At 43.2% G+C, this 113,049-nt stretch overlaps 1 protein-coding gene and 1 long non-coding RNA gene across 5 annotated transcripts; one reads left to right on the top strand and one right to left on the bottom strand.

The window, feature by feature from the left end:
• The first annotated feature begins 14,020 nt into the window (after positions 1 to 14,020).
• Positions 14,021 to 20,612, top strand: LOC132871159 (uncharacterized). Its single transcript, XR_009651269.1, has 3 exons — positions 14,021 to 14,224; positions 17,466 to 17,558; positions 19,645 to 20,612. It is a non-coding gene; the product is annotated as an uncharacterized LOC132871159 (long non-coding RNA).
• Positions 20,613 to 21,693: 1,081 nt separating this feature from the next.
• LOC132871545 (cytochrome P450 2C20-like) lies at positions 21,694 to 72,739 on the bottom strand. Of its 4 annotated transcripts, none has more exons than XM_060905790.1 (9): positions 72,512 to 72,739; positions 65,191 to 65,353; positions 61,397 to 61,546; positions 60,774 to 60,934; positions 54,670 to 54,846; positions 44,861 to 45,002; positions 44,422 to 44,609; positions 36,931 to 37,072; positions 21,694 to 23,536 (listed from the first exon to the last, which is right to left on the bottom strand). In XM_060905790.1, the coding sequence occupies exons 1-9, from the start codon at positions 72,677 to 72,679 to the stop codon at positions 23,355 to 23,357; spliced, it is 1,473 nt and encodes a 490-aa protein (XP_060761773.1). In that variant the 5' UTR covers positions 72,680 to 72,739; the 3' UTR covers positions 21,694 to 23,354. The 4 variants fall into 4 exon arrangements, with proteins under 4 accessions (XP_060761773.1, XP_060761774.1, XP_060761775.1 ...); XM_060905791.1 differs by lacking the exon at positions 72,512 to 72,739 and adding an exon at positions 71,696 to 72,155; XM_060905792.1 differs by lacking the exon at positions 54,670 to 54,846.
• Positions 72,740 to 113,049: the final 40,310 nt, after the last annotated feature.

The following is a 113,049-nucleotide window of genomic DNA, read 5'->3' as shown; positions in this document are numbered from 1 at the left end:
GGTGTTCAAGGTGCCTCGGCCAGTCATTACTATATATGATGTCGTCGAGATAGGCGGCCGCATAGGTGGCGTGGGTGCGGAGGACCCTGTCCATCAGCCGCTGAAACGTAGCGGGCGCCCCAAACAGCCCAAACGGAAGTGTGACGAATTGGTGTAAACCAAACGGTGTGGAAAAGGCCGTTTTTTCTCGGGATAGTGGAGTCAAGGGGATCTGCCAATATCCCTTCATCAAATCCAGTGTCGAATAAAAGTGAGCCGTGCCGAGTCGATCGAGCAACTCATCAATACGAGGCATTGGGTATGCGTCAAATTTAGACACCGCGTTGACTTTTCTATAGTCCACACAGAACCGGACCGACCCGTCGGCCTTGGGTACCAAGACACCGGGCTGCTCCAGTCACTGTGGGACTCCTCGACGATGCCCATTTCGAGCATGGTCTCAATTTCTTCCCGAACCACCTTTTTTTTGTGTTCAGGTAGCCTGTAAGGGCGGCTACGCACTATCACCTCCGGGGGCGTCTCTATGTGGTGCTCTATGAGGTTAGTGCGACCGGGCAGAGGCGAGAACACATCCGAAAACTCAGTCTGCAACTGGGCGACCTCCGTGAGTTGGGTCGGGGAGAGGTGGTCTCCACAGGGGACCGGATGTGGTACGCAATGCCAATGCCCCTTTTTGAACCTCCGGCCCCAGCTCCGCCTTCTCCGGAACCACCGACACCAACGCCACGGGGACCTCCTCATTCCAGAGTTTAAGCAGATTGAGGTGGTAAATCTGTAGCGCCCCACCCCTGTCCGTTCGCCTCACCTCATAGTCGACGTCCCCGACTCGCCGTGTGACCTCAAAGGGCCCTTGCCACTTGGCGATCAATTTGGAGCTCGATGTGGGCAACAGTATGAGTACTTTATCTCCCGGTGTGAACTCCCTAAGGCGCATACCCTTGTTGTACAGGCGGGCTTGCCGTTCCTGGGCTTGCTGCAAATTCTCCTGGGTTAGGTGGGTGAGCGTGTGGAGTTTTGCGCGCAGGTCCATAATGTATTGAATTTCGTTCTTGCTTTGTGAAGGTCCCTCCTCCCAATTTTCCCGCAGCACGTCTAGGATGCCACGCAGCTTACGCCCATATAATAATTAGAACGGGGAGAACCCCATGGAGGCTTGGGGGACCTCTCGCACTGAGAACAACAAGGGCTCGAGCCACTTACCCAATTACGTGCGTCCTCACTTACGAATTTTTTAATGATATTTTTGAGGGTGCGATTGAACCGTTCCACTAAACCGTCTGCTTGTGGGTGATACACACTGGTGCGGATCGGCTTAATCCCCATACTTAACCCATACAGTTCGCGCAGTGTCCGTGACATAAATGTAGTGCCTTGATCAGTCAGAATCTCTTTCGGGATTCCGACTCGGGAGATGACGCGGAAGAGTGCCTCTGCAATACTGCGTGCTGAGATATTGCGCAGAGGCACTGCTTCCGGGTACCGCGTTGCATAGTCCACCAGAAGTAATATAAAGCAGTACCCTCGTGCTGACCGATCTAATAGCCCGACGAAATCCATCCCAATTCTTTCGAACGGGGTCTCGATTAAAGGTAGGGGGCGCAAAGGCGCTTTTGGAATGGTCGCTGGATTTACTAACTGGCATTCGTGGCACGCCGTACACCACCTACGAACGTCGCCGCGAATCCCCAACCAATAGAATCGGGCCATTAGTCGGGCTAGTGTTTTGTCCTGCCCTAGGTGTCCAGCCATGGGATTAAAGTGAGCCGCCTGGAATACCAATTCCTGGCGGCTCTTCGGAATTAAAAGCTGCGTGACTCGCTCTTTAGTTTGAGTGTCCTGCGTCACTCGGTATAATCTACAGTGGTGCTTGAAAGTTTGTGAACCCTTTAGAATTTTCTATATTTCTGCATAAATATGACCTAAAACAACATCAGATTTTCACACAAGTCCTAAAAGTAGATAAAGAGAACCCAGTTAAACAAATGAGACAAAAATATTATATTTGGTTATTTATTTATTGAGGAAAATGATCCAATATTACATATCTGTGAATGGCAAAAGTATGTGAACCTCTAGGATAAGCAGTTAATTTGAAGGTGAAATTTGAGTCAGGTGTTTTCAATCAGTGGGATGACAATCAGGTGTGAGTGGGCACCCTGTTTTATTTAAAGAACAGGGATCTATCAAAGTCTGATCTTCACAACACATGTTTGTGGGAATGTATCATGGCACGAACAAAGGAGATTTCTGAGGACCTTAGAAAAAGCATTGTTGATGCTCATCAGGCTGGAAAAGGTTACAAAACGATCTCTAAAGAGTTTGGACTTCACCAATCCACAGACAGACAGATTGCGTACAAATGGAGGAAATTCAATACCACTGTTACCCTCCCCAGGAGTGGTTGACCAACAAAGATCACTCCAAGAGCAAGGCATATAATAGTCAGAAAGGCCACAAAGGACCCCAGGGTAACTTCTAAGCAACTGAAGGCCTTGCTCAAATTGGCTAATGTTAATGTTTATGAGTCCACCATCAGGAGAACACTGAACAATAATGGTGTGCATGGCAGGGTTGCAAGGAGAAAGTCACTGCTCTCCAAAAAGAACATTGCTGCTCGTCTGCAGTTTGCTAAACATCACGTGGACAATCCAGAAGGCTATTGGAAAAATGTTTTGTGGACGGATGAGACCAAAATAGAACTTTTTGTTTCAAATGGGAAGCATTATGTTTGGAGAAAGGAAAACACTGCATTCCAGCATAAGAACCTTATCCCATCTGTGAAACATGGTGGTGGTAGTATCATGGTTTGGGCCTGTTTTACTTCATCTGGGCCAGCACGGCTTGCCATCATTGATGGAACAATTAATTCTGAATTATACCAGCGAATTCTAAAGGAAAATGTCAGGACATCTGTCCATGAACTGAATCTCAAGAGAAGGTGGGTCATGCAGCAAGACAATGACCCTAAGCACACAAGTCATTCTACCAAAGAATGGTTAAAGAAGAATAAAATTAATGTTTTGGAATGGCCAAGTCAAAGTCCTGACCTTAATTCAATCAAAATGTTGTGGAAAGACCTGAAGTGAGCAGTTCATGTGAGGAAACCCATGTGAGGTGTTCTGTACGGAGGAATGGGCTAAAATTCCTCCAAGCCGGTGTGCAGGACTGATCAACAGTTACCAGAAATGTTTAGTTGCAGTCATTGCTGCACAAGGGGGTCACACCAGATACTGAAAGCCAAGGTTCACATACTTTTGCCACTCACAGATATTGGATCATTTTCCTCAATAAATAAATGACCAAGTATAATATTTTTGTCTCATTTGTTTAACTGGGTCCTCTTTTATCTACTTTTAAGATTTGTATGAAAATCTGATGATGTTTTAGGTCATATTTATGCAGAAATATAGAAAATTCTAAAGGGTTCACAAACTTTCAAGCACCACTGTATCCTTCATAATCGCGAAGTAAGGGAAGGACGGGGTGGCGTTCGGCTGGAGCGTTTGACCATCGATTACTCTCACTTGGTCAAACGCATGCCTCAGAGTCTCGTCTCGCGACTGCTCTAACGGGAAATCCGCGAGGGATTCCCCGAGAGAGGGAGGAGGAGCCGGCGGCTCCTCACTCTGACGCGGAGATGACATAGATGGCTCTGTGACAGCTGCTCCCACCAAAGTGACACCGGGACCTCCCCCTGTTAAATGACAGGACCCACTCTTCACTAAATGTGTCATTAAATCCCGAAATCCCAGCCAATCAGTCCCCAAAATTAAAGAGTGGGTAAGGCGAGGATTAACCGCCGCTTTCACTATAACTTTTTCCCCTATGAAATAAATGTGGACCGACACCAAAGGGTAGCTGTGAACATCCCCGTGCACACACAACACCTTCACCCCCTGTGCTCCCCCCAATGCCTCGTTTTGAACCAGGCTTTGGTGAATGGAGGTCTGATTACAACCAGAATCCACCAACGCCTGATATGTATCCCCTTGAATACTCACCGGTATGCGATATGCTCCGGCCTGATCGAGGGCGGCCTCTGGCGCGTCGGGGATCCGAACCACCGCGCCCACTTCCATCGCCGTGCACTGCTGTTGGAGGTGGCCTGGTTCCCCGCAGCGCCAGCAAACCAGCCCGGGCTTCCTCTCTGCACCGGTGTTTTGGGGCTCACTCACCTGGGGGGGGGGAGAGACAGACACAGAAGGGAGAAATGGGAGGGCACCGTGGGTGCGGCAGGCCGGCTGGGGTGGTGCCGGCCCCCGCCTCTGCGGTGGGGGAATGGGGCGAGGACGGGACACAGGAGGAGGGAGAGAGAGAGAGAGAGAGAGAGAATAGAAGAGAAAAGAAGAGGCTGTCTGCTGTCCTGCCGCCGGAACAGCCGCCAAATGGTCCTCCGCCAGCTCGATGGCCTGATCCAGCGACGCCGGGCGGTGGCACTGGACCCACTCCGCGGTTCCTGCTGGCAAGCGTGCGATGAACTGCTCCAGCACCACCTGATCGACGATCTCCTCGGTGTCGCGGTTGTTGGCCCTCAGCCACCGCCAGCAGGCGTCCCGGAGTTGCTGGCCAAACGCGAACGGCCGGCCGACTTCCTCCAAGCGCAAGGCATGGAAGCGCTGGCGCTGCTGTTCCGGGGTGCGCCCCACACGCTGGAGGATGGCCCGGCGGAGGTCCGCATAGGCCAGCTGGCGGTCGGTGGGGAGCTGTCACGCGGCCAGCTGCGCCTCTCCCGTTAGCAGAGGGAGGAGGCGCGCCGCGCGCTGCTCCATCGGCCACCCCGAGGCCTCTGCGACTTGCTCGAAGAGCGTGATCAAAGCTTCGGGGTCGTCCTGCGGACCCATCTTGGTTACAGTGAGGGGGGATGGGCCCACGGTGGGAGCGCTGGTGGACCCCGCCGATGCGAGGAGGTGCCGGAACGCCTCCTGATCTTCTTGCTGGGCCAGCACCAGGGCCTCGAAGCGCCGTTCTTGTTCCTTGCGGAGGGTGACGAGCGCCTGGTGCTGGCTTTGCTGGGCCGTGGCGAGGGCGTGGACCAGGTCGGCGAATGGGGAGGACTCCATGGGGCTGACTGGCTACTGCACTCCACAATATTCCCGGGTTTCGGCACCACTGTAGCAGTTCAGTGTGGGTGGGTGGAGCACAGAGGACGGCAGGACAGAGATCAGGTTTGACAGGGCGTTTTATTGCCACACTTTTCAGTATAACAACTATCTACTTTGCAGACAGACACACACACACACTCTGCGTCTGGTTCCGGAAGAGACCCTCTGCTCTCGCTCTCCCTCCTTAAGTAGGGCGCAGTCACTGGGAAGACACACAAGCACAGGTTAATTGCTCTCAGGTGTAGTGATTCTGCCACTTACCTTCCCTGACTCTGCCCTCCTGTCACAGACCGGTGCTTGACCACGCCCCCGCTGCCACATACAGGAACCTTTAACCTCCTAGGGTTTAGCGGTCACATGCGTGGACAGCACTTTATGGAAATTCGGAACAAGAATCCACATATGTGGACATACTTTTTCTCTAAAAGTACATCTTATCAAAAGATGATGCTTAGTTTTTATTCTAATCAGGTTCTAATAAGCCCAAATAGCAAAGAGAAATAAAAAATGCATGTAAAAAAACAGCTTGGGCCTTAGGAGGTTAAGTCTCATAAGAGTCGCTGACACACACCTCACACATTAGCTGATTTTTTACCAGGTATTGTAAAAACAACTACAATAGCATCTCCACCATTAGATGATTTGCTTGCTGATAGCCAAGACAAGGAGTGTGTGTTAGAGGAAGTTTCTGATTCTTCACAAGATCAACACAATGCACTTCCAAGTGCAATTGAGCAGCAGCTTACAGCAGCCTTACTAAAGTTAGAATATTTAGTCCACGTGCCAGGTACAGCAATTGATGATTTTTTTACAGGAACTTTACTACTTGATAAACACAGCATCAGCCACGCTATCTAGAGGTGTTGTGACTGATATCCTTAAGCATCACAACCTACAAGTTGATGACTCTGTAGTTACAGAAATCACCACAGCAGTATGCTCATCTAACCCTGTTCCAAAAGCAATTGAAAAAGGTGGCCCTCTTAGTACTTCATATCAACGTAAACAATTTTATAAAGAGAAATTCTGTGTTGTGGAACCAGTTACTTACATACTTGATCATAAAAAGAAGCACACCTTTCAGTATGTTCCACTGTTGAAATCCTTGCAGCAAATTTTCAATAATAAGGCCATTCTTGATAAGATTATTGAAAATCATAGAGGACAGCAGGACATTGAACTTGATCCATCTCTTGAATTCAGGTCCCCTGAAGATGGGTTGCATTTTAAGGAAAACAGCCTCCTAAATGCAGAGGAGTTACGGATATCACTGCGTCTATATGTGGATGATTTTGAGACCTGCAATCCCCTAGGCACCTCTTGGAAAAAACACAAGCTTTGTGGTGTTTACTGGATACTAGGTAACCTGCCACCAGGCTCCCACTCATCTTTATCATCTATTTATCTTGCAGTGCTTTGCAAAAGTGGTGATGTAAAAACATATGGTTATAAAACAGTCTTGGAACCCCTTCTTCAAGATCTTAAAATTCTTGAGGACTACGGTGTGTATGTGCCTTTATTAGGGAAGTCTCTTAAAGGTACAGTACTGAGTATTGTAGCTGACAACTTGGGAGCACATGCTATTGCAGGGTTCACAGAGGGTTTCTCTGGTGATTATATCTGTCGCTTTTGCACAGCAAAGAGTTGTGATTTCAGGAATCATTCTGTTGCTTCTGGTGCTTTCAGCCTTAGAACTAGAGTGGGCCATGCAGATCATGTAAAATCATCTTGTGAGAAGAATACACATTGCTTTGGAGTTAAAAGAGAGTGCATTTTCACCAAAACTCTTTCTCATTTTCATGTTGTCTCTGGCTTTCCGCCTGATGTTGCTCATGATTTTGAGGGTATTGTGCCTGTTGAGCTGGCCCACTGCTTGGCATCAATGGTATCAAAGAAGTTATTTACATTAGATGAACTGAATAAAGCTATACTGACTTTCCCCTATAAATGGTCGGACAAAACAAACAAGCCACATATTGTACCACAGAGTTTCTTGGGTCAGAAAACTATTGGTGGCAACTCTCATGAAAACTGGAGCCTACTAAGGTTGCTCCCATTTGTGATAGGTCACCTTGTCCCAGAAAACGAGCCAGCATGGCTTGTGTTGATGAATTTAAAGGCGTTGTGCGGTAATTTCAGCAATCAGGCTATATCATGTGTCAAAATGTCGGGTTTGGTGGGTTATTCAAGCCCCTTGGTTTCCCGCGATCTCAGTGTCACGATGCGCCTGCTACAAGCATTTAAAGTTGACGCTCACAGCCAAATTTAGGCAGCCAGCCGTTAACTAGGTCAACTTATGTGTGACATCATACCAGTAACCTCCCTTGGGTGATGCTGGCCTGTCGCCATGTTTTCTCTATAGCGTGCGTTTACCAGAGTTGTTTACATTGCGGATTTTGTGGATTTATTCAGTTTGTGGATAGTTTTGAACACTCAAAACACTATGAAATGATGTATTAATATTCTGTGATACAAAATGCCTAATATTGTGTTTGGCTGTAACAATGAGCCCCAGCCAGGAATTGCCTTACACGAATTTCCCACTGACAAGACAGTTCAAGAAGCATGGAGACGATTTGTTTGTCGGACCAGAGCAGGTTGGACAGGACCCAGCAAAAGTTCGTCCATTTGCAGCAAACACTTCAAAGATGAGGACTTTGACAATATAGTACAATATCGAATGGGACATGCCAAGAAACTGAAATTGAAGAATGGTACAGCCCCATGTGTTTACCCAGAGGGGACCTGCCATTCCCAGGCAAAGGGTGGGCGTGCCGATATGCCACCTCCAATGACAACGGCCATGAGAAAGAGGGAAGCAAATAAGGTAGGTTTTGAACTATTTACAATGCAAAAAAAAACCATTTATTTTTTATAAATAGATATATGTAGATCCAGGAGTGCTTATAATCATAATCAGTTGGCATAATTCTACAGTTTCCACAACTGCACCTGGAAAACATGCATTAAAAATAAATTTTGTTTGTTTATAATGTCTGCTTTCCAGCTTCCCAAGCCACCTTTACTAGCTTTTTAAAAACATTTTCACAAAACTCCAATTAAACCTCCATGATCTTGCAATATTATGTACAACACCCCATGTCGCTTTTAATAGGTCTAAGATCATCATGGGAGAGCAAAATAGATCTATAGGATAGAAACCAAAAGGCCAAATTTGGACTTGTGTCCAAATTTTACAGTGATTTATGCCACAGAGCTGCCTTTAACTAATAATTATCACTTATTACTGACGATTGTACATTTACTAAACAATACAATACAAAGCTCAATACTCCCAGCCTATAACATACTGAATATCAAGTTAAAATCAACCGCAATAAAAGGAAAATGATGAAAACTGGAATATCAAGGGGTCTACTGTATCAGAAGGCCCACTGCATTTCGCGAGATCGCAAGCTGTCAAGTTGCTAGAATTCAATCTTTCTAGCTATACTTTCACCCCCTACAGCTATCAGTATTACACATAATCATAGATTAATCACACAGCATTCTAATTCAAGTGAAAATGGTCTTTAAAAATACACACAAGTAGTGATTTAGTCAGAGAAACCAACCAAAACAAGTCTTCAAGTCGCCGGTCTTCTTCATTCTCGTCTTCGTTTCTGTTGTCATCAGAACTGTCCTCATTTTCTTCTGAAGATGAGCGCTCAGGTTCAAATCTGTAAGGCTGGATACCACCAGGACATTCAGCTGTCAAAATCTCTACTTGTGGGCCATTTTCTTCTTCTGTATTGGTAAAATCAAAGCTAATTTCCTCAGCATCGCTCCTATTTTCTGGTGTGTCTGCCATTGCAACTGCACCGAGTGGTTACTGGTATGACGTCATGCAGCTGTTCCACTGACCGAGAGGGGGCGCTGCGAACGCAGGAAATTTCAAGTGATGGGCATGACCAAATAAGGACCGATTACAACCGCGGGAAGCTTTTGAAAAATCGACGGTCAATTTATTTCGAATCTCGAAAGCATTCTGGTGCAGAATAATGCGACTTTTATCGCCACTGCGTGACGCCTTTAAAAGATATTGTGCAGTTAGTTGTTGCTCCTATGCATACAGATGAATCCATCTCATACCTTGAAAGCAAAATTGTTGGGCACAGACAGAGGTACCAAGACCTGTTCCCTGGTGTCAGACTTCTACCCAAACACCACTATCTAGAACACTGCCCGCAGATGATAAGGTGTTTTGGCCCTCTAGTCACAGTTTGGACAATGCGATTTGAAGCCAAACATAGTTTCTTTAAGAACATTGTTAAACACACAAGTTGCTTTAAGAATCTACCACTGACTTTGGCTTCAAAACATCAAATGATGATTGCATTTCACATGAACTCACCGTCTTATGGTAAATCTTGTCTGGATGTATCTACTGTCTCTACAGTTCCAGTTGATGTCCTGAAGGAGGAAGTAGCTGAGGCTATAAAGCTAAAATGCCCTAGCACATCTGAAGTTCATCTTGCTAAGACTGCATCAAGCAATGGCATAGCCTACAGCAATGGCATGATAGTTGCTCACGGATCAGTAGGTGGATTAACAGAGTTCGCTGAAATTATTCAGATGTGTGTAATAAATGAGATGTTATTCCTCATTGTGAAAGTGCTGTGTGGGTGGTACACTGAACACGACAGAGCCTTTGAACTAAGCTTGTCACCATCCAGAGAAGTAAAACTTGTGGCACTCAGTGAACTCACTGACCCTTATGCACTGGCCTCTTACACGGTTGGATCAAGCCGTATGGTGACCTTGAAAAGGCAGATCATCATAAAAGGTTGGATGGTTTTTACACACATTTGGTGATGTGATAATGTGCATGCTGAGTTCAATGGGTTTTTTTTGTCACATTTGACTTTGGAGTCTGTCACTCTGCCTGCCTGTGTATCATCGCATCTATTTTCTCTCCACATTCAGGCTGTATTTTTTTGTGCTGTGTTGCCCATGGGAGTTTCTCAATCCATTATAAGTCCACTATGACCTGGATGATTGAGAATCTTCACAGACATTATAAGTCATACTGATTCTTGTGGGTCACATCCTAGGCTTCTCATTTGTATCCACCTCTGTCTAGTTTTCAGGTTACACTTTAAGCTAGTACAGATATATTTTATCAGCTAGTGGTTGGGCAAATTACAAAATGAAAGTGGGATTAGAATCAATTCTCTGGCCAAGTGGTCATACTATATCTGAGTAAATTGAAAATGAGAAACCTAACATCATGTTGCATCAATCATTGTATTGACACAAGAAAAATACTGTGATTAACATGAAACAGTAGGCATTAATCTTTTTTTCCTCTTTGTCACTTTTCTTCTTTTTACAGATTGAGACGTAGAAGGATGAATGCCCCGGCCTTTCTCAAAGTTATCCTAGGTGACAACAGCAGCGAAAGGTTGACTTTCCAAAATGGACTCCCTGGATCTGTTAATGAACTTGTTGGTGAGGTACAAAGACAATGTGGACTTGACTTAAACTTCAGACTTCAGTTTATGGATGCACTATTTGGAAATGAGTTCATGAACCTCACTTCAATGGATGAAGTGCAGGATAGAGGGACAATTAGAGTGATTGCCATGACAAATTCCTCAACTCCTCAGCAGTGATGGGAATAACGGCGTTAGAAATAAACGCCGTTACTAACGGCGTTACTTTTTTTAGTAACAAGTAATCTAACTAATTACTTTTTACATCGTTATAACGCCGTTCCTGTTACTTACAATAAAATACTATGCGTTACTTTATTAAAGCTGTTCTCATCTGGCACACTGCTCGTTCAGCCTTTCTTTCCTCTGCTTTAAGTGTGGGGCGGGGAGATGCGAGACAACGGCATAGTAAGCCAATCAGAGTAGATCTGGACAGCATACGTTGGTAAGCTCCGCCTACTGCACTACTGCGCACACTTTCAATCAGAAGACACAGCGATGGCGAGCGGTCAGCCCAGCACTGCGCTTTCACATTGGAAATACAGCCATTACTTTTCATTACTTGAAATAAAAGGCAAAAATGTCTACGTGCAATGCACATTATGTCGAGGAACAAAGCGTTTGTCCTTGTCAGTGGCCAGTAATTAGTAACATAATTTTAATAACTACAAAAATATATTAAATTTGATAGATGTCTTATCTCACATTGTCCCACAAAAATATTAATATAGTGTAGATAACGTTATTAATTGGTTCTGTTAAGTGTCCATTTCAGTCATTAAACACATTTAACATTCACTTTTATTATGATTACACTAATTGAATTTGATTTTTTTTTGGGGGGGGGGTAACACAAAATGTAACGGAATAATTACTTTCCCTGGTAATTGGTTACTTTTATGCAGGGGCGTCAGAAGCATTTTTAATGTGGGGGGGACACACTGGCGGGGGGTCCTCCGCCAGAAAATTTTTAATTAATTAGATGCCATTTCCTGCATTCTGGTGTATTTTTAACAGGTTGTTAAACACCTAATTTTACATACAAAAGTCACTTAATTCAATGACTATTTTAGAGACTCAACAATAAGTCCTCATTCAACTAGTCCATATATTCTTCAGCCTGTTTTTAAACCCACCGCTACGCCTAAGATAATGAGATGAATGTGACACAATTTATCACCAACAATGACTTTATGGATGCATTTTACTTTTTATTTTGTGTTTTCTATTTAGTTTTAGATGTAACACAACATGCCACTGGGCCAAGCAATAGTGACACTCAACTGTATGTTTAAAAATAAGAATATTCATAATTTCACACAATGACCAGACGTGACATGGCATCATGCAAACTTCATAACACAAAATCACACTGTGTCAAGCAACGGTGACACATAAAAAATAACTTCACACAATGAACAGGTGCAATTTTGTTCACCACCAACAGTGACTTTAGTGGGTGCATTTTACTTTTTTCCGATTTAGTGATACTCATAACAAAAATGGCATGGCATCATGCAGTCTTCATAACACAAAATCACACTGGGTCAAGCAATGACACAAAAGATAACTTCACACAATGAACAAGTGCAGTTTTGTCAACCTACATGCAATGGTGGTACTACAGTAGCATTTACAGATTAGTATAACAAATAGATTTATAGATATAACTCCTTCTTATATTGGTGCCACCACAATTTCTACCACTTCATAACTTTTATCCCCCTTTCCTTCACAATCCACCTGGAATAACATCCATCTCTCTCCATCGCTTTCCTCTCTACTATTCCTTCCCCATACACTGATTTCCCATCTTACTTTCCAGAAAACTGCCAAAGACCAGACAAAACAAGGAATCAATAAATATCATCAGAGCAGACTTGACCTCATTCTTGGCATTACAATAAGGCAGGCCTACTGGGTTTGAATTAAATGATAGCTAACGTTAAGCTAGCTGATACATCTCCTAACATTGACTAGCCAGCTAACTGCACTAACATTTCCATTGGGACAAAAAAACCCTGTCCTGTGGGGAAATTTTGACTGACTTTCCGCTGCTTTGTAAAGAATGTCCTTATGTCCATTGTGTCTGGGGAGGGAGCAAATACTGCAAACAATTCATCATCAACCAAGAACACCCCATTAGGCTAAGCTTATTTCACTGTTTAGTTGAATATTAATTTAACGTGTCCTAGGGTTAATTTTGAGGGCATATAACAAAAGAATAAGGTTTTAGCAAAAGCTAGACATTGTGAGGTTGCAATGGGGCTGACGTCACCTCCTCTACTTTCCAGCAGCTGCACCAACATGTCTCTGCTCGCGCTGAGATTCACTTCACTCACGCGCGGTGAGCTGTTGTAGGGAACGCCCGGAAACCCCGGAGTGGATTTTCAGTGGTCTGTGTATTCTCTTATCGATCAAGTGGAATGGATTCTTTCACGAAGCAATAGAAACGGCGCTGGGTGAACTAATATTTTATGTTAAATGTGGGGGGTCCAAACGAAGAATTATGAAATGTGAGGGGGACATGTCCCCTTCACATGCAATGGTGGCGACGCCCATGCTTTTATGACAAAGTAACTCCGTTACTAACTCAGTTACTTTTTGGGAAAAGTAACTAGTAACTATAACTAATTACTTTTTGAAAGTAGCGTGCCCAACACTGCTTCTCAGTGTGCTAATATCCCTTACACCTCAGCTGCCCATCACTCCCTTGATTAAATTCTTGCACTCCCTCATCCCTGTCCAGTGGATGTGTTGACACCGACATACTCTCTTCGTCACAGTCAACCAGCTCCAGGTCAACTTGGCCAAGTATCTTTCATGTTCCGCAGTTTAGTTATGATGCAGAGTTGAAACTTGAGCAGGGCAATGCAGCTTACAGGGAAAAGGGTACATTGTTTATTCCGGATCCTAAACAGAAGTCGAACATTCTTGAGGGCCTAGTGCAAGAAATTGTTAGGTACAAACTTTATGCTTCTGACAAAGACTTTAACACAGTTGGAGAGGCTCTAATCTCAAAGCATCCTTGCCTGACTGAGAAAGGCTCCCTCTCTGGATATGCTGGATGGAAATGCAGCTTGAAGAACAAACTGGCAATCTACTGCACTCAACTGAGAAAGCTTGGGTGTCCTGAGGTGACAATAAACTCTATCAAGCACAAACCAGAGGGCAAATCAAGCCCTGCTTTTGGCATTAAAAAACCAAGAAGGTCTGAAGTGAACTACTGTCCCCCCTATCCTACTGGAGAATCTGAGAAGAGTCTTGAGAGTGTGAAAATGGAGCTTGTTTCAGATGTTAAGAAGAACAACAGGGAGGCAGTAAGGATGAAAATGGAAAAGACGTTTGCATATAGGAGACAGGAAGTGGTTCGCGACACACCAATGATAAAAGACTTCCAGGCGAGATGGCCAGCACTTTTTGAAGTACGCGAGGTATGTGATTTATGATTCTCTCTCACTCATACACACATACACACACACACACACACACACACATTGAATTTATTGGGTTTTTTCCATTCTCATTTTCAGATTAATGCTGAATTCAAGCGGATCACAACAATGCCCCTGCAGTCCAGATTTCTATCTCAACTAGATGTTCACTCAGAAACTGATCAAACTTTTTAAAAACAGAGGAGGACAGATAGGCAGACGCCTAGGGGCCATCACTGCACCCATGGATGAAGTAAGTATACTCTCTGGTGTGGGGGTGTAACAGTTGATTGAGTGTCTTCAAACTTGGCTGGATCAAGCAAATAGTGCTACCACCATTATTGAAGCAGCTCCCCCAAATTTTTAATTTTTTGAATGTTACCCGACAAGGGAAAGGTGGAGGGATCGCAAATATATTCAAAGTCTCTTTTCAATGTAAACAATCCTCACTTGGTGATTTTACGTCCTTTGAACACTTATGTGCACTTGTTACATGCTCTCCTAACATATTATTATTAACTATTTATAGGCCTCCGAGACATTCAGCCAAAGTCTTTCTTGAAGAGTTTGGTGAACTGTTGTCAGTCATTTGCTTAGAGTTTGATTGTCTTATTATATCTGGGGATTTTAACTTGCATGTAGATAATACTGATAACACTTATGCCAAAGAACTACTTGCAATTATTGACAACTTCAACCTAGTACAACATGTACAGGGGCCGACCCACTCTCGTGGTCATACTCTTGACCTCGTCATCACAAAGGGTCTTACTGTTTCTACTACTGTTGTTGACCTGGCCTTATCCGATCATTTCTGTGTTTTCTTTGATGTTTCTATGTCTCCTCACATTCAGAACAGCTCAACGACTATAGGTAGGAGAGTCATAAAAGACAACACATGTGCTCTCTTTGAGCAAGCTCTCTCTCAGAACTCAACCAAAATGTCAGACTCTGTAGATGATTTACTGGAAATTTTTAATTTAAATATGACCCAAATTATGGATGATATTGCTCCATTCAAAATCAAGAGTCAATGATAAGCAGAAAGCACCATGGAAGCAGTACCCGGCTGTTAAACTGCTAAAGAGAGAATGTAGAAAGACTGAAAGAAAATGGCGCAAATCTAAACTTCACATCCATTATCAAATCCATAAAGAGATGCTTTGTAATTATAATTATGAAATTCGTAAAGCAAGACAGTCTTTCTTCTCCAACATCATCAGCAGGAATATGAACAATGCCCGTGTGCTATTTTCAACAGTAGAGAAGCTAACTAATCCCCCACCACAATTAGCACCTGAACTTCTCTCAGTTAATAAATGCAATGAGTTTGCATCCTTTTTCAAAGGTAAAATTGATAAAATACGGCAGAATATTCCTCATAATATATCTCAGTTGCAAAAAATTGAAAAACTGCAATCACCAATGACACAGATAGATAACTTCAACACAATGTCAGAATTTTGTTTAATTGATTATGAGACTCTTGAAAAAACTGTACTAAATCTCAGTTCCTCAACATCTGAATTGGACATTCTGCCCACCAACTTTTTTAAGTCTGTTCTTCATCTTATAATTACAGATGTGCTTCAAATTATAAATACATCCTTGGAGACTGGCGTTGTTCCTGTGTCCCTAAAAAAAGCCGTTGTAAAGCCCCTACTTAAAAAAATAATCTGGATCCTTCAGTATTAAATAACTACAGGCCAATATCAAATTTACCATTCATCGGGAAAATCCTTGAAAAAATTGTCTTCAATCAATTAACTGCCTTCTTGATATCAAACAGCCGTTTTGATAATTTTCAGTCAGGATTTCGTGCCAATCATAGCACTGAAACAGCGCTGATTAAAGTTATAAATGACATACGTCTTAATACTGATGCAGGCAAAACATCGGTCCTGGTATTACTGGACCTCAGTGCAGCTTTTGATACTGTTGATCACAACATACTGCTATATCGACTTGAACACTGGGTTGGATTGACTGGTAAAGTTATCAATTGGTTAAATTCATACTTAAAAGATAGAAGCTTCTTTGTTACCATGGGAAATTGTTCCTCAACGTCAATGTCCTTGACCTGTGGTGTCCCCCAGGGGTCGATTCTTGGACCATTACTTTTCAACCTTTATATGCTCCCACTTGGGCAAATTATCAATAACAATTCAATTTTGTATCACTGCTATGCAGATGACACCCAAATTTATTTTGCTCTATCACCTAATGATTATGCCCCCCTTGAATGTCTCTACCAGTGTATCGATCAAATCAACAGCTGGATGTCACAAAATTTTCTTCAGCTGAACACAGATAAAACAGAAGTAATTCTATTTGGAAAAAAAGATGAAAGACTCAGGATTACCACTATTCTTGACACAAAAGGGATTAAAACTAAAGAAATGGTTAAAAATCTTGGTGTTTTCATTGACAGCGAGCTAAACTTTGACAGTCACATGAAAGCAATCACTAAAACGGCATTTTATCACCTAAAAAACATTTCCAAACTAAGAGGACTTATGTCAAAAAATGATCTGGAAAAACTAATACATGCCTTCACCTCTAGTAGGGTTGATTACTGCAATGGCCTTTTCACAGGCCTGCCAAAAAAGACCATCAAACGACTTCAGCTGGTTCAAAATGCAGCAGCTAGGGTTCTCACACGAACAAAAAGAACAGAGCACATTACTCCAATTCTAAGGTCCCTTCACTGGCTTCCAGTAAGCTACAGAATTGACTTTAAAGCATTGCTGCTGGTGTACAAATCTCTAAATGGTACAGGGCCCAATTACCTCTCTGATATGTTGCAGCGGCCTAACCCAATCAGATCTACCAGATCGAAACAGAAAAATTTACTATTAAAACCAGTTGTTAAAACAAAGTATGGTGAAGCAGCTTTTAACTACTATGCAGTACAGCTATGGAACCAACTCCCAGAGGACATTAAAAATGCTCCTGCTGTTGGCAGCTTCAAATCTAGGTTAAAGACCAAGCTGTTTTCAGATGCTTTCTGTTAAATAATTAATATTGTCTTCTTTACATTTTTTATAATCTTTACTTTCTCTGCATGTTTCAAATTTACTTTAACTTTAATCTATTTTATTCTGCTGGTTTCTTTTTTTTTCTTTTTCTCCTCCTATTTGAACTACTACTTAATTTTATTATTTTATTTCTACTATTGTTTAATTCTTATTATTTTCTTTTAATTCTTTTAATTAATTGTTTAATTCTTATATTATATATTAGAATAAAAATAAAATTATTTTATGTAATTTTATTCTCTATTGTTTACTGTTTGTTTTTACTTCTGTAAAGCACATTGAACTGCCATTGTGTATGAAATGTGCTATATAAATAAACTTGCCTTGCCTTCAAGACAAAAACTACGTCCAGTTGACTTGATTCAATTGCCTAGAGATGCCTTTTACCTGGACAAATGAGAATTTACAGACATGAACTCAAACAAAACAACTTGTGCTTCTGCTTTTCTGCCTTAGGATGATGACGTGGATCAGGGAAGAGAATGTGTCATAAAGGCACTCTGTGTTTATCTGAATGAGGACCCAGAGAATCTATTGAGAGAGTATGTGGTAAGTATTACTTAGGTTTAGTATGTTAAGATGTTATCTTTCATATTTTGTATAAGCTTTAAAACATATGATCTACTCATTGTAACAGTGGCGGCTGGTAGTCTTTCAAACAGGGGAGGCTGGTCGGTTACGATATTTCCAGATTTTAAAAGAAAAAACACATCAATTTTGCCCATACTCTTGCCTCTGATCTGGCTGATTGTTGGCAGGGTCACAAACTGTGAAATAACAGGTTCTTTTGGCCCATTAGCCTACTGTCCAATATACATGATGGGGGGGGATATTTTCACATTTTATATTTTAAAATTGTGGCATGTTGTTTAAAAATTGATCATTATTGAAAGCAGCTCTTTGTCAGGAACCTCAGCAGTAACAGCAGAGTGTTCTGGAATAGGCACAAGCACTGACCTTGAGGAGCCAAACATAGAGCTGGGTGCCATACAGCAAATTCCTCAGTGTTGAATTAACACTTTCAGAGTTAATTTGTGTCTAATTGGACCTATATAAACACAGTAGGGTGTTAAATCAACACTCCGGGTGTTAATTCAACACTGGGGATTTTGCTGTGATTCAATGATACTTTTCCTATATTTTACTTATTTTGACTGAGAAATGTTTTATTGACAATTCTGATAACCCTTCACTTTTAATCCAGGTCTGTAGTGTGAAATGTTCTCGGCTGTGTTTTTGTTTAAAAATGTTTTCCAAATTGTAGCTGTGTTTAATTCATATCCAGAAATATATATATATTCCAATATAATATACTCAGCATAAAGATTTTAAATAGATTCTATATTTTTGGTCCATCCATGACATGTTACTAAAGTAGCCTATTTACTGTTGTTGATGTGGATCACTTGCTGTTAGCCAATTCACTTTCTCGTACCAGAAGAGCTGAAAGGAACGAGTATTATTCCCTACCTTTTTCACCAAGTCAATTTGAGGCGTTGGTCTACCCTGCTCTTTAATTTTAATTTTTTCCTCAAAAGGAAGACTGGCAAATGGCTTCGCCAAAATTAAATCAGCAATGCTTGGCGTCCGTGCGCAGCTTTCTTGCTAGCTGACTAGCCCCCTCAAGTTCAAGTTCAGTCACTCAAATAAACGAAATTTCTGGAACTAAGATAGCAAACTTGACAACACTATATTTACACTTTATTTACAATGAAAATATATACAAACTAAAAAAGCTGGTAGAAACCGTATGTAATGAATGAAATCGAAATGTAAGCTGATCTCTTACAATACACCACAGCACTTGTGAATCCGCATGGGACTGAACTGAAATTCACCGCTGCCTGTCTATAGTTGAAACGAGCTGTCAATCAAAGAAAATATCCGGCCGCTTTCACCAATCACCAGTCTCCTCGCGGAAACTGCCATGTTCCTCCCACTGTGAGGCTGGGAGTCCGTGGGGCGGGCATTTTCGCAGTATTTGTCCAATAACAGTCTTGCATTTTGAGATTGACAAGCGCATAGCTCCCAAATGCCATTGAAGTCCACTGAGGCTGGGAGTCCGTGGGGCGGGCATTTTCGTAGTATTTGTCCAGTAACCGTCTTGCATTTTGAGATTGAAAAGCGCAGAGCTCCCAAATACCATTGAAGTCCACTGAGGCTGGGCTGCGTCGCGTCGCGCTGTCACGAGGGGGAAAAACTCACGTACACATTAGGCGAACTGGGGAAAGTTATAACGGAATGATTTCACACTGTAGTTGGGTTGAGCACATATATTTCTATGATTCTGGATCTGAAATAGCAATGTTATAAGGTCGGCTATAACATAAGCCTAGCGCAATTCATCCTACACGATGTTCGTCATTTTTAGAGGAGGCTGAGCCTCCCTCGTTGTCTTAGAGCAATCGCCCGTGCATTGTAGTTACTTTACAGTCAGCTAACTTGTAAGATATGGTAGTGATCTTAATATCAAAGTGTGCATGTTTGTGTGTGGTTTTGTATACTTTTGTGTATGAAAAGTGCCATATAAATAAAGTTTGATTTGATATATTAATAAATTACTCAATACAGATATGCAGTATTCCCTATATATATGTGGCATGTAGTGTAATCACACTTTATGTGCATTGTACAGGCAGCAGATGAAGCCCTCCTCCAGGAATCCATTGAGGAAACCGCGATGGGTATACGTCTTGAAACACAGAGATGCCAGTGAAAAACCAAAGGACATTGGCATTGTCCTCGAGTCCCAGATTGTGATGCAGGATTTGGACAATGTTCCCTTGGCTGCTGCCATGTTGTTTGGCCTGATTTATTCTTTGAACTTAGACTACCCTGCTGAACTCAAGTACACCTTTGAAGTGCTGCAGAAGGTGGTCATGGAGCTTGAAGGCAATGCACTGTCCAAAAAAGCCCAAGTCCTGAAGAACAGACTTTATCAGTGAACTGGCTATCCAGGCTCTACAGCTTGATTTCTTGGAAGACATGCATTATTTCACCTGCCTCTTCCAGTTGTTGGACTTTTCTTTTGGGTGGGAGGCTTTTTTTTTTATTTTTATGGAACTATAACAGAAATTTTCCCCCATTTTTAGTGTTTGGGGTGATTTTTGTTGACTGTGAACACTGGTAATTGGAAACAAGCCACTATAATTGTTTGTGTTTCACATTATTTACATGTCCTGTGGTCATGGCCAGGCTGTGTACCATAGAGTGAAAGGACAGGTGTGTATTCAAGCAAAAATTCTGTCAGTGTGTTGTATGTACATGTGAGTTTTAATGTGTGTGGTGACTGTAGCTTTGGCTTCGGGTTCTGCTAAACGGTGTGTTCCTCGGTTATCCACACACACACACACACACTTCTGACTCCAGTGACAATCCTCTTTCCTCTGGTTCACCATGTTCTGTGTTTGTTGGGGAAAAAAAGGCTATCTAGATTGTTTGCTGGTAATATTGTGTGCATTTTCATCTACCTCTTCCAATTGTTTGCGTTATTTGGGCAGGTGGGAGGCTTTTTTTTCCCACTGTTATTTTTTTTTTAATCAAACCGAAACAGATTACTGCCCCCATTTTTAGGGTTTGGGGTGATTTTTCTTTACTGTGAACACTGATACACACACTCAACATATTTTATTTTTTTTAACTACTGTACCTCCTTAAAGATGTTAACTGCAGTATCACCACTACAGCTTGAAACAGTGTTATAAATGGAAATTTTGAACACAGCAAGTTGTATTTTTAGTAGTATTTATGGATGTTTTATTATGCACCATCTGGAATGAATAATTGAAGATACGTTGGTCTATTGTCATGTCATTATTTTTAGTAAATATAGGTAAAAGATTAGGCTGGATTATGTGGGGGTGTAGAAATTAATTTCTTAAATTACAAATCAGATTATAAAAGTAATTTAAAATATGTAAAGTATACCAAACTTAGTGTCCGATTTGGCTGTGGAAGTTAGGTTAGCTTTACGCGCAAAAAAAAAAAAAAAAAAAAAATGTTGGTCCAACTGATAATTAAATATCATACACATTAAAGAAACTCATTTAACATTAAAAAAAAAAAAAAAATCATGGCAGTGTAGCAGAAGACAATCTAATATACTTAACATCAAAGAAATATTTTAAATTAATATAGTCATGTTGGTTTAAGAAATAATTTAATGTACAGAACATGAATATATCAATTTAAGTAAGCATAACTTTATGTAAATCCAACAGACTTTTTTTTTTTCAGTGTATGTAAATCTCATCTCATTATCTGTAGCCACTTTATCCTTTATACAGGGTCGCAGGCAAGCTGGAGCCTATCCCAGCTGACTACGGGCGAAAGGCGGGGTACACCCTGGACAAGTCGCCAGGTCATCACAGGGCTGACACATAGACAGACACAGACAACCATTCACACTCACACCTACGGTCAATTTAGAGTCACCAGTTAACCGAACCTGAATGTCTTTGGACTGTGGGGGAAACCGGAGCACCCGGAGGAAACCCACGTGGACACGGGGAGAACATGCAAACTCTGCACAAAAAGGCCCTCGCCGGCCACGGGGCTCGAACCCGAACCTTCTTGCTGTGAGGCGACAGCGCCAACCACTACATCACCGTGCCGCCCTGTATGTAAATCAATTTTACAAAAGCATTTGAATTGTAATCAAAAAAATTTCACAGTGGAGGCCAGATAAAGCAGGATGCTATCTTTATTCTTATTAAACATGACAAAAGAAAAACATTGAGTGTTAGGTAAATGCAAAAAAACAAATTAGAAAATTTATTTTTTGACCATAATGTCTCAAATGAGAGACCAGTTTCTGAGACGGACCTCCCTCCCTCCCTCTCTCATATATATATTTTGAAGAAATTAACAGAATTTTCAGCACTTTTGTCATTATATTTTAATCATTTTAACCCAATATATGCACTTAAAATACTACCCCAAATCTGAAAAAGCTGAGACAGTATGGAAAATGCAAATAAAATCGAGAAAGCAGTGATTTCTAAATTTACTTTGACTTGTCTTTCATTGCAGACAGTATGAACCCAAAGATATTTCATGTTCTGTCTGGTCAACTTAATTTCATTTGTTAATATACCTCCTGCATTTCAGGTCTGCGACACTTTCAAAAAAAAGTTGGAATGGGGCTAATGAGGTAAAACAAATAATGACGTGATTTGAAACGGGTGATCTCAACAGGTGACTGTAATCATCATTTGGTACTAAATCAGTATCCAGGAAAGGCCTAGTGTTTGAGGAGCAACGATTGGCTGAGGATCTCCATGTTAGTCAACAAATGCACAAGAACATTTTTGAAATGTTTAAAAACAATGTTCCTCAAAGAAAGATATGACAGGATTTAGATATTTCCCCCTCCACAGTACATATCATTCAACAATTCAAGGAATCTGAAGGAATTAGGAACAAGCCTAAGCATAAGCTGATAAGGGATAAACTCTTAGGGATAAAATTATTAGTTCATAATGTCTATTATTCTGTCAAGGTGGTTTGTGACAATGTCCATTGTTAAAAGCATTATACAAATAAATTGACTTGCCTTAACAGTATTGTGGTATAACAAATATAACCACAATCTCTAAAATTTTTTAATGATTGCACATCTTGAAATGCTTTAAAAGAACCTCTTCCTTTAAATTTACTCTCATATCAGGTAAATCGTTCACTGGAAATTATGGCCTTCTTTATGACAGTGCACACCATATGACCAAAATTATGTAGATACCTGAACAATCACACCCATATGTGCTTGTTGAAAATCCTATTCCAGATTTTGTCCCCCTTGGCTGTTATACTAACCTCCAGTATTCTGGAAAAGACTTCAACTAGATTTTGGAGTGTGGCTGTGGATTTGCCCATTCTGCCACAAGAGCACTAGTGCAGTCAGGCTTTGCTGTTCCAATTCATCCCAAGTGTATTCCGTGGGGATGAGGTCAGGGCTCTGTACAGGATATTCAAGTTCTTCCATACCAAACTTGGTAGACCTTTTCTTCATGGAGCTGGCTTTGTGCACAAGGGCATTGTCATGCTGGAACAGGTTTGGGTCCCTTAGCTCCACAGTGAAGGGAAATTTTAAATGCTACAGCATACTGAGACATCCTATCCAACAGTGTGCTTCAAAGTTTGTGGCACCAGTGAGCATAAAGCCTACATAAGAGTGTGAGGGTCAGGTGCCCACATACTTTTGGCCATATAGTGTACCTTCCATTATCTTATTATGCACTGGAGAGGCGAGCAGAATAAAAAAATTTGATGAGATGCAGTCTGGCGATTATGTTTGTACTAGTAATACTAGAATGTGCGCACTCTTAGCCTGCAGTAATGTCCAATTCAGCGAGGGGTGGCAATGAGCTGGTATTTGCGGGGCAGGTTGGCAAAGCCACTGATTTCAGGAGTGGTGTCAATGCTCTCAGGTCCTCCAGGTGTGGTAAAGGTGAAACGTTGCAGCAGAGACACTAGGAAAATAAACAGTTCCATGCGTGCCAGAGACTCACCCACGCAGGACCTCTTACCTGCATGAAAGAGACAATTCAAGTCAGGATTGCATAACACTTATTTAGTTCATCCTGATTCTGTTGTGTCCATTCTGTACTTGGATAGCTATAAATTACATCTTGTGTGCTTGTCATTGTGTAGATTTGTCCTGGTCTTACTCTTGTAATACTGACACTATGTACCCATGTGAGTACAGAGCCTCTCAATGGAAAGACTGATAGCTCTTCAGTTAAAGCTCTGTGGCAGTGAAATAAGAACAAGCAGAAAGATTCAATAGCTTGAATGGATGTTTGAAATGAGATTTTCTCCCCTCACCTGAATAAAAAGTCCCCAAAAAAAAAAAAAAGTGTCTGCCAAATAAAGTATGCATTTCTTACTATATTCATGCAAAATTTGACCTAACTTCATCAGTCAAGATCTGACAATATCACACTGACAGAAAATTACCCTGGATTTGTAATACACTCACCACCATAAAGACTGTCTTGTTGTTAATAACCCGTCCATACATTATCCATAACCACTTGTCCTGTACAGGGTCACAGGCAAGCTGGAACCTATCCCAGCTGACTATGGGCAAGAGGCAGGGTACAACCTGGACAAGGTACCAAATCATCACAAGGCTGATGAGACAAACAACAACTCACATCTATGGTCAATTTAGAGCCACCAATTAAATTAACCTGCATGTCTTTGGACTGTGGGGGAAATCAGAGCACCCGGAAGAAACCCACAGACACAGGGAGAATGTGCAAACTCCACACAGAAAGGCCCCCATCAGCCACTGAGCTCAAACCCAGAACCTTCTTGCTGTGAGGCAACCGTGCTAACCCCTACACCACCATGCTACTGGTGGTCAATAATGAACCCAAATATTGATGAAAACATCAGTGCACTGCAGTGCAAAGGATACATTGGGGAATGTACATGCGTTTCATCAGATCTGGGGACATTTTTCCACTTCACTTCAGTCCATCATAAAAGAGCTTGGCCCCAGAGAAAGTGGCAGTGTTTCTGGATATTGTCTATATCTGGTTTTAAGTTGCATTTGTGGATCCAATAATGAACTGTTTTCACAGATGGTTTTCTGAAGTGCTCCTGAACCCATATAGGCAATTTCTACTACAGACACGTGTCTGCTTTTAATGCAGTTTTGCCTGAGGGCCTGAAGATCACAGGCATCCAATGCCAGTTTTCAGCCTTGTCTCTTGCATACAGAGATTTCTCCAGATTCTCTGAATCTTTTAATGATATTATGTACCATAGATGATTTGATTCCCAAATTGTTTGCAATTTTACATTGAGGAACGTTATTCCTAAATTGTTGCAGTGTTTGCCCACACAGTCTTTCACAGAGCGGTGAACCCCTCCCCATCTTGACTTCTGAGAGACTCAACCTCTCTGGGATGCTCTTTTTATACCCAATCATGTTACAGACCTGTTGCCAATTAACCAAATTAGTTTTTTTTAAGCATTACACAACTTTTTCAGTCTTTTGTTGCTCCTAAAAAGCTACAAAAGACTGAAAAAGCTCCTTGGTCAGCCCCAGGGATGAGGACCTGGTGTTGGACAAAGTCCCCTCATAGCCCTGCTCTGGCTCAGGAAGGATTTCTCACCTAGGCTTAGGTTGAGGCTTGGGTTCTGATTGGGCCTTGAATGGGAGTGTGGACACAGGTGGAGGCTTTGGTTCAGGCTTGAACTCGGACATGAGGATTGTCAGGGGCTCAGGCATAGACCTCAGACATAGGCTTGAACGTGGGCATAGACATGGGCTCAGGCATAGACATGAGCGTGGACTCTGGCATAGACATAGGATTGGACATGGGCTTGGATGCAGGCATGGACATGGGCTTGGACTCTGACCTTGGCATAGGCTCTGGCACTAGCATGGGCATGAACTTTGACATGGGCTTGGATTCAGGCATAGACTCAGACAGGTCTAGGCTTTGTTTTAGTGACCGCCTCCTCCCTGAAGCCTGGCAGTGGAGCAAATATCTCATCCCCCCTGAAGCCAGGTGGTGGAGTGATGATCTTGTCCTCACTGAAACAAAGTGGCAGATTGATGGTCTGGTCTTCCCTGAAGCCAGGCAGCAGGGCAATGATCTGGTCCTCCCTGAAGCCTGGAGTGGAGGCCATCCTGTTGGCCTCTGGAGTGGACTATGGAGCAGAGGCCACCCTGTCAACCTCTGGAGCAAGCTGTGAAGTGGAGTCCTCCCCCTCTGCCACTGCATCAGCCTTTTGGGTATCAGCCACCCTCAAAAAAACTTGAGGGTCCTCCTTCCCTAGATCCTGGAACCAGGACTTGAGTATTGCATTGAACAACTTGGAGCTTTGGCAGCATGGGGGAACTTCGGAGGCTAAACTGCGAGTAGGCTCTTGGCCCACCAGTGAGCTGGTCCAGTGAGCCAATATATCATGCAGCCTACCCACATGCTTTCAGCAGGTTTGGGCTCCACCAAGTCTTCATAGAAGAAGCTGCAAAAATCCATTGGGTGGATCCTCCACTCTGTCGTAAGCTGCTGGTATGTCCAGCCCTAGCCATTGCAGGAACCATACCGATCCCAATTTTGGCACCATGATACCTTTTTTTAAATTTCATTTAAGGGTTGGATTTTTCATATTTTTTTCAATGTGAGATGAAGCTACTTCACCAAAAAGGTGGATTTTTTTTTCCAAACCCTTTTTACTAATCTTTACAAGGGATGCTGTCGGTAAAAGGTGGCTGCAGATGAATGTAATTGCGGGAAGGTTTATCTACAGCAGGCAAATACACAACAGCATCAGGCAAAAGCACGAGTTGATGTACAAGCAAGGGTCATTTGAGGCACAAACAGGGCATCAGCGTTAGATGAATGGCAGAGTCCAATTAAACAAAGCAAAAAGTCAAGAACAAGAGAGTAGCACAGAGATTCCAGTCTTGGTATCGATAGATGCTAGGTACTGAGCATATGCTTCAAGTCTGTGTCGTCGGAGTCCTTATGTGTGTGTAGTGATTGCGCTCTGATCAGGAACAGGTGAATGTAATAATTAGTCCCTGCCCAACATAAATGTGCATGGATGTAATAGTTTGAGGTGCACCAAATGCAAATGCATGCTGACATGACAGCTGCCATTAATCCTGGACATAAATATAATTGTATTCCCTTAGCAAAAAGTAGTATACTTAAAGTTCATTTTATTAAGTATGCTTCAGTATAAGTATAGCAAGTATACTACAGACCATGTACTTTTAGCGTACGAGAAAGTATACAAATTTAATACTTTTTCGGACTAAATTGGAACATTTCAAGCTTATAAAAGTATACTTTAAAGTTCATTTTAAGTTTGCAAAAGTACACTTTAAAGTATACAAGTACACTCATCTATATACCATCAATGTACTTGGTATATCCCTCTCGTATGCTTAAAGTATACCACAAGTACACTTGGATATACTGCCATTGTACTAGTTATATACTTCAAATCCCTATTTTTAGTTTATTATTGTATACTTTAAGTATACTGTTATAAACGGTTATTTCACTAGTTTACTTGTTATACTTTAAGTTTGCTTGGCATATTATTTGTAGCTTACTATTTATATGGGGGCATAGGGGCTCTGCAGGAGGGGTAGTACCTTTGGTGTCTGGCACGCTGCTCCCTACTTGTAGGGTGGACGGGCACCACTGGCCCCCACTCATCCCCTAAATCTCTCACATGTTGGCTCCAAGCGCCATGCCCTGGTACACCGCTTCAGCTGGCAGGCTAAACCATGTGAGGGGGTGATGTCTAACATTGCATCACTGGGCGTACGAACTTCTTCAGGAAGTCACCGGCCAGGGCGGAAGTGATCCTAGATGATCTCAATGGCCAACATGTTCCCCGTGCCTCCGTGGAAGGTTTTTGAGCCAGAGGCTAGGACAAGGACAGTCTGATGGAAAACCTACGACCCGAGGACCTCGTTGTCACCGTCCCAGCTTGCTAGGCTATGGCAGTTGAACCACGGGTGTAAAGGGTGGGGCCAGTACCGCGCACACTGCACTTCACCATAAAACTCCACTGCGCAGGCTTGAAGGACTCGTCTACGTCCGCTTGCCACCAACTTTACCAAAGTCCTGTAGCGACGGGAAAGGGGCGAAAACGGCAGGTGAAAGATGTCGCTGGCAGCCGCAGTTCCAATCCTGCATGCAGGCGGTTCAGGATATTGGTCGCCTGACGTTGACCTAGGGACGACAACATCACTCGGCACACCCTGAACGACCAAGCAGCCTTCTCTAAGGACGAACTGCTTGCTCCACACGGAGAGGGGCCTAGAAAAGGTGGCCTAACCAAAGCTCGTCTCCCATCCCCCCAGTTGGCTTGCCGTGGCCAACGGGCATCTTCCCAACGGTCAAACAAGAACTAAAGGAAAAAGGTACGCACCCACCTGTATGGGTGCAAACGCACTGACATTGGCATGCTGGAACATTAGAACCATGCTCGATCAAGAAGACAGCAATAGACCTGAACGTCGCTCTGCCCTGATTGCACACGAACTGTCCAGGTTGAATATAGACATTGCTGCTCTCAGCGAAGTTCGCGTCCCAGATGAAGGCAGCCTACAGGAGCAAGGCGCCGGATACACCCTCTTCTGGTCAGGGAAACCGGCAGCAGAAAGGCGCCTCTCCGGAGTCGGCTTCATGCTGAAAACTTCCATCGCTTCCAAGCTGGTAAACCTGCCCATCGGTCATTCCGACCACATCATGTCCATGCGCCTCCATTTGAAGAACAAGAAGTGCGCCACTCTCTTCAGTGTGTACGCCCCCACCCTTCAAGCTGAACCTGCGGAAAAGGGCAAGTTCTACTCCGAGCTGTGCAGCCTCCTTCAAAGCACCCCTGCAGACGACAAGGTGATAATCCTTGGCGACTTCAACGCCAGAGTGGGCCAAGACGCAGTTGCCTGGAAAGGAGTTCTTGGTAGACACGGCGTTGGTAAATGCAACGACAACGGGCGCTTGCTGCTTGAGTTCTGCATGGAGCAGCAACTTGTCATCACCAACACCATCTTCCAGCAAAAGGACAGTTTGAAGACAACCTGGATGCACCCTCGGTCCAAACACTGGCACCTCATTGACTATGTTCTAGTGCGCCAACGAGACCACCGAGATGTCCATCACACCAGAGTGATGCCCAGCGCAGAATGTCACACTGACCATCGCCTAGTGCGCTGCAAGCTCAGGCTGCACTTCAAGCCTAAACCAAGGAAAGGAGGGCCATCCAAGAAGAAATTCAAGCTCAGCAAGCTACAGTCAGCTGAAGTGAAAGCTGACCTCCAGGCAGACTTACAGTCCAAGCTTGAAAACAACTGCCCAGAAGATCCTTCACCTGAATCACTCTGGAAACACCTAAAGACAGCCATCCTGCAGACTTCCAAAGAAGTCCTGGGGTTTATCACCAAGAAGAACAAAGACTGGTTCGACGAGAACAACGAGGAAATCCAACAACTGTTAGCGAAGAAGAGATCAGCCCACCAGGCCCATCTGGCCCAGTCGCCCTGTCCAGTGAAGAAAGCTGCCTTCCGTCTCATCTGCAGTGACCTCCAGCGCAAACTTCGAGTCATACAGAACGAGTGGTGGAACAACCTCGCAGAAAGAACTCAGAAATGCGCAGACGCTGGTGACTATAGAGGCTTCTACGAAGCTCTTAAGGCAGTTTATGGCCCCACCCACCACATCCAGAGTCCTCTGCGCAGTGCGGACGGTGAGGCGCTCCTCATAGACGGAACGGCTATACTGGGCTGTTGGGCTGAGCACTTCCAGGCCCTCTTCAGCGCTGACCGAGTTGTCCAGGACCCAGCTGTCAATCGCATTCCTCAACTTCCAGTTAAAGAGGAATTGGATGTACCTCCCACCATGGAGGAGCTCACTGAAGCCATAGACCAGTTAAAGAGTGGAAAGGCAGCAGGCATCGACGGCATTCCTCCAGAGATATGGAAAGATGGAGGCCCAGCGTTGCACAGCAAACTCCTCAAACTCCTTGTCTGCTGTTGGGAGCAAGGACAATTGCCAAGTGACCTCCGAGATGCAGTCATCATCACCTTGTACAAAAACAAGGGGGAGAAGTCAGACTGCTCCAACTACCGGGGAATCACTCTGCTGTCCATCGCCGGCAAAATCCTTGCCCGAGTGCTCCTAAACAGGTTGATACCTGCCATCGCAGAAGACCACCTCCCAGAATCCCAATGTGGCTTCAGAGCAAACCGGGGCACCACAGACATGGTCTTTGTCCTCAGGCAGCTCCAAGAGAAATGCCGGGAGCAAAACATGGGGCTGTATGCAACGTTTGTGGACCTTACGAAAGCGTTCGACACAGTGAGCAGGAAGGGACTGTGGATGATCATGGAGCGCCTCGGCTGCCCTCCAAAGTTTCTCAGTATGATCATTCAGTTGCATGAAGACCAGAGCGGCCAAGTCAGAGTAAACAGCAACCTCTCAGAGCCCTTTCCCATCATCAACGGTGTAAAACAGGGATGCGTCCTCGCACCGACACTGTTCAGCATTTTCTTCAGCATGATGCTAAAGTAGGCCATGGAAGACCTTGACGATGAAGACGCGGTCTACATTCGCTACCGCCTGGATGGCAGTCTGTTCAATCTAAGGAGGCTCCAAGCCCGAACAAAAGACACATGAGCAACTGATCAGAGACCTCCTCTTTGCTGATGACGCTACCCTCGTCGCTCACACTGAAAGAGCCCTGCAGCGCCTTACGTCCTGCTTTGCAGAAGCTGCCCAGCTCTTCGGACTCGAGGTCAGCTTGAAGAAGACTGAGGTCCTCCACCAGCCCGCACCTCGGGTAGAGTACCGCCCTCCTCACATCACCATCGGCGAGACGGAGCTGAAAACAGTACACCAGTTTACCTACCTGGGGTGTGTCATCTCATCTGATGCCAAGATCGACAAAGAAGTCGACAACAGACTGGCCAAGGCAAACAGCGCTTTTGGCAGACTGTACAACAGAGTATGGTCAAACAAACACTTGAAAAGGGGCACCAAGATCAGAGTGTACAAAGCTGTCGTTCTCACCACCCTCTTGTATGGCTCTGAGTCGTGGGTAACCTATCGTCACCACCTGCGACTCCTCGAGCGTTTCCATCAGCGCCGTCTCCGCACCATTTTCAACATCCACTGGAGCGAGTACGTCTCAAACGTCGACGTCCTTACACAAGCGGAGATCACCAGCATCGAGGCTATGTTGCTGAAGTCGCAGCTACACTGGGCAGGGCACGTCTCCAGAATGGAGGATCATCGCCTGCCCAAGATAGCCCTGTATGGCGAACTCTCCACTGGTCACCGTGACAGAGGGGCACCAAGGAAACGCTACAAAGACTCCCTGAAGAAGTCACTAGGTGCCTGTCACATTGATCACAACCAGTGGTCTATCCTCGCTGCTGACCGTGTCGCCTGGCGCTACACCATTCACCAGGCCGTCTCCTCCTTCGAGGAATCCCGCTGTGAGAACCTGCGGGAGAAGCGTCGCAGAAGGAAAGAACGGGAAATTTCAGCAGCGGTACCTGACATCACTTTCGACTGCAGCCGATGCGGCCGGACCTGCCTGTCCCGCATCGGACTCATCAGCCACGAGCGAGCCTGCAGTCGTCGTGGACAATGCCCTTCATAAAATCTTCGTTCGCGAAGCCAAGCCGAGAGAGAGACTATTTATATACTGGAAATGTACTCCTTAAAGTATTCTTAAAGTTTACTCATACTGTATGTACACAAGTGTGATGGATTTACAAAATCACAAGACAGAATGTTGAAAACAAGTTTGATATATTTTCAAACATTTCAAAAACAAAGACCTATGAAATCAAGTCCTTCCTTACTAGAGAAAATGAAAGGAAAAAGTGCACATTTGCATGTAAAAATGTAAACAATGGTCTCTTGATCAATAAAGTCAAGTCAAAAGTTTCTGTTTTTGTGTATGATTTTAAGGTACATAAAGATAATGCAATTGAGCACACATACTATATACTGTAAAGTTTTAAACTCCAGCATTATATTACATTAATATATAAATGAATGTTAAGCATGAGTCAATGACTTGACCTTATTATGCACTTGGAGCAAGATATACTAAGTATTAGTACTTTGTGGCAGAAAAACATAAGTACAAGTTTTAGTACAAGTGTAAGTCTTAGTATTAATGTACTTAGACTTTTGTTTATACTTTTCAGTATAAGCCAAGTATACTTCACTATACTATTCTTAAGTACGTATATAAAATATAGTTTATAAAAAGTCAACTTCAAGTATACTTCCTCGGTTTTAGTAAAAAATAAAGTATACTCATAGTACACTTGAATAAGCTTCTTTTTGCTAAGGGTTGTGCAAGTAGAAACGAAGTTAGAATTTGATGCCTGCAACACACTCCAAAAAAAGTTGGAACAGAGGGGGGATATATATATATATATATATATATATATATATATATATATATATATATATATATTAGTGCTGTCAAGCGATTAAAATATTTAATCGCGATTTATGTCGCGACTGTCATAGTTAACTCGCGATTAATCGCAATTTAATCGCACATTTTTGTCACATGAAAAACCATTGTAATTCTCTTATAAGCATAAAAAAGTGAATGGGCTTGCTTTGTACCAATTTTTTTTTTTATTGCAGAGCATAACACGTCTTGTCACAGCCACTGACATCCATAACTTCCATATTAGATGAGAAAACCAAGGGATGAAAAATAAAGTGCATATCACTGTGAAAATAAAAAAAAATGTTTTATTTTACTCTTCATTAGTTTCTTTTGAAGAGAAGTATTTGCCATAAAAGAAGAAAAAAAACAGAAAAATAAAAACGTTCAAAAACGTTCATCATAGTGTGGCACTGTATTATCTAATTCTCACTGCTTATAACTCTACACCTACCCGGTGGAGATGAGCTGGGAAACTGAAGGAACAGTATTGAAAAGTATTTTTCCAGTCTCACTTGTGAAAGGTAATCCCATGTGATCTCGTTTGGATGGTAAACCTGTTGGTACAATTAAACGCAGCGCGCGACAAGCCTCAGCAGGAACTTCGGGTGACTCGCAGGGCCAAATTAGAATTTGTGTTAACGGCACTATTTTTTTAAAATCTCGTTAACTTTGACAGCACATACATACACATTTTTTTATATATATATATATATATATATATATAAAAACACACAACCGTTCAAAAGTTTGGGGTCACCCAGACAATTTTGTGTTTTCCATGAAAAGTCACACTTTTATTTACCACCATAAGTTGTAAAATGAATAGAAAATATAGTCAAGACATTTTTCTAGCCATTTTGCGCATTTAATCGACCCCACAAATGTGATGCTCCAGAAACTCAATCTGCTCAAAGGAAGGTCAGTTTTATAGCTTCTCTAAAGAGCTAAACTGTTTTCAGCTGTGCTAACATGATTGTACAAGGGTTTTCTAATCATCCATTAGCCTTCTGAGGCAATGAGCAAACACATTGTACCATTAGAACACTGGAGTGAGAGTTGCTGGAAATGGGCCTCTATACACCTATGGAGATATTGCACCAAAAACCAGACATTTGCAGCTAGAATAGTCATTTACCACATTAGCAATGTATAGAGTGGATTTCTGATTAGTTTAAAGTGATCTTCATTGAAAAGAACAGTGCTTTTCTTTCAAAAATAAGGACATTTCAAAGTGACCCCAAACTTTTGAACGGTAGTGTGTGTGTATATATATATATATATATATATATATATATATATATATATGAGAGAGAGAAAGAGATGAGAAAATATATAGAGGATATTACACAGCTGTGTGAAGATATGAAGTTTATCTTCGAGTGGTGAACCTATTCATGACTGAGCGAAGCAAATAAGTGAAAATATTTTCAGCTCCCGAACAAACTCCATATTTTCATGCCACTGTGTAATGTTCTTTATATTATATGGACACATCCACAAAAAAAAAAAATTATACACAAGTTAATCAGAAGAATTTTAATTTTGAACTGGATCACCATTTTGAGAACAAATTTGGGGAAAACACGGAGTGAGGTCATGAGTGAAATATCAGAAATTATACGTACATACAGGACACTTTCAATGGAATAATATATAGACTTGGGCACTGCCTAAAAGCGGAGCTCCCATCCATTTCTGGGTTGTAGAATTTTCTTACATCATAGCCAGCCTCTTTTGTTTTATTTCTTTGCCGGCTAACACTGGCCACTAGGCGGTGTGTATGACTGGCAATTACTAACACTAACATGGTGGCAGGCATGACTTTGAATTGATATAAATTTGAAATGCCATGATATCTTATTTTGGGAAACTTTGCAAAGTACTGTTTGTATGATTTTAACATTGAATTGGTGTGTAAATGTGAAGTCATGATATACTTTTGGATATATTTTGCTAGGTGCTGACATCTCCCTCAAGTTTATTTGAATGTCAAGGTGCTGCTTGCTTATTTGAGCATTGATATAGAAAATGTGCAATGTAATGACATTTACTTTTTATTTACTTTGCAAGGTGCTGTTTATTTGAAAATTTAGTTGATATAAATATCAAGGTGCTTTTTTGCTTATATGATGAGCACTGGATTCAAGTAAATTTGAAATGTCATGATGCATTGTAATATTTTGCAAGGTGCTGTTGTTTATTTGAAAATTTAAGTGATATAAATGTGAAAATTGTAGCATAGAAACTTTTTAAAAAGGTGTTGTGTAGTTATTAAAGGGACATCTTTGGAATAGTTACTTGACCCAATTTATGATAGTCATGATTTTTAACTAGATCATGTTCATCTCAATGGAAGTAATACTTCTGATTAGCCTGAATGTTGTGAGGTGCTGCCTGTCTCAGGTGGAAATAAAATATGCAGGCGTTATTCAAGTTTCCCTTTAATGTTGCTTGTTTTGCTTGAGTTTAAACATGTGACAATTACATATTGATGTGCTAGTAAAGTTACAAAAAACAGCTTTCACTATGCCAGAATGCACCATTTTATACCTTATTGATGTCAATTTCAAAAAATTTCGGCCTGCGGGGTGATAACCCCCGCAACCCCCCTCCGGAGTCCATATATCCCTGTCAGAAATCCTTGGGGGTTGACACGTATGTATTTATTATATCACTCTACCCAATGGAGAATGAGCGCTGAATATGGTTTACGATATTGCGTCGTTGTCAAGACAACATGACCTCACATGTCGGAGCTGATGCAAATATTCAATGAGATAGTTTTCTGCTGTGCATGTGCAGAAGCGTTTCTTTGTTCGCCAGGAAAGAGAAAGACGTGTTGAACACCCGAAAGGCTACCAAAACTTCGTTAGATATTCTTCACACATATTTACAAGAGAAAAATATTCCAATGGAGATCAAAAAACTGGAAAAGAGAGTGCGTATGTATTATAATAATAATAATAATAGCTGGCTTTTACAAGCCATTTACAGTACAAGCAGTGGCGAACCGTTACTATTAGAGCTGGGACTTCAGCTCAGCCAAAACTTAGCCAGACCCACCAAAATAGCAACAGGGCAAAGGATTTTGCAAGGGATTAGGAGCAGGGTACCAGGTAGCTCGTGTGTAGTTGTCGAAAAGTCTCTCATTATCTGTAGCCGCTTTATCCTGTTCTACAGGGTCGCAGGCAAGCTGGAGCCGATCCCAGCTGACTACGGGCGAAAGGCGGGGTACACCCTGGACAAGTCGCCAGGTCATCACAGGGCTGACACAGACACCCATTCACACTCACATTCACGGTCAATTTAGAGTCACCAGTTAACCTAACCTGCATATCTTTGGACTGTGGGGGAAACCGGAGCACCTGGAGGAAACCCACGTGGACACGGGGAGAACATGCAAACTCCGCACAGAAAGGCCCTCGCCGGCCACGGGGCTCGAACCCGGACCTTCTTGCTGTGAGGCGACAGCGCTAACCACTACACCACCGTGCCGCCTAGTTGTCGAAAAGTAACCAAGTAAATTACAGGGGGAAATGAATACTTCAGTGTGAGTGAAAAATACTCTGGCAAGCATGCATGGAAGAAGAGTCTAGAGACAGAAATCTTAGTTTCTCGGTTGTTAGCCTGTGCTACTTGCTCTCAATAGCACTGGCTTGACTGCTTTATTAGCATTCACTAACACTACTGATGAACGTTACACTGGCTGGAAGGTTACTTCACTGCTCCGCTGATGGCACTGACTCATGGTTAACCTAACATTGGCCTTTGAGAAGGCCTCAGGTGATAAATTTTTGGTACCTCCTACTATAAATCAAAATCTAATTGATTAATTCATCTGTCACTTCCTACATAAACATACACTGCCATGGCCTTCTGTCCTGGCAATGAAGTCCTAACCAATGAGTGAGCCAGCTCTAAACTCTTCTCAGCCTAGAGACAACAAACCAAAAAAAATTCATTGGATAACTATATTTTCAGGACACTAACTCTTTCAATTTCTGAAGCAAATTTGATAGAAAATGAGGCCAAATTAGAAGACAATAATTATAATGAAATTATAAAAGAATGAAAGCAATTAAAGAATGAAATAAATTAAATATAAAACATTTGAAATGCTGATATATTTGGGCCTTTTCTGAAGACCAAGAAGGCCCTGACGGTTCCTCTCTGTTTACAAGAGACAAACATACCAATGGACTTCGAAAAATTGGAAAAGAGAGTGTATATGCATCATAATAATATTGCCTTGGGTTTTTTTCGTGGTATATCATATATTCCATTCAGAGAGCATGATATTGAACTTCTTTTGACTCATTCAGTATCATGCTTGCTGAATGGAAGATATCTGATACACCACTGAACGCCAGCCAATATTATTTAAATGTGTCACTCAGATTCGCAATGTATTTCGTAGGAAAAATGAGTTTTTCAAAATGAGAAGATAAACTTCATATCTTCAAGCCAAGGTGTGATTTTTATTTTATTACATAGACACATTCACAAACAAAAAGTACCCAACTTTATCAAAACAATTCATCAATATCCTCATCTATCTAATCTGATGACACACACACACACACACACACACACACACGGTAGTTTAGCATAGTACACTACATTCCCAATGAAGCAGGATATTATCAGATATGTAAGCAAACTGTTGAGAAACCATTGAATATGCAATATGCTTTTAGTACTTCCTGGATGTTTGTGATGACTGGATGGAAAACTACTGTATTAGCTTACGACAAACACAATGTGATGAGATATGACTTGAGAAAGTTTTAGATTTGGATGGCTTCAGAGTCCTTTTACAGAATTGATTTGCAGAAATTTGTGAATAGGTTTGTAGTTTTCTAAAGTTTGATCCATACAGGACTTCAAGTTTTGGATTGCATTAAATAAACATTGTGTCTCCTTGGTAAACTGTGTACTGGTGAATAATGATGGTTCTCACCTGCAGAAAAGGGCAGGAAAGCAGGATTCTTTTTAAAGTTGCCATTTGTGTCCAAAAAGTGTTTTGGGTCAAATGTCCAGGGATTCTCCCAGTGTTCATTATCCCTCAGAACAGAGTGAAGCAAGGGGAATATTACTGTGTCCTGCAAGAGATTTACTGAAATGTTAAGCAAAACTAGTGACACTAGTTTTGTCTAGTACATCAGATTTAGTTGCAGCCTGGGCTTTGTACAATACTGATTTTTTTTCTGCTCACAATTTTCCATTAAAAACATCAAATAAAAACAATTTAATAATCTAGAATAGATGGCATCAAAAATTACAGGAAAATGAGTGTTTTGTGTCTCCTTGGAGACCGGGATTGCATGATAATGTTATAAGCTGTGCAGTCAGGAACTCCTTGGTAAAGCAGCAATAACAAAAACTCAGCTAGATGGTGAATCCTTTGGTTATTCCACAGCAATATTCACTTGACAGTTTAAAAAATAATAAAAAAAAAAAAAATAATAATAATAATAATAATTATATATATATATATATATATATACACACACACATACATACCTTTTAATAAAATCAGTTTTCCACATGGCTGACATTTTCCTTGTTGATCTGCTGCTGCTCAAAAAGTGTTTGAATGCATCTGAGTGCTCAGTGACCCCAGAGAATTTAATCACTTGTCAATTATTATTACCATTAACACTACTTGTAAACTGTTAGATTTGACACCTTCCCTTTATCTCCAAGATCCTAGAAAAAGCTGTGGCACAGCAGTTATGCTCATATTTACAAAGGAATAACATCCATGAAATGTATCAGTCAGGATTTAGACCTCATCCTCGCACAGAGATAGCACTGGTTGAACTAATAAATGACCTACTGTTGGCATATGATCAGGGCTCTGTCTCCCTGCTTGTATTGCTTGACCTTAGTGCAGCCTTTGACACCATTGATCATTCTATTCTCCTGGATAGACTAGAAAATGTTGTGGAAGTTAAGGGAATGGCCCTCTCCTGGCTCAGGTCTTATTTAACTGATCGCGAGCAGATTCTTGATTTTAATTATTTTTCTTTGCATACTAAGGTAAAGTTTGGTGTTTCACAAGGTTCTGTCTTAGGCCCACTTTTTTTTTTTTTTAACTTTATATATGTTTCCTCTGGGTAATATTACTCATAAGCATGGTATTAGCTTCTACTGTTATGCTGATGACACAGCTGAATGTTTCTGCAAAGCCAGATGACAGACACCAGCTTAATAAAATTGAGGACATTAGACACTGGATGGTTATTAAAATTCATTCTACTTAATTCTGACAAGACAGAAGTACTTGTACTAGGCTCACATGCAGCTAGAAGTAGGTTTTTTGATCACAGTAAATCTGGATGGCCTTTCTGTTTCTTCACGTGCAGAAGTAAAAGACCTTGGGGTGATCATTGATTCCAGTCTTTCATTTGAAACTCAGAGTTGTGGTCAGAAGTTTACATACAGTGACATGTCATCTTGGATATGAAGGTCATGGCAATATTTGGGCTTTCAGTAATTTCTTTGAACTGTTCTTTTTCTGTGGCAGAATGTACAGCATACATCTTTAAAAAAAAAAAAAAAAACACACTAGAATTTGGTGTACAAGTTTTAATTTTCTTTGGGTTTTCTGAAAATCAGCACAGGGTCAAAATTATGCATGCAGCACCCCTAAGATTTGGCCAAAATGTCTCTTCGCAAGATTCACTTTGACCAAACATTTTTGTGTACCATGAACAAGCTTCTGGCAGAATTCTGGTTGGATATTTCATGACTCTTCATGGTAGAATTGGTAGGGTTCAATTAATTTTTTTTTTTTTTTTTTTTTACTTATAAGCACAGTCCATACGTTTTCAAATACGGTTGAAGTCAGGACTTGTTTTAAGCTTAACGGTAGCCTGCTTTATCCTCCACAACCAGCTCTGATGCATGTTTGGTTTCACGGTCCTGTTGTAAGTCCCAAGTTGTGTTCAAGTTTCTGATGGTTTATGCTGAAGAATTCTGAGGTAGTCCTCCTTCTTCATTATTCCATCCACTTTGTGCAATGAACCAGTTCCACTGGCAGCAAAACAGCCTCAGAGCATGATGATCCTACCACCAGCTGGTACAGTGTCCCTCTTTACATGGTGGTCATTGTGGCCAAATAACTCAATCTTCGTCTCATCTGACCATACAGCTATCCTCCAGAAGGCTTTTTCTTTATCTGTGTGGTCAGCTTCAAACTTTAGTCAAGTTTGTAGGTGTCAGTTTTGGAGCAGGGTGTTATTTCTTGGATAGCAGCCTCTTAGTCCATGGTGATCTGAACTGTAGACAGTGATCCATCAGCTTCCAGTTCATGGCAGGGCTGTGCCATGGTGGTTCCCAGGTTGTTCCTGACCATCCAAACCAATTTCCTTTCAGCGGAGGGTGACAGTTTGGGTTTTCTTGAAACCAAGAGACATTCTGGAGTTGTGTACATCTGTGATCCCTTTCTTAGATCTGCACTGAGCTCCTTGGACTTTCCCATTTTACGGTGTGTTGGTCAATCCAATGAGTGCTGTAAACAAACCCTTTTTACAAAGGCACAGAGAAGCTACCAGCTGTAGTCAATCATGATCACTAACAGGAAGTTAAGAGACCGCTGCCTTGGCAAGATAAGACATATTTTGGAAATTTCAGCACCTCTGAATTAATAATCCAAGTGAGTGTAAATTTTGACCCTGTATGTATAATTTTGACCCTGTGTTGATTTCAGAAAACCCAAAGAAAATTAAAACTTGTGCACCAAATTCTAATGTTTTTTTAATTAAAGATGTATGCCATACAATCATTCTGCCACAGAAAAAGAACAGTTCAAAGAAAGTTACTGAAAGCCCAAATATTGCCATGACATTCATATCCAAGATGACATTCATGTCACTGTATGCAACCTTCTGACCACAACTGTAGATAACATTACAATGATAGCCTTCTTTCATCTCAGAAATATTGCTCAGAAATATAATGTCACTACATGATGCAGTAAAAAAAAATCTCATGCTTTAGTTATCTCTAGGTTGGATTATTGTAATGCCTTACTGTCTGGACGTTCCAATGAGTGCATAAACAAGCTCCAGTTAGTTCCAAATACAGCAGCAAGAGTCCTTACTAGAACTAGAGGATATGACCACATCACCCCATCTTATCCATAATGCATTGGCTCTCAAATTTTGCGCTGATTATAAAATACTACTACTGACCTATAAAAGCACTGAATGGTCTTGCACCACAGTACGAGAGCAAACTTCTGATCCTTTATGACCCACCATGCCTACTTGGATCAAAAGGTGCAGGCTATTTGTTGGTACCTCAAATAGTGAAGGCTATATGGGGGGGGGGGGGGGGGGGGGGCGCAGTACCTTTTCTTACAAAGCCCCACAGTTATGGAACAGTCTTCCAAGTCATGTTCAGGACTCAGGCACAGTGTCAGTGTTTAAGTCTAGGCTGAATACATCTTTGTTTAGAAAAGCATTTTGTTAATAGCTTTTTATTAGGTAAAGAAACAGATCTGAAGGGTTCTCAGGCATGGAGTGTTGGTTAAACTGGGATGTAAGGATGCAGTCACCCCACCCCCACGCAGTCACTCAGGTTTGACGACAGTGGAGTAGCTGGCCACTTTATGTCCCAGATCTCCCTCATGTCTGTTACCTTCTGGCTCTTCCTTTTAATCATGCTTTCATCATTAGCTTTGCGGGAGTCCCTGCTTGCACTCAACACACAATGTATACTGTTCTTAATCATTAAGTGACAACAGGCATACCTAACAACTTGTGTTTCTCTCTCTGTGTGTTGAGTTCCATGTCAATCCTGAAATTGAGGTATTTCACCTGACGTCACAGGGTCACGTGACGCCCCGGTGTCCACCATTTTGGACGGCAAGCTAGCTAATGTCAACAACATAGTAGCTGGTATGTTACTGTAGCAATATTTACGTTTAGTCATTTGGATGACTGTTAAAACCTTTCAGTCTCAAGTTTTTCCTTTACTGGATTTACTAGTTTACTGAGCTAGCGCGCGATGGCTCCGGGCTCGGCCGGAGAGCGCGCGATGGCTCCGGGCTCGGCCGGAGAGCGCGCGATGGCTCCGGGCTCGGCCGGAGAGCGCGCGATGGCTCCGGGCTCGGCCGGAGAGCGCGCGATGGCTCCGGGCTCGGCCGGAGAGCGCGCGATGGCGCCGGGCTCGGCCGGAGAGCGCGCGATGGCGCCGGGCTCGGCCGGAGAGCGCGCGATGGCGCCGGGCTCGGCCGGAGAGCGCGCGATGGCGCCGGGCTCGGCCGGAGAGCGCGCGATGGCGCCGGGCTCGGCCGGAGAGCGCGCGATGGCGCCGGGCTCGGCCGGAGAGCGCGCGATGGCGCCGGGCTCGGCCGGAGAGCGCGCGATGGCGCCGGGCTCGGCCGGAGAGCGCGCGATGGCGCCGGGCTCGGCCGGAGAGCGCGCGATGGCGCCGGGCTCGGCCGGAGAGCGCGCGATGGCGCCGGGCTCGGCCGGAGAGCGCGCGATGGCGCCGGGCTCGGCCGGAGAGCGCGCGATGGCTCCGGGCTCGGCCGGAGAGCGCGCGATGGCTCCGGGCTCGGCCGGAGAGCGCGCGATGGCTCCGGGCTCGGCCGGAGAGCGCGCGATGGCTCCGGGCTCGGCCGGAGAGCGCGCGATGGCTCCGGGCTCGGCCGGAGAGCGCGCGATGGCTCCGGGCTCGGCCGGAGAGCGCGCGATGGCTCCGGGCTCGGCCGGAGAGCGCGCGATGGCTCCGGGCTCGGCCGGAGAGCGCGCGATGGCTCCGGGCTCGGCCGGAGAGCGCGCGATGGCTCCGGGCTCGGCCGGAGAGCGCGCGATGGCTCCGGGCTCGGCCGGAGAGCGCGCGATGGCTCCGGGCTCGGCCGGAGAGCGCGCGATGGCTCCGGGCTCGGCCGGAGAGCGCGCGATGGCTCCGGGCTCGGCCGGAGAGCGCGCGATGGCTCCGGGCTCGGCCGGAGAGCGCGCGATGGCTCCGGGCTCGGCCGGAGAGCGCGCGATGGCTCCGGGCTCGGCCGGAGAGCGCGCGATGGCTCCGGGCTCGGCCGGAGAGCGCGCGATGGCTCCGGGCTCGGCCGGAGAGCGCGCGATGGCTCCGGGCTCGGCCGGAGAGCGCGCGATGGCTCCGGGCTCGGCCGGAGAGCGCGCGATGGCTCCGGGCTCGGCCGGAGAGCGCGCGATGGCTCCGGGCTCGGCCGGAGAGCGCGCGATGGCTCCGGGCTCGGCCGGAGAGCGCGCGATGGCTCCGGGCTCGGCCGGAGAGCGCGCGATGGCTCCGGGCTCGGCCGGAGAGCGCGCGATGGCTCCGGGCTCGGCCGGAGAGCGCGCGATGGCTCCGGGCTCGGCCGGAGAGCGCGCGATAGCTCAGTAAACTAGTAAATCCAGTAAAGGAAAAACTTGAGACTGAAAGGTTTTAACAGTCATCCAAATGACTGAACGTAAACATTGCTACAGTAACATACCAGCTACTATGTTGTTGACATTAGCTAGTGCTAACAGCTAGTTGCTAATACACTGCTACAACTACACCGACCCTAATAATACAGTTCTTGGTCATTGCCTGGTAACAGCAAATTTATAACGGGCCATGTCTCAACAGACTAAGAAGTTATTTCAATGACATTTAATAACATTTTGTTTATCCTGAGGACCGAAAGTAAATGAAAATGTGAACAAACCTTAGCTGTAATAAGATGGCGATCACCGGCTCCAGGGACGACCCGCTGATGTAGGCATGTTACCCAGCCTGACACAAAATATTTGTAGGCATCCAAACTCGTATACGCTTTCAGATCAATACCTGTGTATGGCGATGGGTTTTTAACGACATAGGTATACAGATCCTGTGGGCCGAAGTCAGGTAAAGACGAGGGCTTCGTGTACTTCCGTACGTCAGTGAACAATCCTGGTGGAAGCAGGTAAACGTCGTTCTCTAAGCCTGCTAACCTCAATTTTTGCAAATACCTCTCCCTCTGCTCGCCCTGTAAATGCCCTACGTCGCTGGATAGTGAAGGTGTTTTCTGCATCTCGCTCCTTTTTCTTTTATGTTTTTCGTTTGTCACCTTCTTCGCATTCAAACTGATTCGAGCCGTGCCGTCCAAAATGGCAGCGTCACATGACTTGGTCACGTGAGTGAAATACCTCAATACCAGTGCTTCTGGCCTCTCCTGCTCTTCAGACCTGCCTGATTCATCCTGATGCCCTACATCTGACTGGAGTCATCACATTGCTCCTGTGGAGGATGGTCCCATATGGACAGTCAAAAGTCGCACTTGGAAGATGGCTCTAGACACTTACAATTTTTGCTATGATGGCTGAGGACTACAATTGCCATGATAACTTTAGGACTGCATTTGTCATGTACAGTCTTGCTCTGAAGTCTCCATCAATGAACAGATGATAACTTCAACAAAATGGACTTCATGCTAAAACTATAATGAATTTCCTGGTTATACAGTTGTACTTTGACTATATAGGACACAGTCATAGAAGCAAGTTATTTATAATCACATTATCTGTTATCACCCAGATGAGAATGGGCTCTCTTTGGAGTCTGGTTCCTCTCAAGATTTTCTTCATGTTGTCTGAGGGAGTTTTTCCTTGCCATCATTGTTATAGGTTTGCTCATCAGGGATAAATAAATTTATTTGGGATAAAATTAGCTCATATGTTTAAAGTCTTTAATGTTCTTTTAAGCTGCTTTGCGACCATGTCTATTGTTAAAAGCACTATACAAATAAACTTAAAATGAAAGGAAATGACACCTTGTTGTAGGCCTGTGGAACTCATACCAAATTGATTTGCTCATCTCCCATTTTTAAGACTGCTCTTTTGGCATATTTTTGAGCGATAACATACTCCAATGTGGAGAATATAATATTTGATCTGATAATATAATAAATCAGAGAGTTATTGGATATGGTGACAGTGTAAAATCATGTAAATCCAAGAAAATCACTGTATGGTACAAGCCTCATTTGCCCATTTTTTTCCTGGCCATAACCTTGAGGATTTTGAGGGAAGCCATCTGATTCTTCTGTTTATATACACTTCCATGCACAGGTTTCTAGCAGAATTACAAACTTTTGAATGCTGTTGTCACAATTAGTGTTTCAGGGTAGGATATAGTTCATGGGCTTCTGAAAAAAAGTTCACAGAATCCAGAAAAAGATTGTGTGAAGTGTCTGAACAAAAACCTTGTATTTTTGCTGAAAAAGCCAACACAAAAATGTTTGTGATTGGTCATTTGCTATGCCAGTAAAATTCTTTTAAAATTCTTGGGCACATTTTTTGATGAACAAAACTACATCAAGCCAAGTGTAGAAATCATTTGTGGACTGCATCACAGAGTTTAATCTGTTTTTGGTCCAATAGTGTAGAAGTTCTAAACATTTTAAAAGTTTGACCCTGGTTTTGTGTGCTTTATGTAAATTGTTCATCATTACCTTTGGAATTGTGTAGCCTCTGAATGTAATTTGATGTGTGGTGTAATGAGGAACATTGAGCGGCACAAGATCAATATATCGTTGCACTTCATGGATTACTGCATCCGTAAATGGGAGGGACTTCCTGTCTTCCACTGAAGGGTTTCTCTCTTGTCCAATCACAGTGTCAATCTCTTCCTGCATGTGAGCTGAGAAAATGGAATGAGCAATCAGTTGTGTTCAGTAGATAATAATGCACTCTGCAACTTCTACTATTTTGTATTAGAACAAACTGCAGTAGTGAATTAGGAGTATTGCTGCTATTTTATAAATTGCACGGTTACTGATTGTGTTAGTAACTTGTTTTATGTGCTGTATATAAAGTTAGCATGAACATGGGATTGTTAAAGTTTTTTTCAGTACACATTATTTCAGTAGACATGTTTATGATTGATCTTACTCTGTATTTCAGGGTGTTTGATCAGTAGCATCAGAGCATATCTGATAGTAGTGCTAGTGGTCTCAGTCCCAGCCAGGAATAAGTTTAAGACACTGGCTACCAAATTTTCATAGTGAAACTCGGTACTGGGATTGTCCTTTTCCTATTGGAAAAATAAAAGTTGCCTGTGGTAAACTGACATAGCAGCATAAGACAAATAATTTTATATCACCACTTCATAAGTATCTGACCTAGAATACATTGACTATCAACAAATCTATTCACGTAGGGCCATATTCAGAGTTGGTAGAGATACTCATTCAATGAAGCACTTCTTTTCTAGGCTCCCCATTCAGATTATGCAATTTACCAGCATGTACAGTAGTTCACATCTCCAAAGTTAACAGATTTTTCTTTTGTAGACGTTTGTCAGGTGGGGGAGGGGTTTCAATACCATCTAGACCAATGCCTTGAAACACAAGCACTTTATTTTTAATCCAAAATAAAATCAGGGATAGAAAATACAGACTGGAAGATGGAAACACCTTTGTTTCTTTGCTGTCAGGTGGAAAAAGCAAGAGACCGTTAAAAACTGAAAAGTAAACAGACATATTGGGTTTATGCTTTCTGTCTTCATTTGTGATATCCTGTTTGTGCTTTGCCTGACCATTGCCCGTTTAGGGACACCGTCTTTGCTCTAGAATTTGGATTTGTCTGCCAGCCTTGCCTTTAATAAACTCTCTGCTATTTTTACATCGGTCTATCGCCTGCATTCCTGACAGATTATTTTGCCACCACCATGGATGCAGCAGGAGAGAGAAGGCATCCTGATTTATCTGCACAGAGGTGTTTCCTGGGAAAACAGCATCTACATATGTGAAATGGATGCCCGCGGCTTCCGGTTTGGCAAATGGCTGACTAGTCGTGAAATCAGAAGCTCCCAGTCGTTGAAGTGATCATATTTTTCAAAGCCGAAATTCAAGTTAATAGCTAAAGGAGGGATGAATAAGACTAAGAAAGAAACAGAAAAGAAACAAAAGGAGCGAGGAAAAATGGGAGATAAAAAAGAAGACGACGTCCAAGACAGGGCAAATATTGATGACATGCTAGCTAGCATGAAGACTGGCTTCGACGGCGTGGGTAAGCAAATTGAGTCCAACAGGGAGGAAAACTGAAAAGAAATGAAGGACATTCGAGAAAGCATTCAAAACGTTGGAGGTATGCTCAGACAGGAACTCGCCACTTTTAAAGAGGAGATTGGCAAACGATTCGAAACCATTGACACAGGAATGGAAGCTCAAGGCAAAGACATTAAAGACCTACAAGATCGCGTGGTGGAAACCGAGGAGTAGAATACTGATTTGAAAGAAATTTTTGCACCCTCTTTGAAGCAGCAAAGGGAGCTACAGGAAAAAATGACAGATTTAGAGTGGAGGTCGAGAAAAAATAATATAAGAATTTGGGGAGTTCCGGAGGGCACGGAGAAAGACTCGATACATGGGTTTGTTGAACGTCTGCTCCGCGAAAAGCTTAACATCACGGAAGACACCAGTTTACAAATACAACGCGCCCATAGAGTGAGGACATCCAGGTCGGCTCAAAATAAAAATCCTAGAGCGATCATTGTCAACTTCTTGCAATTCCAACAGAAGGAGGATGTCCTCAACAGAGCATGGAAGACCAAAATCGAAATTGGGGGAAAGAGAGTGACTTTTGACCACGACTATCCAGCGGAGGTGGCTGCAAAGCGCCGCGACTACGCTGGGCTGAAGCGAGTTTTGAAGGACGGGGGAATTCGATTCCAGTCTCCACGTACGGCGCTGAAGATACACTGGCAAGAGGGCGTTCAGACATACAACACCCCGCAAGACGCAGCGAAGGCGATGAAGGAAAAGGGATTACAGGTAGACGGACTGGTAGAGGAAGAGCCGACACTGCCAGAACAGCAGCTCGAGGCAGCATCCAAGTGGCGCAGAGTAAAAGACAGGGGGACAGGCATAGCCGAAAGAGCAAGGAAGCAATTGAGGCAGTTCTCCTGGAGCACTTGAGTGGAGAAGACTGGAAAGTTCAATGGACAGTCACGAACCCTTAGTATAATGTCCGGTTTTCTAAATATTATTAGACAACCCACTCCGTCTGATTGCTGACTTATTTTTTATTTTTTGAAAGTCATGTAAGTAGCTCTTCTATTACTACTTAGGTTAAGGATGGGTTATATGCCTACCTGCTAATTTGTTTTAAAATGAACATTGAAATAACTACATAAATAATTGTTTAGCCTTTAGAATATTTCTTATCTATAAAGCGAGGTTGAAGTATCCCATATACTATTTTGTTTGGCTTTGGAGGGGGGAAGAAATGCAGTAAGACTGGGAGCAATGGTTTCAAGAAGTTGGACACTTTTAGCGTGAACGGAGGACTTCAGTTTGGGGAGTTTTCCATCGCTAAGGGGGGCCCCCTGAGGAGAGGATTTCCCCTCACCCCACCAACAGGGGAAATGGGGAGACATAAATATCCCCAATATGCCACGGAGGCTCACTTTTCTGTTTATTGTTATATAGTTAGAACAGCTGTTGCTGATGTGTTTTTTGTTTTGGAGTTTAGCTTATGGGTAATGAGAATGTATTGGGGAACTGATGTATAATGCAACATGAGGGTGTTAAGGTGGTATCATTGAATGTGAATGGGCTGAGTAATCCAATTAAGAGGGGAAAGGTTATGGCTAAATTTAGAAAAGAAAAATGCCAGGTGATTTTTCTTCAGGAAACACATTTGTCCACAGAACAACATGAGAAACTGAAGAGATTTGGATATCATAATACATTTTATAGCACCTACCACAAACACCATAATAGAAGAGGAGTAGCCATATTGATAACAAATTCAACTAAATTTGAACTTGAACAGGAAAAACGTGATAAAGAGGGAAGGTATGTCATGGTAAAGGGTAAATTGGAGGGACAAAAAGTGACACTTATCAATGTATATGCACCTCCAGACAGCGAGAAAAGCTTCTTTAAGACTTTATTTGACCTCATTACAGTAGAGCTAGAGGGGCTTCTAATATGCGGAGGGGACTTTAATATGGTGTTGAACTACAACCTAGATACAACAAGCACCAAAAAGAATAAGACATGGCTCAATAGATACATGCATATGCAACTGTCTGAATTGGGACTAATAGATGTTTGGAGGGACACACATCCCTTGGAGAGGGACTATACACACTTTTCAGACCCACACCAAATATATTCAAGGTTAGACTACTTCTTTATAACAAAGGGAGATTTATATAGGGTAGAGGACTGTATAATAGGGGTAGCAGACTTATCAGACCATAATGCAATTTACCTGACAAAATTACATGCAAGAAGGAGGACTACAGTGTGGCGGATGAATGTTGGGATACTGAACGATAAAAAACTAGTAGAAAGAACAAAAGAGGATATAAAAAGGTATATAGAAGACAATGATAATGGGGAAGTAGATCCAACCATTCTTTGGGATGCACTCAAGGCAGTTATTAGGGGGAAGTTAATAGCATACACAACAACTCGCAAGGCGGCCAGATTACTATATTATGAGACACAAATTGATCGTTTAAAAGAATTAGAGAAAAAACACAATGCTAAAGGTGATCCAGAGATAGTCAGACAACTGAAAGAGACAAAGACTAAAATTGATAATGTATTATTGACAGAAGTGGAAAAGAAGGCAAGATTTATTAAACAAACTTACTATGAAGGAGGTGCTAAAGCCAGCAGATTACTGGCTAGGCGTTTAAGGAAACAACAAGCATTGAACACAATATATAAAATTAGAGACCCCCAGACGAACGACTTGATAACTGAACCAGGTGGAATAGACAGAGTATTGAGGGACTATTACCAAAATTTATATACACAGCCATCAATGGCAGGCGAACAAGAAATGAGAAACTTTCTAGATGGGCTGGATCTACCTTTAATAGGAGAGAAACAAAATGAGCTGTTGACTGGAGAAAATCACAGAAGAAGAAATGGAAGGGGCAATCTCTAGGATAAAGAACAATAAATCTCCTGGGAGTGACGGATTCCCTTCAGAATTTTATAAAACATTTAGACAAGAGTTAACCCCTATATTGCTTGCTTCATTTAGATACACAATTAAAGAAGGAAAAATCCCACCGTCATGGAAGGAGGCCATTATCACGACTATACCAAAAGAGGGAAAGGATAAAGAGCAATGCAGTAGCTATCGACCAATTTCAGTGCTAAATGTAGACTACAAGATGTACACCTCAATACTCTCTAAGAGGTTTGAGACATTCATGACCGATATTATAGATGAAGATCAGACTGGCTTTATTAAAGGACGACAGACACAGGACAATATCAGGAGGATGATTCACATTGTAGAAGAGACCCAACATACAAAAAAAGGTGCCATTTTAGTTAGTGTAGATGCAGAGAAAGCTTTTGACAGCGTAAACTGGACTTATCTATATATGGTGTTGGAAAGATTTGGTTTTAATGAAAAATCTGTCAGTTGTATTAAAGCGTTATATCAAGAACCGTCTGCTAGAGTTAAGGTGAACGGAAGTCTCACAAAACCATTCTACCTGGAAAGGTCAACAAGACAAGGGTGTGGTCTCTCCCCGACTCTCTTTGCTATATTCATAGAACCATTAGCACAGGCAATAAGGCAAAACCAGGACATCAGAGGGGTTGAGGTGAAAAATAGAGAACACAAGATAGGACTATTTGCAGATGATGTGGTGGCCTATTTGGAACAACCCAATAGATCTTTCCCTGCACTGATGAACCAATTGGAGGGATATGGATATTATTCAGGATATAAACTTAATGTTAATAAAACACAGATTCTGGCCATTAATTATGCACCAACAAAAGAATTAAAAGATAGATATAAAATTAAATGGAACTCAGAAACAATTAAATATTTGGGAGTGAACATCACAAAGGGAATAGAGAAGTTATATAAAGCAAATTACACTCAGATTAACGAGGAACTCAGACAAGACATAGGTAGATGGTCAATGTTACAGTTGGATCTTAGCTCAAGGATAGAAATAATTAAGATGAATGTATTGCCAAGACTACTGTATTTGTTCCAAACTTTGCCAGTAATGATTCCACAGAAACAGTTTATAGAGTGGGATAGATGGATTGCTAGGTTCATTTGGGCGGGTAAGAGACCTCGGATTAGATATCGCACCATGCAACTCCCTAAAGACAAAGGGGGCATGGCAGTACCAAAACTGCAAGATTACTTTTATGCAGCACAACTCAGGGCAGTATATTGCTGGTGCAATGAAAAATATATAGCCAGATGGAAAGACAGAGATGAAAGAAAGGGCCAGCCCACTTCAAATACTAATAACCAATAGGGAACTATTCAAGCAAGAAGTACAGCTGAGCCCAATAAGCAAATTCACATTGGAGATTTGGCATTTGGTAATAAGAAAATATACATTGCAGGCAGAAACTAAGATCTTGAGGTGGATATCTCACGATAATAGATTTAAACCAGGGTTAAGGGACCAAGGCTTTGAGAGGTGGGCACAAAAGGGTATTACAGCTATATGCACATTTGTCGAGGGAGGGGAAATGAAGAGCTTTCAAGTCCTAAGGGATACATTTGGGTTAGAGGCAAGGGAGCTATTTAGATATTTTCAGGTAAGGGACTATTATTTAAAGGAAATTAAAGCAAAAGAACCGAGGGAGCAGAATGGGATCATTAAAATAATCATAAAAGCATATGAAGGAAGAACATGTAGAGTAATCTCAGCTCTATACCAAGCTATTGGTGCCAGTGGGGGTAACTCAACCATGTACATTAAAGAAAAATGGGAAAAAGAGCTGGGCATAGAAATAACAGAAGAGAACTGGAACGATGTATGCACATCCCAACAATCAACAACGGGTTCTAGAGTATGGCGAGAATTTGGGTGGAAGAACATTATAAGGTTTTTCATAACACCAAAGATGACTGGGAGATACACACCACACAAAAGCTTATGTTGGAGACTATGTGGACAGGCGGAAGCAGATCATGCACATGTGTTCTGGAAATGCCAAAAAATAGAGATGTACTGGAAGGGAGTGTGGTGCGAACTAAAAAAAATACTGGGATATGAGATACAAAAAACATCTTTGGTACTGTATTTGGGATATATACCACAAGACGAGGTCCAAGGAGAAGATGTATACCTGTTTAAAGTATTACTTGCAGCTAGCCGAAAAGCAATTACAAGAGCATGGTATAAGGAAGACCCCCCAACTCTAGAACAGTGGCTTAGTATTGTGGAAGAGATTTACAGCATGGAAAAGCTATCATACATTTTGAAAATGAGGGAAGAACAATTTGAAAAGAAATGGGAGAAATGGTATTGGTACAAGGAGGAAGATGATACCACGGACTGAATGATAATGTGTCAGACTTGATTGTTTACATCTACAACAGTATAAATGAAGGGACCCATAAGCTGTTCATACCTTTTTTCTTTTCTTTTATATTTTAATGTTATTATTACTATATCTTTTTTACATGTTATTTTTCTGTTCTTTTATTCTTGTACATTGTATTTGGATGTAAAAGATCTAATAAAAAACAGTTTAAAAAAAAAGAAATGGATGCCCGCATTTCCCAACTCACTGCTGCTGTTTTGCAGGTGCTTTACCCTGTGCCAGTTATGAGCTGCAGCACACCTATTCCACATCCTGAAAAGTTTCAGGAGAAGTATGAGTGCAGGAGATTCCTTCTTCACTGCACAAGTACAGTGTCTTGCAAACGTATTAATCCCTCTTGGTGTTTGTCTTGTTGCATTTCTGATCTGTGTGCTCACAGAAGGCAGTTGCATTTCTCTCCCTCATCTTCCCTGCTTTGCTCCTCTCGTCTTGTCTGTCTACTGTCTTTTTGAGAGACTCTCTCCGCACTACTCTCCAAACTACAAATCATGGAATTGATAAACTGGACTCTCAACGCAATTGACAATTTCGACGAGGAGCCTGGGTTCGGGGGAACCGGCCTGTCCTGCCGGAACATTCGCAGCTGGCTACACGATGGATGTGTGGGAGAAGTGGCGGGTCATGTGCCTGGCGGTTCTTTCTGTGGAGGACATTGAAGACATCTACCTATTTGGAACCGTGATTACAGGTCTTTTGCTGATTGGATTAGGCATTGCCCTGGTTTATCAAGGAAATCAGGAAACAGTGACAGCTGTCCAAAGCCCCATAAAGCTGCCCGACATGATTGAAGTGGTGGGCAGAGCTGTCAGCACTCAGACTGTAGCTATTCAGAACTTGAACCGCAACATGGATAACATCATGGAGAAGCTTTTGGCTTTGCAAAGGAAATGGATCAATTCGGAGACCAGAATGGACAAACAGTAGTCATGTAAAAGAATGCGTCTACTCGCCCCAAGACCAAACAATCCCAATCTTATCTGCTTTCGGCCCCCTCAGACAGCACTGGCCTTGGTCATGGCCGTTGCTGCAACAACTCCCCCTGAAGATCACTGCAGTGAGATGCTCTTGCATTCCTTCCCCCACTTCCCATAGTCACTGCTTTTTGCCCCCAGTATGACAAGCGGGTGCACGACCAGCACCGTCATGGCTGCAGGAACGGATGGCTGCTTGCTTGTGCTGGGTTACCTCCACCCTCAAGTCCCGAGTTTTCATGTTGTAAAGTGTACTTATTTTGTGCTTATGTGCTGAGGTGTTTTTTTTTTTATGTTCCCATACTGTACTCCCCACAGGAGCATAGTGTGGGGGTTGCTTTTTCTCCTCCCCTCTCCTCATGTTACTCTGCATTTTTCTTTCCATCCCTGTCTTCCTGTCCTGTCTACTCCCCCTCTGTCAATTGTATGTATGTGTATACCGGTATGTACGGACGGGTTAATGGCCAATTTCGCTGGTACTTGTGACTAGTGACAATAAAGGGTTCATTCATTACAAGATGGAATTAAAATGGATTTTTGGGAGGGTTAGCACCATTTGATTTTCACAACATGCCTACCACTTTAAAGGTGAAAATTGTTGTTTTATTGTGACAAACAATAATTAAGATGAAAAAAAAAATTGAGTGTGCATAGGTATTTACACCCTTTCATATGAAACCCCTAAATAAGAGCTGGTCCAATTAATTCACTTCATGTCATATAATTAGTTGATTAAGATCCACCTGTGTGCAATCAAAGCGTCACATGATCTGTCACGTAATGTCTGTATAAAATCAACCTGTTCTGGAAGGACCCTGACTCTGCAACACTACTAAACAAGCAACATGAAAACCAAGGAGCACTACAAACATTTCAGAGACAAAGTTGTGAAGTATGGATCAGGGTTGGGTTATAAAAAAAAAAAAATCCCAAACTTTGAATATCCCAGGGAGCACCATTAAATCCATGATAGCAAAATGGAAAGAATATGGCACCACTACACACTTGATAAGAGAAGACTGCCCACCAAGACCAGGCAAGGAGGGCATTAATCAGAGATGCAACAAAGCCACCAAAGATAACACTGAAGGAGCTGCAAAGATCCACAGCGGAGATGGTAGTATCTATCCATAGGACCACTTTAAGCCATACACTCCACAGAGTGGGGACTGATGGAAGAATGGCCAGAAAAAAAAAGTCATTGCTTAAGAAAACATGTTTGTAGTTTGCCCAAGAGCATGTGGCAGACTCCCCAAGCACACGGAAGATTCTCTGGTCAGAGAAGTCTAAAATTGATCTTTTTGGTCATCATGGGAAATGTCATGTGTAGTGCAAACCCAACACCCTGAGAACACTATTCCTACAGTGAAGCATGGTGGTGGCAGCATCATGCTGTGGGAATATTTTTCATCTGCAGGGATAGGAAAGCTGGTCAGGATTGAAGGAAAGATGGATGGCACTAAATACAGGGCAATTCTGGAGGAAAACCTGTTTGAGCCAGCCAAAGGTTTGAGACTGGGATAAAGGTTCATGTTCCAGCAGGACAATGACCCAAAACATACTGCTAACGCTACATTAGTGTGGTTTAAAGGGAAACATTTAAATGTCTTGGAATGGCCTAATCAAAGCCCAGACCTCAGTCCAATTGAGAATCTGTGGCATAACTTGAAGATTGCTGTACACCAATGCAGGTCATCTAACTTGAGAGTTGGAGCAGTTTTGCCTTGAGGAATGGGTAAAAGTCCCAGGGGCTAGATGTGCTAAGCTCATAGAGACATACCCCAAGAGGCTTGCAGCTGTAACTGCAGCAAAAGGTTGGCTCTATTATTGACTTGGGGGGGGGGGGGGGGGGGTATCTATGCACACTCCAGATTTCTGATCCTCATCTTAACTATTATGTCACAATAAACCAACAATTTTCACCTTTAAAAGTTATGGGCAGGTTGTGTAAATCAAATGGCGTTAACCCCCTCAAGAATCCATTTTAATTCCAGCTTGTAATGTGACAAAAACAGGACAAACACCAAAGGGGATGAATACTTTTGCAAGACACTGTAGCCAAGTTCATCAAAATTATGCATGTAATGTTAGCCCCTAACAGCCTTTTACAACCCAAAATAATTCCAATGTGATGTATTGTGGTTGCATCAAATAGTTTGTCGCTCGAGCCAATACTGCACAAGAAATCTAGACTTGAGCGCAAGGTCTGAATCAAGCATACTTGAAACAATCCTCTGTTTTACTCAAACTCAACACCTCATGCGTAACTCTTGAGCAACTTGAACAGTGCTTATGTCTGTAGTTGCATCGTCAATCCATGGCTATACTTATCTACTTTTAATGTTCGACATCAGCAGGAAAATGAACAAAAGTGAAAAGATTTGCTTGCCTGGTTAAGTTGGATGAGGAAGCAGTCAATGAAGTCTCGTGGGTTGTCGAGGTCCAAACTGTCCTTGTGCTCTTGCACTTTGCTTCTACAAAATGCCTTGATTTCATCCACATCTTTAAAAAGTTTTAAATGCTTCCCAGGAAGTCGCTCACCCAGCCATGGAAAGACATTATAAAACTGTAAAATAAGGGATACAAATGTATAGTGGTGCTTGAAAGTTTGTGAACCCTTTATAATGTTCTATATTTCTGCATAAATATGAACTAAACCAGTTTCACACAAGTCCTAAAAGTAGATAAAGAGAACCCAGTTACACAAATGAGACAAAAATATAATTGGTCATTTATTTATTGAGGAAAATGATCCAATATTACATATCTGTGAGTGGGAAAAGTATGTGAACCTCTAGGATTAGCAGTTAATTTGAAGGTGAAATTACAGTCAGGTGTTTTCAATCAATGGGATGACAAATCAGGTGCGAGTGGGCGCCCTGTTTTATTTAAAGAACAGGGATCTATCAAAGTCTGATCTTCACAACACGTTTGTGGAAGTGTTTCATGGCATGAACAAAGGAGATTTCTGAGGACCTCAGAAAAAGCGCTGATGCTCATCAGACTGGAAAAGGTTACAAAACCATCTCTAAAGACTTTGGACTCCACCAATCCACAGTCAGGCAAATTGTGTACAAATGGAGGAGATTCGAGACCATTGTTACCCTGCCCAGGAGTGGTCGACCAACAAAGATCACTCCAAGAGCAAGGCGTGTAATAGTCGGCAAGGTCACAAAGGACCCCAGGGTAACTTCTAAGCAACTGAAGGCCTCTCTCACATTGGCTAAATGTTAATGTTCATGAGTGCACCATCAGGAGAACACTGAACAACAATGGTGTGTGTGGCAGGGTTGCAAGGAGAAAGCTATGGTACTGGTCTCCAAAAAGAACATTGCTACTTGTCTGCAGTTTGCTAAAGATCACATGGACAAGCCAGAAGGCTATTGGAAAAATGCATTGTGGACAGATGAGACCAGAATAGAACTTTTTGGTTTAAATGAGAAGCGTTATGTTTGGAGAAAGGAAAACACTGCATTCCAGCATAAGAACGTTATCCCATCTGTGAAACATGGTGGTGGTAGTATCATGGTTTGGGCCTGTTTTGCTGCATCTGGGCCAGGACGGCTTGCCATCATTGATGGAACAATGAATTCTGAATTATACCAGTGAATTCTAAAGGAAAATGTCAGGACATCTGTCCATGAACTGAGGCTACATCCACACGACAACGGCAACGAGATGTTATTTAAAAATATATCACGTCCAAATGGGCAACAATCAGTAAAATATCAGGTCCATATGGCAACGCAACGCTTGCTGAAAACGATGCAATACACATGCCACACCTCTAGGGGTGCTGTAAGACGGTCCCTTCGGAGACACCAGAACAATAGAAGTAGTCAGGACGCATGCGCATAAACTATTATGCGCGAGACTTCATATTAGCCACAAAGTCAGGAAAATCTATTCGTAAAATTACATTATAATGACCAAATACAATGAAAAGTATTTTTCCAGTCTCACCTGTGAAAGGTAATCCCATGTGATCTCGTTTGGACGACAAGCCTGTTGGTACAGTTAAACGCAGCTAATCTTTATTCTCCGCTTTGACCTATCCAATATGGCGGCGAGGATGACGTATGATTCTACGCGGAAGGCGGAGTCTTTAATGGTCCGGAATAAATTGAATGCTACACGTTGATGGATTAATTTGCTCTTCTACGCCCTTTTTGAGGAATGTATTGTAGGACTAAAACCAACATCTGAAGGTGAGATCGCTCCTTTTTTTCCCTATTTTTGCTGGTGGGATTGACTCTGCCCTAAGGGCAGAGTCTCTCTCTCTCTCTCTCTCACTTTGCACCATTACACAAATATTCACAGTGAAAATATTTTGTAAGCGCGTTTCATGAACCAAGTTATAGGATTTGTTGACAACTCGCATCGAGTTCGTTACACTTCTACCCGGCGTGAAGCACTCACAGTCATGTGGTTGTGACGTCATCGTAAACAAATCCGTTCTACTCATCCAGACGACTTCACAACGGCAACGTTGCCAGATCTTTCCACTCTGGAACCCGTTCTCAAAAAGATTGCGTTTTGGGCACCCAAAACGCCGGTGCCGTGTGGACGCCAGGCCTAAATGATAAGCAACTGTATCGGAGTCACCTGAATCCGTTGCCGTGTGGACAGGGCCTGAATCTCAAGAGAAAGTGGGTCATGCAGCAAGACAACGACCCTAAGCACACAAGTTGTTCTACCAAAGAATGGTTAAAGAAGAATAAAGTTCATGTTTTGGAATGGCCAAGTCAAAGTCCTGACCTTAATCCAATCAAAATGTTGTGGAAGGCCCTGAAGTGAGCAGTTCATGTGAGGAAACCCACCAACATCCCAGAGTTGAAGCTGTTCTATATGGAGGAATGGGCTAAAATTCCTCCAGGCTGGTGTGCAGGACTGATCAACAATTACTAGAAATGTTTAGTTGTAGTTTTTGCTGCACAAGGGGGTCACACCAGATACTGAAAGCAAAGGTTCACATACTTTTGCTACTCACAGATATGTAATATTGAATCATTCCTCAATAAATAAATGACCAAGTATAATATTTTTGTCTCATTTGTTGAACTGGGTTCTCTTTATCTACTTTTAGGACTTGTGTGAAACTGGTAGTTCATATTTATACAGAAATTAAAAAAAATTCTAAAGGGTTCAGAAACTTTCAAGCACCACTGTAGGTTTTAAAAAAAAAAAAGATCTGCTTCAAAACTTAGCAAAGGATGTTCCAATAACCCAAGTCATTTATCAAATATTTCAGTATACTTTATTTTTGTTAATATCTTTACAACCACAAATCAGAAAAAATTGGAACAGTATGGAAAATGCAAATAAAAAAAAGCAGTGATTTCTAAATTTGCTTTGAGTTGTATTTCATTGCATACAGTATGAACTCAATATATTTTGTTTGGTCAGCTTCATTTCATTTGTTAATGTACATCCATTCCTGTGTTTTAGGCCTTCAACACATTAAAAGAAAGAGGAAAAAAAACAAACTTGGGGCAGGGCCAATTTAGGGCTAGTAATGAGGTAAAACAAATAATTACATCAGTGCCCTTGGCAAAGGTAACTTACACTTCTGTGATGGCAGCATTAATGCAGAAAAGTACAATGAGATTTTGAAGCAAAAATATGCTGCCTTCAAGATGGAATTTGCATGTTCTCCCCATGTCTGCGTGGGTTTCCTCTGGGTGCTCCGGTTTCCCCCACAGTTTAAAAGACATGCAGATTAGATAAAATACCAAGCCACTGGGATTGTACAAGCTAGCCAAAGCATGGCTAGATTGGGGAAAGTTGCACCACAAAGGGCATCCGGTTTAAAAATCTATGCCAAATCAAATATGTGCAACAGATCCGCTGTGGCGTACCCTAACGGGGGCAGCCGAAAGAAGAGATATGCCGTCTTCAAAATTACATCTTTTGCAGGGATATTTCAAAAAGAATGCAAAACTACATTCTGCACACATTACAGAAGCATGGCTGTGGAAGAAGAGGGTGCCTGTCCCCTCTGTCCTCAGTAGAGAATGTGTGTTTAGCTGTTTATATGTAACTTGGAATCAGTGGCGGCTGGTAGTCTTTCAAACAGGGGAGGCTGGTTGGTTACGATATTTCCAGATTTTAAAAGAAAAAACATCAATTTTGCCCATACTCTTGCCTCTGATCTGGCTGATTGTTGGCAGAGTCACAAACTGTGAAATAATAGGTTCTTTTGGCCCATTAGCCTACTGTCCAATATACATGATGGTGGTGTTGGGGGGGGGGGGGGGGGGTATATTTTAACATTTTATAATTTAAAATTGTGGCATGTTGTTTAAAAATTGACCGGCTGTGTTTTTGTTTAAAAATGTTTTCCAAATTGTAGCTGTGTTTAATTCATATCCAGAAAAACATATATTCCAATATAATATACTCAGCATAAACATTTTAAATAGATTCTATATTTTTGGTCCATCCATGACATATTACTAAAGTAGCCTATTTACTGTTGTTGATGTGGGTCACTTGCTGTTAGCCAATTCACTTTCTCGTACCAGGAGAGCTGAAAGGAACGAGTATTATTCCCTACCTTTTTCACCAAGTCAATTTGAGGCGTTGGTCTACCCTGCTCTTTAATTTTAATTTTTTCCTCGAAAGGAAGACTGGCAAATGGCTTCGCCAAAATTAAATCAGCAATGCTTGGCATCCGTGCGCAGCTTTCTTGCTAGCTGACTAGCCCCCTCAAGTTCAGTCACTCAAACAAAATTTCTGGAACTAAGATAGCAAACTTGACAACACTATATTTACAGTTTATTTACAATGAAGATATATACAAACTAAAAAAGCAGGTAGAAACCGTATGTAATGAATGAAATCGAAATGTAAGCTGATCTCTTACAATACAGCACAGCACTTGCGAATCCACATGGGACTGAACTGATGTTGCAAGATACTGCTGACATTATCCAGCCCAAAATATGTTCAAACCCGCCAAAATGCACTTAAAACTGCCCAATTGGGCGGGAAACCGCCCAATCTGGCAACACTGTACCGCTGCCTGTCTATAGTTGAAACGAGCTGTCAATCAAAGAAAATATCCGGCCGCTTTCACCAATCACCAGTCTCCTCGCAGAAACTGCCATGTCCCTCCCATGTGAGGCTGGGAGTCCGTGGGTGGGCATTTTCGCAGTATTTGCCCAATAACCGTCTTGCATTTTGAGATTGACAAGCGCATAGCTCCCAAATGCCGTTGAAGTCCATTGAGGCTGGGAGTCCGTGAGACTCCGTGGGCGGGCATTTTCACAGTATTTGTCCAATAATTGTCTTGCATTTTGAGATTGAAAAGCACATAGCTCCCAATCCACTGAGGCTGGGCTGCATCGCACTGTCACGAGGGGGAAAAACTCACGCACACATTAGGCGAACTGGGGAAAGTTATAACGGAATGATTTCGCACTGTAGTTGGGTTGAGCACGTATATTTATATGATTCTGGATCTGAAATAGCAATGTTATAAGGTCGGCTATAACATAAGCCTAGCGCAATTCATCCTACACGACGTTCGTCATTTTTAGAGGAGGCTGAGCCTCCCTCGTTGTCTTAGAGCAATCGCCCATGCTTGGAATAACACTATACCATGCTGTTCTATGAAAATAATGCAAGCCAAAGGTGGGTGTGATGCATCACAATATGCAGCAGAGTGCCACTACCCCCACCCCTGAAATGCATTATATTTGTACAACAGAACAGTCTGGAGTGTTATTCCACTTACACTACATACAACAATTATAGTGTTTAATTTATTAACAAATACATCGCACTTTACAGTTAGACAATGTTGTGGAACATCCGAAAGACAAGGTTGATTGTGTTCTCATGTTACAGCTGCAGTAAACGGTCATTCCCTCACCAGCCTGTCCTTCATTCTCTCCCTTTCTGTCGAAGTTTTTCCTGAGCTGGGAAACTGACTTTTACAAAAGTGCTTACAAATGAGGCTCCTTCCATAAAATGTTGAATTAAAAAAAAAAAAAGTGATTACACATTATTTTGTGAAAAAGCAACACATTAATTAGTTTATTAGGTTTTTTTTCTATAAATGCAGACTCAAGAAGGAAACATTTTTTCTTTGCTGTCTTTACTTTCCCCTCATGTACTTTGTGCATTTTTTGTGGAAGTCATGTGAAAGCGAATAATTACCATTTTTGCTTATAACTATAAACAGCCATTATTTGCACCTCTATTTCATGTTTTTTAAAATCAGAAATGCTTGAACATATTTTTATATTGCAAAGATTATCTTATTTGATTTTTCATGCTGAGCAGAAAACATTTAGATACAAAGTTTCATATTAGGAAATCACTTTTGTTCTACTTCAAGGACAATTAATGTACCTTTTAACCTGAACATGGGAGATTTCAAAGATTGAAGAATGATGATTGCAACAATACGTTCCTTATTTTCATTAGGCTTTGAAGGTCTGATTGAATGGTCTCAACACCTTATCTAAGAAGCCAATCATGTCCTACCTGTCCGGATGGGCTGCTGCCAAACCGCAGTATTTCACTGATGATTTGAAGCAGACGCAGGAAGTGGATATCTTCATAACTGAAGCGTTGGCTAAACACCAGAGCACAGATGATGTTGGACACAGCTCTGCTCAGGTAGAACCTGGGCTCAAATGGAGCAGCTGCAGGAAGTAAACAAATTTTTAAAACGTTTTCAGTCAGTGTTTAGTGTCTTCCAAATGAAAGGCAGCTTTCCAGGTAATTAGAAATTTTGGGCATTTGTGCACTAAAGATAAAAATTGCCTCAATCAAAATTGTAATGCATGTAATATAAAGTTATGCATGCTAAACATAACTGTATAAAACATTAACTATAAAAAAAATTACACATTGGTTAAAATTCTGCCTAATTCCCAATGAAATACTATTTGAATGCCTAGTAGTAATAATTCTGGACTTGTGCTTGGACTTCTACCCTTACCATTTATTTGAAAGACTTCATCACTTCTTCACACTTCATCAACTGGGATGAGTAACAGGACATGCTCAAGATTATAAAATTTCATCAGCTTAAACTAAAGCTACTAAACCAAGATCGCTAACCAATATATGGTTCATTGAAAGTGGCATATTAGGCCACTCACAATTTGTGTCTTTGATGGTGTCCAGCAAGTGTCTGCTCTCTTCCTGTATCCACCCCTCCATCCTCTTGCGTCCCATTCCAAAGTCTCTCAGTGTAGAGAGTGTGAATCTCCTGAGCTGACGCCAACGCTCTCCATTACTGAAAGCAACGCCTGAGAGATGAAGAGGGGGTTAGGAATGTGAGCCTGTGAATCAGATATATTTTGAGAACTGACTAGTTAGTGCTATAACTATCTGTGAGCTTCTTGAGATGGATAAGCCACTGCACTGCAGTGCCAAACATGAAGATGAACATCCCTGGCACAACCTCAGTAAAATTTGGTGGAGTAAACGAAAACTCGTATGAAATGAGGTGTCGCATATACTTCTATATTACAACCTAAACCAGAAAGAGTTGGGACGGTATGTTGAAATCGAAATTAAAACTGAAAATGATTTGCAACTCATCTTTGACCTGTATTACACTCAAAACAACAGTACATTATTCAATTTAATTAATTTCCATCCATCCATTATCTGTAGCCGCTTTATCCTGTTCTACAGGGTCGCAGGCAAGCTGGAGCCTATCCCAGCTGACTATGGGCGAGAGGCGGGGTACACCCTGGACAAGTCGCCAGGTTATCGCAGGGCTGACACAGAGAAACAACCATTCACACTCACACCTACGGTCAATTTAGAGCTACCAATTAACCTAACCTGCATGTCTTTGGACTGTGGGGGAAACCAGAGCACCCGGAGGAAACCCACGCAGACACGAGGAGAACATGCAGACTCCACACAGAAAGACCCTCGCCGGCCGCTGGGCTCAAACTCAGGACCTTCTTGCTGTGAGGCGACAGTGCTAACCATTACACCACTGTGCCACCCCTAATTAATTTCATGAACACTTATTTAAATTGATTCTTGTGACACGTTTCAAAAAAAAAGTTGGGATGGTAAAGCATTTACCCCTTTATAAGGTTGCCATTCCTTCTCACAACACTTAAAATATGTTTATGGGCTGAAGACACCAAGTGATGACGTGTTTCAGATGTTATTTTGTCCCATTCTTCCTACAAACAGGTCTTAAGGTGTGCAACAGTACGGGGTCATCATTGTCATTTTTCACTTCAAAATTTGTCACACATTCTCTATCGGGGACAGAGAAGATAGGCACCCTCTTCTTCCACAGCCATGCCTTTGTAATGTGTGCAGAATGTGGTTTTGCATTGTCTTGTTGAAATATCCCTGGAAAAGATCTCATCTTGAAGGCAGCATATGTTGCTCCAAAATCTCAATGTCCTTTTCTGCATTAATGCTGCCATCACAGAACAGTAAGTTGCCTTTGAAAAGGGCACTGACAACCCCATACCATGACAGACCTTGTGGTTGCTGGTAACAGACTGTATGGTCCTTTTTGTCTTTGTTCCAGATGATTTCTTCTTCAAAAAGAAAAAAAAATAAAACAAAAGGCCTGGAATACGGATTCATCTGACCACAATACATATTTTCACTGTGTGATGGCCCATCCCAGATGTGTCTGAACACAGAGAAGTTGACAGTGTTTCTGGACACCCTTAACGTTTCCTTGCACAGTAAAGTTTTAACTGAGATTTGTGGATATAACTGTATTGTAGTGCTTGACAAAGGTTTGCCAAAGTAATCCCAAGTCCATGTGGTTATATCAACTATAGATGGATGATGGTTCTTGATGCAGTGCCATCTGAGGGATCCAAGATCACGGGTGCTCAGCTTAGACTTGCCCTTTACACATCAGAATTCATCCATATTCCTTGATATTATCCACCTAAACAAAAAAACAAAACCCCACACCTTTCCCGCACTGTATGGCGCATATGGTGGATATTATCCACCGTAAAGGGTGAAATATCCAAAGCCCTTCTTGTCTTTCTTTGATTAATATTGTTTTTAAACATTTCAATAATTTTCTCACACATTTGTTGACAAACTGGAGATACTCGGCCAATCTTTGCTCCTAAAAGTTTAGGCCTTTCCTGTATATTGATTTTGTACCAAATCATGAGGATTACAATCAGCTGTTGATGTCATCTCTTTCAAATTACATGAATATTTAATTGTTTTACCTCATTATTAGCCCTAGTTTGTCCCATCCCAACTTTTTTGGAATGTGTTGCAGGCCTGAAACGTAGGAATGGATGTATATTAACAAATGAAATTAAGTTGATTAGACAAAACATGAAATATCTTGGGTTCATACTGTCTGCAATGAAATACAAGTCAAAGTAAATTTAGAAAATCACAGCTTTTTTATTTGCATTTTCCATACTGTCCCTTTTTTCCCCCCCCGATTTGGGTTTGTAGAAGGCATGAAATTTGAGGCAAGTTTCACTAATTTGCTAACATCACCTAGCTATGATTTTCCAAGTTAGCCTGTTTGCTAATGCCAAATTCAATTATCATCGATTCCAATATTTAAAATAATTGGCTAGACAGGAAGTCAAATTCTAGCTAATGGTATATAATGTCCCCCCCCCATGATATTTTACTTCTGACTGATTCATTAGCAAACTACAAAGTGTTAATCATGCATATGATCAGCAAATTTGCAGAGATTGAATGCATGCTTATTTTAAAACAAAGATCGTCTTGCAACAGTTTTAAATAAATAATAAACATTATGTTTCATATCAAAAAATGAAAGTACTTAATTATAAAACATTTAATCTCTACAAACAGCACCTTTTTTAACTTTCAGTTGAGTATCTTTTTGGCAAGATATGGTCTAATTTTGACACATTATTGATACCTACCCATTACTATAATTTCTCAATACTTTTCCCACCCTTATTAACAAATATTGGAGCTTGTAAGTTAATTGCTGACAAGATTCATTCTGTTCTGTATAAAATGGTAAAATTGATGAGCACAATTTAACAAGCTCTAGGTATATAAGGCCAAAAAAAAAAAAAAAAAAAAGTGTTTTTCCGGTAACATGAAATACTAAAATAAGGTCGGTAGGTAGGAAAGTTTTTTTTTTTCTTAATTTTTTTTCATTTTGTTCGAAAAAATTAACACAAGTAAACATCTTACAAAATAGTATTTTGGCACAGAATCCTTTATACCACACATCATAATAAAATAAGTGTTTTAAATCTTTAAACGAATAAAAAAAAAAATCACGAGAGTTCGAGTTATGATCTACGGAAGCGATATTTCATGATATTTTCATGTAATAACGTGAAAACACCTTATCAAGAAATAACGTGAAAATAACGTCCTAGGCTAGGCTACTTCCATTAAAAGCAGACGGCCTAGCCTAGCCTACTGTAGAACTTGGGTCGAGCAAAAACATGGCTGAATCCTGAATGACTATTTATATAAATAGGGGACTACATAGGCGGCAAAATGTAGTGTTTTTCCCTGCCATGGAAGTGCACTTGTATACTGAAAAGGAAGCAATTTGCATTACAGCCTTGAATGAGGATTCAAAATGGCGGCTCGGCTCAGTTTTCCTTCCTCCTTCAGTATACAAGTGCGCTTCCATGTTTATGCAGGAGGGCTGATAAAGTGGCGAAACATTTTACTTATCGTTTCTTTCACAACTTGAATGCGTTGAAACAAAATTATGACAAACTAACGCCGCTTACACTAAATTTGTAATAAAAACTTTACGGTCAGCAATTTCGACGCGGAAATTCTCAATCGGTCGGGTTACCGGAAACACACTATTTTTATTTGGCCTAATACATCTCTAGCTTTGTAATTGTGGAATGGCAGATGGTGGACAGAGGACGAATCACCTGTCTTATAGCTAACATTTTATTCACTTTCTTACCATAGCCTTTCAGAATTCTCTGTATGAAAGGAACAGCGGCTCTGCCAACAAAATCATCTGCGTTGTCAACAAGGGCTTCTTTCACTGTGTTATAACCCACCAGGACAAGGGCTCTCTGGGATCCCAAATACACTGTCATCACGGGACCATAAGTCTTACTCCACTGTTAAAGAAATAGACTTTACCAGTTTAAACTGAATAAGTTAGAACAGTGTTTTCCAAGTACAGAATACCAAAATGTTTGAACATGTTAGCAAGTTCACAAAATTATCAAAAAGTTCAGTAAGCTGTTTCAGATTCACAACATGTCAAGAACACAGGATCATCCAAAATTGAAACAAGGAACCACTGAGTTTGACTTTTACAATACGTTTCCAGAATACTATATTGTCCTGGTTATTGGCATGACAAAATTAATCATTCTTAGCATTAGATAGGTTTTTGCACGGCTTCTTAAGTCCAGTTCTGGTGGCCTTATGTATGTACAAACAAAACAATTTGCAAGACAAAGAGAGAAAAAAACTTTTACAACAAGGGGCTCAAAAATCAGTCCTGGAGGACCACAACACCATGGAATGGAGATTTGATTTCTACCTCAAAGGTTATCTTTAATTTAGGCAAAGACAAAGTTGTGCTTCAAGTCAAAGCATGTCATATGCACAGATAAGTTTCCCTGTACAATGAAATTCTTCCTTTGCTGTCCACTTTGAATGCAGGGAGGACAGTAAAAGAGTAAAAATGAAAAGAAATAAGTTTGGAAAGTACAGTAATTCTAATGTACACTCAGTTTGTAAACCCTTTAGAATTTTCTATATTTCTGCATAAATATGACCTAAAACATTATCAAATTTTCACACAAGTCCTAAAAGTAGATAAAGAGAACCCAGTTAAACAAACGAGGCAAAAATATTATACTTGGTCATTTATTTATTGAGGAAAATCAGCCAATATTACATACTTTTGCCACTCACATATATGAATGTGAACCTCTAGGATTAGCAGTTAATTTGAAGGTGAAATTAGAGTCAGGTGTTTTTAATCAATGGGATGACAATCAGGTGTGAGTGGGCACCCTGTTTTATTTAAAGAACAGGGATCTATCAAAGTCTGATCTTCACAACACATGTTTGTGGAAGTGCATCATGGCACGAACAAAGGAGATTTCTGAGGACATCAGAAAAAGTGCTGTTGATGCTCATCAGGCTGGAAAAGGTTACAAAACCATCTCTAAAGAGTTTGGACTCCACCAATCCACAGTCAGACAGATTGTGTACAAATGGAGGAAATTCAAGACCATTGTTACCCTCTCCAGGAGTGGGCAACCAACAAAGATCACTCCAAGAGCAAGGCGTGTAATAGTTGGCGAGGTCTCAAAGGACCCCAGGAGAACTGAAGGCCTCTCTCACATTGGCTAATGTTAATGTTCATGAATCTACCATCAAGAGAACACTGAACAATAGTGTACATGGCAGGGTTGCAAGGAGAAAGCTGCTGCTCTCCAAAAAGAACATTGCTGCTCATTTGCACTTTGCTAAAGATCACGTGGACAAGTCAGAAGGCTATTGGAAAAATGTTTTGTGGATAGATGAGACCAGAATAAAACTTTTTGGTTTAAACGAGAAGCGTTATGTTTGGAGAAAGGAAAAACACTGCATTCCAGCATAAGAACCTTATCCCATCTGTGAAACATGGTGGTGGTAGTATCATGGTTTGGGCCTGTTTTGCTGCATCTGGGCCAGGACGGCTTGCCATCGTTGATGGAACAATGAATTCTGAATTATACCAGCAAATTCTAAAGGAAAATGTCAGGACATCTGTCCATGAACTGAATCTCAAGAGAAGGTGGGTCATGCAACAACCCTTAGCACACAAGTCGTTCTACCAGAGAATGGTTAAAGAAGAATAAAGTTAATGTTTTGGAATGGCCAAGTTAAAGTCCTGACCTTAATCCAATCAAAATGTTGTGGAAAGACCTGAAGCAAGCAGTTCGTGTGAGGAAACCCACCAACATCCCAGAGTTGAAGCTGTTCTGTATGGAAGAATGGTCTAAAATTCCTCCAAGCCGGTGTGCAGGACTGATCAACAGTTACCTGAAATTACGAGGGGGTCACGCCAGATACTGAAAGCAAAGGTTCACATACTTTTGCCACTTACAGATGTAATATTGGATCATTTTCCTCAATAAATAAATGATCAAGTACAATATTTTTGTCTTGTTTGTTTAACTGGGTTCTCTTTATCTACTTTTAGGACTTGTGTGAAAATCTGATGTTTTAGGTCATATTTATGCAGAAATATAGAAAATTCTAAAGGGTTCACAAAGTTTCAAGCACCACTGTATATTTTACACACACACACACACGTGCCATACACAGTCTGGTGTACAATGTACAATTTACTGTGCAAATTTTATGTACAGGGCAATGAAGTTTGATGTGCAAATATTAGTTTACTGTGCAAGTTGTAGGTACAGTGGGATTTACAGTATTGTGTGTGTTTATATACTACTGGGGACCAGATGTCCCCACAAGGATAGTAAAATCTAAAAATTTCAACCTTGTGGGGACATTTGGATGGTCTCCATAAGGAAGTTGCTGCTGTGTTTTGTTTAAAAAAAAAAAAAAAGCAAAAAAGTTCATTTTTCACTACTGAGGTTAAGGTCAGAGTTAGGTTGAGGTGCAGGCACAGCATTATTTAAGTGCAGTAATAATTATGTCAATGGAAGGTCCTCACAAGGATAGTGAGACAAACATGAGTGTGTGTGTGGGGGGTGGGGGGGCAGGGGTAGTGGGTCAGAACTGTTGACCAATCTAAGCGTCTGAGAATAGAAGCTCTCTCTCTCAGTCTAAAGGTCCTATATTTCACAAGTGAAATGACTATGCTGGGGGTGGGCAGAGTCTTTGATGATCATGCTGGCTCTTCTGTGGATTCTACTGTGATAGATGTCCTGCAGAGATGGCATTGGTGTCCTAATGATCTTCTCTACAGTCTTTACCACTCTGCAGGTGTTTATGGTCCTTGGTGGTACTACTCCCATAACCATACTGTGATTTAGTTGGTCAAGATACTCTCTATGATGCAGCTGTAAAGCTGTGGAGAATCCTATGTGACGTACCATATTTCCTCAGTCTCCCTAGGAAGTACAGCCACTGTTGTGCTTGCTTGACAAGCTGCGAGATGTTACAGGTTCAGTCATCACTAATGTGGATGCCCAGGAATTTAAAACTTACAGTGGTGTAGTGGTTAGCACTGTTGCCTCATAACAAGAAGGTTCTGAGTTCAGGCCCATGGCAGCCACTGGGCTTTTCTATGTGGAGTTTGCCTGTCCTCTGCATGGGTTTCCTCTGGGTGCTTTGGGTTCAAAAACATGGTTAGGTTAACATGGGGTGGCCTTGGGCTGATGTGCACTTGAATGAGGCACCTAACACCCCCCAACTGCTCCCTGGGCACTGGAGCATCTGGGCATGTGTGTGCTCATTGCTTATGTGCATGTTCACTGCTTCAGTTGGGTTAAATGCAGAGAGGAATTTCACTGTGCTAAAGTGTACATGTGATAAAGTTGTTCTTCTCTCCACCACAGACTCACAGATTATCAGTGGAGGTGTTGCAAAAGTATTCATCACCCTTCGAGTTTGTCCTGTTTTGTCAAGCTGGAATTAAAATGGATTTTTTTTGGGGGGGAGGGGTTACCACCATTTGATTTTCACAACATGCCTACAACTTTAAAGGTGTAAGGTATAAATTGTTGTTTTATTGCGACACAAACAATAATTAATATGAAAAAACAGAAATCTGGAGTTTGCATAGGTATTCACCCCCTTTCATATGAAACCCCTAAATAAGAGCTGGTCCAATGAATTCACTTCATAAGGTCACATAAATAGTTGATTAAGATCCACCTGTGTGCACTCAGTGTCACATGATGTCTATAAATCAACCTGTTCTGGAAGGACCCTGACTCTGCAACACTACTAAACAAGCAACATGAAAACCAAGAAGCACTCCAAACATTTCGGAGACAAAGTTGTGGAGAAGTATAGATCAGGGTTTGGTTATTTAAAAAAAAAAATCCCAAACTTTGAAAATCCCACACAGCCCCTTAAATCCATTATAGCAAAAAGGAAATAACATGGCACCAATACAAACCTGACAAGAGAAGGCTGCCTACCAAAACTCACAGACCAGGCAAGGAGGGCATAAATCATAGATGCAACAAAGACACCAAAGATAACACTGAAGGAGCTGCAAAGATCCACAGCGGAGATGGGAGTACCTGTCCTTAGGACCACTTTAAGCTGTACACTCCACAGAGCAGGGCTTTATGGAAGAGTGGCCAGAAAAAAGCCATTGCTTAAGAAAACACATTTGGAGTTTGCCCAACAGCATGTGGCAGACTCCCCAAACACATGGAAGATTCTCTGGTCAAATGAGACATAAAATGGAACTTTTTGGCCATCATGGAAAACTCCATGTGTGGTGCAAACACAAAACCCTGAGAATACCATTCCTACCGTGAAGCATGGTGGTGGCAGTATCATGCTGTGGGGATGTTTTTCATCTGCAGGGACAGGAAAGCTGGCCAGGACTGAAGGAAAGATGGACAGGATTAAATACAGGGCAATTCTGGAGGAAAACCTGAGTTGGCCAGAGGTCTGAGACTGGGACAAAGGTTCACATTACAGCAGGACAATGGCCCTAAACACACTGCTAAAACTACACTGGAGTGGTTTAAAGGGAAACATTAAATGTCTTGGAATAGCCTAATCAAAGCCCAGACCTCAATCCAATTGAGAATCTGTGGCATTAACTTGAAGATTGCTGTACACCAACAATCCATCTAACTTGAAGGATTTGGAGCAGTTTTGCTTTGAGAAATGTGCAAAAATCCCAGTGGCTAGATGTGCTAAGCTAATAGAGACATACCCCAAGAGACTTGCAGCTGAATTGTAGCAAAAGGTGGCTCTACAAAGTATCGACGTGGGGGGTGAATACCTCTGCACACTCCAGATTTGTTTTTTTCATCTTATTGTTTGTCACAATAAACCAACAATTTTCACCTTTAAAGTTGTAGGCATGTTGTTTAAATCAAATGGTGCTAACCCCCCCCCCCAAAAAAAAAAATCAATCCATTTTAATTCCAGCTTGTAATTCAACAAAACAGGACAAACACCAAGGGGGATGAATACTTTTGCAAGACACTGTATCCCTTTAGTTTTGTCTGTGCTGAGACACCATGTCACCAGACATGCGACATCTCTTATATTGTTTCATCATCCCTGGTGATCAGACCACTGACTGGTGTTTTTGGCAAATTTGAGGATGGCATTATCTTTGAGGTGAGACAGTCTTGGGTGAAGTGTGTGTAGAGTATGGGGCTGAGGACACATCCTTGTGGGATGCCAGTATTCATCAACACACTGAGGTTAGGTTTCCAATTCTGACAGATTGTGGTCTGCCAGTGAGGAAATCTAGGAGGGTACTTTGTCTGAGGTATTTTGTGGGTTTGCAGGGGAGGACTAAGAAAGGTTGAGCTGTAATCAGTGTAATCAGCATTCTGACACAAGTGTCTTTATTTTCCAGGTTAAAGAAAGTTATGCTTACCTGGATGGAGATCATTTTCATTTTAAAACGCCATTTTAAAAGCAAAACGTTTTGCTGTGGACACAGGCTACTCCTTAATGAATACATACAAGAAGTGATAATGAGGCTATAGCAATAACCTTAATCTGACGTTTATACAATTAGCCTATGAATAAACCCTTCTTGCTACACCTGTTATCCACAGACAGAAGCAGGAAGTCACTGTTTTCACTCGTTTAATCTCATCTCATTATCTCTAGCCGCTTTATCCTGTTCTACAGGGTCGCAGGCAAGCTGGAGCCTATCCCAGCTGACTACGGGCGAAAGGCGGGGTACACCCTGGACAAGTCGCCAGGTCATCACAGGGCTGACACAGACAACCATTCACACTTACATTCACACCTACAGTCAATTTAGAGTCGCCAGTTAACCTAACCTGCATGTCTTTGGACTGTGGGGGAAACCGGAGCACCTGGAGGAAACCCACGCGGACACGGGAAGAACATGCAAACTCCACACAGAAAGACCCTCGCCGGCCACGGGCCTCGAACCTGGACCTTCTTGCTGTGAGGCGACAGCACTAACCACTACACCACCGTGCCGCCCCACTCGTTTAATGTAGTGTTTAAACAATACAACTTTTAAATGTTTATTAATGGCATCAGTTTATTTATTTAGTATGGAACTAGTACCATTACTGTTCTACCATACCAGATACTGCACCAAACTCAGAATTTTGTTTTCAAACCAATCCTATCATCTACATCAGCTGTTGTGACAGTTGGTGGGCATTCTTGCATGTCCTGAGTGTGTGAGAGCCCCTCCTATCTCACTGTTGAAGGTCTCAAAGTGGGAATAGAATTTATTAAAGTTGTTCAGGGTAAGGAAATGGTCATGTTGGTGACTTCTGCGGTGGTGCTCTTACGGTATAGTCTGATCTGCTGCCACATGCATCTGGCATCAGGAGTAGTAGCTTTCCAGCTTCTGCGTGTATTGCTGCTTAGTGTGTTTGGTTTTCCTCAGTCTGTACTTTGCTGTTTTTTTAATCCACCTCATTTCCTGATCTAAATGCAAGGGAGCGAGCATGCAACATGCATTGGTCTTGGCTATTCATCCAGGGCTTCTGGTTTAGGTATTGCCAGTTCCATATGGTGGGTACTATAGTGCCAGTGCACTTATTGATATAAGTGCCCTGCTAAAAAAAATCCAGCTCATTCTGACCAGCTACCAGCTGCCAAAACACAGGATGGCAAAGATTGTGCACTGGTTTGACCAGCTCAACCTGTGTTTTACCACCTAGTAACCTGTTAGACTCAGCTGTATTTTTCACCAGGGCAGTAACAAAGTCTGCGTCAGGGGCGTTATGAAACCTCTGATGTTACTTCTCACATTGACATAACTCCTTTCATAATTCCTCCAGCAATAATTTGTAAAAAATAATAAATGAATTAATGGCTATTTGAATGCCCCGTGTAGTTGCTACTGAATAACTGTTTATAGAAAGTGTATTTCATGAGGACCTGAAAAATAAATAAATAAAAATATGTAGTGTAAGTTCATTATGTCTGACTGTTTAAGTATTTAAGTTCGTTTCTTAGACAAGGATTTTAAGATCGTTACCTTGTTGACAGTTTCAGCATGAAACTTCCGCCTTCCTTGACGCTGAAACTGTCAACAAGGTAACGATCTTAAAATCCTTGTCTAAGAAACGAACTTAAAAATACATAAAAACCCCGCTTACCTTTAAAAAGGTTTTAAAAGGTGCATGGGTGTCCATGGTGAGAATGTTTCCAAGTAGAGGCAAAGCTTTAGGTCCTGGAGGAAGATTAAGTGGCTTATTCCTCCATCTGAGCAATATTAAGAGAGCTATCACTAAACCCAGCAAAAGTAAAGTGCTGGAGATGTCCATAATTCTTCTCCAGAAACAAGACTGGCACTTTGTTAAGTTGTGAGTCTGTTACTTTTCTTCTTCTTCAGGATATAATGGCGGATTGGACACCATCCGGTGTATTACCGCCACCTGCAGGATAATTAAGTCCACTACTAGTCCATCAGTCTCTTAAGGCCCGGTCACACAGCGCTTTACGGCTTTATCACGGCCAAAACCCGTCAAAAAGTGCTCTCCCGTGAAGCAGACGATGTTGTTCGTGTTGATGTCGAAGTTAAGACGTGTTACAGTCGATATACAGACGTGACAGGACGCAGGGGAAAATCGGAACGGCGTCGGACGCGGCAAAAAGTTTTGGACTGCTCAAAACTTTAGACCGCGGACAACCACGGCCGACACACGTGGTAAAGACGTGCAACACAGGTGAAAAACACGTGATAATCAGTGTCCCGGCCGTTATTAAAACTTGGGGAGACGTGGTAAGACGCGAAAGTTTGGCGGTCTATCACGGGCAGAGCACGGTCATCGGACGGGTGTTACGCGTTGGTATCACGGGATATAGCGTGTGTTTAGCGGCTTATCACTGAGAAATGGATTTTTCCGCGTACATAGCACTGTCTAAGCCCGTTAAACGACGTCTCAAACAAGTTCTAAATTCGATTGATCACTGTCTAATCACTTCTGCATCACTTCTGATTTGCGGCATGTAAATACCGTAATTTTCTGAGACCTCGGCACTTGCAGTCTAGATGTCAAGGGGTGAACATGAACCCTCAACGCTGTGATCTCCTCATCTTAATGCTCCAGCACCAACAGAACCAACTGATACAGGCTCAACATATCCTACCGCTTTTATATGCGCAGCAAGCCGCTCTTCCAACGACGCTGAGCCACGGTTACCCGTGATTTGGCAGTGCTATGGCAGTGAAACAGCCGCCGACGGCCATACCCCGTACAAAGCACGGCAAAGCCAAAATTGACCAAAAATTACCACTTACGACCACCTGATTTTTGTATCTTTTTGTACGTGATATAGACGCGGAGTGCTGTGTGACCGGGCCTTTAAGGCCCGGTCACACAGCGCTTTACGGCTTTATCACGGCCAAAATCCGTCAAAAAGTGCTCTCCCGTGAAGCAGACGATGTTGTTCGTGTTGATGTCGAAGTTAAGACGTGTTACAGTCGATATACAGACGTGACAGGACGCAGGGGAAAATCGGAACGGCGTCGGACGCGGCAAAAAGTTTTGGACTGCTCAAAACTTTAGACCGCGGACAACCACGGCCGGCACACGTGGTAAAGACGTGCAACACACGTGAAAAACACGTGATAATCAGTGTCCCGGCCGTTATTAAAACTTGGGGAGACGTGGTAAGACGCGAAAGTTTGGCGGTCTATCACGGGCAGAGCACGGTCATCGGACGGGTGTTACGCGTTGGTATCACGGGATATAGCGTGTGTTTAGCGGCTTATCACTGAGAAATGGATTTTTCCGCGTACATAGCACTGTCTAAGCCCGTTAAACGACGTCTCAAACAAGTTCTAAATTCGATTGATCACTGTCTAATCACTTCTGCATCACTTCTGATTTGCGGCATGTATAAATACCGTAATTTTCTGAGACCTCGGCACTTGCAGTCTAGATGTCAAGGGGTGAACATGAACCCTCAACGCTGTGATGTCCTCATCTTAATGCTCCAGCACCAACAGAACCAACTGATACAGGCTCAACATATCCTTGCTGAGAGAAGAAGAAGGAGGAGGAGGGTGGTACGGAACATCTGGGTGCGTGGCTGGACTTGGTTAGCTGTGCTTAGGCAGTGCTGCAGCAGTGAAACAGCCACCGACGGCCATACCCCGTACAAAGCACAGCAAAGCCAAAATTGACCAAAAATTAGCACTTACGACCACGTCCACCAGATTTTTGTATCTTTTTGTACGTGATATAGACGCGGAGTGCTGTGTGACCGCCCCTTTAGATTCTGGCATAAAGGCCAGAGGATTTTAAAAATCTAACTAGACTAGATGCAACTTTAGAATCCTTCAGTTGAAGCAGAACAGGGAGGGAAACAGTAGTAACACCCAAGCCGGACAAGTCGTTAAAAAACGTACGGTACGTCTAGACTCTCAATATTGCACACACACAAATATAAAACATGAGAAACTGTCTCAGGAACTCTGCACATGTCGCATAATCCGTCTCTGTGTTTATGAATCAGATGTAACGTAGAGTTTAGGGCGCAATGCCCCAATCTGAGATGGGTCAGCACCACTTGTTGAGACCTAACCCCTGATAGAGTGCAATGTGCATTTACTGAAGGCTGGATTGAATACAAGTGTCTCCCCTTTAAATCCTTGTCCCATTGAGCTTGCCATGTCTGGAACACTTTTTCCATAAGCTGGCTCCTCAACTCAGTCCTTCCTGGACTAACTGGCAATGTAACCACATCATTATTTAAATATTCTTTTGCCAGTTGGTCAACTACCTCGTTCCCCTTTATACCTATATGGGCAGGAACCCACAAAAATGATACGTCACAACCTCTCCTATGTAGGTTGTTCAGCAGCATAAGAATATCAGTAATTAAATCAGGATGAGCATTGGAAGTGTACACTTTAAGACAATGTAGGAGTGAAAAGGAGTTAGAGCATAAAACCATATTTTTGGGCTGTGCCTCCACTACCCACTGTAAAGCTTTTAGGATACCCATAGACTCCGCTGTAAAAACAGCCATATTGTCACTAAGTCTATACCCATTTTTTGACATTAAGCTGAGGGATATAGAAAGCACAACTCACTCTTCTTGAATCTGGGTCTTTGGATCCATCAGTATAAATTTGCAAACAAGAGTTCCAGTTAAGTTGAATATACTCTGTGGCAGAATCACTAGAGAATTCAACCTCTTCATTATGTTTGTCCTTGTGTAACCTAAAGTCCACCTGGACAGGGGGGAGGAGCCAGGTTGGGACTGGTCCCCAATAAGTACTTTTAACTGGGACCATGTCAAGTAAGTTAAAATCTTTGGCCAATGTCATACGTTGTTTTAGAAAAGGCTGACTCCTCACCTGATCAGAGGCAAATTCATAACAGTCAGTTAACATGGAACTTGCGGGGCAGATGCTGGTTCTTTCCCCAAGTCTGTTCCAGTAGTGAAGAGAGAGCTGGATCCTTCTTAACATTAAAGGCTTCTCTCCTGTTTCAACAAGAAGAGCAGAGGTTGATGTGGAGGCAAATGCACTGCAACAGACTCTAAGGGCCTTTGACTGAATAACATCAAGTCTTTTTAAGACAGAGCTTGCAGCAGCTCCATAAGCTTGACAACCATAATCAAAGATGGACCTAATCATAGCTTGATAGACGGTCAGAAAGGTGCTCTTTTCCGCCCCCCCCAAAAAAGCCAGTCAAACACCTCATGACATTTAACACTGTTAGTTTTAGCTTTTACTTTAGAGACGTGATTGTTCCAATTTAGTTTGCTGTCAAACCACACTCCTAGGTATTTAAAACTTTCTACTTTCTCTATGGAAGAGTCATAAAGAGTTAAGGACATGTCCCATTTTTTCCTACTACGGCTAAAAAACACATTTAGATTTAGGAGACCGAAATTTTAAAGCCCCATTTCCTAGCCCACTTTTCTACGACATTCAGCTCTCCTTGCAACCTATTTAAAATGAAAGGGATATTTCTTCCTTTAACCCAGAGGGCCCCATCATCAGCATACAGTGACTTCCCAGTCCCTTGGCTTAGATCTAAAAATATGTCATTAATCATAACATTAAAGAGTACGGGGCTGATTACACTTCCCTGTGGAGTTCCATTATCTACCAAAACTACATCTGAAATGGCATCCCCTACTCTTACCTGAATGGTGCGGTCTTCCAAGAAATTCTTGATCCAGCTAAACATCCTTCCATTGACACCATGTCTAGACAGTTTCACAAGAAGGCCTTCCCTCCACAACATATCATATGCCTTCTCTATATCTAGGAAAACAGCAATAAGAGACTCCTTATTAGCAAAAGCTCTTCTAACCTCATAGTCCAGTGCAACCACATTATTCATAGTACTCCTTCCTTTCCTAAACCCACTCTGGTGAGCTACCAATGCTCCCTTTACTTCTAAGAAGTGGACCGATCTGTCAGTCACCATTCGCTCCATCAGCTTACACACAACAGAGGTAAGGGCTATAGGCCTATATGAGGATGGAGAACTAGGATCTTTCCCAGGCTTCAAAACAGGAACAATAACAGCATGCTTCCATGCCTTTGGTAGCCTACCTTGCTTCCAGCTTTCATTCATTAGGCTGAGGAGCTCTTCCAAAAGGACATCAGAGACATGATTAAACATTTCATAATGCAGGTTATCCATTCCAGGAGCTGTATTTCTCCCTGCAGCTATGGCTTGCTTTAATTCCTCTAAGGAAAAGAAGACATTGACCTCATTACACACTGATTCTTGGGGAAACAAACCCCCTCACAGACTGATCCCTGGTCTCCCTGCTTTCTTCATCTAAATTATCAGAGCTGTACACCTTTCTAAACGTTTCCACTAGAAGATTGGCCTTCTCTACAGATGTTGCAGCAATCTTAGCCTCATGTACCAGGACAGGGAGATTTGCCTTCCTTCCTACACCATTCATCTTTCTTACAGTGGACCACAGTTGGGAGATGGGAGTTTCACCAGAGAGAGAAGAACAATATTCCCTCCAACTACTTTTCTTGGCAGACTTAATTACTTTCCTAACCAGAGCCCTACAGTATTTATACTATATAAGGTTATCAGGAGTGGGGAATCTCCTCAAAACTCTAAAGGCTTTATTTCTTTTCCTGATTGCTTCAGCACATTCTTTATTCCACCAGGGAACCATTTTCTTCTGTAGGCCTATTCCTAAAAAAGGTATCGCTGAAGCTGCTGCTGTTGAGATTATGCCTGAAAGACCATTGTCCCACTCATCTATTGAGTTATCCTGAAGGCCTGGTAAGAGGTCATCACACAAAGTTTCAAACTTTTCCCAGTCTGCTTTTAAAAAGTTAAACCTCCCTCCTATCCTGTCCAACTCAGCAGGTAACCTCAGTCCAAAAGTTCCTATAGTTGGAAAATGATCGCTGCCCAAGTTATAAGGGTCAAGCACTTCCCATTCACTTGCAAAGTACATGTGTGTGTATGCTGTCCTTAAATAGGGGGAGGTGATTACCGGGAAATGTGAAACAGGTGTGTGCTCAATATTCGGGAGAGGGAGAGCACTGTGGTGCTTGGGGATTGTAGTCCATGGTGGCCATATTTGGAGGCCACTCCAAACTCAGGTTATTTGCACTATTACTGAAAGACCCCTCCCTGAGGCACTCACTCTGGGAGTGATTTCCTTCCTAGGGCGACCTCTTTTCCTGGGTGCTAGTTTATTGGGATGTTTGGTGTGGAATTCTTGGGTAAGGAGCAGGTCTAGGATATCCTTTTCAGGCACCCAGCTGTGTTCCTCTGGACCATACCCCTCCCAGTCTACCAGATATTCCAGGTTGCCATGTCTATGACAGGAGTTGAGAATCTTGTGGACCTGATATATTGGTTGTCCCTCCATTGAGGACACACCTGTTTCACATTTCCCAATTCTAGGGGTAAGGGCAGTCCAGTGGTGGGTGTATTGGCAGCTAGGGGCCTTTGAATGGTAGGTTTTAGGCACGACACATGAAAGGTACTGTAGGTGACATGTGGCAATGTAGTGGGAGCTCCCATCTGTAGGACATGTCATTGATTATGTGAAGTCCTTTGAAGGGACCAATGTATCGGGCATGGAGCTTACAGCATGTATTGGAATCTCACAGGTCTTTGGTGGACACCCACACTCTGTCACACAAGTGTTTCACCTCTGTGTTTGTCAGCATAGAGCTTATACCTGCTGGCCACCTGTTCTAGCCACTGATGAACCCCTTCCCACACTTGTTCACTCCTTTGGAACCAGAAGTCCACTGCCAAGATTTGTGAGGGTGAGTCGTCCCATGGGAACAGTGGTGGCTGATACCCAAAGATGCACTGGAATGGTGTGAGCTGGGTGGCAGAGTGCTTTATGGAATTTTGGGCATACTTGGCCCAGGGGAGGAATTGCAACCAGTCCTTGTGGTTTTCCATAGAGAACACCCTCAGGAAGCACCCGATCTCCTGACTGGTGTGTTCCACTTGGCCATTGGATTGTGGATGATGTCCCGAGGTTAGACTCACCAAAACCCCTAGTTTGTCCATGTAGGTGCATTTGGTTAATTATTAAGTGATCTCATTAAATCAGTCTCATTAAATTTGAAGGTTAATAATTAAAAAGAATCAGTCTCATTTGAATCAATTGAATCAGTGAATCGTTCAGTGAATCGTTCAAATGAATCGACTCAGTGAATCATTCAAAGTACTGAATTATTGAATCATACCATCAATCTTCTCATCTCATCTCATTATCTCTAGCCGCTTTATCCTTCTACAGGGTCGCAGGCAAGCTGGAGCCTATCCCAGCTGACTACGGGCGAAAGGCGGGGTACACCCTGGACAAGTCGCCAGGTCATCACAGGGCTGACACATAGACACAGACAACCATTCACACTCACATTCACACCTACGGTCAATTTAGAGTCACCAGTTAACCTAACCTGCATGTCTTTGGACTGTGGGGGAAACCGGAGCACCCGGAGGAAACCCACGCGGACACGGGGAGAACATGCAAACTCCACACAGAAAGGCCCTCGCCGGCCATAGGGCTCGAACCCAGGACCTTCTTGCTGTGAGGCGACAGCGCTAACCACTACACCACCGTGCCGCCACCATCAATCTTAGCGCTCAATAATAATTACCAAACAGCTAAATTATGGTATATCATTAAATTATTACAATCACTTACCATTTACATAACTGATATGCACCTTTTTGAATTCTTTGCGATTGGGGACTTCAGAAATATTCTTACACAACAAATGAATACACACAGGTTGTTTAATAAATTAATTTATTATCTCATCTCATTATCTCTAGCCGCTTTATCCTTCTACAGGGTCGCAGGCAAGCTGGAGCCTATCCCAGCTGACTACGGGCGAAAGGCGGGGTACACCCTGGACAAGTCACCAGGTCATCACAGGGCTGACACATAGACACAGACAACCATTCACACTCACACCTACGGTCAATTTAGAGTCACCAGTTAACCTAACCTGCATGTCTTTGGACTGTGGGGGAAACCGGAGCACCCGGAGGAAACCCACGCGGACACGGGGAGAACATGCAAACTCCACACAGAAAGGCCCTCGCCGGCCATGGGGCTCGAACCCAGGACCTTCTTGCTGTGAGGCGACAGCGCTAACCACTACACCACCGTGCCACCACCATCAATCTTAGCGCTCAATAATAATTACCAAACAGCTAAATTATGGTATATCATTAAATTATTACAATCACTTACCATTTACATAACTGATATGCACCTTTTTGAATTCTTTGCGATTGGGGACTTCAGAAATATTCTTACACAACAAATGAATACACACAGGTTGTTTAATAAATGAATTTATTATAATAAAGATAAAAATAATCAATATATACAAGCAGTGAGGTGTATATATACATGTATGTATATGTGTATTTATGTGTGGTGTGTGTGTGTCTGAGAAAGGGAGAGCAAGGGTGTGTGTGCACGAGATAAGCCCAGATTAGCTTCGTGTTGCTAAGCTAAGACAAAAGGGAAGCTCTAAAGTGTATCAGGCCTGGTCAGGCCTGTTGAGCACGTGTTTTCTAAGTAACAAAAGGATTCCACACTCATAACATTACCCAACCCCTGAACTCTTAATAAGATCAAAATGTGTGTTAAGAAAATTATGTTAGTAAGAGATAAAAGAAAAACATGCACAGCCTATCAACTGAAAACAAATGATATTAAAACAAAATAAACCAATTCAACACACTGCGTGTTTCAATAGTATAATGAATAAACCTGGGTTTAAATTCACACTTTCAATAAAGCAATTCTTAAGACTAGTTGTAACTTATTATTATGATTGATTATGATTATGCTTATGATTAAGCTGATTATTATGACTAAGCCCAAAAATGCCAGTCTTACTCAAACATTCTTTAGCAAGATGTGGAGAGATATTCGCTGTGGGGAAGTTTCTGTAGAAGGCGGAGAGAACTTTCTGGTCCGGCGGAGCACTCGGGTCCGACGTGATGAAAAGAGGATTCTTGGTCCGAACTTCAGCGTTTGTGAGGAAAAGTCTCTGATCAGAAATAATATGCACAGTGCTCTTTAGAAGGAATCTGATCGCTGGATTAAAAACTGCATTTGAACGGCAGTCGTGACGTCACTTCAATACGAATGCCGGCTGTAACTCAGGCTGGGTTTAAAGATCGCGCTATTCTGGATTTTTACCTTGGCCAGAGGTGAACACAGAACGCACTGGATGATAGATCTTTGCAAAGTGAGATGTTCCCGGGTTTGCCTGCAAATGTGAGCGGTCTCTTTATTGTCTGTTGGAGTTGAAGTCCACAGAGCCAGAGATGAGGAGTTGAGCGTTTGTTCCATTATTTATCTCTTCATGGCGGACGTGGTGATAATCCCACCCCTGGCGTGATGTATGTCAATGCGGAAGTTGGCTGGGAGTTGTAGTTCTTAGACACAAAATGACGGCATGATACCTACAGTCCATGAATTTGGTCCACACCCTGGAAGTGAACTGAGGGTCCTGGTCATTTACAATGTCCTCCAGGATCCTGTAGTAGACATGTAAGAAGTGGAATTTGGTGGTTTCAAACACTGTGGGCAGGGGAATGAGTCTTAATGCCTTGGAGAATCAAATCAATGATGACCATGATGGCTGTATTGTTCTGAGACTTGGGTAGGTCCATGATGAAATCTATGGCCAGATGGGACCAGGGTCTTTGGAGTGTAGACAGAAGACAGATTCTGCCTGCGGGTGGAGCCTGGGGTACCTTGGCTTGGGCACAGGCAGAGCAGGAGGAAATGAACCTGTTAATCTCAGCTATCATGTTCTCTCATCAATACTTGTTTCGGATGAGCTGATAAGTGTGTTGACTACTGGGATGTCCGGTGGCAGGAGATGAATGAGCCCAAGTAATGAGCCATCCTCGGAACTAACATGAGACTGGGAGGACAGGCTTCTGGAGAGTCGCAAGGCTGGGCTTGACCTATTTCCTTGTCTATTTCCAATGTGATGGCATTCACAAAGCATTTAGGTGGCAGGATAGGAGTGGGTTCTTGGTTGGGGTTTGTGGTTGTGTGAATTCTGGAGAGTGCATCAGCCTTAGCGTTTTGGGAACCAGGACGGTAGGAGATGGAGAATTGGAATCATGTGAAGAAGAGAACCCATCTTGATGTGGGTTCAGCCACTTTGCTGTCTTTAGATATTCAAGGTTTATGTGATCTGTGAGAATTACAAATGTGTTACCCCCTCAAGCCAACGTCTCCATTCCTCAAGGGCAAGTTTTATAGTGAGAATTTCTTGATTCCCGATGTCATAATTCTCTTCAGCTGGTGAGTTTTTTTTTTTAAAGGCAATGGGGTGTAGCTTGGGCTTCTTCCTGAAGCACTGTGACAATAGCCCTCCCACTCCAGTCTCAGAAGTGTCTACTTCCACAGTGAAGGGTATAGCAGGATCTTGATGTCTGAGAATGGGTGCCATTGTGAAGGCTGTTTCGAGCTGTTCAAAGGCCTCCTCAACAATCTGGTTTCACTGGAGGTGCTTGAGACCTTTCTTGAGCAAAGTGCTCAGAGGAGAGGCAATGGTACTGAACCATTTGATGAACCGGCAATAAGCATAGGCAAATCCTAGGAAACACTGTAGTTCCTTGACTGCAGTGGGTATGGGCCCAGTAGTAACTGCCGAGACCTTGCTTGTGTCCATGCTTATGCCTTCAACACTGATGATTTATCCCAGGAACAAAATCTAAGTTGCGTGGAATTCACATTTTTCAGCTTTGACATAGAGTTGGTTTTCTAAGAGCCAGGTTAGTACTGACTTGAGATACTTGTGGTGAGTGACTTCATCTGGGGAGTAGATCAAGATGTCATTGATATATGCAATAACTTAGCATCCCAGCATGTCCCTGAGGACATAATTAATAAGACATTGGAAGATGCTGGGAGCACAAGAAAGTTCATATGGAAATCACACAATATTCAGAGTGACCTGAAGTAGGGACCTTCTAATAGTAAAAGAAAAATTCAATGTTATTGACCTGTATGCAAAACTCCACACACTTAGTCACCTAACTCAGGAGAATTTGTGGCAAGCACAAGAACATCAGTCCTGGCTGAACAACAGGGGTGTATGCCTTTTGGGAATTCACACCAGGGGATAAAGTACACATATTACTCCCAAAGTCAAGCTCTAAAATGTTTGCCAAATGGCAAGGGCCCTTTGAGGTCACACAGTGAGCAGGAGGCATCAACTATGAGGTTAAGCGAATAGATAAAGGCAGGGCACAGCAGATATTCCACCTCAATCTCCATAAATTATAGAATGAGGGGGTCCCTGTGTTGTTAGAGTCAGTAGTTTTGGAGAGGGCGGAGCTGGAGCCGGAGGTAAAAACAAAAGTACCCGCTGAATCTACCCCGGTCCACTGTGGAGAACACCTTTTGCTGTCCCAACTCGCAGAGGTTGCCCAGTTGCAAGCAGAGTTTTCTGACGTGTTCTCGCCTCTCCTTGGTTGCACCCACCTCATAGAACACCACATCAAGATGCCGCCAGGGGTGATGGTGCATAACTTCCCATACCACTTACCCAAACACAAGAAAAATGCAGTACAGGATGAACTCAAGGCCATGCTTGAAATGGTTGAGCTGTAAAAGGAATAGCCAAGGAAAAACATAATAATAGACACTAACATATTTATCATTAACTAGATAAAAGAAAAACTTTGTTAGGGATAGAAAGCTGACTTATCAGTTTTGATACAATAATGGATAGCAATGCTGGATGATTTGCAGTTATCTTTTGTCACAAAAAACAAGGAAAAGAACAGAGAGTAACTGCTATTCCAAAGGGACTAAGTCAGAAGATGAGTATCTATCAGGGCTTTGAACCGGTTCAAGGAACGAAAACGAAAACTGGGAACTTTTTCTATTTCACATGGAACAGAAACGAAACCAGAAACTTTATTATTTTTTATGTTCCGGAACAGAAACGCTTATTAAAAATAATGGTAACCGGTTAATACCGGTTTTTATTTCGTTCCTCAAAGTTTCTGTAGCCTACAAATAGTCATTCTTCTCCTGCGCAAGTTTCTATGACCCGCTGGGGTTCACTTCCTGTGTGACGTTCGCTGATTGAATGGAGAGAGCGGGAAGGTGGACTATTCATTCATTCATTCATTCATTATCTCTAGCCGCTTTATCCTTCTACAGGGTCGCAGGCAAGCTGGAGCCTATCCCAGCTGACTACGGGCGAAAGGCGGGGTACACCCTGGACAAGTCGCCAGGTCATCACAGGGCTGACACATAGACACAGACAACCATTCACACTCACATTCACACCTACGCTCAATTTAGAGTCACCAGTTAACCTAACCTGCATGTCTTTGGACTGTGGGGGAAACCGGAGCACCCGGAGGAAACCCACGCGGACACGGGGAGAACATGCAAACTCCGCACAGAAAGGCCCTCGCCGGCCCCGGGGCTCGAACCCAGGACCTTCTTGCTGTGAGGCGACAGCGCTAACCACTACACCAGAAGGTGGACTACTAGTGAGTAAATGCATTACTGAGTGTCTGAGCAAAGAAGAGCCTGAATGTTGCAACCTCCCTATTGGCTGTTTGTAAAAATGTATCAATTGTTGCCCCTCCCACGGGAATCATCGCGGGCTCGAGAGACGAGACCTGACGAGTTAGTTCGTTGGTAGCAGAACAAAATGTCTGGACACAAATCGGGTTTTCAGAAAAGGAAAGAAAATAAACGGAGGGTCGAAAATACAAAAAAGGAGGCAGAAAATGCAAAACGAGTTTTAAGGTAGGACAAATGGTTACTTTTCTGAGGCAGCCCGCCGTGGCTGCAGGCTTTCAGTTGTCATTGAATGGTTACTTTTCTGAGGCGGCTCGCCGTGGCTGCCTGCAGGCTTATTTATTATAGCCCATTTAGTTAAAATAGTTGATATAAAATGTCTATAGTTGTAGTTATGTGATGGTTATCCTGATTTAGACTGGTGGGTTTTTTTGGGGGGGGGGTTTGCGCGATGTTGCACCCGGGTCCAGATTAGGGCAGAACCGGCCCTGGCTACATTTCAGCTGTAGTTTGTTATGAATGTATGTACTTGCATAGATGTGTACTTGGTCTTCCAATATGGCGCCTAACAAAATCTCGCGGCGCGGTGACGTCATGCGGTAGCCCTCTATAGGGCCTGACTAGCCTTTGGTAACACACTAAACGAATTATCTTTCATTTTTGGCACTTTTTCTGTTTGTGTAGATGGGAAGACATACTGAGAATCCAAATCGCCAACATTTGAAATAATTGTTTTGAATTATTTCTTGTCTTATGTAATGAAGGTTGTAATAGAATTAGCCTACATTTGGCTTAAGCTGGATGAGACAGAGACATAATTTTATAGCCATTTGTTAAACAGCTGACAGGGAACGTAATTAACCGTTCCGGGAACGAAATTTTTTTGTTCTAACCGGTTCGGGAACGTCTATTTAATGGTGGAACCCAAAACCGGAAACGTTAAAATTCCGTTTCTGTTCGGAACGAACCAATAGGAAAAAAATTCCGGTTCAAAGCCCTGGTATCTATACAGATGGTTCTGAAAATAAAGAACATGGATATGTTTAGGCATTCATCATGAAGTTAAGAGGAAAACTGATCCATAAAGAAAAAGGGAAAAGTGCAGGAAATGCTCAGCAGGCAGAATAATGGCCCTTCATAAAACTTCAGAATGGCCAGGAGAAACTCAAACAGGTCAAATGTGTCACAGACAGTGATTGTTGTTTTCAGGCTATGGCAAATGGTTTGGATACTTGGGAACAAAATGGATATGTTTTCCAAATGAAAGCCTTTAAATCAGGCAGACATTTGGAAACGGCCTCCCCGATCTGAACCCGAGTGGTGTTTTGTTATTGGACTTCTGTGCTAGTCACAGTTTGTCCATAACGAACACCATGTTCGAGCATAGGGGTGTCCATAAGTGCACGTGGCACCAGGACACCTTAGGTCGGAGGTCGATGATCGACTTTGTAGTCGTTTCATCTGATCTCCGACCCTATGTCTTGGACACTCGGGTGAAGAGAGGGGCTGAGTTGTCAACTGATCACCACCTGGTGGTGAGTTGGATCCGCTGGCGGAGGAGGAAGCTGGACAGACCTGGCAGGCCCAAACGTATGGTGAGGGTCTGCTGGGAACGTCTGGCCGAGCACTCTGTTGGGGAGGTCTTTAACTCCCACCTCCGGGAGAGCTTTTCCCAGCTTCCGAGGGAGGCGGGGGACATTGAGTCTGAGTGGACCATGTTCTCTACCTCCATTGTGGACGCAGCTGTTCGGAGCTGTGGCCGCAAGGTCTCCGGTGCCTGTCGTGGCGGCAATCCCCGAACCCGGTGGTGGACACCGGAAGTAAGGGATGCCGTCAAGCTGAAGAAGGAGTCCTATCGGGCCATGTTGACCTTCGGGACTCCTGAGGCAGCCGACGGGTATCGGCAGGCCAGGCGTGCTGCAGCTCGGGCAGTTGCAGAGGCAAAAACTCGGAACTGGGAGGAGTTCGGGGAGGCCATGGAGAAGGACTATCGGTCGGCCTCGAAGAAATTCTGGCAAACCGTCCGGCGCCTCAGGAGGGGGAAGCAGTACTCTGCCAACACTGTTTACAGTGCGGGTGGGGAGCTGTTGACCTCGACTGGGGACATTGTCGGGCGGTGGAAGGAATACTTTGAGGATCTCCTCAATCCCACCGTCATGTCTTCCACTGAGGAGACTGAGGCTGATGACTCAGAGGTGGACTCGTCCATTACCCAAGCCGAAGTCACTGAGGTGGTTTGCAAGCTCCTCGGTGGCAAGGCACCGGGGGTGGATGAGATCCGCCCTGAGTATCTCAAGTCTCTGGATGTTGTGGGGCTGTCTTGGTTGACACGCCTCTGCAACATCGCGTGGCGGTCAGGGACAGTGCCTCTGGAGTGGCAGACTGGGGTGGTGGTCCCTCTTTTTAAGAAAGGGGACCGGAGAGTGTGCTCCAATTATAGGGGAATCACACTTCTCAGCCTCCCAGGGAAAGTTTACTCCAGGGTACTGGAGAGGAGAATTCGACCAATAGTCGAACCTCGGATCCAGGAGGAACAATGCGGTTTTCGTCCTGGTCGCGGAACACTGGACCAGCTCTATACCCTTCATAGGGTGCTCGAGGGTTCATGGGAGTTTGCCCAACCAGTCCACATGTGCTTTGTGGATCTGGAGAAGGCATTCGACCGTGTCCCCCGTGGTATTCTGTGGGGGGTGCTTCGGGAGTATGGGGTTCGGGGCTCTTTGCTAAGGGCTGTCCGGTCCCTGTACGAACGGAGCAGGAGTCTGGTTCGCATTGCCGGCAGTAAGTCAGACCTGTTCCTAGTGCATGTTGGACTCCGTCAGGGCTGCCCTTTGTCACCGGTTCTGTTCATAATTTTTATGGACAGAATTTCTAGGCGCAGCCAGGGGCCGGAAGGAATCCTGTTTGGGAACCACAGGATTTCATCTCTGCTTTTTGCGGATGATGTTGTCCTGTTGGCTTCTTCAAACCAGGACCTTCAGCATGCACTGGGGCGGTTTGCAGTCGAGTGTGAAGCGGCTGGGATGAGAATCAGCACCTCCAAGTCCGAGGCCATGGTTCTCGACCGGAAAAGGGTGGCTTGCCCTCTCCAGGTTGGTGGAGAAGTCCTGCCTCAAGTGGAGGAGTTTAAGTATCTCGGGATCTTGTTCACGAGTGAGGGAAGGATGGAGCGTGAGATCAACAGGCGGATCGGTGCAGCCTCCGCAGTGATGCGGTCGCTTTACCGGTCCGTCGTGGTGAAGAAGGAGCTGAGCCAAAAGGCGAAGCTCTCAATTTACCGGTCGATCTACGTTCCGACTCTCACCTATGGTCATGAGCTTTGGGTAATGACAGAAAGAACAAGATCGCGGATACAAGCGGCTGAAATGAGTTTCCTTCGCAGGGTGGCTGGGCGCTCCCTTAGAGATAGGGTGAGAAGCACAGTCACTCGGGAGGAGCTCGGAGTAGAGCCGCTGCTCCTCCACATCGAGAGGAACCAGCTGAGGTGGCTCGGGCATCTTTTTCGGATGCCTCCTGGACGCCTCCCTGGGGAGGTGTTCCAGGCATGTCCCCCCGGGAGGAGGCCCCGGGGAAGACCCAGGACACGCTGGAGGGACTATGTCTCTCGGCTGGCCTGGGAACGCCTCGGTGTTCTTCCCGAGGAGCTGGCCGTGGTGTCTGGGGAAAGGGAAGTTTGGGCTTCCATGCTTAGACTGCTGCCTCCGCGACCCGGTCCTGGATAAGCGGAAGAAGACGAGACGAGACGAGACATTTGGAAACAGATTAATGAGCTGAGAGAGAAAATTAAAATGTACTCCTTTCATGAAGTCAGCCACTTTACAAACTGAAACTGCAAATGAAAATAGAGATATTGACTGATATTTCAAGCAGCACAAAGTTGTCATAGCAACCAGTGAAAATGTCTTACAAAAGCTGCATAATGGATTTATGCATCTGACCACAAACTTCGTCAGTCATCAGCTTAGAGAAACAAGCCTCAACATGTCTCAGTGGGGAGTAAAATACAGCGAAATCAGATTAAACTATCCTCAATGTCGAAAAGTCATGATACTTAATAATCCTGAATACACAACAATTAAGCCAGAACAACCAAAGATAGAATACTGTCTAGATTATGCAGGGCCAATCTATTATACTTCCTTCTGGCAGAAGAAGGATACACTGGTCAAATAATGATTTGGCCTTCAAAAACTCAGTCAGAAGATTTCCCAATAAAATGCCTAAAGGAATTGTTTGGGGAAGACCCCTTTGAATTCATGAGGATAATGCTGGAGTTGTTACAGGAAAGAAAGTTCAAGAAATTCTTGAGCAAAAAGATGTTCAATTAATCAGATCCCTGAAATACCAACCAGCCCTGAATGGGAAAGTAGAATGTGCAGTGACGAAAGTAGAATACTTGTTTAGGGAAAATGAAGATAATGGGGAATGGGACACCCAGAACTGATTTTCAGATATTCAAGGCACTCTTATAGGGGGTTACTATAGTCTGACTATTGTGCAAAAATAGCTTTCAAATAAAGAAAATTGCGACGATGCCAACAAAAGCTGTACGTCATTTTTCGAAGTAATATGTTCTCTATGACATATAGAAAGACCTCAAATTTCATCTCGTTGTCTAGTGCCAAGTAACTAAATAGACGTGCCACCTCTGGACTACTTGTGTACATTTTGCAGGAATTCCTGACGTAATGTGACCAAATATTTTGGACATCACAAATTAAATATTTTTACCATCAAAAAATTGTTCCAACAAAGTAACAAAAAAACAAAACAAAACGAAAAACAGCTGACTGGAAGAAAAAGCAGTTCTATCATAGTTTATTTTGTTTATTTATTTAAATTAAAAAATTCTTTAAACTGTGATCTATTTTGGTACATGTGTGCTAAGACAAGCATACGGTACATGCACATGAACATTCACGAGTATGACATGGGCAATTGCTCTAAGACAATGAGGGAGGCTGAGCCTCCTCTAAAAATGACAAACATCGTGTAGGATGAATTGCGCTAGGCTTATGTTATAGCCGACCTTATAACATTGCTATTTCAGATCCAGAATCATAGAAATATATGTGCTCAACCCAACTACAGTGCGAAAACATTCCGTTATAACTTTCCCCAGGTCGCCTAATGTGTGCGTGAGTTTTTCCCCCTCGTGACAGCGCGATGCAGCCCAGCCTCAGTGGATTGGGAGCTATGCGCTTATCAATCTCAAAATGCAAGACGGTTATTGGACAAATACTGCGAAAACGCCCGCCCACAGAGTCTCACGGACTCCCAGCCTCAGTGGACTTCAATGGCATTTGGGAGCTATGCACTTGTCAATCTCAAAATGCAAGACGGTTATTGGACAAATACTGCGAAAATGCCCACCCCACGGACTCCCAGCCTCACAGTGGGAGGGACATGGCAGTTTCCGCAAGGAGACTGGTGATTGGTAAAAGCGGTCGGATATTTTCTTTGATTGACAGCTCGTTTCAACTATAGACAGGCAGCGGTGAATTTCAATTCAGTCCCATGCGGATTCGCAAGTGCTGTGGTGTATTGTAAGAGATCAGCTTACATTTCGATTTCATTCATTACATACGGTTTCTACCAGCTTTTTTAGTTTGTATATATTTTCATTGTAAATAAAGTGTAAATATAGTGTTGTCAAGTTTGCTATCTTGGTTCCAGAAATTTCATTTATTTGAGTGACTGAACTTGAACTTGAGGGGGCTAGTCAGCTAGCAAGAAAGCTGCGCACGGATGCCAAGCATTGCTGATTTAATTTTGGCGAAGCCATTTGCCAGTCTTCCTTTCGAGGAAAAAATTAAAGACCAGGGTAGACCAATGCCTCAAATTGACTTGGTGAAAAAGGTAGGGAATAATACTCGTTCCTTTCAGCTCTCCTTGTACGAGAAAGTGAATTGGCTAACAGCAAGTGACCCACATCAACAGTAAATAGGCTACTTTAGTAATATGTCATGGATGGACCAAAAATATAGAATCTATTTAAAATGTTTATGCTGAGTATATTATATTGGAATATATATTTTTCTGGATATTAATTAAACACAGCTACAATTTGGAAAACATTTTTAAACAAAAACACAGCCAAGAACATTTCACACTACAGACCTGACATTTCACACTATAGACCTGGATTAAAAGTGAAGAGTTATCAAAATTGTCAATAAAACATTTCTCAGTCAAAATAAGTAAAATATAGGGAAAGTGTCATTGAATGAAATGTGTGGCACCCAGCTCTATGTTTGGCTCCCCAAGGTCAGTGCTTGTGCCTATTCCAGAACACTCTGCTGTTACTGCTGAGGTTCCTGACAAAGAGCTGCTTTCAATAATGATCAATTTTTAAACAACATGCCACAATTTTAAAATATAAAATGTTAAAATATACCCCCCCAACACCACCAACATGTATATTGGACAGTAGGCTAATGGGCCAAAAGAACCTGTTATTTCACAGTTTGTGACCCTGCCAACAATCAGCCAGATCAGAGGCAAGAGTATGGGCAAAATTGATGTGTTTTTTCTTTTAAAATTTGGAAATATCGTAACCGACCAGCCTCCCGTTTGAAAGACTGCCAGCCGCCACTGGAGTATGAATATATATGTTAAGGTGGTAAAAGTTCTGTATAGTACACAAAGCTTCCACTGAAACAGAACATTTCGAACAAAAATCCTTTGTCAGCTATGTAAACAGGCTGTAGTGAAACCAGTGGCTATTCAAAATTCTTGAAGCAATAGCTTTAGTAAAAATATAAGCCATTTCTATACACAGTTGTGGTCAGAAGTTTACATACAGTGACATGAATGTCATCTTGGATATGAATGTCATGGCAATATTTGGGCTTTCAGTAATTTCTTTGAACTGTTCTTTTTCTGTGGCAGAATGTACAGCATTCATCTTTAATAAAAAAAGACACTAAAATTTGGTGCACAAGTCTTAATTTTCTTTGGGTTTTCTGAAATTAACATGGGGTCAAAAGTATACATACAGGGTCAAAAATATACACACCTAATATTTGGCTAAAATGTCTCTTCGCAAGATTCACCTTGACCAAATATTTTTGTTTACCATGAACAAGCTTCTAGCAGAATTCTGGTTGGATATTTCATAACTCTTCATGGTAGAATTGGTAGAATTAATTTTTTTTTTCTTGGCATGGACTTGACTTACAAGTACGATTGAAGTCAGGACTTGTTTTAAGCTTAATTTTAGCCTCCTTTATCCTTCACAACCAGCTCTGATGCATATTTGGGTTCACTGTCCTGTTGTAAGTCCCAAGTCATGTTCAAGTTTCTGATGGTTTATGCTGAAGAATTCTGAGGTAGTCCTCCTTCTTCATTATTCCATCCACTTTGTGCAATGAACCAGTTCCACTGGCAGCAAAACAGCCTCAGAGCATGATGATCCTACCACCAGCTGATACAGTGTCCATCTGTACATGGTGGTCATTGTGGCCAAACAACTCAATCTTTGTCTCATCTGACCATACAGCTATCCTCCAAGAAGGCTTTTTCTTTGTCTGTGTGGTCAGCTTCAAACTTTAGTTAAGTTTGTAGGTGTCAGTTTTGGAGCAGGGGGTTATTTCTTGGATACCAGCCTCTTAGTCCATGGTGATCTGAACTGTAGACAGTGATCCATCAGCTTCCAGTTCATGGCAGGGCTGTGCCATGGTGGTTCCCAGGTTGTTCCTGATCATCCAAACCAATTTCCTTTCAGCTGAGGGTGACAGTTTGGGTTTTCTTGAAGCAAAGTGGCTTGGCAAAGTGACTACACCTCGCAATAACTTGGATACAATTGTTTTAACTGATCTTGGAATTTGCAGTTGTTTAGAAATGGATCCAAAAGACATTCTGGAGTTGTGTATATATGTGATCCTCTTTCTCAGATCTGCACTGAGCTCCTTGGACTTTCCCATTTCACTGTGTGTTGGTCAATCCAATGAGTACTGTAAACAAACCCTTTTTATGAAGGCACAGAGAAGCTACCAGCTGTAGTCAATCATGATCACTAACAGGAAGTTAAGAGACCTCGGTCTTGGCAAGATAAGAGACATTTTGGAAGCTTCAGCACCTCTGAATTAATAATCTAAATGAGTGCATGTAAATTTTTGACCCTGTATGTATAATTTTGACCCTGTGTTGATTTCAGAAAGCCCAAAGAAAATTAAAACTTGTGCACCGAATTCTAGTGTTTTTTTATGATTAAAGATGTATGCTGTACATTCTGCCACAGAAAAAGAACAGTTCAAAGAAATTACTGAAAGCCCAAATATTGTCATGACATTCATATCCAAGATGACATTCACGTCACTGTATGTAAACTTCTGACCACAACTGTATGTCTGTACAGACATGATTTGTAGAGCCCATGATGACAAATATTATCATGGGCTCTACAAATCCATGAATATCTATGTGAGATGCAATCAGGCTATAATCTTTGCACTAGTGGTTGCAATAAGACTGCACTATCAGCCTGCAGTTATGTACTAGTTCATTGGGAGGTAGGGATGAGCTGGTATTTGTACAGAACATTGGCAAAGCCACAGATTTCAGGAGTGGAGTCAATAATCTCGGGTCCTCTAGGTGTGATAAAGGTGAAATTCAGTAGCAGAGACACCAGGAAAATAAGCTCCATTAGATCCATAAGAGCCAGATGCTCACCCACACAGGCACCTCTTAGCTGCAGAAAAGAAGAACAATTCAAGTCAGTGCTGTGTAATAAGATTACATAATAGATTTAGATCCTAATGTGTTGTACTGCACTCATCATTCTGCTGAAACAGTAATTTTGTGTCTTTGTGCCACATTTGTAGTACTGACATTTAGTGTGCTTATGTGAGTACAGAGACTATACATTGATCAGCCATAACATTAAAATCAGAGAGAGAGAGAGAGAGAGAGGTACTTAACAAGATCCTATATCATAACATTCTTCTTGTTATTTTTACTTACTAGGTCAAATATAGTAAGTCGTAATAATGAGGCAATGATTTACAGTAACAGGTTATACACTGTACTGAGGTAATAAGTGATAAAGATATAATATTTTGAATTATTAAGTGCCTAAACCAGACAAAGTGGACAAATCTCCCTCTTTCTACTGTAAATATCTATAAGCTATATCTGGAAATGTATGCAGATGATATAGCAAAAACAGATGATATACAGATGATAGACCAAAACTACTCTTTCACTCTAAAATTTGGGTATGTTGTAAATCTCATACCTTTGGCATAGTTAAACAGATAACCATCCTCCTTACATAAACAGACAAACAAAGCACTCGAGTTTACATGAGGGCACACAAGAACAACATGACAACCATAGAAAATCTCATGTCATCTCATTAGCTGCTTTATCCTGTTCTACAGGGTTGCAGACAAGCTGGAGCCTATCCCAGCTGACTACGGGCGAAAGGCGGGGTACACCCTGGACAAGTCGCCAGGTCATCACAGGGCTACCATAGAAAATTTAGTGGAAAATTCTAGAACTTATATTTCAATTAGTATATAAGAGTATGAAAAGCAGGGATGTGCAGAAAACAGAAAAGAGCAGGAAAACTCCAGTTTTAAATGATCAAATCATGCATAAATTGCACAGTCATTGCACAGTAAATTTATGGACTCATCCTGCTAAAACTTCTTCAGAGAGAACAGCAGTTAATTATATTTTCAGTCACTATTAAAACTGGCCATTCATATTGATCTATAGTATGTATGCCATGAGTTGAGGAATAATGGATTGAGGAAGGCAAGCACCTTCAAGAACAAGCTAACAAGCAAATAAATAATTAAACAATATTAAATAAGTGTGTACATTAAACAAGCTTTTTTTCCCTCATAATTTTAATTATATCTGATTAAGAAGGACAGGACAACAGCTACTAATTTTGTAAGATGAGGGTTATCACATTCTTCCATGACATGTGATGCCGGTCACTGCACTTTTTCAAACTGCTGCTTAGGTAGCATGACAGAGCAGATAAACACCTACATTTTTTTTCATTAAATTTCTGCAGTCCTGGGGTAATTTTCTATTTTACAGGTGCTCCTGTGTGACTTTATTTTCATCCGGGTCAGTCATGTTGAGTTTGTAATGCCTCCTCTGAGAAAATTACAGACTGAATTATCGACTGTTGTTCACCAAACTCAGCAGTGAACTGATGATTTTAATCTCATCCAGATACACATGTCTGTGATTTTCTATCTCACCTTACTTTCAAAAAAAAAAAGATGTCGAACAGGACTGCCAGCCATATTCTGTCTTGTAGGACACATCTCAATGATCCTCACCCAGATATTCAACACTTCCTGAGTTCTGAAACAAAAATGGATTCTTCTTGTATACTTTGTGATTATTGCTTGATTGTATTTTTAAATTGTTGCTGGAACTTTGGATCACCCCAAACTGAAAATGAGCCAGCAACTGTTCTCTACTCAAGTGTCTCTTCAACTGCTTGGCCATGTTGTGAATAGAGCTTGATCATGTGACGCAAACATCTTGATGAAAATGATGTTAATTTGAGTTCCAATGTTCCACTTCAGAGATAAGTTAAATGCAGCATTAATCTCTGAGAGAACACAATATATGTATTACTTGTCTGTTATCAGTGGATGTCTGGGCGCTGGGTTGTCTTTTTTGAACTCCTGCTCGATAGTCTACTGTGACCTGGATGCTCAGACATAGATCAGCTCTACTTCATCCACAAGGAGATGGGTATGACCTGACCAAGATAAGTAAAAGATAAAAAAGGATACTTACAGCTTATGTTTAGTGCTAGTTTATTTATACTTTTTGCACTGTCTTTGAATGTGCAACTGTAGCACAAGAATTTCATTTTTTACCAATTAACCTAACCTGCACATCTTTGGATTGTGGGGGAAACCGGAGCACCCAGTGGAAACCCACACAGACACGGGGAGAACATGCAAACTCCACACAGAAAGGCCCCCATCAACTACTGGGCTCGAACCCAGAACCTTCTTGCTGTAGGGCGACAGTGCTAGCCACTACACCACCATGCCACCCTTGATATTGTTTGCTTCCCATTACCTGCTATTGTTTGCTAGCTCTATCACACTCCATTAGACAAAATTACCAACTTACTGCTGCATATTTCCTTTAGTTGGCCGTTGAAGGAAACATATTTCCTTTAGTTGGCCATTGAGTTCTTGAATGCTGAAATGTCCACATTTTTAGGCTAACAGAGAAGGCATAGCTGTTGGTTTTGGTAGTCTGCAAAGAAAACATTCTCTCAGTATGACGCCAGGGTGCTCTCCTTCCACAGCACTGTCTGTCCTGCCATGTGGTAAAATCAGTGCTGAGCTGATGACACCTGAGCTCACTGCTGCTAACAACTATGGTACCATCAGTTTACAGTGTCATTATGACTGTTTTTGATTGGTGAAACAAACCCATGTACGTAGTAGATAGACAGACAGCGGCCCAAGAAAAGTGCAGCCCAAGCAGTGCCATCATCATCGTGGCTATCCCTCAAAAGCAAGGATGATGTTCTACTAGTTGTTGGCAGCTTGGTCTCAGTGGGTTCTCAGGTGACTGAGGAGCCCAATTCTTGATTTACAGGATTTGTTGCAGATGCTACAGATGGTGGTGGTCGGAAGGCGCAGGTGGTCCGGATTTTGCGCACATTCTTTCCTTTGCCTCCTCTTCTCAATGTGGTTCATCCTCTGGTTTTCAAAATTCTCGACTTTGTCTCTGATGGTTGCTCTCCAGGCACTGTGATTTCTGGCCTGGTCTTCCCAGTTGTTCTAGTCGATACCACAGCTTTTCAGGTTTTGGTTCAGCAGGTTCTTGTATCATTTCTTTTGTCCTCCTCTGGACCACTTTCCTTCTCTGAGTTGGGAGTAGAAGATCTGTTTTGGAAGTCGGTTGTCATCCATTCTGACGATGTGGCCAGCCCACCACAGCTGGCTTTGGATGATGATGGACTCGATGCTCAGGAGTTTAGCTTCAGCCAAGATGCTGACATTGGTACAGTAGTTCTCCCAGCTGATGCAAAGGATGTTCCTCAAACAGCGTAGATGGAAACGCTCAAGGGTCTTCAGATGGTGGTGGTAGGTGGTCCAGGTTTCGGATCCATACAGAAGAGTTGGGATAATAACAGCTCTGGAGACGCAGATCTTTGTTTCATCTCAGAGGTCTCCGTTTTGTAAGATGTGAGATTGCAGGCGACCAAAAGCTGCTCCAGCACATTTACCGGTAAGTTGGTGTTAGATCTTGTCATCAATATTGGCATTTGATGACACGTGGTTGCTGAGGTACGGGAAGTGGTTCACATTCTCCAGAAGTTGTCCCTTCAATTTCACAGCAGGGACTTTTGGGTTGACCTCATGGGGAGTGGGTTGATACAAGACTTGTATTTTCTTCAGGTTGATGTGAAGAATGAGCTTGGTGTAGGCATTGTCGAATACTTTGAGGATCGTTTGAAAACCTTTCTCTGTGAGAGATGATGTGCTGTTGTTGTCAGCATACTGGAAGTCCAGAAGCAAGGTGGTCGACTTTTTGGTCTTGGCTCTCAGCCGACTAAGATTGAAGAGCTTTCCATCGGTTCTGTACATGATGTTGATCCCTGGTGGTACTTTGTCCCTGATCAGGTGGATAATGATTGCGATGAAGACAGTAAACAAGGTTGGTGTGATGACACAGCTTTGTTTCACTCCAGATTTGACCTTGAAGGCTGCGGTTTTTGATCCATTCGTCAGGACCGTGGCAGACATGTCATCATGAAGAAGTCTCAAGATCTTAATGAACTTCTTAGGGCAGCCAATTCTGCTGAGGATCTTCCACAAGAGCAGTTGTGAGACACTGTTGAATGCTTTAGTGAGATCTATGAAGGCAAGATACAGTGACTGGTGTTGTTCATGACATTTTTCTTGTAGCTTACAAACTCTGAAAATCATATCCATCATCCCTCTCAATGGTCAAAAGCAGCACTGCATTTCAGGGAGAGTGCTTTCTGCAAGGGTTTTCAGTCGGTTGTTGGTGATGTGGGCAAGGACCTTCCCTGTGATGGATAGCAAGGAAATTCCACAGTAGTTGCCGCAGTCAGACTCCTTTCCACTTGTAGATGGTGACAATTATTGAGTCTCTGAAGTCAGTAAGGATGTTTTCTTGACTCCAGATCTTGATTATAAGCTGGTCTACTATAAGTAGAGGTCCTCCTTCCTTGTAGATTTTGGCAGGGATGTTATCGATGCTGGGAGCCTTGTTGTTCTTCAAGGCTTTGATGGCAAGAAGGGTCTCCTCCAGACTTGGTGTTCGATTGAGGTCTTCCATGAGGTCTTGGCTTGGCAGGCAGCTGATCACTTCTTTGTTGATGGAAAGACTGATGTTCAGTAGGTCTTCGAAATGGTCTTTCCATCTTGCACTGATTTCGTCTTTGGTTTTCAGTAGAGACAGGCCATTTTTGCTGTACTTGTTCTTGGATGGAGGGACCGTAGATGGCTTTTGTGGCATTGATGAAGCCTCTGGTGTCATTTCTGTCAGCAAGACAGAATTTTGGCAGTCTTGTTGATCCACCATTTGTTCTTCAGGTTGCGAGTTTCTTTTTGCAGAACAGCTTTGCTTTGATGATGTCGAAGCTTTTTTTTTCTTGGACTTTGGATCTTTCTGGAGTTCAAGGAAAGCTTTTCATTTTTGGTCAACCAGCTGTTGCAGGGTTTGGTCATTGTGATCAAACCAGTCTTGGTGCTTCCTCCTTTGGTAGCTAAGTGCTTCTGTGCATGTCACTGTGATGACTTACTTCAGTTCTTCCCAGTGGTTGGGAACTGGGATGAAGTACTTTGTTGGGAGTTCCTTTAGCAGACATTTGTGAAACTCTGTTTACATTGCTGGATCTTAAAGTTTGGAGATGTTGAATTTCTTGGCTACAGCGCAATGTGCAAGTCTCCTTTTGGGGCGGATGTTGAGGCAGATTCTGGAACAGATGAGGTGATGATCTATCCAACCATCATCTGCGCCAGTGATTGTCTTGGTTGACAAGATGTGTTTCTGGTTGCGTAATCAAACAATGATGTAGTCAAGCAGATGCCAATGCTTTGATCGAGGATGTTTCCAGGAAACTTTGAACTTCTGCTTCTGATGGAAGATCATGTTTGTGATGATGAGGTCAAGTTCAGTGCATTTTGTGAGAAGCAAAGTGCTGTTGGTGTTGTACTTCCTGACTCTGTTTTTCCCGATGGTTCCTTCCCAAAGATGGTTGTCTTTTCCTGCTCTTGCGTTGAAATCACCGGGAAAGATGATGTTGTCTGATGTTGGGATTATTGTCAGGATGGAGTCCAGTTTGGTGTAGAAGGTCTGTTTCACTTCGTCATCAGGGTTGAGGGTTGGAGTATATGCACTGATGACAGCTGGATGATGTTCAGAAGCAAGTTGGAGATGCAAGGTCATCAGACATTCACTGATCCACACTGGGAACTCTGTCAGCTTTCCAAGGAGACAGTTCTTGATTGCAAAACTGATGCCATGGATTCTGCATTCTTCTTCAGGCAACCCCTTCCAGATAAAGGTGTAGCCTCCTTGCTTTTCTCTCAGTTATCCTTCCCCTGCTCTTATCATCTCACTCAGAGCAATGATGTCCAGGTCAAACCTCTGAAGCTCACAAGATACCAGAGCAGTACGTCTCACCGGTTGGTCAGAGTTTGCATTGTCCATTAGAGTTCGCATGTTCCATGTGCAGAATTTCATCACTTGAATTGGTTGGCCGCATATAATGGTGACCCTTTGGACGTGATTATCAGACAGGTTGGGGTGAAGCAAACTATGTTTAGGGTACCTATTCTAGACCCCTCTCTGTTCAGGGTGAGCAGAGTGGATATTAAATAGGGCTGCTCAGTCACAGATGCAGCTGCGGAAAAGCCCTCCTGCTTCGTCCAAGGATTTGATGACTAAATTACACATCTGCCACTTCCATGCTGGGTCTGAGCTAAGAACTTCCAGATTCATGATCCTTGGAGATGCCTGTGCATGAGTTCATTTAGTGTGGGGATGTCATTGCACGCCAGCAAATACATGACCCTTGGCAGTCCTTCAGCCTTGTCCAATGGTTGGAGATCCCAGATGATTGGGGCGTAAAGTTCCGCTGCAGCCTTCCTCCACCTTCCCAGCTGTTGGATGTTTCAAAGAAGTCTATTTCCTCTGCCTGCTCTACTGTTGAAGACTTCGTTGGATCATGCTTCATCTGGCACCTCCCCACACAACCTTCCTGCCAAGGGTGACCCTACCAGGAGTTGAAGCTCCTGATGGTATCGATGCCAAGCAGTGCACCGCTCCTCACACTACTGCTACCATGGTGGTGAAGAGTCTGCGACAGGACTAGACCACCAAAAGCAGTGTGGTCAAGGGGCGGTGCCCACTGTTCACACATGTTTGGAGTGGCTTAAGAGGCACTGTTACAAACACAGGTTAGTTAGTGTAATAAGTCCTTGATGTGGGTGAAGTACAGAAGCACAGCAGGTGAGTGTTAGGGTTTTGCTGGGATTCGAACCTGGTTCGTTGGTGTGATAATCCAGCAAACCCCCACTAGGCCACCAGGGGGATGACTCAAATGCAGAGGCGTGAGGCGGAAGTAGAAAAAGAATCAAAAGGTTTATTTAAACTATATACACTATATACAGGGCAAAACAAAAGACAAAAAAAAACCAAAGAGTAAAATCCAAAAGAAAAGCAAAGTGCAAAAATACAAAAGCTAAGAAGATCAAAAAACACAGTACAAAGGAAACTGGAGATAAACATAACAGCACAAAGACTCCGTGACAAGAGGACTGAACTCAGGGGTATAAATAGACAAACTAATTAAGGACACAGGTGAAGATAATTAGGCAATTAACACAAACACAAGACACAGGAACAGTGGCGGCCTCTAGAGGCCAAAATAAACACGACATGAAAAGGAAATAACAGCGGCCTCTAGAGGCCAAAACAGTCCTAGTCCTAACAGGACCCCCCCCTCTAGGAGCGTCTCCTGACGTTCCCAGGGCGATCCGGATGGGCCGAATGGAAGTCCCGACATAGTTCTTTATCAAGGACATCCCGAGCAGGAACCCAGCAGCGCTCCTCAGGACCATAGCCCTCCCAGTCCACCAGATATTGCAACCCGCCGCGGACCCGGCGGGAGTCAAGCAGGCGATTCACAGTGAACACAGTCTGCCCCTGGAAGATGCGGGGGGGTGGGGGGTTCCTAGGGGCAGGGGCATACGTAGACGTCAGTACGGGCCGTAACAGGGAAACATGGAAAGTGGGGTTGATCCTCAGAGTCCGGGGCAACTGGAGCTGGTAGGAGACAGGGTTCACCCTGCGCACCACCTTGAAGGGGCCAATGTAGCGAGGAGCAAGCTTGCGGTTCTCCACCCGCAGTGGAAGGTCCTTAGTGGACAGCCAAACCCGCTGCCCAGGGCGGAAAGTGTGTGCAGGTCTTCTATGGCGGTTGGCCTGAGTCTGGTTGGTTCTGGAGGTCTGTATGAGGGTCTTCCTGACCTTGCTCCAGGTCTTGCGACACCGTCTCACATATTGGTTGACCGAGGGCACCCCCGCGTCCTCCTCCTGGTCCGGGAACAGAGGTGGCTGGAACCCGAATTGGCACTGGAATGGCGACAGCTTGGTGGCCGATGACTGCAGGGTGTTGTGGGCGTACTCCGCCCATGGCAGCCAGGTGCTCCACGATGTCGGGTTATCCATAGCCAGGCCTCGCAGGGTGGTTTCCAGGTCCTGGTTGAGCCTCTCCGTCTGACCATTGGACTGTGGGTGAAACCCAGAGGAGAGGCTGGCAGTGGCTCCGATGACCTTGCAGAACCCGTGCCACACTCGGGAGGAGAACTGGGGCCCTCGGTCTGAGACGATGTCCTGTGGAAGACCAAAGACTCGGAAGACATGATTAAACAAAAGTTTCGCAGTTTCAAGAGCAGAGGGGAGTTTGCACAGTGGTATGAAGCGGCAGGCCTTGGAGAATCTGTCAACTAAGACCAAAATGACCGTGTTACCTTGTGACTCAGGGAGACCCGTGATAAAGTCGACTGCCACGTGGGACCAGGGACGCCGGGGAATGGTCAGAGGATGCAGGAGACCCTGGGGACGCTGTCGTGGGTTCTTGGTTCTGGTGCAAACCTCACAGGACAGGACAAATGACCTTACTTCCTTCTCCATGTTAGGCCACCAGAAGCGTCTTTTCAGGAAGTCCAGGGTCCTCCGAGCTCCCGGGTGGGCGGTGAGAGGGGAAGAGTGACCCCACTGGAGAACCTTGGCCCGGGCTTGATGTGGGACGTACAAGAGGCCTGGTGGCCCCGTCCCAGGACCGGGGTCCTGGCGTTGGGCTCGTCGGACAGCCTCCTCAATACCCCAGCGGACAGGGGCCACAATCCGGGACACAGGGATAATAGGCCCGACTTCATTCTCCCTGTTAGTGGCAGAGAACAGTCTGGACAGTGCGTCAGGTTTGGTGTTCTTGGAGCCAGGGCGGTATGAGAGGGTGAAGTCAAACCGACTGAAAAACAGGGCCCACCTAGCCTGTCGAGGGTTCAGTCTCTTGGCTTGCTGGAGGTACTCCAGGTTCTTGTGGTCAGTCCAAACCAGGAATGGATGTTGTGCTCCCTCCAGCCAGTGCCTCCACTCCTCAAGGGCCAGTTTGACCGCTAGCAGTTCTCGATCCCCCACATCGTACCGGGACTCAGCAGGACTCAGGCGGTGGGAGAAGTAAGCGCAGGGGTGCAGCTTTCCTTCCGAACGTTGAGAGAGCACCGCGCCGACACCACTGTCCGAGGCGTCCACCTCCACGATGAATGGTTGGGAGGTGTCCGGGAGAACCAGAATGGGTGCCGTGCAGAAGCGGTCCTTGAGGTCTTTGAACGCCTTTTCTGCCTGAGGAGACCAGCCATAAGATCCACCTGTCCCTTTGGTGAGGTCAGACATGGGTGCTGCCACAGAACTGAAGTTCCTGATGAACTTGCGGTAGAAGTTAGCGAATCCTAAGAACCGCTGAACCTCCTTAACGGACTTGGGAGTAGGCCAATCCCGGACGGCCAGGGTCTTGGCAGGGTCCATTTGGAGTTGGCCTGTCCGTACAATAAATCCCAGAAAGGAGACCTTGGGAACATGAAATTCGCATTTCTGGGCCTTGGCGAACAGATTGTTCTGTAGCAGCCTCTGGAGAACCTGGCGGACATGGTGGCGGTGCTCCTGCACGGTCTTGGAAAAGATAAGGATGTCGTCGAGGTAGACAAAAACGTATAGGTTAATCATGTCCCTTAAGACGTCGTTGATTAGGGCCTGAAAAACAGCTGGTGCGTTGGTGAGTCCGAAGGGCATCACCTGGTATTCGTAGTGCCCAGACGGGGTGTTAAAGGCAGTCTTCCACTCGTCTCCCTGTCGGATACGGATGAGGTGGTATGCGTTCCGTAGGTCCAACTTGGTGAAGACGGTGGCGCCTTGGAGCAGGTCGAAAGCTGTGGACATCAGCGGAAGGGGATATCGGTTGCGCACAGTGATCTTATTCAGGCCCCTGTAATCAATACATGGTCGGAGCCCCCCATCCTTCTTGCCGACAAAGAAGAAGCCGGCTCCAGCAGGTGAAGTGGAGGGTCGAATAAACCCAGAGACCAGGGCATCTTTGAGGTATTCCTCCATGGCCTTGCGTTCTGGCTGAGAGAGTGAAAACAGTCTGCCACGAGGAGGGGTAGTCCCAGGGAGCAAGTCGATGGCACAGTCGTAGGCCCGGTGCGGAGGAAGAACGGCGGCCCTGCTCTTGCTGAATACCTCCTTGAGATCCCAGTACTCTGTGGGAACTTGAGATAACTCGGTGAGATCAGGGGGCTCGGCAGGAGACACAGGAGAGCTAGAGAGCAGACAAGAGGCATGGCATGCAGGGCCCCATTCCACAACCTGGCTTGTTACCCAGTCTATGCGAGGGTTGTGGCGAGTAAGCCAAGGAAGGCCTAGAATAACAGGGAACTCAGGTGAAGGAATCAGGTGCAGGGATATTTCTTCCTTGTGACCTTGAGACTGGAGGAAAACTGGAGAAGTAACTTGGGTGACTCTTCCATCACCTAACGCTTGGCCATCGAGGGCAGACACAGACAGTGGGACTTCAAGAGGTGCAGTCGGAATATTGATGCTTTGGGCGAAGTGAATATCCATAAAGTTCCCAGCCGCCCCTGAGTCTAACAAAGCTTGACAAGAGTGGACGGACTCACCCCAGGAGATGGAGACCGGGATGTAGATTCCTTGGCCAGGGAGTCCGGGAGAGAGGGTAGGCCCCGTCACAACCCTCCCTTGGCTGGACGGGGCGGTCCTTTTCCCAAGAGTTCGGGACATGAAACTCGGAAGTGACCAGGCTTGCCACAGTAGATGCAGCACTTGTCCCTCCTTCTGCGCTCCCTCTCAGATGCGGAGAGGCGAGTACGACCCACTTGCATGGGTTCTGGACAGTCACTGAAGGAGGTAGACGGTCTCCAGGTAGAGGTAGGGAGGCTGGGGGGGCTCAAGGCTTGGTGGCGTTCTCTCATCCTGTTGTCCAGACGAATAGCATGTGAGATGAGGGTTTCGAGGTCACTTGGGCATCCAATAGAGGCCAGACTGTCCTTGATGGGGTCAGACAGACCATGGTGGAAGGCTGACACCAGGGCAGTCTCGTTCCATCCACTTACTGCTGCGAGCGTCCGGAACGAGATGGCGTAATCTGCGACGCTTCCTCCTTGCCGGATGGACATGAGCTTTCGGGCTGCGTCGGTACTGATGTCTGCCTGATCGAAGACCCGAAGCATCTCTTCAGAAAACAGCTGGAAATCAAAGCACTCAGGTCCCTGTCTTTGCCAGATAGCAGTAGCCCAGGCTCGCGCCTTACCAGCTAATAAGGTGATCACAAAGGCAATCTTGCGGCGATCCGTAGTGTAGGTGGTAGGCTGAAGCTCAAAGGTGAGTTGACACTGGGTAAGGAACTCTCGGCACTCACTGTGCTTGCCGTCATACCTCTGTGGTGCAGGAAGGCTGGGTTCGCGAGGTGAAGAAGGCAGCATAGCAGGAGGCACTGGAGCAGGAGTGGGAGCTGGATCAGGAGCAGGAACTGGATCAGGAGCAGGAGATGCAGGCAGAGATGTCAGCTGTGCCAGGGTTTTCCCAATTTGCTGAAGCAGTTCCTCGTGGCGAGCGAGGGCCTCACGTTGGCTGGTGAGCGTACGTCCATGAGCGTCCATGGTCGCTCCGAAGCGTGTCAAAGCTGCCATAATTCCCTGAAGGTTGGCCGGGTAGACAGTTGAAGCAGCCTCTGCTGAGTCGGTCATGACGGAGTCTTTCTGTTAGGGTTTTGCTGGGATTCGAACCTGGTTCGTTGGTGTGATAATCCAGCAAACCCCCACTAGGCCACCAGGGGGATGACTCAAATGCAGAGGCGTGAGGCGGAAGTAGAAAAAGAATCAAAAGGTTTATTTAAACTATATACACTATATACAGGGCAAAACAAAAGACAAAAAAAAACCAAAGAGTAAAATCCAAAAGAAAAGCAAAGTGCAAAAATACAAAAGCTAAGAAGATCAAAAAACACAGTACAAAGGAAACTGGAGATAAACATAACAGCACAAAGACTCCGTGACAAGAGGACTGAACTCAGGGGTATAAATAGACAAACTAATTAAGGACACAGGTGAAGATAATTAGGCAATTAACACAAACACAAGACACAGGAACAGTGGCGGCCTCTAGAGGCCAAAATAAACACGACATGAAAAGGAAATAACAGCGGCCTCTAGAGGCCAAAACAGTCCTAGTCCTAACAGTGAGAGATGATGTTCACACACACTTATTTCTGTGTTGCTTTTCAGCTTCAATGTCCTCTTTAGACAGACAGACACACACACACATATATATATATATATATACACAGTTGTGTTCTGGTCTGGGGAGCTCCCTTCTCTCTCCCTCCTTTTCTATCCCCTACCATCACTGCAATAAACACACACACACACACACACAACATTAATCAACAACAGGTGCATTGACTTTGCCACTCACCTTCCCTGGCCCCGCCTTCCATTCACAAACTGATGCTTGGCCACGCCCTCACTGCCACAGTTGGGTTTTCTTGGAGCATGATCACCCATTCCTTCCTCCTCTCCCTGCTCAGGTCATCTTGCCAACAACAAGGAAGATGCTGGAGAAATCAGATCTCTCTTTGGCAACTGACTTTGCTCCTCCCTGCTGCTGTAGAGTGATGAACAACCTACACACAGCCAGCACCTCCCTGCAATCCAGTGCTAGGCCAGCTCTGGCCCTCCACCACCTGCACCTGCTTTACTCCTCTGACTCCCTCCTTCCTTTTGCAAATAAAAGAGCACCTAATTTTCCCACTAGACCTTGCATTGAGTCTCTATGTTCATGTTCGCAGCCACGAGTGCCACACGAGAGGAGAATTTGGCCATGAACATGATACCCCCACCCACCCTCCACCTGGAGTCTCTCCTGCAGCACCTCCTGGAAACCAGCAGCATCAGGTGATGCAGGAGTTTGCCAAGGGTCTCTAAGTCACCACCCAGGAGCTGCTGCAGCAATAAGCCAGATCCTCCCCTCTCCCTGAAGGAGGAACCATGGCACCTTTGAATAAACTGCCATACAAGAATGCTGACCTGAGGAGGACTGAGCCCAGGCTCTGTGCCCCCTTACTCACTGGAGAGGCCCAGCTAGATTATAATGTTCTCCTGCTGGCCTCAGCAGAAGAGTACCCACATCTGAAAGAGCAAATGCTGGGGCACTGGGAGTCCTCTGTCTGCCAGGCTGTGACTGAATTCCACCACTAAGTGTATCAGGCTGATGTCAGTCCTCACAGCCAAATGGATGCTCTGCTGAGAACCACCAAAAATGGCTGCAGCCTTAACAACACTCAGCTAAACAGGTCACAGATCAGGTTGCCATTGACCATTTTCTCTGGGTGCTGCCACCCATGGACTTCATGGCCATAGGGATAAAGGTGCCCAAAACACCTGCTGGGCTTGGCGGGGCCCTCGAGTGTGCCTTTGCCATGCTGGACATCAGCAAATAACAAACAACAAAAACTCATCAGACTCATAAGAGGCTCCTGTTGCTGGGTGCCACAGCACTGTCAAGGTTACCTGTGTGCATGGGGATGCACAAGAGATGGCCACCACCCACATCCAGATTGGAAATGAGTGAGGTGAATGGAAACTAACTGTTGGTGTGGTTCCTGACCTCCCTGTCCCTCTTGTCCTAGGTACAGATTGGCCTGGGCTTGCCAAGGAGCTGCCTGCTGCCAGGAATACAAGGAGATGATGAGTACCCCGGAGGCCTGGGGACAGCACCATGCCATTCCAGAATGTGTGCCTGGCTGGGGAGCATGAGGATGCTGATGCCTGTGCAGCCAAAGGACAGTCGGACACCACCTCTAACCCACTCTCTCATGTATATAAGCAGGTGACCTGAGAAGGAAACTTTGGGCAGGAGCAAAAACAGAATGAGCAACTAAAAAACTTTTGATGGCAGGTGCACATTATGGAAGGCAAAGACCAACAGCCAGGACAGCCTTTCCCCTGTGTGTGGCTGGGGTTATGAGCACAAACTGGTCATCATGGACTATGCCACCCATTACCCCAAGGCAAAGCTCTCTTTGGAAGGCCACATCCAAGAACATCACTCAGGAACTGGTTCTGCTGTCCTCCTGTGTGGGTCTTTCAAAATACCTCCTTACTGAACAAGGTACAGTATACATACCCTTCATGTCCAAGCTGATAATGGATGTGTGCCAGTTGTTGCAGGTCAAGCAGATCCACACCTCAGTCTACCACTCCCTGCCCGATGGCCTGGTTGCATGGTTCTATCAGACACTGAAGAGGATGCTGTGGTGAATAGTTGAGGAGGATGGCAGGAACTGGGACCTCCTTTTCCCGTACATGTTATATGCACTCTGAGAAACCCCACAAGAGTCAACAGGCATCACACTGTTCTAGCTCCTTTTTGGGAGAAGGCCCCAGAGCCTCCTGGATGTGGCAAAAGAGGCCTAGGAAGAACAGCCTTCACCCTTCCGAACCACCATTGAGCACATGAAGGACATACAGAACTGCATTGAAAAAATGGTGCCCATCATCCACCAGCATGTGCTTGCTGCCCAGGCTGCGCAGAGCCAGTTCTACAATCGCTCTGCTCAGCCCTGGGAGTTCCAGCCTGGTGACCACATCCTACTGCTCATCCCAACCACCAACTACAAGTTCTTTGCATGCTGGCAGGGCCCCTTCACATATCTGAGCAAGTCAGCCCTGTCAAATATTGCCTCCTGGAATCTAGTAAGGAAAAGAACATACAAATTTAGCATGTTTATCTGCTGAAATTTTGGATCAAGCCTCTTCCACTGATCTCAGCCCATGCTTCTGTCTCTCCAGAGCCACCAGGGTGCACCCTAGTGCAGTATGATGAAGACCTCACTGGCCATCTATGCCATGAACTGGGAGAGCTACTAGACCAGTTTGAAGAAGTCATTTCAGCAGAACCAGGTCAGACCCACCTTATACAACAACATCAATGCCTCCCTGGGTAGTGGTTCAACAATGCCCCATCACATCCCAGAGGCCCGCCAGCGTGTGAGCGAGGAGGAAGCATCTCAAATAATATGGGACAGAATAATCAAGATAATCGAGGAGTCCACCAGCCCCTGGCCAAGCACCATTGTAGTGGTGCCCAAGTCCGACGAAGTCTGAGACAGTGCACCAACTTCAGGAGGCTCAATGATGTCTCAGACTTCAACAGCGCCACTGCCCAGGGTGGACGACTTGGTCAACCGTCTGGGGAGGGCCTGCTTCATATCTACCCTTGACCTCACCACGGGCTACTGGCAGATGGCTTTGATGCCCCAAGCATGACCAAAAACTGCCTTCACCATCTCAGCAGGCCAAGAAGGGTCCTCCAAAGAAGCCTCCACAGGGTGCCAGCAACATTTCAACACCTCGTGGACATTGTGCTGTGCTCCCACCATGCATTTGTGGCAGCCTACTCAGACAATATTATCATTCACTCATCCACCTGGGCCGACCACCTGCGCCACTTCAAAATTATCCTGGGGAACTGCCAAAGGCAGGGCTCACCACTAATCCTTGAAAATACCATCTGGGGCTGACCAAAGCACAGTAATTGGGTTATCACATCGGCCGGGGACTGCTCAAACTGTAGGCAAAGAACATTGAGGCAGTCCAGAAATACCCTTAGCCCACCACCAAGTGATAGTTACATACATCCTTGGGGCTGGCTGGATGCAGGTTTGTGCCTAACTTCTCTTCTGTAGCCTCTCCCTTCTCTGACCTGACTACGAAAGGAAAGCCAGACAAAGTACAGTGAACCAACAAGACGGAGCAGGCATTCCAGGCCCTGAAGATAGCTCTCATCGCTGCCCTCTGAAACCCAGACTTTGACCTACTTTTAATTGTACAGATGGACGTTTTGGAGCTGGGCATGGACAAAGCCATGCTCACATGATAGCATGCTTGATAGCTAGCTCACATCGATTTGTACAAAGTGCTTCCAATGAAATTGATGTCCCTTCTTCTTTTTCATCTTCAAATTGACCAGCTTTCATATTTTAAGTCAAAAGTTATATTCCTGAAAAGTATCGTGGAATTTTACATGGTGAACAGAGACAAAAGGAGTGACACACAAAGTGAAACTTCCTATTGTGGTTATACTAAATATCATCATTCTTGGAACACCACTTGACCAATCAAATTAGTAGACCGTAACTATTTTATAATGCTTATAATGCTGTGTAACTATTTTCCCTGTTGCTTTCAGGCCATCCTGCAACTCTTTTTGAGTGAGTCCTGGCTTCTCATTTATTGTCCTTAACATTAGTCTGAGAGCATATTTTGAAATCTTTGCAACTCACCTGTCTGGGGACGATAAGTTGTGTTTCAATGAACTTTTAACCTCTATTTTGTCAGACCAATTGTGGTATGTTTAAGATCTTTGCTATGGCTCTGTAGCTTTTTCTTCCATTTGAGTGTGGTTTAATGTCCCTTAGAGCTTTAGGAAGCTCCTTCACCTTCAGCATGATTGTTACTTGTTCCTGGAAATTTTCCCAACCAGTGGCAATGTCTTTTATAATGACACTGGGTGCAACTTTCATGAATACATTTTTCAGCATTTTGATTTACAGTAGAATGTTATTTATTTTTATGTGACCAGATGAATGATTATTAAATTATTATTAAATAAGAAAATCAAGTGTCTGAATACTTATTTCCCCTCACTGTAAATTTCACCATGACATACTGTATTTTGGTGTTCATACAGTAACTCACCTCTGAATATGTTATTTACCCACAAATTCTTGCTGAAATATCCTTTTGATATGGCCTTTCATTTTTACTTTCAAATGCTCGCACTGCTCTCAGATAACAATAATTAAATGCAATTTAAAAACCAACAGTTTGAATATGCTCAATACTATATCACAATAAAATGTAACTCTTGTTTGGTGCCTTTTTATGGTATACCTTTATACCTATGCGCAGCTCTTTTAAAGAATTTCTGTCCCTTCATTTCTTTGTTTTTCTACACCCATAGGCATGCCATTCTGTTTATCATGAGTAGAGAGATCTTTTTCTTTTCCCTTATACCTAATGCATATCAGCCAAGACCAAATTTGTTAAGTAGACCCACAAATTTGACCTATTTAGTTACTTTTTTGTGGTAAAACTCATTTATTAAGCAATGGGACACTAAATGATTTATATTTTGAATATACAACCCTTGTATTCAATGAATTATAAAAAAAATATTATAATCACAGGAATTCTGAGCATTAATCATACAAATAAGGCAGATAGTTATGCAAAATTTTCTGAAACACTGCACAGAAACAAGGAAGTTCTAAATGATCTGTGGTATTCTGTTATGTTTTTCATAACGAGATAATCCCTATGTCTGAAATCTCTCACTACATAGTGAACTATATAATGAGTTCACCATTTGTAGTGCTTTCTGAATGTACAGTCAAAGTAAAAAGTATGTGAACCCTTTGGAATTATCTGGTTTTCTGCATGAATTGGTAATAAAAAGTGATCTGATTTTCATCCAAGTCACGGGTACTGATATACACAATGAGCTTAAGCCAATAACACACAAAACATTCTACTTTTTCATGACTTTATTATACAAATGCATTCAGCATTCACAGTAGTGGTGGAAAAAGTGAACCTTTGGATTTAATAACTGGTTGACCCTCCTTTGGCAGCAATGACTTCAACCAGGTGCTTCATATAACTGCAGATCAGACCTGCACATCGTGTAGGGGGAATTTTAGCCCATTCTTCCCTGCAGAACTGCCTTAACTCTTCCATATTCTTGGGTTGTCTTCTGTGTATGGCTGTCTTCAAGTCATTCCACAGCATCTCAATAGGACTGAGATCTGGGCTCTGACTAGGCCACTCCAAAAGGCGGATTTTGTTCTTCTGAAACCATTCTGCTGTGGATTTGCTGCGATGTTTGGAGTCATTGTCCTGTTGCATCACCCAGCCTCTTCTGAGCTTCAGTTGATGGACAGACACCCTCACATTATCCTGGAGAATTTGTTGATACATTTGGGAATTCATTTTCCCCTCAATGATGGCAAGCTGTCCAGGCCCTAACGCAGTAAAGCAGGCCCAAATCATGATGTTCCCTCCACCATACTTTACTGTAGGGATGATGTTTTGATGTTGATATGCAGTGCCCTTTTTACGCCAAATGGAGTTCTGCTTGTTCCTCCCAAATAGTTCAATTTTGGTTTCATCACTCCACAAAACATTTTCCCAGTACCATTGTGGAGTGTCCAAGTGCTCTTTTGCAAAATTCAGGTGTGCAGGAATGTTCTTTTTTGACAGCAGTGGCTTCCTTCTTGGTGTCCTGCCATGGACTCCTTTCTTGTTCAATGTTTTGCGTATTGTTGAATCCTAAACAGAGATGTTAGCCAGTTCTAATGACATCTTCAAGTCTTTCGCTGTCACTCTAGGGTTCTTCTTTACCGCATTAATGATTTTGTGTTGTGCTCTTGGGGTCATCTTGGCGGGGCACCCATTTCTAGGCAGAGTAGCCACAATACCTAATCATCTCCATTTATAGACAACTTGCCTGACAGTAGACTGATGAATACCTAAAATCTTTGAGATGACTTTGTAACCCTTTCCAGCCTTATGTAAGTTAACAATTCTTGATCTTAGGTCTTCAAATAGCTCTTTTGTGCAAGGCATGATTCCCATCTGGATATGCTTCTTGTCAAAAGTTCAAACTCAAATTTTTCAGGGTTTTTTAAAGTAATTCTAGGCCACACCTCTGAACTTGTTTCATTAAATGGAACCCAGGTGTGCTAAATTCTGACTGCAATGAGCTTGTTAAAAAGTCATTAGCTTAGGGTTCACTTACTTTTTCCAACCTTCAGTTTCACAGTTTGAATGATTTATTCAATATGGTCAAACATTCTTTGAAAATATGTGTATCTTTAGTTACAGAAGACTGTCTTTGTTCATTATTGTGACTTACATGAATATATGACCATGTTTTATATGGGAATTAGACATACCGGTAAATATAGAAAATTCCAAGGGGTTCACAAACTTTTTACTTTTTGACTGTATAGTGAGAATTATTACACCCTATGTAGTGGACTCATAGTATCCTATCCCATTGTGAAAGTAGTGTACAACTAGTGGTTACTAACCAAGCAATATATACCATCATGCATTGCAGTCACACTGAAAGTCACATCTTCTTACTTTTGTAACCAATGACTCTTGTGCATGGTCCCTGTTTCAACTAAACTAAATAAACTAAACTAAAGAAAAAAGTGCATTGGAGGTGAATGGACAGAGGAAGAAACACATTATAAATGGACATTAAAGTACAATTAAAAATAGTAAGAGAATAGAAAAAAACTAAAATAGAAGAAGACAGATAAAATAAAAGAATAAAAATTGCAGTGTAGAGCGAGGAATTAAACAAAAGCCTCACATTTGAGTTAATAAAAGGCAGCGGCAAAGAAGAAAGTATTCAGCCTTGACTTAAAAGAAATGCAGCAGACACAAAATACTTTGTATTTATTAAGGTAAGAAATACGCTCAGTATAATATGTATTTATTATTTTGAAAACCCACCAGCCGATTGATCTGGCACATTTTAATTGTGCGACCGTAATGACATACATAATGGCACGGCGGAGTAGTGTCCGAAAGTGTTTTTTCATTTTACCAATGAGCTCACTATATAGTCTTCTACATAGAATTCCCTAGAGAGTGAGTAGGGAGTAGTGAATGAGTGAGTGATTTTGAACACAGCCAATAACATTGTAACAGAGTTGTCAGTATTAACATAATTAAATAATATTGTATGGCATTGAGTGGTATATCAGATATATTCCATTCAGCTAGCATGATATTGAATGAGTCGAAGAATGTGTATTACACATGCACATTCCTTTCAGGTGTTCAATGCAGCTTTTGCTTTCAAAAGTCTCTCAAAATCTACCGTATTTAACTAAGCACAGCTGGTGGCCATGTTTGTTTACAAATTGTCACAGTTGCTCGCTAGTGTGGAAGTTTTATGTCTCCAATGTGTGATATCATGTTGTCTTGACAACCATGCAATA

The sequence above is a fragment of the Neoarius graeffei genome, chromosome 23, assembly GCF_027579695.1.
Source record: "Neoarius graeffei isolate fNeoGra1 chromosome 23, fNeoGra1.pri, whole genome shotgun sequence".
Taxonomy (NCBI): Eukaryota; Metazoa; Chordata; class Actinopteri; order Siluriformes; family Ariidae; genus Neoarius; species Neoarius graeffei.
Note: the sequence above shows the minus strand (reverse complement) of the source record. Positions and strands in the feature narration are given on the sequence as shown.

Bases quoted from the DNA above. Each gene is read 5' to 3' on its own strand.
- LOC132871545 (XM_060905790.1), bottom strand. From the start codon at position 72,679: ATGGACATCTCCAGCACTTTACTTTTGCTGGGTTTAGTGATAGCTCTC. The intron at 65,354-72,511 runs GTAAGCGGGGTT...TTTCTTTAACAG, and splicing joins CTTTTAAAACCTTTTTAAAG to TGGAGTAAGACTTATGGTCC. The intron at 54,847-60,773 runs GTAGGACATGAT...CTTATTTTACAG, and splicing joins GCAGCAGCCCATCCGGACAG to TTTTATAATGTCTTTCCATG.